The 121,896-nt window shown below is 41.1% G+C and overlaps 2 protein-coding genes across 5 annotated transcripts; both read right to left on the bottom strand.

The window, feature by feature from the left end:
• Positions 1 to 1,522: 1,522 nt before the first annotated feature.
• On the bottom strand, positions 1,523 to 67,693 carry secisbp2l (SECIS binding protein 2-like). 3 transcript variants are annotated; one of them, XM_034193692.1, is made up of 17 exons: positions 67,468 to 67,693; positions 54,941 to 55,134; positions 37,943 to 38,270; positions 37,189 to 37,327; positions 35,866 to 36,089; positions 22,436 to 22,460; positions 22,209 to 22,321; positions 18,955 to 19,077; positions 18,751 to 18,861; positions 18,343 to 18,652; positions 13,293 to 13,468; positions 11,048 to 11,180; positions 10,802 to 10,964; positions 9,316 to 9,536; positions 8,876 to 9,030; positions 7,383 to 7,602; positions 1,523 to 5,274 (listed from the first exon to the last, which is right to left on the bottom strand). In XM_034193692.1, the coding sequence occupies exons 1-17, from the start codon at positions 67,486 to 67,488 to the stop codon at positions 4,649 to 4,651; spliced, it is 3,282 nt and encodes a 1,093-aa protein (XP_034049583.1). In that variant the 5' UTR covers positions 67,489 to 67,693; the 3' UTR covers positions 1,523 to 4,648. The 3 variants fall into 3 exon arrangements, with proteins under 3 accessions (XP_034049583.1, XP_034049575.1, XP_034049567.1); XM_034193684.1 differs by having other exon boundaries at positions 22,209 to 22,324; positions 37,189 to 37,324; XM_034193676.1 differs by having other exon boundaries at positions 22,209 to 22,324; positions 67,468 to 67,692.
• Positions 67,694 to 72,333: 4,640 nt separating this feature from the next.
• On the bottom strand, positions 72,334 to 92,736 carry cops2 (COP9 signalosome subunit 2). Of its 2 annotated transcripts, none has more exons than XM_034193656.1 (13): positions 92,579 to 92,736; positions 92,028 to 92,163; positions 91,871 to 91,948; positions 84,853 to 84,978; positions 84,649 to 84,738; positions 84,480 to 84,557; positions 81,057 to 81,231; positions 80,751 to 80,929; positions 80,400 to 80,452; positions 78,975 to 79,072; positions 78,795 to 78,877; positions 72,852 to 72,910; positions 72,334 to 72,647 (listed from the first exon to the last, which is right to left on the bottom strand). In XM_034193656.1, exons 1-13 carry the CDS (start codon positions 92,614 to 92,616, stop codon positions 72,503 to 72,505), a joined length of 1,338 nt encoding a protein of 445 aa, XP_034049547.1. In that variant the 5' UTR covers positions 92,617 to 92,736; the 3' UTR covers positions 72,334 to 72,502. The 2 variants fall into 2 exon arrangements, with proteins under 2 accessions (XP_034049547.1, XP_034049555.1); XM_034193664.1 differs by having other exon boundaries at positions 92,050 to 92,163.
• Between the last annotated feature and the right edge of the window lie 29,160 nt (positions 92,737 to 121,896).

Below are 121,896 nucleotides of genomic sequence, written 5' to 3'. Positions count from 1 at the left end.
AGCTGTTTTTAAGGATACAGCACTTTAGCATCAGTCAGGTATTATTCAGCTGCAACACAGAAATTGATCTGAAGACACTTGTGTCCTCTGTTGGCTCACTGAAAGGGTATCAAACGATCCTTTGAGGTTAAGATGATGTCAGTGCACAGACGGAATAAGACCAACATTGAGTATAATTTCTCGAGGTGTAAATGAACAGCTCAGCCAAAAAAAAAAAAAGATTTTAAAGTAACCGATGCACCTACACCGACACCTGAATCAATCCAAATATACTGTGAGCCAGCAGATGGCTGGATTTTAACATTATAAATCAGCTGAATTAAACTCATTTTGCTGCCGTTTCCAACTCTTCAAGCTCTTTTTAAGAGATCAGCGTGAGGCTCCTCCAAGACGGCATGATATCATGATCATGTGACCCTCATGGCAACAGCAGGCTCCATATTTGACTAAGTGAAAGTGTGGTTTTCATCTGTTAGGAGAGTTTATATTTCTTAACGAGTTTCCAAGACAACTGTCAGCTGACACTTGTAAAATGACCTACCAGTATCAAAATAATTTAGGTGGTGGTACAGTTTTAAGCCTGGCCCATCGAGTCAGTTTGAGGGCATCTTTTCTTCTGTTTCGCAGACCGGGAACATTTACTTTTAAATAAACAAGAATAAAAATGGCAATAATAAAATTTTAACACAAATATCCTCACTGAAGCTGTCGAAACAATGGAGGAACCTCCTTAGCTATTTCGATACCATATTCAGCAAACACACTGGGCCGTGCAGACTCCCCTCTATTGCATTTAGCAAACACTGTCAGTTGATATTCAGTTAAGCAAAATAAACCCACTTATGTTCTACTACTACTACAGTGCCCCCCAAAAGTGCTGCAACACATTCTCTTTATGCCACTGAAAATACAAAAAATAAAATTTTCTAAAATGATCTTCCTTAAACTCAAACTAAGCAAATCTCTATAACTTGATAGAAAATTAATAAAAATATAAAAGCCAAGATGATGGGTTGCATTAAGGTCCCATTTTTATTTTTGTGTTTATGTAAAATTAAAAGAGAAATGTAAATAAAAAATCCAATATTCTAACAAAAGTATTTGTAAATAAATACGTTTGTTAGAATAATGGCCCCATAACCTGTCCATGTTACAGGTCTCTAAAACACAGAAAAAAGAAGACACCCTCAAACTGAATCAATGGCTGTACTTCAAGGGCCCTGCTTAGGCTCAAAATGGTAGCAGTAATCAACATCACTGGTGCTTGCAGCCCCTGGTGGTGTGATGCTGTATAGCCACGGCAGCACAGACAAGTCTCCACATGTACAAATCACTGCATGCATTTGTGGATCTTCCACGGCAGGAGTGTAGCAAGTCACATCCAATCCAGTGGCCCGATTTTACAGATCGACGCACGCGTTCACAGAGCCGTCTACGCATACAGATTAATGTACACATCTGCGGATTTATTTGACATATTTGTGGATCTGGTTACACACACACACAGATTGAAATACACACTTGCAAATATTTTTGCTACAATAATGGCCCATACTTATAAGCTGCCAGCAGGCGTGTGAGTGAACAATCCTTCACAACGGCCACATGTGGAATACTAGATTTTTACAATTACTTCATCATGTCTCCACATAAGTACGTCATTTATTGACATCAATAATATTTGTAAAATTGTTTTACGTTTAAGGATATGATGCGTGTATACAGCCTTCATTAGGGTGGTCCCGAAAAACAAACTTCAACTTGTTCAAGGAGGTGCTTTTTTTTGGGTTCCTTTAGGGGTAAAAATAAATTGGGTGAATTTTCATGAGATTTGAAAAATATTAACCACAAATGCGCGGCCCGTTTTCTGTGATGTCCGAATGACATTTTGAGTTATGGACTGGATACATTAGTTAATTAGTGGCAGATTTTGTTCCATCTTCCTCACATCACATTTTTGAGGCATTCAACATCAACATGGACTTCCTCATTAGGGACCCGTCAGAGTGGGAGGACGACCTGTCATCAGCAGGTCCTGGATAATGTTGTTGCTGTCAATGATTTTGCTGAGTGAGGAGCTGCACTTACAATCAAATCCTAATGAAGGATGAACAGCAGCAAAAATACCTACTGCAAGATGTTGAGTGGCATCGGCGTCAGTTCGTAGAGGCAAAGAAAATCGGAACCAAACGCCACTCCCCATGACTGTTTATTTTCACCAAATAGGTGGACAGTGACATGTAATACTTTGTTCTCTCTCCTGTATGGTCAGTTAAAGGAGAAAGGATTGTGATTTCAATTTGTATTTCATAGTGATCAGGTACATTACTATCGCTAGTTTGCACTAAAGCCCCGGTCACACGACACTAATGAAGGACACCAAAGCCAAAATGAAACAAGAAATTTGTACTTGCGTTTACTTTCGGAGACATTGTTTAACCGTCATCCACCTTTGTTTCTGTAGCTAGTGCTTCATCAAAAATGTGAATGATTCCTGATAACGGCCTCAATTCATCCGTATTCTGTTTTGCTTTCTGTCTTGACGGTTCCTCATCGTTTGCATTGTTCACTTATGTCAGCGTTCCGTTTGACTGTCATCCAACCTCCCAAGTCTGCTGTCTTGCATGAACACTGATGATATCTGAACAGATCAATAACTAAACATCCAACAAGCTGAATGTGACCTGTCCACGTGTGGGACGAAAAGCAACGTTTTCATACAGAAATAACAGCGACAAGGACGTTTGATCAACTACTTTAACTATTTACGCACGTTCTAGCCTTCTGTGGCTGCAACGTGCATGTGCGCACACGTAGTGAAGGCAAACCTGTTGTCAAGAGAACACAGCTGCAGGTGGCTATGGAGAGTACATACTCGCTGCAGAAATGATCACAGCGTCAAGGTCACTGTTTGCTTCGTTTTTCTTTTGTTAGTTTTGGTCTTTTATACTCCCTGCACTCAGGTTTTCGGCGATGGGAGAAGTGCTGGCTCATTCGTCCACTTTTTCTCAACGATTTGTGAGTTTGGGACTTTTTTCCTTCATTCAGTCAATTGCCGTGTGACCGGGGCTTTATATGCTCAAGCATTGCAATTTCCACCTCGTGTGCGGCAGTGGTTAGAATAGTCGTATCGAAATAAAATTTTGTCCAAAACATTTTCTCATCAAGATGAACAATTTTGTCAGGAAGCTCCTTAAAGTCACATTTTTATTTTTAGCATACTGTAGAGGATCACCCTAAGCCTTCACGTTATACCTGTTTATCGCCCTCAGCCATTTTCTCTCTCCTTTAATCAGATTACGGTATAATGCTGAACTTTAGGCCCATGTATTTTTTTGAACTGGCTGTACAGCTACACAACACCCTTTTGGCATATTTACAGCATCAGGACTGCTACAATACACAAAGTGCACTTCACTCCAATTTCACCAAGTCAAATATGGCAGCGGTGTTGTTATGCAGGTCACATGACCACTGGCCCAGATGTCAGACTTCCAGAATGAGACTGACCAGAGGAACATTAACTCTGCGATGTAAAAACAAAAGCCAACATGTCTGATAGTGGTAGGCGGCAAAAGGGATAAATGTACCCGTTTGAGCTTTATGTTCAGTTCACATTTTGTTAATGAGGTCATATCAGTTCAGAATGGGAAGGTTACGCTATGCTAACAGCAACTAGCTTGTTCTTCTGGGCTCTGTTCAAGTTGTGGTTTCTGCTACTGAATGTGGTGAAAAGTTTGACTATGTATCAACGTATACACTAGTCAAATCTGAAGGAGGATGCCCCCCCCCATGGAATAAATGTGCATTTAATTTAAAAAGGCAAGTAATTCTAATTTTGGCTTGTTTGAAATTTTCACAGGAAATGAATGTCTACATTAAAAGAATAGTTTTGGATTGCACTGAATCATTCTATCGTTCCTAAATAGTTTCACGGCCCATGCATGTATTTATAAAGGGAGTGATGCAGGCCCTCACGAGTTTCACTTCATGGTCCACACAGCTTTCTATAGCTACTAATGACTTTCATTATGGCAGTTTTACTTTTTAACATTAATGCCTTTGGTGTTGATCACAAGTGACGCAGCATTAAGACTTCAGGCGTTTGATATCATGATGGTATTTTCACCCTTGGGTCCAAACCTCATTACACGCATAAGAAAGAAAACATGCAGGCAATGTGGACATCGGCAACACCTACTCCATAACCGACATTAAGCCATCTGCTAATTACTACTAAAGATTTGGGCTGGCAGAAACAGGCTTCCACAGATAGGCGCTGCTCTTTCTCCTCCACAAGCACTGTGCCTTGGACTCCAGAGGAGTTCCCCCTGACAGGTGGGCAGGGTTCAAACGCAGCTCTAAGTTCAAGTGTAAACAAGTCAAGGGCTGAAGAATTAAGACGCCCTTTTAATTTGAGCTTAGTGTGTGTTTGTAAGAACGTCAGCCCTCAGACTGTAAGTTCCGGTTCTCTGTAATATGACACCGTGGTATGCGGTCATTTTGTTGGATACCTGAGATCATGTAGGGTAATTGGTTAGAAAGGGGCGGGGCACAGTGGGGAGAGGGGGCGGGGAAAGACGCTGGTTCTTATGAAAGCCATGAAAGAATGAATGAGTGTTAGTCTGAAGAGAAAGAGGAAGTGACATCAGCCTGCGATCTTTGCATCCTCCACCTTCTCTTCGCTCTCTATCCTCGTCTCTGTGATGTCCGCTGAATCAAGCTCCTCCTCCTCTTCCTCCTCCTCCTCCTCACTCTGTCCTCCCTCCTCTTCGTCGTCGTCCTCCTCCTCCTCCTCCTCTTCTTCTTCCGTACAGTCCTGGCTCTTTCCCAGCTGCAGGTTCTCCAGGGTTTTGGACACCCAGGTTTCGATGCGGCTGCTGAGGGTGGGCACCTCCACAGAAAGCGGTTTGGGGTTGTAGTCCTCTTCCTCCTCATCTTCCTCTGCTGCTTCCTCCAACATCCCGGGGACCAGGGTGGAGGTGGTGGAGGTAATGGAGGAGTTCAGCGGGCCCCGACAGCTCCCATCCAGAGAGCCCGTCTCTGTGCTCTGCTGAGAGGCCAGCTCCAGCCGGTCGTCAACGCGGACCTCGTCTTTCTCGCCCAGCGACAGCGGCCCGCTCCTGTGAGCGGAGGAGCTGGGGGGAGCGCCGCTGGGGGGTATCAGAGCCTGGCCGTCTCTCTGCGAGGCGGTGGAAGGTGCAGGACGACGTGGCTCTGCCTCTGCAGGATCCGGGGCGTCTGACATCTCCACCATACTTCTCCAGTTGGTCTCTGAACGCATCAGATTATTTCATTAACAGCTACTTAAAACATAACAACAAACAACTCATTGTTCAGGCATGAAAATTATAAATTACAGTCAGAAAATTCTGCCAGACTAACAGTCCTGAAAACTCTAAAGCTGTTTCACTTTCAGGTGCAGCATTTTTTTTTTTTGGTCAATAAATAACACTGTGATTAATCAAATATCAATATTCAAAAGTTATTTTCCATCAAATGAACCACAAATCTTGTCAGCATTACTTTTATATATTCCACGTTTTGGCAGCAGGCTTGCAGTAACACTACAGTACTTTACACAAACCCACACAGAGGACAGTCAGAGTGCTTACCTCTGCCAAGGTTCAGAGTTAATGTCAAAACGACTCCACTGGGATCTCTGGGACATTTCAACCTCAGCCCCATTTTTAGATGTTCTTTTCGCTCTGGATAAAACTGTTCTAGTCTGTCAGGTATCATGTTAAAATGCTGACATGTCAAGGGTCAAACTAAAAACCATAGTAAATTGTTTGTTGCCATCAACAAGTGATGGACTTGAACCAGGAACCTTCTGCACATAATGGCTTGGCCACCACCCCTGCAGGTGTTCTCTTTCAAGTTAAAATGCAATAATATGTGTATCAAGTAGGATATAACATTTATGTAGACTTTTGGTTGATCATTAAAACTATGGCCCAAACAAATTATTGCAAAGTCTAAGTGTTTCTATCCCACTCTTTCAGTCCAGGTTAAATCTTTTCATAAAACTTAGCAAAAATCATTCATTACCTTTGTCAAACAGGATTTGGTTTCACTGCTTTCTGATAGCAGATCTTGAAAGTACTTTGAAAGATTTCTGTGAAATGTGGTACTGAGGCAGGCCTTGTGTGGTGGAATGAATTCTGGTGTGGTTCCAGATTAATGGGTGGATCTTGCCCATGAATAGGATTCCTTTGATCCTGTACTCAGGATTGCTAATTAGTTCAGCTGTCAGCATTACCCCCCCCCCCCCCCACCCCATCCATGTTTGCACAAACAAATGGTGAAGTAAACTTACCTTTATTGGTGAAGTTAATTTGATCCTGATCCTGCCTTCAATCTTTGAGCAGGGCTGCTGATTAGTTTAGCAATCAGGATCAAATGTGGGTGATCTAGTGCACTTCTAGTGACCATAGTGGTTTATCTTGCAATGTGTGTTTAAAAAAAAAAAAAAAAAAAGGTATCCTAATGTGTCCGTTTTCACCGTGGGATCTTGCTGGTCTTTTTAGGGGGGCTGACACCTTTGAACACATTTCCACCACAGGGACCGCCCTGAAAAGTGAGTGTGCAGAACCTTTATTTAGGTCCAGGAACATCCCTCCTGCAAACTATGTACTTCTGACGGGCCCTGAAGTACCACTGGGTGGTGCTTATTCGTGATTTTTTTTAACACATGCACGTGAAGGCGGCATTTATGAAAGGAAACAGCAAAATAACCGCTATGGAGAGAAAAGGAGTCAGACGAACTAATGAGGAGGCTCAGTGAAGACTCCAATCCTTGGAGCCAACAGCCAAAATCTCCATCAGAGGGTGGACCTGGACACCCGCAGATTTAAACACACTGCAGAAAAGTGCTAAGAGAAAAGTGAAAACAGGACTATAAGTTTCTGAATGTCCACAACAATAAAAGTGGCTCACACCACAAAACCAACACAATACTGTATCACAGACCTCTGTGTGCCGGCAGCGCGGAGACAAAAGACTCAACGCCTTTTTTGTTCCATGAGAGGAGTCTACCCCAAAAGAAAAACAAACAAACAACAACAACAAAAAAAAACTCATGCACAATGCAGTGGTGAGGACTGCAATCGAGAAGCCCACAGGCAGGTTGAAAAATTTACTACATACAGCTACTTTAAGAGTTTGCAAATTTTATTAATGTTGATTTGCACCTAACGTGAAGGTTAAAGTTGTTTCCTAGCTACCACTAGCGATCCCGGTGCTTTTTCACTGCAGTGGAGCCACGACAGCTGAGAAGGCCACTTAACATGCCGCTCCTGAAATTTTGGGAGTCGGTCTGCCTCGTGCCGTAGGAACAGATTTTATAACAGCAATTAAGAGGCAGAAATGAGGGTTCTTACCATACTCCTTTTCATTGACCTCTGAGATTGGCTCAGAGGTGGCAGAGCAAAACGAGATGGCAGACGCTGCGGAGAGGTTGCGAGAATGACCCATGTGATGTGCCACTTTCTTAACATTCTTCAGTGCCTCCTCAGCTTGCTCCTGCTCCAGTGCCGACACCATGTCCTTGTAGGCTTTCCGGGCCTCTTCAGTCAGAGACACCAAATGATTGAACAGACCCTGAAAGATGACAATGATTTAATCAAGGGCCCACCCCCCAAAAATAAATAAAATAAAAGCTCAAATGCATATGTGAACTTCATGCTGTCTTTTTTCCTCTCCTTATGCTTTTTGTGTGTGTGTGTGTGAGAGATATTTTTCCCCCAATGACCTATTTTTCCATTGTTGCCATGTGGCACTTTATTTAACATGTGTGTACTCTGGGCACTGGGGAACTGTAGGTGGTCCTCCGGTGGGATTTGTAATTCAGTTGACATAAACATACCTCGCAAAGCAAAAACCTGCAAAAGTAAGATTGTTGTTTCTGTACTCAGCTGCCTTACACTGAAAAGTAGAGTGCTCAAAGGAGGAAGCAGTTTAGACCCTCATCTCTGGACAAGAAAAGAACCAAAGTAGAGCACCAAGGGTTTTGCATTTGGAGGGTGGCAACTGGTAAGGTGCTCAGGGTTTATCCACTGCACACGTGTGCCCAGGTCCAAACCTGGTCCAAACCTGGTTCCTACAGGTGGGCACTGGGAACATCCTTTCTCTCAGTAAGCATGACCATCTTCCACAGCTGTCAAGGAAACTTGGAAAACGCCACATTACACTGGTTGCAATGCCTGAAGTGCAAAGAAGTGGAAGTGCACAGACCTCTGTGGGTGGATCAACCTACTTTTAGTCTGGCTGTCCCAATGGTTGGCATACAGAGAGAGGCAGCTGCTGTGGCAGACCAACTCCTTCCACTGGTGTCAGATGTCACACCTGTCAATGAGCGTGTTATGAGGCTCAAACTCAAGCATTAAGCTAGGTGTTATGTCTGTCGTCTCAGTCTATGCTCTGACTTCGTCACAGCTTCACTCAGTGATTGATGACTGACCCAGAGGTGGCACTTTATGGATCACTGGTGACTTAACTGTGACCACGGGAACAGACAGTTCTACGAGGGCTGCAATGGTCCATGAGGGTCTGTTAACTGTGGCGAAAATTGCTCAGTACTCTAACTTTACAAAAGGTTGGGCTATGAGTTGCTGGATCCTGGTTTCAATGTGCAGATGTAGATCACTGGACATGGGATTCTAATTTTGGTGGTGTGGTCAAGGAAACTGACTGAGCGTGTCCTTGTGAGAAAATGCTGGAGAATTCTACAATATCTCTTTTTATTGCTTTCTCCATTTCTTTTATCAGTTCTTTTTTCAAATTTATCCTACTGGAATACAAACGAGAGACATGCCTACTGTCAGTAGAAAGAAAAAAAAAAAAACCTCAAAGACAATTGTTAAAAGACAGTTACCTCAGCTCCAGAAAAGTTGAAGATTCCAACGACACTAACTGGTACTAGTTTGTTTACACAGCGTCCCAAAGCCTTTCTTCCCAGGGCAAAGACAAACGGTATCTCCTGCTCCCTCGCCATGGCAATGACGTTGTACAAAGCTTCGTCCAAACCACCTGCAAGACAGTACACCAATATTGACTCAAATGTGTAGAATTACAAACAAATTGACAAAATACCGAAGCCATATCAGGAGCTAACAAAATGTTTTAAAAGCTCACAATATCTAAATTCTATTAATGTGCACCTGTGTTGCTTACAAACTGTCTATGCACACTTCTAGAAATTGCTGATCTTGGGTAGATTGAACTTTACAAAAGGAGACATCATTCAAAAGACATTCTCATTCAGTCAGGAGTGATGTGGAAGGCTAGGTTGCCACATCATCCTTGGACTGTCACCTTTGGCCTGGATCTTCTCACAGTTTGGCGAGATGATGACACACTTTATCTTATGCAACTTCATGTGCTTGGTGACCTCTCTGAGACCCATGACCAGTCTGCGTTTGGACTTGGCCTTGGTGGGATCTTTCTGGTAGACCCGTTCTTGGAAGCGAACCAGCTCCTGTAACAGCAGAGTTACGCCCTCATCGATTTCTTTGCTTAGTACTTGATTACAGTACCTGTGGAATGAAATCAGCCAGAAACAGAAAATTTAAATGACATTACATGAGTCCAGAATTTATGATTTATCAATAAGAGAATTACTCATTTGTTATGCAAAAATATTTCATATTTGCCAGTTAAACTGGATACACAATTCAAAGCTCACAATTCATTTTCCTCAAAGTTTGAATAAAAATTAAACTCCCAATTTAAAGAGAGGGGTTTGATTTCGGCTGTGTCCACTTGATGCTCCCTTATCTGCGTCCTTGGACAAAATCACTTTATCGGCATTGTCCTAGTCCACACAGCTGGAAAAGGAGATGAGGAACAGGCCACTCAATGCTCATTCTTCACCATGTGTTAACAACATCACAACTCTGGTTAGAAACAGGTGACTGAATGCAGACGGCACACCTTTTTTACCCAACTGGTTCTGTCCTCTGTTCACACAGTGCAGCAGGGAGTGTAATGGAGCGAGGAGCTCTGAGTACCGCCAAGAAAGACAGTCTACCATTTGTGTACATAACGCCGCTTCCTTTTAATATTTATTGTATGTAATTTTTTTATATATATATAGCAGGCCGGCATCTAAACCGAATGCTGAGTTGACTAATCACTCCCAGACTCCCATATAGCCTAGACTGGCTGACTCATGGAAAAAAAAAAACCATTGTAGTGGAATTTGTAAAATACAGAGGCCTGTGTGTGTGTGTGCTCCAAAATATTCTTATCTACAAAAGGGGGACCCTGCAGAAAAGCTGCGGGTACCAATGGATTAGTCAATAAAGACAATCAACTCTTGTTACCTTATTAAAACAGTCAATGTTGCAGCATCTATAATGGTGGAACATGTTACCCGATCTCTGCAGAGTGACGTAGTGTGGTGTGAGGAAGAAGTGTTCTGGTGGTCAGAGCAGAGAGGTGGAGCCTGGAGACTTTAAATACGAAAGTCTGTTGGAGCCGGGTGGGTTGGGACAATAGCCCTTCAGCAGCAGACAGAGACGGACAAAGCTGCGTTTGTGGCAGCTGGCATATATTTTTGCTGAGAAAAGACAATGTGCTCAGCATCTGTGCCATACTAACTACAATCCTTTTTTGTATAATTCCGCCCCTGAAAGCACTCAATAACTTTCAGACTACGCTCGTCACAGCAAAGGCTCAGAGATGTTTGGGTGGGATAAAAATTTGTGTTGGTAATCGCTGTTCCACCTCATACATTTCAGTGACATTCCAACAACAACAACTCTGTCCTGTGTAAGTCATGGGTTTGGACTGTACTTACTCTCTGAAACGCCTGCTGTGGATCTTGGTGATGGCATTTGAAGCCATGGGGCTTCCGATACCAGAGCTAGCCGGGGAACCCTGTGACACTGGTGTGATGCTACACGGCGAGTTCTGACTGGCCGGAGAAAGGGATGCATCACTTGGCACACTCAGACCATTCTCTATGGCACGAACAGCAGAACAGAAAACAGTTAGTACAGCTGGGATATTTTCAATGCCAACTGAAGTGTGCGTGCCAGTTCACCTTCTTGAGAGGCGGGCTCACGTGCAAGATCATCAGAAAACTCAAGACATTCCTCGTCATGTTCCTCCTGTGCTGAAGACTCTTGTTCTGCACTCGTCTTTCCCTTCTTCCCCTCACGTTCCTTTAAAATGATCTTTACTCATGCAAGAAATAACATAAATAGAAGAGTGGTACAATGAGAGTGTAGCTCCATGTGTCAGTGATCTTCCACTGGTTTATCCCATTTCACTTCAGACAGAAAAAAACACCTGCCACCATAAACGAGGCTGGGTATCATTTCTTCTAACCATGACATCATAATAAGATAACTAAGCTGTGCTGTAGAGGTTCTATATTGTTGTTCAGAAACTCAGTTTGTTCAGAAACAAATAAGGTGATATATCTAAAGTATAATGCTGTTAAACAATTTTACACAATGTAATTGAAACTCTTTTAAAGTTAAATATTTGATCCAGACATTAACTTATTTATACAGGTAAAAAAAAAAAGGTAGTGCTTTTGAGAAAACAAAAACTCATGGCATCTTTTGGTTCAGTAAATTGTGGACATTTTTATTTGCAGTTTCAACATGTTCTCTTTAAATTACTGAGTAACTATAAAACATTTATTTGTAAAAACAAATAGTTGATGCCAAAAGAAGGAAATTTTGCAGGCAAATATTTATTATAATACTTAAAGACTCTTTTGGTTTTGTGTAGATTGTTTGAGATAAGTGATGGGTGGATTAAAAAAAATGCACTAATAAGGTCTAATTATTAGTCTGTGTGGACTGTGATGGTAATGACGACAACATTAATACCAAATCTAAACAGATTTTATTTCACAAAGAGCCGGTATGGCTGGTGTGTGCCAAGACTGAAAGGAATATACAACCCAAATGAGAAAAAGTTAAGACGTATGGAATATTACATATACTGTACTTCAACTTCTATTTCATTGCATACAGTATACAAACCTTTTGAAAAGCTTTGTCAAGCATTATAAGAATTATATTCACAAATGCCACTGAAAACTTTACTGTGCAAAAAAAAAAAAAAAAAAAAAAAAGTCCTATGTTAACCTGCTCAGACATCTCTAGGCTTGGAGGCATCTGGGTTGGACAATCACACAGTGCAAATGTGTCTTATGGACAGCTGAGTCAGCATTCCAGATCTTTTTTTTTGGAAGAAAGGAACACCCTGTACTCTAGACCAAGAACACAAAGAACAATCCAGGCCTATTATCACCAATACATCTAAAAGCCCATGCCTACTGAGATACTTCTTTGTTAGCAGCGTTAATGCAGAAAGATTTTAGACCATCATGCGGCCTTCAAGAAAACATTTTTCAGGATGTCCATTGATCTTTCAACAAGACCATGCAAAAGCACAATTTGGACTCATTACAAAGCCGCAGATATGGATACTGGATTGGCCTGCCTGCAGTCCTGACTCGTTCCCACTACTGAATATGTGAGCAATTTTGGAAAAATAAAAAAATAAATGCAATGATAACCCCATATTGTTGCACACTTCAACATGTGTTTGCAGGGTCAAAATAGTATCTGAAATTCTTGCTCACTTGGTGTACTCAATGCCAAAGTGTTGTGAGAAGGTATGACAGCATTACGAATTGATAAACGCTTTTGCGTCCCACGTTTTTGGAATGCGTTGCAGGCCTTAAGTGAAGGACTGGATATAAGTTGACCACGCAAAACATGAAATATTTCGGGTTCATACTGTCTGCAATGAAATAAAATTCGAATTAAATGCAAAAATTGCTGCATTCCCCGTAAATCCACTGTTCATACCTTCCTAACTTTTTCTAATTTGGGGTTGTAGTTTAAATAAATGGTAAATGGACTGCATTTCTATAGCACTTTTCCATCTGCATCAGATGCTCAAAGCACTTTACAAATAATGCCCCACATTCACCTCTATGTCAGGGTGCTGCCATACAAGGTGCTCACTACACACCGGGAGCAACAGGGGATTAAAGACCTTGCCCAAGGGCCCTTAGTGATTTTCTAGTCAGGCTGGGATTTGAACCGAGGATTTTCTGGTCTCAAGCCCAATGCCTTAACCACTAGACCATCACCTCCCCTAAGTTTAAGAGCTTAATTCCATCTTCTAACTAGAAAAATAATCAAAAAGTATATTAAAAAATAAATATATAATGTTTATATCACAACAACACAGGTATCACACTGGCACTGAAACAGAACAATCAAATGATACACAATTAGCCTCATCAACAAATGGTTAACCTTTTTAAGGGCTGTTGGCCGTTTGACTTTGGGAATCTCTCTCTCCTTTCCCTTCTTGATACGGGGTGCAGTGGAATCCAGGATGTTGTGTGGGAACGAATACGGCTGCTGATGACCCTTCAACACGGACGGCACCTCAGTCAAACGTGAACCACAGAATGGAGCAGTTGTACCAACTGAAGAGAAGGTAACAAATATGCATGTTATTAAGTTACCCCAAAGTCATGAGCAATGAAGGCTCAGTTAGACTTACAAAGGCAGCTGCAGAAATGAGTCCTATTAATTACAATTAGCACAGTCTGAACTTTAACTGCCTGACATTTTTATGGCTGCTGACGAAATTGTGTTTGCTGGTTCTGTTTATTTGTCAACAGGATTACTAAATAATTCATCAATCAGCAGAAAAAATGAAAAAAAGCTTCGGGCTTATGGAATAGATCTAGATGAAAATGCAGTTGCAAGATTTATTTATTGATCATTTTGACTTGTATCTTTTCGCTGCCCATTCCAATTTAACAGCCCCTTGGCGCATTTCATAATAAAAAACATCTTACCATGCCAACATCTGCAAATCAAATTCCTCCAATTCTTGATGAACTGATCCTGAATAAACTCCTCACCTCAGCTCAAAAATGGTGTTAAATCAATATAATCGCCTTGTGATGTGCTTGGAAACCGCTCTGATACACTGGAGCATATCCATTCATTAAGTTTCTGCTGACTCTTATTAAAACTTCTTTAAGGGAATGACAGTTTATTTCATGTTATGCTCAAAACACACCCACGGCTAATTAAGCATGAACTCAATCACCTTGTGCCCTATTTTGTGCTCAGATGACAGAGTGTGACATGGCACCCCTACACATCTGCTCAATTTGTGCACTGTAGACTGCCAGAGATCACCATGGCCACACATTAATAAATTCAAGCATGTTTCAGTGGATGCTGACATAGAAACTCAAATCTAATACATTTGGAGCACTTGCACTCAATCACAGCTCTAAATCTGCCATTTGAGTACTGTCACCTGACCTGGACTACTCTGAACTCTGCTTTCCTGAAAACTTGATGTACTGTCAAATCTGCCTTACAAAAACAAACAAAAAAAGGGCCGAGAGACCCTGAAAACCTTTTGAGAAAGAAGGCGTAATTTTGACCATATATGGGGAAAAGTGGCATTAATAATTAAAGGCCAATGAAAATGTCAAATTGAATCAATATGCAGAACCAAAGAAAAAATTACTGAGCAGTATTTCAGCTATGAATAGAAAAGTGTGCAAAATGTGCAGAGACGTATATGAGTACTAGAGTCTGCAGTCGCACTGAGACGTGTCCCGTTAAGGAGGTGAGGCTGCCATTTTAGAGCAGGGCAGCTCAGTAGGCAGCGCATACCGACGCTCAATGAGTCTCGTCAAGAAACAGGTGCAAAATGCTGGAAAGCTGCGCATGTTGGCAAAACCATAAACGGAGGAAAAATAGTTTCCTTCCATAATTAACTACATTCAACAAAAATATAAACGCAACACTTTTGGTTTAGCTCCCATTTTGTATGAGATGAACTCAAAGATCTAAAACTTTTTCCACATACACAATATCACCATTTCCCTCAAATATTGTTCACAAACCAGTCTAAATCTGTGATAGTGAGCACTTCTCCTTTGCTGAGATAATCCATCCCACCTCACAGGTGTGCCATATCAAGATGCTGATTAGACACCATGATTAGTGCACAGGTGTGCCTTAGACTGCCCACAATAAAAGGCCACTCTGAAAGGTGCAGTTTTGTTTTATTGGGGGGGGGGATACCAGTCAGTATCTGGTGTGACCACCATTTGCCTCATGCAGTGCAACACATCTCCTTCGCATAGAGTTGATCAGGTTGTCAATTGTGGCCTGTGGAATGTTGGTCCACTCCTCTTCAATGGCTGTGCGAAGTTGCTGGATATTGGCAGGAACTGATACACGCTGTCATATACGTCAGTCCAGAACATTCCAAACACGCTCAATGGGTGACATGTCCGGTGAGTATGCCGGCCATGCAAGAACTGGGACATTTTCAGCTTCCAAGAATTGTGTACAGATCCTTGCAACATAGGGTCGTGAATTATCCTGCTGCAAAATGAGGTGATGTTCTTGGATGTATGGCACAACAATGGGCCTCAGGATCTCGTCACGGTATCTCTGTGCATTCAAAATGCCATCAATAAAATGCACCTGTGTTCTTCGTCCATAACAGATGCCTTCCCATACCAGAACCCCACCGCCACCATGGGCCACTCGATCCACAACATTGACATCAGAAAACCGCTCACCCACACGACGCCACACACGCTGTCTGCCATCTGCCCTGGACAGTGTGAACCGGGATTCATCCGTTAAGAGAACACCTCTCCAATGTGCCAAACGCCAGCGAATGTGAGCATTTGCCCACTCAAGTCGGTTACGACGACGAACTGGAGTCAGGTCGAGACCCCGATGAGGACGACGAGCATGCAGATGAGCTTCCCTGAGACGGTTTCTGACAGTTTGTGCAGAAATTCTTTGGTTATGCAAACCGATTGATTCAGCAGCTGTCCGAGTGGCTGGTCTCAGACGATCTTGGAGGTGAACATGCTGGATGTGGAGGTCCTGGGCTGGTGTGGTTACACGTGGTCTGCGGTTGTGAGGCTGGTTGGATGTACTGCCAAATTCTCTGAAACGCCTTTGGAGACAGCTTTTGGTAGAGAAATGAACATTCAATACACGAGCAACAGCTCTGGTTGACATTCCTGCTGTCAGCATGCCAATTGCACGCTCTCTCAAATCTTGCGACATCTGTGGCATTGTGCTGTGTGATAAAACTGCACCTTTCAGAGTGACCTTTTATTGTGGACAGTCTAAGGCACACCTGTGCACTAATCATGGTGTCTAATCAGCATCTTGATATGGCACACCTGAGAGGTGGGATGGATTATCTCAGCAAAGGAGAAGTGCTCAATATCACAGATTTAGACTGGTTTGTGAACAATATTTGAGGGAAATGGTGATATTGTGTATGTGGAAAAAGTTTTAGATCTTTGAGTTCATCTCATACAAAATGGGAGCAAAACCAAAAGTGTTGCGTTTATATTTTTGTTGAGTGTAGTTTTGGTTATTGTTAGTTTTTCTGTGACTTTTGGCCAATAAATTGGTGTAAAGCGTCATGCCTGTGTATGAAATCTGAGGATTTAGAAACCACCTTGAATGAAATTTTATTCAAAGCTGAATTTATTCAGTACTACACAAAAAATGGATTTAATTAATGCGGACCATGTGGCATTAATTAATGCAGTCTGTGTGTCCAGTCTGGATTGTGTGATATTGTGCCTTCATGCCTGCAGAAATTGGAAGCTGGAACATATCAGATCTATTTAAACTTTCAACACTAAACTAAAATAACTTCGTAGCTGATGACGCATTTGCTTTCAGAACTATGGGCTGATAAAACTACTCACTCAGAATCAGAAATCGTTTACAGCTGCAGGTATCTCGGCTGCGTTGCATGGTGGAGAAATTTTTTGGAATCCTGTCAAAGTTAATCATTTATTATATATCTGTAGTAATGGATTGATGAGTCGTGCAGTGCTGAACACAACAGCTGCAGCAGCAGGATGTCTCAGCTCAGCTGCTGATTTATCACAGCTGGAACAGATCACATCCGTGTAACTTTCAATCCTAATATTTGGGAATGCGTGGGTGTGAGAATGAGTTTAATACTTTCCTTACATAATTTAATGTAAATTCATTTTACTGGCTCGATATCCAGGTCAAAATGTAATTTTAACACGGATTTTGCTAGCTTTTTTCTGTGTGTGTTCACTCACGTATCAGCATTAAAAAAATGCATTCACTTCGTCAATATTTTGCCCGGTTAGGTGGTGTCATGTCGCTGTCCATGAAGGGACATGCGCGTTTAGTAGGCAGCATTGGGAGTGCGGACTCTAGTACTCATATACTTCTCTGTGGCACAATGTCACTTTGTGGCCCTTTTGCAGGGCCCTTAGAATGATTCAACAACAATGAGGTTTTTATTTGTCATTACAGAACAGTTCTTCAGCAATAAGTTGAGAACCATGAAAATTACACTTTTTATGCCTTCCAAAGGAGCCGCAGGGATTCAATCAGGAAGTACATTTCTAAATTTACCCAAAGAATATTTGTACAAAAGATCAGAAAAACTCACTGAAATGTTAAAGAAAAATCAGCAGAAGGATATCTTTGTGCAGGTCGTCACTGACTCCAGGAATCAATATGCAGATTTACAGAAAATTATTGAGTAGTTTTTTTTGTTCAGCACTAAATTGAGACTTGTACATAATGTCACTTTTGGCCCTTTTGCAGGGCCCTGGTGGAGAAATGATAACATTACGAAGTGATAAATGCGTTTGCATTCCAAGTTTTTTGTAATGTGTTGCAGGCCTTAAATGAAAGAGGCATGTTTCTTGCCTGTAAGTAGCCTCCCAAAGACTCATTATGCAATATTAGAGGAAAAAAAATAAAAAAATACTGAACAGCTTTTCTGCCATGAATTGAACAGTGTGAAAAATTGTACTTTTTGCCCTTCTTGGGGCCCCACAGGGACTCAATCAGAAAGTCCAACTTATCAGGACCAGACAGTCCCCCAGGGATTGTTTGTACCAAATTTCAGAGAAATTCTATGAATAGTTTATCAGACAAATAATTTGAGGGTGCACCATGCATTGCACATTGCATGCGAGTTCTGAAGGCATTGGTTCTATGGACCTTGCTCCAAAGAACAAGAGGAAGAAATGAAAAAACTTTAGCTTTAGTCATGCACTTTTTGTATAAATGGACTGCAATTATATAGCGCTTTTCCATCTGCATCAGACGCTCAAAGCTCTTTGCAATAATGCCTCACATTCACCCTGATGTCAGGGTGCTGCCATACAAGGCGCTCACTACACACCGGGAGCAATAGGGGATTAAAGACCTTGCCCATGGGCCCTTAGTGATTTCCCAGTCAGGCGGGGATACTGTCACTTGTATATTGTAAGTAGGTCTGTTTGTGTACCTGTAAAAGACAGAGGTTTGGTGTTCGTGAGCTGCTTGGCCTTAAGGGCCTGTTGCTGTTTCTCCAGAGCAGCCAGCATGTCTCCCAGGTCCAGCTCAACATCAGTTTTACTCTTCTTCCCTGCTGCTTTGGTAAGTGCCTCCTGTAACTTCTTTTGTTCCATGCTGATTTCAGAATACTCCTGTGCAGTAGCCAAGGCAGCAGCCAGGGCCTTCTTCCTCTGGCTCTTGGCCCTCTTAGGAACAGAGGTCGTGATAGGGATAGGTGTCTGTACTATGCTGATGGGTGAGTTTTCTGGTAGGTTTTCCAACTGTTTGGAGGTCAGCACACATAAGAAATTAAGTTATCCATGCACTCTGTCAATCGAGAAAACCTACAGTGCCCTCTTCAGGAGGTGCCTTCCCTTACCAGGGTTTTGGGGAGTTTAGGTTGTGTCTGTGTCTGTACTGGGGTAGAATCTTGTTTACCATTACGTTGAGCAGCAGCTCCAGCTGCCAGATCTGGAAACTCATCTTCATCCTGGAAAATATGCAGAATCAACTTCAGTAAGTGCTGCAGACAAAATGGAATGAGTAACAGTGCTGCAACAGACTTAGCATAAATGCCTCTCACCTCAAAGTACAGAGGCTCTGGTGTGAGCTCAGTGCCAAACATCACCGCTGGCCTTTGTTCCGCTTGGTTTGACTTGAGATTCAGGTTGGGTTGAGCACGCCCTGGATAACCACTATGAAACTCCTGAATGCAGTGACAGGAGGAAAAGATTGTATAGAGAGCAGATTGCTGATTGTGTGTTTTGTGCCTATATTAGAAAAAATAGAATATAGCAAAGTGTTCAGTTTAACAAGGAAGCATCTTTGAGTAACCCTGCACTGTAATTTTTGTCAATATAAGATTTGCTCCTGAAATATCTTTTTGGCAGCAGGCCATTTCATATTTATCCCTGAATGTCAGAACAACTTTGATTGATTTACTGACAATTTTTTTAAACCACTGACAATACATGATGTCATGATATGTACTCCGTTTCCCCCCCACCACTGACAGTATATGGGAGAATGTGATGCAATGTCACTTCTGGAGATCTCCTACTCCAAAAGTATCCTGGCTGTCATCACAGCTAATCTGTGACCTCTGCACTCCATAGTGTTTACACAATATTTTGGCATTTTAGCAAACAAACATCAAAACAGATGATGGAGAAGGAATGCATTGTTTACAGATAGACAATGCATTCTGTAAACAATGCAATGCAAGTTGACAAACAAATGGAGGAAGCAGTAGTCAAGAGTGATTAAAGGAGGGACCCAGTCACGGACAAAAATTGGGAACTTTCATATAACTACTGTGATATTTAAACACGAGTAGTGCACATTAAATTTAGTATGTTCATTGTAATTTCTCATGGCTGTTACATGGCTGGACTCAGACTGTGATGTGTGTCCATTTGCCCAAATTCAAAACTGCCAATTTTTGTGTCATGGCTCTGTTGGAATTTTGCACGGATGAAGACTTTTCAGTTCTTATTAAAGGGACAAAGAAGTATTTTGCAGAGTGCGTTCAAACACCTTGATGTATGTAGAAACATGAGAGATAACTTCCTCCAGCATTAAAGGAATTGTTGACTGTGTTGTGCTTCAAATGCTAACAACAATAGTATGCCCTGCTCATTCTGTAGAGAGCCAGAATGTCGTGCATGACGTCAGTTTTGAGATCCCAGAATTCTAGATCACCCTAGTATGAGTAAAGACTGACTCAAAACATTCAGAATATACTAATTTTTATATTGTAGCGGGAATTTGCTGCCCCTACTTTTTCCACCCACGAGTTAAGAAGAACCACAACACGAAGACTACAAAAACAACAACAAGGACACTAGCAGAGACAATGAGGGACCTCTTCCTTCCCCACCAAAAAAATGATACTCAACAGATGAGATACTCATGATATCAGCAATTATAGAAATATACACAACTTTACATGAATTAATGGGTATATTAAGTAAAGGTGAGTTACATGTGTTTATGTCTATGAGGATATAAATCTATGTGCAGATATGAGATAATACAAGTCTTGAATGACATGAGCAGTTGCTTCAGTGCCACATAGCCCCAAAACAGCAGTAGTGGCCTCTATGGGCATATAGGGGCATCAAGCCATGGCAACATTACATGGCAGAGTGCCTCTGCCAGCGAAACAGAGCAGGCCAATGCCCCATCCAGGCCCGCCCAACAGGGATGGAGCCAGCAGCACCACTAAGCATCAATACCAAATGGGGGGGCAGCCACACAGCCCACCCCCAACCAAACCCAGGTGGCATCACAGCCTCCATGGTTACTTTGGTTTTAAACAGGAAGCAACCTCTGACAGCCCAAACTCAGTAGTGTGACCATCTACTATGGCTATTCTATCAATAGTGCTGCGGCTAAGAAAATATTTACAGCAAAATCGTGCAAATGGTGATACAAGCACCAAAGTTGGCACAAATACTCCTTAGACATTACTCTTTTGAACAAACTGACTGTCCACTTGAATTTTCAATAGGTGGCCAGGTAGGGGTCATTTGAAGATTTACACAGGGGTCATAATAAAAAAATGCTCAAATCATTTTGAAAATGACACCACATTATTTGTCTGATCATAAAGATTCCAAAAAGGTATAGTTTGGACCATCTATGACTGAATTCTATAGAGTTATGGGGTAAAAACCTTAAGAATGGTGACAAAGTTCAGTTTCAGTTTGTACAGGGGTCAAAAGTTAGAGTTGCTCCAATTTTGTTCAAAGGTGATGCAAATTATTGGTTGAGTTAATAGGGTTTCAAAAAGGAATAGTTGGCACCATGTGTCATGCTTAGTTATCACGTTACGGGGTAACATATGTCACATGTCATAGAATTCAATGGACGCCAACATTATTTGACCTTTACTTTAGATACCAAGCATTCAACACAATCAAAACTATTCTATTTATTAATCTAAGTAGCTCATTCAACAATCTGCACCATTTTTTACTAAAATTGGAGCAACTTTAACTTTTGACCCCTGTACAAACTGAAACTGACCTTTGTCACCATTCTTAAGGTTTTTACCCCATAACATTCAGTCGTAGATAGTCCAAACAATACCTTTTTGGAATCTTTGCGATCAGACAAATAATGTGGTGTAGTTTTCAAAATGATTTGAGCATTTTTAATTTTGACCCCTGTGGAATTCTTCAGTTGACCCCTACCTGGCCGCCTATTGAAAATTCAAGTGGCCTGTCAGTTTTTTCAAAAGAGTAATGTCTAAGGAGTATTTGTGCCAACTTTGGTGCTTGTATCATCATTTGCACGATTGTTTCAGTTGTCTGCTGCACTACAAGACAGAAGAAACAATACGAGACTGACAAAAGATACACTGGCATACATACAACTGACAACCAAATATAGCTTAGTGTGTGATAGAGATGCACTCTCTACAACAAACTGACATCTTACTGGTCCTCAAGACATCTCAGCCATCATCCAAGTAACCTCAGAGTTCTTAAAAAAAAAAATCTTGTCAATCCTTTGTTTTTATGTTGACCCAAGTAGCTTTTTCAGTTTTATAACTGAAGCTACGTGGATGAGCAATGAAAGATTTGGGTCCAGTTTCTATAGTGTAAACTTTTAGGTCAGCAGGGTTTTTATTTTTTTGGTTTGTGCCAACCAGACTTTGTGATTTTGGTGGTAAGTTTGCATATTTTCTGCAGTCCAAGTTATTTTAAATGTAATTAGTTTAACTAAATAATAGCAAATGACTCAAATTGTAAACTAATTACAATCATGCTTAAGAAGAGATATTTAAAAGTCATAATACAACAATGTCTAGTCCAGTGTGATAAACTGCACCTGTGAGAAGTTTCTCTGTTCTGGGTTCTTCCTGTGGTCACCTCTGTGGAACTGGCCGTTTCTGTCTCCCCAGGACTTCTGGGTAGCTTGTGAAGCGACACTCACCCAGGACCCTGCTAAAGATAAACTTTATGTTTATAATACATTATACTACAGCATGTAGGACAACACAATATGAAGATGCATGGGTGAGGAAACTAAAATTCTGATTTCCATAAAAAACGTACCAGTCATTACGCCAGTCTCAATTCCCTAAAAACAAAGTGTGGCAGAAATACAGAAAAAGACAAGTTCAGAAACACAGTGTACGTAATGATATAAGTGACAGTGTAGAGGAAAGCAAATTGTACTACTACAATGCACATTGTTGCATTGTACTTACAGGAGCACAGCCTCACACCGTATGTCCTGTTAGCGGAATAACAACACCGCCAGCTCACAACACCTTGCAATGATGACCGTGCTTTTGAATGACCACACTCACAATGGTTTGATTTGGGTATGAAAAAGTGTCCTTCATACTACACAACTCTGTTGTAGCAGTTACTGATATACAACTGTTTTCTATTACAGTGTGGTAAAGAGTTATTAACTGTAGTATTTGTTTGTATTAACTTATGATTCATATACTTGCATTAATTTAATGTATTTCATATCCTGATTCAGTTTTTAACTGCCTGCAGATGCACAGTATACTGCAGTACAGTTTGCCACTGGTAAGCCATTATGGCTTATGTGTTTTTATGGGAGTTATAAAAGCGCCACAGATATTACTATAAGAAATACAAACCTCGCTCTCTCTCTCTCTCTCACACACACACACACACACACACACACACCCTAATTCAATGAAGTTGGGACGTAGTGTAAAATGTAAATAAAAACAGAATACAATGATTTGCAAATCCTCTTCAAACTATATTCAATTGAATACACCATAAAGACAAGATATTTAATGTTCAAACTGAAAGTTTATTGTTTTTGTGCACATTATTTGCTCATTTTGAAATGGATGGCTGCAACACATTTCAAAAAAGCTGGGACAGTGGAATGTTTACCACTGTGTTACATCACCTTTCCTTCTAACAACACGTTTGGGAACTGAGGACGCTGAAGCTGAAGCTTCGTAGGTGGAATTCTTTCCCATTCTTGCTTGATGTATGACTTCAGTTGTTTAACAGTCCAGGGTCTCCGTTGACATATTTTGCGCTTCATAATGCGCCACACATTTTCAATGGGCGACATATCTGTACTGCAGGCAGGCCAGTCTGGTACCTGCACTCTTTTACTATGAAGCCACGCTGTTGTAACACGTGCAGAATGTGGGTTGGCATTGTCTTGCTGAAATAAGCAGGGACATCCCTGAAAAAGACGTTGCTTGGATGGCAGCATGTGTTGCTCTAAAACCTGGATGTACCTTTCAGAATTGATGGTGCCATCACAGATGTGTAAGTTGCCCATGCCACGGGCACTAACACACCCCCATACCATCACAGATGCTGGCTTTTGAAATTAGCACTGGTAACAATCTGGATGGTCTTCTTCCTCTTTTGTCCGGAGGACACAACGTCCATGATTTCCAAAAACAATTTGAAATGTGGACTCATCAGACCACAGCACACTTTTCCCCTTTCTGTCTGTCCTTTTCAAATGAGCTCGGGCCCAGAGAAGGCGGCACCGTTTCTGGATGTTGTTGATGTATGGCTTTCGCTTTGCATGGTAGAGTTAGAGTTTTAACTTGCACTTGTAGATGTAGTGACAAACTGTGTTAACTGACAATGGTTTTCTGAAGTGTTCCTGAGCCCACGCGGCAAGATCCTTTACACAATGATGTCTGTTTTTGATGCAGTGCCGACTGAGGGATCGAAGGTCACGGGCATTCAATGCTGATGCTCATTTTTGATCAGGATGTGTCATTCAAAGCACATATTAAACAAATATGTAGGACTGCTTTTTTGCATTTACGCAATATCTCTAAAATTAGAAAGGTCTTGTCTCAGAGTGATGCTGAAAAACTAATTCATGCATTTATTTCCTCTAGGCTGGACTATTGTAATTCATTATTATCAGGTTGTCCTAAAAGTTCCCTGAAAAGCCTTCAGTTAATTCAAAATGCTGCAGCTAGAGTACTAACGGGGACTAGAAGGAGAGAGCATATCTCACCCATATTGGCCTCTCTTCATTGGCTTCCTGTTAATTGTAGAATAGAATTTAAAATTCTTCTTCTTACTTATAAGGTTTTGAATAATCAGGTCCCATCTTATCTTAGGGACCTCATAGTACCATATCACCCCAATAGAGCGCTTCACTCTCAGACTGCAGGCTTACTTGTAGTTCCTAGGGTTTGTAAGAGTAGAATGGGAGGCAGAGCCTTCAGCTTTCAGGCTCCTCTCCTGTGGAACCAGCTCCCAATTCAGATCAGGGAGACAGACACCCTCTCTACTTTTAAGATTAGGCTTAAAACTTTCCTTTTTGCTAAAGCTTATAGTTAGGGCTGGATCAGGTGACCCTGAACCATCCCTTAGTTATGCTGCTATAGACTTAGACTGCTGGGGGGTTCCCATGATGCACTGAGTGTTTCTTTCTCTTTTTGCTCTGTATGCACCACTCTGCATTTAATCATTAGTGATTGATCTCTGTTCCCCTCCACAGCATGTCTTTTTCCTGGTTCTCTCCCTCAGCCCCAACCAGTCCCAGCAGAAGACTGCCCCTCCCTGAGCCTGGTTCTGCTGGAGGTTTCTTCCTGTTAAAAGGGAGTTTTTCCTTCCCACTGTCGCCAAGTGCTTGCTCACAGGGGGTCGTTTTGACCGTTGGGGTTTTTCCGTAATTATTGTATGGCCTTGCCTTACAATATAAGGCGCCTTGGGGCAACTGTTTGTTGTGATTTGGCGCTATATAAATAAAATTGATTGATTGATTGATTGATTTTCGGACTTGCCGCTTATGTTTAGAAAGTTCTCCAGATTCTCTGAATCTTCTGATTATATTATGGACTGTAGATGATGCAATCCCTAAATTCCTTGCAATTGAACATTGAGAAACATTGTTCTTAAACTGCTGGACTATTTTTTCATGCAGTTGTTCACAAAGTGGTGATCCTCACCTCATTTTTGCTTGTGAACGGCTGAGCCTTTTGGGGATGCTCCTTTTATACCCAATCATGACACTCACCTGTTTCCAATTAGGTGTTCTTTGAGCATTCATCAACTTTCCCAGTCTTTTGTCCAGAGGACCTTCATGCGCGGTCCCACGGAAAAGGCACAGTATGAGGACCGAAAGAAAAACAAACACTACTGTGTGAATTAAACAGCGGACGATTCTTTTGTCTTGCCCACAACAGACAAGAGTTCCGGTTGTCATGACTCACTTGACAGAAGGTTGATGAATAAATTGTGGACGTGTTGCTTCTTAATCACAACCGGAGGGTCGACAAGTAGCAATTTACGCGTGCCAGAAATTCGGAACATTTCAAAATTTTGTTTGCGCACTGGCATGCAGCCTCACACGTTTTTCGATGAGTTTACTCAATGGCACGTGTTTTTGCGTGACAGTGTGAGGATCAAATCTGCGCAAGTGTCAAAATGGCTTACAGATTGTTTACGAAGTTCAACCACAGATTCACAACAATGAATGTTTGTTTTTATCAGTGTGTATACTGTGGCAACTTCAGGAAGCTTTCTCCGACAGTTTGACTGCACAGGCATGGGATTTGTACATTGTTTTCATGTAATGTTTTATGATGTTGGCAGTATATATCCCTAGTTTTTGTTCATTCTGATACTATGACTGCAGACTGTATATATGTGAATGACTGACAATGTCAGTAATCAACTGTCCGCGAGCGTGCACATAAAGTGGTACTGACAGGGTCTTGCGGTGTGTATGGGGCATGAGAATCCACGAGAAACCCATAAACTCAGGGTAGCTGACTATTCTTGTTGCAAACGTCACCATAGCAAGATAATGGAATTGTTATGTACAAGATTACAAAATGCCAAAAATTAAGTTAAACAACACTTATTTGCAATATGAATTTCATACTGAAATTTATGTCTGTACTTAAACACATATACAAAAAAAAAAAATTACTAATTCCATTAAAAACTGTTAAAAAACAAAAACAACAACTTGTGGTTATTTGAAATAAACATACCATAAATAATTGCATGCCACAGGAAGTCAGCTACATAGTAATGAAGTCGCAACAGGCACAGGGTTATTGCAGAGTTTTAGAAATGTTGAAGAAAAAAAAAAGGGGTGCTTTAGAGATATCTTGTTGACAGAAAATATAAACAGACTTCCTTGGTGGAGACAAATAGATCTGCAAAAAGGCACCACTGACCACAGTGCTCTTTATGGGTCCAACATGTCTTCCAACTTTGCAACTCCAAAAAATTCAAGCGATGTGACAGTCAGTCCATAGAAATATTGACATGAATGAACCTGCAGAATCACAGCTAAAAGTATGTGTATCACTTAGCACTTGTCACTTTAATACAGTACCTTTGCACCTCAACATCCATCATGAAACTCCTTTGGTTCCTCTACCTGTCGGCTACTTATTATCTATCAATTATTGTTACTTTGAATTGTAAATATTTGTATGTGTATTCTGTTTTAATTGTTTTTCTGTCATGATTAATTTATTTTGGTATGCTGTGTGGTCTTAGTCTGTTTCTATGTTACTGGGACAACAGATGGAAATTAGCATCTTGCTATAATCCGGCATATTTACATGTAGCAATGTTCATTAATATACACTGTCCCATTTCAAATAAACGCACATACATACATATATTTACAAAACCAGAAATGTGCTTAAACATACATTCTTTTCATGAGAGTTATAAAGCCATTTGTACTCGGGGTTTTCTTTTATTTTAGGGGTATCTGTTTGGGAATTACGAGCAAAAAAAAAGAAAGGAGAAAAGCCACTATATGGGGAAAAGTAACTCGGGATCAACTCTCACATGAGTGCTTGTTGTGAATATTAACAACACCTACAATCAAGAAATAAATTAATACCGAGTTAAACTGCAGTTTGGGAATGACAAATTGTACATATGCACATGGATCTTTGTGCATGGAAAGAAATTATAATTTAATGACAAGAAATGCAAGTTCTGAAAATCTGTCACTTTATTTCATGTTATTACACCTGGTCAGAGCTCTGCAAGGCTGAGCCAAACTGGATAAAGTTCATGGTTTAGTCTACAACATTTCCCCAGCCCATGCAATCTTTTCTGCTGGGGACTAACAGAGACTCCAGCATGCCCACTGTGCCAGAGAAGAAAGAGGGCCAATGGAGCACATCTTGAGCTGCTGCCTGAAAGCCCTTGGAGAGGACTACCATTGCTGGCACCACAACCAAGTCATTAGCAGAGGTCATCGGCACAGGGTTTTTTCACATCGAGTAGCAGCAACCAAGGTAAGGCATAGTCTTTATCAATGCCGGAAAGATGCCACAGCAGTGCCCAAACACAGCTGGGTGTCTCCTGGCAACAATATGGGACTGGCAGCTGAAGGCTGACCTTGAGAGGCATCTCAAATTCCCAGACACCTCTGCAGTGACCACACTCAGGCCAGACACAGTCCTGGTGCCAGAAACAACAAGACAAGTGGGCTACTGGAGTGGACCGTCCCTTGGGAAGAACCTATGGTGGAGGCCTTTGAAAGGAAGAAAAATAAGTAAGGGGAGCTGGCAGATGAATGGTGAAGCAGGTGATGAGGGACCAGATACAACCCCATCAAGGTTGGGTGTAGAAACTTTGCAAGCCAGTTAAGTACCTAGGAGCTGGACGACTCTACAGCACGAGCCATCAAAGATATCGCAAACAATGGAGAGAAGACATCAAGGTGGCGGTGGATCAAGTGACGTAATCCGTGGATAATGGCATCAGCTACTTTGATATCAGCTAGAGATTGAACATCCCAGGCTGGATCTGAGTGTGACTGATGTTAAAAGACCTGAAACAGACTTGTGGTGGGATGGTAGCGCAGCACGGACTCACAAGTCAGGAGCGCCAATTTGCCAACTTAATAAACTCCACTCAAAGTCAAGATACATGTGACGACAAACCTTGAAACTAATAATATCAATCAATCAATCAATCAATTTTTTTATATAGCGCCAAATCACAACAAACAGTTGCCCCAAGGCGCTTTATATTGTAAGGCAAGGCCATACAATAATTATGTAAAACCCCAACGGTCAAAACGACCCCCTGTGAGCAAGCACTTGGCTACAGTGGGAAGGAAAAACTCCCTTTTAACAGGAAGAAACCTCCAGCAGAACCAGGCTCAGGGAGGGGCAGTCTTCTGCTGGGACTGGTTGGGGCTGAGGGAGAGAACCAGGAAAAAGACATGCTGTGGAGGGGAGCAGAGATCGATCACTAATGATTAAATGCAGAGTGGTGCATACAGAGCAAAAAGAGAAAGAAACAGTGCATCATGGGAACCCCCCAGCAGTCTACGTCTATAGCAGCATAACTAAGGGATGGTTCAGGGTCACCTGATCCAGCCCTAACTATAAGCTTTAGCAAAAAGGAAAGTTTTAAGCCTAATCTTAAAAGTAGAGAGGGTGTCTGTCTCCCTGATCTGAATTGGGAGCTGGTTCCACAGGAGAGGAGCCTGAAAGCTGAAGGCTCTGCCTCCCATTCTACTCTTACAAACCCTAGGAACTACAAGTAAGCCTGCAGTCTGAGAGCGAAGCGCTCTATTGGGGTGATATGGTACTACGAGGTCCCTAAGATAAGATGGGACCTGATTATTCTAAACCTTATAAGTAAGAAGAAGAATTTTAAATTCTATTCTAGAATTAACAGGAAGCCAATGAAGAGAGGCCAATATGGGTGAGATATGCTCTCTCCTTCTAGTCCCTGTCAGTACTCTAGCTGCAGCATTTTGAATTAACTGAAGGCTTTTTAGGGAACTTTTAGGACAACCTGATAATAATGAATTACAATAGTCCAGCCTAGAGGAAATAAATGCATGAATTAGTTTTTCAGCATCACTCTGAGACAAGACCTTTCTGATTTTAGAGATATTGCGTAAATGCAAAAAAGCAGTCCTACATATTTGTTTAATATGCGCTTTGAATGACATATCCTGATCAAAAATGACTCCAAGATTTCTCACAGTATTACTAGAGGTCAGGGTAATGCCATCCAGAGTAAGGATCTGGTTAGACACCATGTTTCTAAGATTTGTGGGGCCAAGTACAATAACTTCAGTTTTATCTGAGTTTAAAAGCAGGAAATTAGAGGTCATCCATGTCTTTATGTCTGTAAGACAATCCTGCAGTTTAGCTAATTGGTGTGTGTCCTCTGGCTTCATGGATAGATAAAGCTGGGTATCATCTGCGTAACAATGAAAATTTAAGCAATACCGTCTAATAATACTGCCTAAGGGAAGCATATATAAAGTGAATAAAATTGGTCCTAGCACAGAACCTTGTGGAACTCCATAATTAACTTTAGTCTGTGAAGAAGATTCCCCATTTACATGAACAAATTGTAATCTATTAGACAAATATGATTCAAACCACCGCAGCGCAGTGCCTTTAATACCTATGGCATGCTCTAATCTCTGTAATAAAATTTTATGGTCAACAGTATCAAAAGCAGCACTGAGGTCTAACAGAACAAGCACAGAGATGAGTCCACTGTCCGAGGCCATAAGAAGATCATTTGTAACCTTCACTAATGCTGTTTCTGTACTATGATGAATTCTAAAACCTGACTGAAACTCTTCAAATAGACCATTCCTCTGCAGATGATCAGTTAGCTGTTTTACAACTACCCTTTCAAGAATTTTTGAGAGAAAAGGAAGGTTGGAGATTGGCCTATAATTAGCTAAGATAGCTGGGTCAAGTGATGGCTTTTTAAGTAATGGTTTAATTACTGCCACCTTAAAAGCCTGTGGTACATAGCCAACTAACAAAGATAGATTGATCATATTTAAGATCGAAGCATTAAATAATGGTAGGGCTTCCTTGAGCAGTCTGGTAGGAATGGGGTCTAATAAACATGTTGATGGTTTGGATGAAGTAACTAATGAAAATAACTCAGACAGAACAATCGGAGAGAAAGACTCTAACCAAATACCGGCATCACTGAAAGCAGCCAAAGATAACGATACGTCTTTGGGATGGTTATGAGTAATTTTTTCTCTAATAGTTAAAATTTTGTTAGCAAAGAAAGTCATGAAGTCATTACTAGTTAAAGTTAATGGAATACTCAGCTCAATAGAGCTCTGACTCTTTGTCAGCCTGGCTACAGTGCTGAAAAGAAACCTGGGGTTGTTCTTATTTTCTTCAATTAGTGATGAGTAGAAAGATGTCCTAGCTTTACGGAGGGCTTTTTTATAGAGCAACAGACTCTTTTTCCAAGCTAAGTGAAGATCTTCTAAATTAGTGAGACGCCATTTCCTCTCCAACTTACGGGTTATCTGCTTTAAGCTACGAGTTTGTGAGTTATACCACGGAGTCAGACACTTCTGATTTAAAGCTCTCTTTTTCAGAGGAGCTACAGCATCCAAAGTTGTCTTCAATGAGGATGTAAAACTATTGACGAGATACTCTATCTCCCTTACAGAGTTTAGGTAGCTACTCTGCACTGTGTTGTTATATGGCATTAGAGAACATAAAGAAGGAATCATATCCTTAAACCTAGTTACAGCGCTTTCTGAAAGACTTCTAGTGTAATGAAACTTATTCCCTACTGCTGGGTAGTCCATCAGAGTAAATGTAAATGTTATTAAGAAATGATCAGACAGAAGGGAGTTTTCAGGGAATACTGTTAAGTCTTCTATTTCCATACCATAAGTCAGAACAAGATCTAAGATATGATTAAAGTGGTGGGTGGACTCATTTACTTTTTGAGCAAAGCCAATAGAGTCTAATAATAGATTAAATGCAGTGTTGAGGCTGTCATTCTCAGCATCTGTGTGGATGTTAAAATCGCCCACTATAATTATCTTATCTGAGCTAAGCACTAAGTCAGACAAAAGGTCTGAAAATTCACAGAGAAACTCACAGTAACGACCAGGTGGACGATAGATAATAACAAATAAAACTGGTTTTTGGGACTTCCAATTTGGATGGACAAGACTAAGAGACAAGCTTTCAAATGAATTAAAGCTCTGTCTGGGTTTTTGATTAATTAATAAGCTGGAATGGAAGATTGCTGCTAATCCTCCACTCCGGCCCGTGCTACGAGCATTCTGACAGTTAGTGTGACTCGGGGGTGTTGACTCATTTAAACTAACATATTCATCCTGCTGTAACCAGGTTTCTGTTAGGCAGAATAAATCAATATGTTGATAAATTATTATATCATATACCAACAGGGACTTAGAAGAGAGAGACCTAATGTTTAATAGACCACATTTAACTGTTTTAGTCTGTGGTGCAGTTGAAGGTGCTATATTATTTTTTCTTTTTGAATTTTTATGCTTAAATAGATTTTTGCTGGTTATTGGTAGTCTGGGAGCAGGCACCGTCTCTACGGGGATGGGGTAATGAGGGGATGGCAGGGGGAGAGAAGCTGCAGAGAGGTGTGTAAGACTACAACTCAATATGAGCAGTGGTTCAACAAAAATGAAGAATAAAAAGAACCTGAACATTCCAGGTAAAGAAACTCACTCTACTAACGACAGCAAGCTAACACCTGAAGCTAACATGGCGTCGTTTCAAAGCAGCCTGGATAGCATTAGCAATCAAATCCAAACTCTGCAGAACAAACTGAAAAGGGACTTTAAAACATTCAAGGAAGACGTTACAACTCAAATGAGAAGTGAGCTGAGAGAATTCAAAGAAAACATTGAAAAGAAAGTTTGCAAAAATGACCACAGACTCTCGGGAACAAAACGAGAAGACAAGTGCCGCTCTGACCCACATAGAGGAGTGATGAGTCATGAAGCAAACTGTGCACTGCTTGAAATAACACAAGAGCAGAAAATGATTATAGATAAACTGGATGATGTGGACTCGAGGGCCAGACGGAATAACCTACGGATTTAAGAAATACAAGAGGCGGCAGAGTCAAAGAGCGACTTGGTCACACAGTTTACGGACAAATGGCTCAGGGAAGAATTTTCTATTCACCTTATACAGGAAGTCAGGGTGGGCGGGTCCATTTTGTCAAAAAACGTCCGGTTTGCCACTGTGTCTGTTGATTAGGTACATGGGAACACAGTACGTTAGAATTGTCTGAACATGAGCAGCATTAATTGTTCAGTTCGTGAGTGCCACAACAACTGGAAGAAGAGGAAACTATCGCTTTCAGAATGATGTTTTGAACATGGAAAACAGAGATCTGAGTGCTGTGGACAAGCATTTAACTTGTTCCCTGCTCCATCAAAAAATGAGGATCTCCGCTGGCTAAAGGCGCTGAATTTGAAAAATCCACCCAAACGTCCCTATGTCTGTTCTTTTTATTTTGTGGAGAACAAACCCATACCACTGCATCCTTACCCAGAGAAATTGTTGGACCACAACACTTCGTTGAAGAAGCCACAGCGGATGCTAGTGAGATAAATGGGTAAGCTGTGTTTGTAGCGTTAGCTGCTATCTAATTTACTCATTTTGTGGCATTTGATACAACCAAGCACTGCATGAAATAACACCATATGTATATTAATGTTACATAATCTTGGCATTACGGTGGTACTACTTATCGGGTAGTATTTTAACTTGATTCAAGGAGATATTGATAGGCTTCTGAGCTTTTATAGTTCCTCATACCCAAACCGTCCACACAAAGTAGTTAACAATATCGGCATACATAATCGAGGGCAATTTTTTCCATGTCGTCTTCCCACTCTGTTATGGCCCGTCGGTGAGCCAGTGCACTGTGCACAATTTCTACAATCACAGCCACAGAAGTCTATAACTTCTTCTGGGTTGTCTGGGTGGCTTTCCTCACTTTTTTCCTTTTTGCACAGTCAGTCACTCAGTTTTTGAGAACTATCTACTCTACACAGATTTAAACTATACAGATTTTTCCAAGTTTCAGAGTCATACGGACGTACAAATAAAGTCTTACGGATATTCAGGGTTTGGTCTGCAGCGGGTCTGTAATCAACTGTTTCTGCAGCGCGACACCACTTTAATGCATGAACCAATGAAACAATGCTTCGATCCACTGGCTCATGGCTCTTTCATTTGCTGCTCTTCAGAAACAACAAGTCCGCTTCTTAACTCCTCTCAAAACCATTAAAATATCATGAGTCATTTTGTGTGGATTAAAGTCACTAACTGGGACTCATCTTGTTGCAGTCAAGAAACGAGAATTGTCCTCCGTTCCGTTGGCACAGCTCCAAACGCTGCGCGGCTCTCTGTTGAGACCGACTCCGCTCAGAATTAATAACTTTAAAATGAATTGATGCTTTAAATAAAATGACACCTCTTTAAAACGTTGTATTACAGACAAGAAACTACAGTCGACTAAAACGTTTTTTTCCTCCCAAAATGAGACGTGCTGTAGTCTTTATAAATTACATCCTGATGTGCAACGCAGCTGCAAGAGCTCAGCTCAGACGTATGGAAACACATTCATGCCAATAATGTTTGAAAGGAAATGCTTTTGACAATAACTACAGATTTTGTTTATCCTATTTATGTCCAGACATCAAGGATCCACCATGTAGAGTTTATTATGTTCAAAGTTTAAGGATCCAGTGACCAATTTCATATTTATTTACTTTAAGACTCAATAAAATGTTGTTCAACTTCAATTTAATCGGCTTATAAAGCGCCAAATCACAACAAAAGCCATCTCAAGGTGCCTCACATAGAACGGTTCAACACAAAAAATTAAAATAAATAAATAAATAAAAATGTAAAAATTCAAATACATAATTAAAAACAGAAGTAAAAGAATAAAACAGATAAAAAAATAAAAAACCTATTTGTAAGAAAGAGAATAAAAATAGGCTTTAAGTCTTGACTTAAAAATGTCCATGGACTCCGACTGCCTCACGGTCGCAGGAAGACCGTTCCACAGAGCGGGTGCATGACAAGAAAAAGCTCTTTGACCCACTGACACAGAAAACCCGTAAAGCCTACTTTTAAAACACAAAACAATTCACAAGAGGTATCGATAAGGGAATCAATAAGGAATCGGATCAATAATGGTATTGATATCAATAAAGTGTTATCGATATCCATCCCTAATAAACACAGCGGCGAAGTCGAGGATCATCAACATGCCAGTCTGCAACATTGGCACTGGTGAGGCGATTTTCGATACACTTGATGAAGTTCTGAGGTATGTTTTATTTTGTTCATTATATTCGATTTATTTTTCATGATTTTATTAATGTACTTCCATTAGTGACACACAGTTCTTGTTTCTGCAAAAATAACTAAATTTGGCACATTCAGTTTGATAAAATTCAGCTTGACGCATGAATACTAGATCTCTATTGTTTGAAATTCAACTGTGGAGGAAATACTAATGATCCTGACTTTAATGTCATTGTGGCAACTCATAATATGTGGACAAAAACCCAGTTATGTGATACCGCTATGCGGTTGTGTGTACTGTAATAAAACTGATTTTGGTGCATTTTGGAGGTTATAAGGATTTTGTGTTGATTTTATGGATTTTCTCACTTGGTCATACAGGTGGACCCCCAAAGGGGTTGACATGTATGGACATTTGCTTTGAGTTTAAGGAATATAATTTTAGATTTTTTTTATATTGAGAAGCCTGATTTACTTTTTGTATTTGAAATGGCATAAACAAATTAAATATATATTTTGTATTTACCTTCTGTAGCTTGCGTGTTATTTTTCCTCATTTATTTATTATTTATCTTGTTGAATGTGGAATGTTTTTGTACTTGATTTTTCCTGCTGCTTGCAGTGGTACCCCTGGCCTTCACGGCGGTGGAATCTGCGGGTGACAGAATGCTTGTCGTGTCGGAAAGACCTTTCAGCCTGCGACCCTAACCTCAGGGTCAAGGTAATCCATTTTCAAACCTGACCAACATTTGAACCTGATGCACATTTCCTGTAGGTCTGGTGACACTAGACCACTCCATTCCAGAGTAACTGAGCTAACAAGAGAAATCTGAAAATCTGGCAGGTGACCTTGTAAGCAGACATCTTAAAAGAGTGTAAAATATTCTACAAAGTACAATCGCTACAATTTCATTGTTTGTCCTGTTTTACTGCAGACAAGGTTTTCCAATCAAGTAGACATTGCCCCATCCTAATGTTACATATTCTCACCACACACACACCATTGATTTATAAATTCCAATTCACATGGACACATTTTTTTTGTGCTTACATATCATTTATGAGGCCCCTAGTTAAATATAAACCATGTGTGCTTCCTCCAATATGAATGAATTTTTAATGATTAAATAAACTGAGGTTTAAAATGATCTGTTTATTTGTTGAGTACTATGAATATTGACTGAGTATGTGTGATGGCCGCTTAACTGTGTGAATTATTTGTTTCCATGTCTTGTAAATAAGATCTTGAGATACTGGAATTTCCACAGCACCAGAATTACCTCCAGTGCAGCTCCAAAACAACATGGAACACAATTCTGTTCTGAATCACCATGTGTTCAAATTATGGGCTAAATACAATTCTGCATCAGGCCTGGGAAGTCTTAAACTGATGGTAAATATTCCACATACCACAGTTGCTGCCGTGGGTTCTGCTGAACGTGGCGTTAGTCCTGCTGCCTGGTTGTGTTTGGGGCTACAGTAGCCACTATCACTGTCTATATCTGCCTCACTGGCACCCTGCTCATTGTAGTTTTCTGCTGGATGAGACGCCCTTCTTCTCTTTGTTCGATTCTTCCACAGCAGGGGGCTAAGCCGGTCATTAGAACACCGCACTGACACGTCACTGGAGAAATCTAAACAGAAGGAAGGACAACTAGTTCACAGGCGGAGCCAACAAATTGAACTTGCAGTATTACCACGTGAAGGTGTAGTCACACTGACACACGAGCAAACTGATTAGAAAGTACTCAAATAATCTGTCCGGAGGCAAAAATTACCTAATCCCTTGGTCTCTGGTAGACTTGGGGCTCTGATGGAATGAGTGAACAACTACAGAATGTGGGTGCGCAGCACTTACGAAAGTGAACAGAAGATGAACCCGCGGAAAAAAACTGACATCTACCGGACGTCCCCTGGCAAGTACTACTAAGTAAAGCATAAAATGGTAAGCATCCACCAGGGAAGCTCTCAGTCTGATGCCTGTTCAGTTTTGAGCATGCGGAAAAATTTCCAGAGAACTCACCAGACATCAGCTGACAATGAACACATTTTAAGGAAACAGAAAAGGATTTGTCTGAGACAAAAACTGACAAACTGATATTTAAAGTTCACTTTTGTTGCTCATACATTTCTTCAATGCTTCTCAGTGTGGCAGCCACTTTAAACAGAACTGCTATCCAACAAAGCATTCGACTTAATAAAAAAAAAAAAAAACTGCAGAGCAACAATGACAGCATGACAACGCACATTTACATAAGCATCTTAGCTATTTTTGTTAGATGTCATTTGCGATGGCTCAGCTGCACACATGGTAACCTCTCCAACTGGAAAGTCTGGATTCTTGTTCTTTCAGAAATCAGGAAGAGGCATCAACAACATTTCACGTAATACAGCACACATACTGGTATTGCGTCCTACTTTCCACCCGACAGGACAGTTTGTCACTGAGGTCTGAAATTTTAAGACCTTCAGCTATGCACCACAACAGAAGTAGTTACCGTTATTGCAGCTAAAAATAAACCCAAATTCCTTTCAGCCTCAGAAGTACGTCTGACTTTGATTTTGTTTCAACACGTATTATTGCCAATTCAAACTAACCTTCGCACTGCTGCAACACTGAATTCTGACTGACAGATGTTAAAATTGGATCCTCAACCTCAAGTTTTACATTAAGTAAAGAAACATCTTTATAGACATTGTACAATAGAAGTATTAGTACTGCTATATTCTTACCCGTCTGCTGTGCTGCGTCTACCAGCATGACTGTCTTGGTCCTTCCATCAGGTCCCACTGTGCACACCTCCTTCTGCACAGCAACACTCCTTGTTGGGGGCCGGCGACCCCTTGGAGGCTGGCACACACTCAACTGCTGCTACATGTGAAACAGACAAGGCAGGACACACTTAACAGGAAAAGAGAATCAAGTCTAGAGCTGGACAGGTAACTGATTTTTAAAGAGTTGGCTGTCGGACCAATGTGCAAAGTCTGGATGGTAAAACCAATCTTTGGTTAAAGACATCTTGGACTATTCTTCAGTGCTCACGACAATGATATTGGTGCACGCACTTGCACAGATCACAGAGAAATTTAAGTAGAGTTTTAGAAAGCAATGTTGATCATCTAGTATGGTTTGTGTGGTTATATCTCCTATCAGCAGTCCAACTTCAGGCTAAACCCATCTGTAGGTAACAGTCAAGTTTGGTATGAATTTCAGAAAGAAAGAAAGAAAAAATGGATAGCCCACAGTATGTGTGAATTATTATTTTTAGATGCTGCCGTAGTTGTGGATGAAGTGTGTTGGAGGACTGTAGAAACAGCTTGGAAACCGCTGGCATAAGGTGTCGGTTTGGTCATGTAGCAGAAGTGCATGAGCATCACTACATATTATATTAAGTAGAAGTGAAAATACATTTCCAAATTTCTGGAAAAGCCATATTTTGCACAGCACTGCATTGGAATTGCTTGCATCTTGGCTGTCAGTCTATACCTTTGGAACAGCATTTGGTCGGATCATTCCCCTCCCTCTTTGATTTGCCAATCCATATGCAGGACCAAGTGGCATAGGCCTTTCACCAACATCTGCGGAAACAGGACTGACCATCCCAGCCTGCACAGGTCCTGTGTAGGTGCCAGGGAAGGGCTGGTAGAAGCCCATAACAGGTGGGCACGGAGCAGGCATAATCTGATAGTAAGTGTAGTCACTGGACACAGGAGGCTGGGGGGAAGACAAGATTGGGTAAGCCAGGTACGGACCACCAGGACTGGGGTTTGGTTGCTGCCATCGCAGATCCCCTCCATTATACACAGGATGCTGCCTGTGAAGAAGAAGAGAACATATTGAAAACACTTCTTCAACTCCATTTCTGTTGTATGACAAAGTAAAACACAGACTTCAAATTCAGTTGTCTTTTGAATTCCCACTCTACTATTATGGTAGTTGGAGAGTGTTAGAACAAACACACTGCACTTGTTGCACAATTTCTGCACTAAATGAAATCATATCATGATCAGTCACGAAAACTAAAGATCAAGAGAGGCTGCCCAAACAGTCCCACAGCAACAAGATACCGTTCTGATACAAATTTTGTGACTGTTGTTAAGTACTGTGGTTCTGTAATTTACATTTATTTGTGGTAAATCATGGCATATTTGATACCTTAATATTTTGGTTCAAGATACCAACTTCCTAGTTTGTGTATATTAATGAAGACATGCTCATTCCAGTTGATTTTCTTTTTATGGTAGACCTCGCCATGCATGAGCAATATGCGTTTGAAATATAAGTGTGAGATTAAGGTAAGTCCCTTTGGCTGCTCCTTTGTTTTGCACTCGGGGTCGCCACAGCAAATCCAAGGTGGATCTGCATGTTGAATTGGCACAGGTTTTACGCCGGATGCCCTTCCTGACGCAACTCCACGTTACATGGAGAAATGTGGCAGGGGTGGGGATTTGAACCCGGAGCCTTCTGAACTGAAACCAAGCGCATTAACCACTTGGCCACCACCACCTAAGTGTGAGATTATTTTTTCATTTTTAATGGCCCATGAATTAGAAAAATTGATTTCGTTCAAAAAACAGTCACCAAAATAGTACTTTAAAATGAGAAATAAATACCAAAATTTGAAAGAGCTGATGTGTTTCAGTGTGGAAATACAGCGGGTCAAAACTGCTCCAAAGCACAAATATTTTTTTAAACAGTTTTCATCAATAAACTGATAAATACACAATTGTGAATTTTCTTTTATAGCTGTAAAAAGATATCTAGTACCCAAGAACAACTCCTGAAAGTTTCAAGCAGCTAGCATGAATTGTTCAAAAGTAATAACTTTTTGAACTTGGCATCTTTTACTGTACCACTCATTTTTGCAGTAAAATCAGTGTCATGCCCCAATATAAAAAAACAGAGCTGTAAGGCTGAATTTTGTATCGGAAGAGGCCTCCAGTGGGTGGTTCTGGCGGCAGCCGTCTTACCAATTCTCCGGTAGGTCAGGGCAGCACATAAACCAGTAAGTACCAACCCTCCTACGATAAAACCAAATATAAATAAATCTTCGACGTCCTCCACAGAGAGTGGCGCCAAGCATGCGACACGCCATTTCTCCCAGGCGTCGAGAACATAGCCCGCAGGGTAGGTTCCATCTGGGCACGCAGGGTCCCCCAGCCCTGATTTCCTTGTTGAAAAAATGGTGTCAATAGCGTTCAGAGACCAGCTGATCAATTCCATGGTTAATCCAATATAGTTTGAAGAATTCACAGTCGGGTGAAGTAGGGACTTTGAAGGTTGGAGCAGAGATAGAGGACAGAGAAGGAAATGCGACCACCCTCGCCGGAGTCCCAAGCAGGATTGGGACATTCTGGATTCTGGAATTGTTGAGCCTTGGCAGTGGTGTGCAACTACTGTGTGCACTTTGCACTTAAATGTGTAATGATTATGTTGTAACTATGGCTGCAACTAATGATTATTTTATAATGAATTATTTTCTTGATTAGCTGTTAGGCCCTGAAAAAAAAGGGTGAAAATTGTAGATCAATCTTTAAAAAAAAGATTCAAAACAATCAACAGATTACCATAATAGTTGCATAGTGACACCTGGGCAATGGATCAAGTAGGGGATTGCCTGTTGGGGCAAAATACGGTGAGGACCTTGTGTGAACCGTGGCCACTACAGTGGCAGTGAAGGCTGAACAGGAACCTTGAGCAAGAGAAGCTAAAAGCGTTCCAATGAAACATGAAGTACTCAATGGTGCATTCAGTGGAGGAGGTGATAGTTTGTGACCCAACAGTTGTGAAGGTGGGTGAAGGCTGCAGCACGGCCTCAGACCCAATCGTCTGGGATTTCCCAGCCATCAGACCAGGCTGAGGATCTGTCAAGCACCACGTGTTTGTCGGCCTGAAACAACATTCCCAAATTAAACAAACCCAGCAAAGGCATCTCTAGGTTGACCCAAGATGCAGATTTTGAATGAACTCCAGCAAAGCAAAGACTATGCAAAGTGAAAACCGAAAAAACTGGGAAATCTGTGGTAGATCAACAAGGCTGCTGAAATCCAGCAGCCTTTAAGCTCTCACAGACAGACATGACAGCAGGGACTTTTTCAATGCCACCGTAACCATCTAAAGCCACTCCATCACACTTTTAAATCAGAGGGAGACCAAATGAACACGTTGCAGACCACACACTAGTTTTAAAATTATTTTATGCTGAGTGTTTTATGATGACTGTTCGATGTGTTTTCACGTCTTGGGGCTTCGGCAGTTTATGCAAGTCGATTTTCCTCTTTACGGACAATAAAGTTTTATCTTATCTCTGCCCAAGGCCAAGCACCTTTTCGGAGCAAGAACGGCTTGATTGTCTTTGCTGAAAACAGTGCTTGAAGGAAAGACCAGTTTGAAAACCTCTTGAACACCAACCCAAGTGCTGAGGAGGAATAATTGCTCAGTCATCTACCAAGACAAGACATCGTTGAAGAACTCAGCCTTAAAAGACATGGAAAAAAAAAACAAAACACCCACAGAAGACTACAGTTCTGTTGTAGTATTTTAAAAGGTCAGTTTTGTAAACCCCAACTGCACCAATTTATAAAAATATGGACTCAAGAAGAAATTCCAGCAAACCTGAAAGACTCTGCCATGATCTACAAGTTGAAAGGAGACAACTCGGACTGTGGAAACCATTGTGGAATATCCTTGCTATCTACCGCAGGAAAGGTTCTAACAGTGCTTGCCAAGAACTGTCCAAGACCACTGGGGGGGGGGGGGGGGGGGATCCTTCTTGAAAAGAAGCTTTGTGAAGTTTAGTCGAGGCAACTGGAATTCTTGTTTAGCCTGGAAACGTTTCACTACTCATCCAAGTGGCTTCATCGGTCCAGGATCCTTCCTGAAACCAAGAGTGGCTTCCAACCAACAACAGGGACAACAGACATGATCTACACTCGCCCCTATTTACAAGAAAAGTGTAGAGAGCAACACAAACCATTGTACTTCACCTTCATTATCTTGATTGGCTCAACAGCTTGTGGTTTGTGAAAAGTGGTTCAACAGCTTGTTTTTAGCCACAGAGCCACAGTCGCACTGAGATGGGTGGCGGCAAGGAGGCGTGGTCGCCATTTTCTAGTCGGGCAACTCAGTGGCTAGCGCGCACCGATGCTCATAGATCACGTCAAGAAACAGCTGCGAAATGCCAGAACGCTGTGCATGTTGGCAATGCCACAACTGGAGGAAAAAGCAGTCAACATTTCCTTCCATAAGTAAGTAGCTTTGGTTATTCTTGTTACTTTCTCCATGAGTTTTGGGCGATAAAGTGGTGTATCTTGCAGAGTATCATGCCTGTGCAATGCATCAATATGAAGTTGTATACCATGTATATATGATATTGCCTGGCAGTGCCTGGAATAAAATGTGACTCATGAATGATCATCTGCAAAAGAATTGCTTATTGGATTGTTACTGTAAGGGGAGGTGATGGTCTAGTGGTTAAGGTGTTGGGCTTGAGTCCAGAAGATCATGGGTTCAAATCCCCGCCTGACTGGAAAATCACTCATGGCCCTTGGGCAAGGCCTTTAATCCCCTATTGCTCCCGGTGTGTAGTGAGCGCCTTGTATGGCAGCACCCTGACATCGGGGTGAATGTGAGGCATAATTGTAAAGTGCTTTGAGCATCTGATGCAGATGGAAAAGTGCTATATAAATGCAGTCCATTTACCATTTTGATGGGCCTGTACCCAATCTGAACATTTAGAAGCCACCTGGAGTGGAATTTTACTCAAACCTGAATTAATTCATTACAACACAAAAATGGATTTACCATATGGACTTAATTAATGCAACCTGTGTGCCCAGTCTGGACTGTGTGTATCGCGATATTGTGCCTCGTTATGTCTGCAGAATTTTGAAGCTGGAACATCTCAGATCTGTGGAACATATCGGAATGGGTGGCACTGAACTGGGAATCTTCTGCCTTGGAAACAAGTGCACTAACCACTTGGCCAAGACGCCTGTCAAACCACAGACAAAAATGAAAGACAAAACCATCCACAAGTCTTGGTTGTCCATGTTAAATACAACCCAGATGATTCCCACCTCAGACTGATGACCTGTAGTGAATTCTTGTTTATTGCACAATAAACCTAATTAAAAATACAAGGAATCCACGGTGACAAAGCAACACTGGTCTCCAAACAATGACAAAACAGAGGTTCTGATTCATCAAGGTTATTTAACTGTAATCCAGGATAACTAAGACATCAATCATATTTTTCTAAACTACCAATGTGAGTACTATACCGATGTTAAAGATTCCTACACTAGTCTAGACAGAGTACAGAAGTAAAAATACAGAAGTGCGGGCATAAAATATGTGATCCATCCCATTTAACAGTCACAGCTCCCAGTAACTACAACATGTTTGCAACACTGAAGAATCAGCACCATGGATGGACTTTTTTTTTTTGAATGAGCTCAAAACAGCTATGGAAAAGCAATTTGAAGATCAAGGTACAACTCCACTCAGTTATCTGTCCATATAAAAAACAATGTAGGACACTATACACAACAACTTTAGTCACACTAGAATTTTAATTAAATGCAGCATTTGATTCCCTTCAGTCATTCAACAGAATCAAATATAAAAAGGTCTTAATATTTGTAATCTACCCAATTTCTTAGTAAGAGTACTGCCTGATACATGCATAACTGTCTTAAGTGATGGCAACCAGTGGTGGGCACAGATAACCAAAAAGTTAACTTCGATAACAGATAATCAGATAACTGAAAAGTTATCTTTGATAAAGATAAAGCAATAAACCACCCAAAAATGTATCGGAAGTTACAGATAACCGATAAGAGATGAATTCCAATATTAACTCTGACACATCTACAACTACTAATAAAACAAATTTAATAGCTTATAATAATATTAAAAATAACAACAGACCCCAACAATGAGACCACACTTTTCTTTCAACATTTGGCCCCTGCTGGAAGCTCTTGTTTACTACAGCGCTCCCAGCACAGAGGCACCCCAAGAGCAGCCATAAAGCCAACTCTCTATCAATTACAACGCTCCGGTCAGGCGCAGGTCTTGAAAAATAAAGTCATGCTGACTTGTGGTTTTGATTATAAATAACATTAATACTGATAGAATAACTCCATTAATGTCTATGTCATTTGTACAAAGTTATAATATAACATATCTTTTAATGTTGAATGATGCACTAATTCTGAGGTTTTGTAACAAACAGGCACATCGCAAAGGATTCTGGGTAAAAGTGCCTCTGCTAAACACTGGCTGAGTCTCTCTTTTTGGAGCGAGGCGGAGGGGAAGGCGAAGGGCTACAAATCCCTCCGTTTGGAGGGGTAGGAGGAGCTTACTGCTGTCTCTGAAAAAACAAACATGGCGCCGAAAGAGCCGCACAAATGAAGCGGCTTTCATTACAAATTACGCTGTTTAGAAAGTTATAACTTGCCAAAAAACTTTACAGGCAGTTGTCTATGACAGCAACGTGTATGCTGCTGGATGCATGTTGCGTATGTTGTCGTTCTGAAGAATATCGTAACGTCGCTCGTGTGCTGCGTTATAATGCATATACACACGAACGATACGATAAGACACTTTTATATCTCATAATGGAGAAAATCACGATAAAGTGTAAGCACGTTAATTTGTATGTTCATAAATCTTTGGATAATATCAATCCCTGCTGTTGGATTTCAAGGTCTGTAACGTGTGTGTATTTTGTAAACAAACAGAGCCCTGAACACACTCATCTAATAAGCTTTCAGGCAGAAAATGAAAAGTTTCATCAATGGGAATAAGTTGGAAAATATATACACACACACATGTATATGTGTAACATAACCTGACGTCCTAATAGATTGATATTATTTGTCAAGGAAATAAGGCTGGATGCAAAAAATGGGAGAATTTGAAAAAGAAATAAGGTTGTAATTCCATTTAAAAAAAAGTGAAACTTGTATAATGTATACATTCATTGCACACAAAAAAAGCCATTTGCAAAGCCAAAAAGTTGATTTGACAATCATCTGACATAACCGGGGTCAAAATAAATAGAACACTGCTATCTACTGGTTCCCACACATTTAGTGAACACTACTGACCAGTAGATGGCAGTAGAGGCCTTGAAAACAAAATTCCAGATACAGTAATCCCTGTCTGCTACATTTAAAATGCGTGGAACTTAAACGCAAATAAAACCAACATCTATAAACGCAGAGAATATATTCAAGAGAGTTTTAGGCACTAGAGTTTAATGCTGTTGTCCGTGGAGCCTGAACAGAGTGTCTGAAATGCATTTGTCCTGTCATGATGTACTGAGATTACATCATCCTACCCAAAATGCATTGCGGGTCACAGGATTTGCTCACAAAACCTTAAAAATTAGCACATTACTTTAAAACTAAAACATATATCTGATATTTTCACTTAATAAAACTTCAGACATGACAGTAATTTTAAATAACTTGTCCAAAATTAGTTTGGTTAAAATTTGAACCATAAGTTAAAAACGTATGCCTCTGGATGACTTAGGTGATATCGCCAGCATATCGGTATGGTGTTAAAGGAAATGTTTTTGTTTTTTTTTTCTTTTTGGGGCTGTTTCTCCTTTGTCTGCAGAGGATTGAGATGCTTTTTATATAAGCGGCTCTCTTCTGTTTGCAAATGTTATAGCTGTGCATCTGTTACAAAACTTTTAACAGGTGAGTGCTAAACTAATTTTAAAAGTGCTTGTCACTGTTGAGCTTTGTTTATTTTGTTTATCGGTTTAAAAGTTATCGGACAAAGATTAATCGGAAGATAATTGGTCCGATAATGGTTTTTAGATAAGATAATCCGATTAGAGAAAAAGAAGAAGAAGAAGAAGAAGAAAAAGATAATCCGATAAAGAAAACATTATCTTCGATAATTATCTGTTATCGGAAGTGTGCCCACCACTGGTGGCAACATATCACCATATGAAATTAAAAAAGTGACAAATAGAATCATGAGAAAAATCAGTATTTTACAACGTTTCTGAATCATTAAACCGTGACTTTCAAAGCATTATGTCGCAACAGCTTGACTCCTCTGTGGCACACTGTCCACATTCTATGATTGCTGTCTAAAAATAAGCAATAAAAATATTCAATTTTGGTGAGGCATTAAAATCATTTAATATACCCCCAAAAATATGCACTGCACCTCAGATTTTTAAGACCAGTGGGTACATGCACCTGCAATTAACACAATAAGTGGGAATACTGTCCCTGGGCATAATCCAGCACAGGTGCTGTAGTACAGTACTGAGGACCACAGCAGCTGTAGAAGATCAAAGGAATGCTTATGTTTTGTTAACTGGTGGAATTACACCCTCCCTCTAATTTAAAAGATCATTCATAGTCATGAGTAGACCACAGTACAGAAATGAGTCTACAGTGCATGCAGAAAGTATTCACAGCATTGCACCGTTTCCACATTTTACATTATAGCCTCATTTCAAAATGGAGTAAATTTTTTTAAATTTTTTTACACTATTTTAGTACATTAATAGTTTTGTTCAAAATTCTACAAACAATACCCCATAATGAAAATGTTAAAAATGTTTTGATATTTTTGCAAACATATTAAAAATAAAACGGCTAAGAAATCAAGTCCAGATAAGTATTCACACAGCCTTTGACATGAAGCTCAATATTGAGCTCAGGCGCATCCTGTTTCCACTGATCATACTTGAGATGTTTCTACAACTTAATTGGAGTCCACCTGGGGTAAAGTCAGTTGATTGGATATGATTTGAGGTTTTGTTTTCAAATCAGAGGGAGTTTCTTCTTTACCACTGTGTGCTTGCTCTAGGGGTTGGTAAGGTTAGACCTTACTTGTGTGAAGCACTTTGAGGGAGCTTTGTTGTGATCTGGTGTTAAAGAAATGAAAAATTAAATATGGAAAGACACAAACCTGTCTACATATAAGGTCCCACAGTTGTCAGTGCATGTCAGAACACAAAAAGCATGAAGTCAAAGGAATTGTCTGTAGACCTCTGAGACAGGATTGTCTCGAGGCACAAATATGGGGAAGGGTACAGAAACATTTCTACTGCTTTGAAGATCCCAATGAGCACAGTGGTCTCCATCGTGCGTAAATGGAAATGTGCACTGACGCTGCCCATCCAACCTGATGGAGCTTGAGAGGTGCTGCAAAGAGGAATGGACAAAACTGCCCAAAAATAGGTGCACCAAGCTTGTGGCATCATATTCAAGAAGAATTGAGGCTGTAATTGCTGCCAAAGGTGCATCAACAAAGTATTGAGCAAAGGGTGTGAATACTTGTGTACATGTGATTTCTTAGTTTGTTTGTTTTTTTGTTTTCTTGGCAAAAGAACAAAACAAACAAAACAACAAAAAAGCAAACAACTTTTTCATGTCATTACTGGGTGTAGTGAGTAGGCAGCTGGTCTGCTCTGTGTAAGCCTGATACCATCAGATCTCAGAAGCTAAGAAGTGCAGCATCTGGTTAGTACTTGGATGGGAGACCTCTTCAGAACACCAGCGGCTGTATGTGTTCTTCCAGGTGAAACTGGATTTGCATCAGGAAGGGCATCCAGTGTAAAAACTGTCCCAAATACTTATGTGGAACTGGCTGTATCCGCTACGGCGACACCTGAACTGACAACAACTGGGTGTAGAGAATAGAATTTTGTAGGAAAAAAATGAATTTTGGAACTCCATTTTGGAATAAGGCAGTAACAAAATGTGAAAAAAGTGAAGCACCGAATATTATCTGGATGCACTTTACACATAGCTTGAAATTTTAGTTTATGTTCTTTAATTGTCTAATGCCCATGTCTGGTTACACACCAAGGCCACTGCTACATGGCTTGGAAAGTTGTGATTAAAGGTATGCTTACAAGCAGCAGTGAACTTGACAGCCATCAGACCCCGTCTTTGGAAATGAAAGAAACTAAAATGGTGCTCAAGATACAAGTAATACCTTCTCCTAATTTACAGTGGGGTAAAAAAGTATTTAGTCAGTCCCTGATTGTGCAAGTTCTCCTACTTAGAAAGATGAGAGAGGTCTGTAATTTTCAACACAGGTACACTTCAACTATGAGAGACAAAATGGGGGAGGGAAAAAAAAAAAAAAAAAAAAAATCCAGGAAATCACATTGTAGGATTTTTAAAGAATTTGTGTGTAAATTATGGTGGAAAATAAGTATTTGGTCACCCACAAACAAGCAAGATTTCTGGCTCTCACAGATCTGTACTTCTTAACTTCTTTAAAAAGCTCTTCTGTCCTCCACCTGTTACCTGTATTAATGGCACCTGTTGGAACTCGTTATCTGTATAAAAGACACCTGTCCACAGCCTCAAACAGTCAGACTCCAACTTCAACCATGGCCAAGACCAAAGAGCTGTCAAAGGACACCAGGAAGAAAATTACAGACCTGCACCAGGCTGGGAAGAGTGAATCTACAATAGTCAAGCAGGTTGCTGTGAATAAATCAACTGTGGGAGAAATTGTAAGAAAATGGAAGACATACAAGACCATTGAGGCAGGGGTGGTGGCCAAGTGGTTAATGCGCTTGGTTTCTGTGCAGAAGGTTCCGGGTTCAAATCCCACCCCTACCACATTTCTCCATGTAATGCTGCGTTTACACATAACGACAACAAATCACGAATGCCACGGAGTACACATTCTTGGCCGCTGATCACGAATGTGATGATTCGGGGCAGAGGCATCAGGTGTCCTCAGGAACTGCTGCAACCTATTACCACGCGTTACGATTAATGGCACGTGTTGCTGGAGAATTATCAGGAACCATTACACATGGTCAAGAATAGTGTTCCGCGTTGTTGCGCGCTATTGCGCGTAACAGCGCATCATTAAGTTCTGTCACGTTGTGAACGAGGTAAATTGTCTCCACACACACCCAACCGAATTCAGATCGCTCCAGTTTTTCAGAAGAACTTTGTGACTGCATGCATATTTGGGCTCTGTGCCATGGAGTGGTGCAGAGAGGTGGAGGAGGACAGAGCCAGATGTGTGGCTTCATGCGGCTCTCGTCTAGCACATTTTCCCAAACATCAGGCACGTGCAGCAAGCGGAACACCTGCAGGAGCACGCTGAAGAGCACTGAAATTAGACTTTTAGTCGACTTGGTGTCAGCAATCAAACTGAATGCGGTGCAGCAGGGTTTAATTGTGCGCACGCTTCTTCCTCCACCGAACTGGAGGAGGTGCAGAGATGTCTGGCTGCACGCGAGTCTCCTCTGGTTCCTCTGGCTCAGACTCGTTCTCCCGCTCATCGGTTACAACAGCAGGTGGAACACCTGCAGAAGCGTCCTGAGGAGCTTCAGCAGGAACTGTGGAACAACATTTGGAGCCGAGTTTAATTGTGCGCACGTGACAGAAAACTGATTTGTCGTGGCGCGCAGTGAAATGACGCCGCGTTACAAGTCGTGTCAAAACTTGACAGTTTCCGTGTCACTTCGTAATAACGCGTAACAGTTTGGGCTCCAAGAACCATCACAGGAACGACTACAAACGTTGTCACGTTCTATTAAGGATCACTACTCATCAAGACGGATCAATACGCTCAGTTGCGACCTCCATGACATGAGACGAAAAGAGGGTAGTGTGTGACATTCGTGGAAGATTTTTTGACAGGCAAAAACATGCTCCACGAATATCAAGAATATCACGCACCGACACGCACTATTAAGAAACCTATTCAGATGCGTTAAGTCACATTAAGAATGTCAGGAATGTGTCACGAATGACAAAAAATGACATTCGTAATGCGTCTTGGTTATGTGTAAACGCACCTTAATGTGGAGTTGCGTCAGGAAGGGCATCCGGCGTAAAACCTTTGCCAATTCAACATGCAGATCCATCTTGGATTTGCTGTGGCGACCCCGAGTGCAAACAAGGGAGCAGCCGAAAGGACTTACTTACAAGACCATTGATAATCTCCCTCGACCTGGGTCTCCATGCAAGATCTCATCCCGTGGGGTCAAAATGATCATGAGAACGGTGAACAAAAATCCCAGAACTACACGGAGGGACCTGATGAATGACCTGCAGAGAGCTGGTACCAAAGTAACAAAGGCTACACACTACGTAGAGATGAACTCAAATCCTGCAGTGCCAGGCGTGTCCCCCTGCTTAAGCCAGTACGTGTCCAGGCCCGTCTGAAGTTTGCCAGAGAGCATATGGATGATCCAGAAGAGGATTGGGAGAATGTCATGTGGCCAAATGAAACCAAAATAGAACATTTTGGTAACAACTCAACTCGTCGTGTTTGGAGGAAGAAGAATGTGTTGCATTCCAAGAACACCATACCTACTGTGAAGCATGGGGGTGGAAACATCATGCTTTGGGGCTGTTTTTCTGCAAAAGGGGACAGGACAACTGAACGGGGCCATGTATTGTGAGATTTTAAGCCAAAACCTCCTTCCATGAGTGAGAGCATTGAAGATGCAACATGGCTGGGTCTTCCACCATGACAATGATCCCAAACACACCACTTGGGCAACGAAGGAGTGGCTCCATAAAAAGCATTTCAAGGTCCTGGAGTGGTGAAGTAGGAGAACTTGCACAATCAGGGACTGACTAAATACTTCTTTGCCCCACTGTACATCATACAAGATTATTCCATGGAACAAGCCCAGACATTATAAGCAGATGGCAGTGTTCAGCATGTGGCAAACATGGTCAGGTCATGCCACAAAACACTGCATACATCACATTTTGGAACAATCTTGGGTACTGGGTGGAAACCATCCAGGTAGACAATGAGTCCATCTCCACCTTTTGAAAGCAGCCTGTTGAATCTGGGTGACTCCTTGGCTTCCATCTGCTGGGTTATTCAACACAAAGTCACCTGCGTGCTGGGTCATGCTCAAAGAAACGTGCCACAACCCAACTTTTTTATGTAGTGTGTTGGATGCATTGCAGGCCTGAAATGCAGGAATGGATGTTATATTTAATAAATTAAATGAACTGCTTCATGAAATAGCTTGGGTTCATATTGTTTGCAATGAAATAGAACTCAAAGTAAATTCAAGTATGTAAGTTTTTTTGGTGTGGGGGGGATGCAGTTGTTCATACATACATACACACACTGACAATATCTACATATCAATGTTTTGCGATGACCTGATTTAATAAACTGTTCGAGTTTGAAAATGTTACAAAAATAATAACTATTATTTATTTATTTTTTTGAACACTGTTTATTCAAAAGGGCAACTCCATATTCAATTACAACATAAAATTAATACAACAAATCGAACAGAGCGACTTAGCAAATTCTGGGACGGTATTCCATTTCATTGAAAGTAAAAGGGGTATATCCTAAAATATATTTTACTTTATCTACAGCTGGTGTTTATATATATATAAAAAAAAAAAAAAAAAAAAAAAAAAAGGAAAACACACAATTCCGGTGAGGAACTCTGAGCAAGTATAATTATGCCCATCCAAAGTAAATAATGACAGGGGTCCACCTATCCAAAAACAAATCCATATTCAAATGAAGCTTTGCCGTAATTTTTTCCATTAGATATACAATTTTTAATCCGTCATGCCATTGAGGGAGAGTGGGAGGTAGTGCTTTTAACCATAATCTCGTTATCATTTTCTTTGCTACCAATAAACAAATGTGGAGCAATTGAGCGTCCCTTTTTGTCAAACCACCCCTTGGGGTCAGCCCTATAATGTAATATTTTGGATCCAGTGGCAAATTAAAATTTAGGATGGCTCGGATTGCTGCCTGGATCCCTAGCCAATATGGTTTCAAGGCGGGGCAGTCCCAAAAAATATGCAAATAATCCCCAGTTTGTTTGCAATCCCTCCAACACAGATTAGTTTTACTATTATCATTATTAAAAGTATTTGATGGTGTCCTAAGAAATCTTAACTTAATTTTCCAATTGAACGCCTTCCAAATCAGACTGCTAGTAATTTTATGGCCTCTTTCACACACCTCTTCCCATTCTTCATCCTCAATAATTGTATTTGCCTCCAACTCCCACTTCCCCTTCACTTCCAGTGAGTTATCAGACAATTGAGAATGTAAGTCTTTATACATGTTCGATATTATTTTAACTTTACTTTTTTCTTCCATCACCTTAATTAATATTTGTTCAATTGGTGTAGGCAGTTGTTTCAAAGCGTCCCATTCTGCACATGACACTAAATAGTCTCGTAATTGTAAATATCGAAAAAACCCATCAGAACCTAAACCAAATTTGTCCTGCAACTGTTTAAAAGATCTTAATATCCCTCCATCAAACATCTGATGGATAGTTATCAAACCCCTTTCCGCCCAACCCTTAAATCCAGAGTCTAATTTATTAGGTTAAAAAAAAAAATAAAAAAAATCAGCAATCTTAGTGATTTTAAGTGCCCGTGAGGTTGTTAAAGGTGCATTGATTTTCTTCCTCACCTGTGTCCATACTCGTGTACACACAATCCACTCATTTTTTATTTTCAAATCTCTCCATTTCTTTTGTTCTAAAAAAGGTACGGTCTCTAATGAAACAATTTGGGAAGCATGGTTTTCTAGTTTTATCCAATTTGTTTCCTCATCCTGCAATACCCATTCTACTAACCCACGCATCTGTGCAGCCCAATAATACAATTTCAAATTGGGCAAACCAAGACCCCCATTTTTTTTTGGACTACATAATAGTTTCAGCCGAACTCGAGGTTTTTTCCTTTGCCAAATGAATAAAGAAATCATTTTGTCCAATCTTTTAAAAGTAGAGGATGGAATCCAAATAGGGAGGGCCTGAAACAAATATAACAACCGAGGAAGGAGATTCATCCTAACTGTTTCTATTCTCCCGATTAGGGATAAGGGTAGATTTTCCCAGCGGACCAGGTCAGATTTTATTGATAAAAACAATTTCCCATAGTTTTCTGTATATAATTGTGAGGTTTGTGGTGTGACCATTATGCCTAAATACTTAAATCCTTGGGTGGGGCAATTAAACAAAGCAAATTTATCCAAGTCTAGCGGCCTATCACCCACCAACATCATTGCTTGCGACTTTGTCTCATTGACCTTATAACCTGATATCATTCCAAAGTCCCCCAGACAATCCATAAGTGCCGAGACAGACACCTGCGGGTTGGTAATATACAGTATCACATCATCCGCATAGAGCGAAATCTTGTACTCTACTCCACCCACCGATACTCCCTGTATATTGTCATTATCTCGAATCATTTCCGCCAGTGGTTCTATGCTTATAGCAAATAATAAAGGAGAAAGTGGGCACCCCTGTCTAGTTCCTCTTTTCAGTCTGAAAGGTTCAGAACAATGTCCATTTACTCATACTTTTGATGTGGGTTCTGTATACAACACTCTAATCCAATCAATAAAATCTGAGTGAAATCCCATTTTCCCCAATGTGTTCTCCAAATACAGCCAATCCACCCTATCAAATGCTTTCTCAGCATCTAAGCTGAGAAGCATTGAAGGTTCCTGTTTCTGTTTTGCTATGGACATAATGTTTAATGTTCTTCTTATATTATTTATTCCCAGGCGACCAGGTATAAACCCTGTTTGATCAGACTTAATTATTCTGTTAATGCACTTTTGAATTCTTTTAGCAAGTATTGTATTGTTGTTAAATTATTATTATTATATGGTTACGACAGTATGCGCACGCTCTGACTAGCTGTAGCACTGCTACCATGACAATCAGTCCGGATTGTGTATCAGATTTGCGACTGTTTACAATTTTCACAGTGCAAAATAAAACAAATCAAATCAATTTTATTTATATAGCGCCAAATCTCAACAAACAGTCGTCCCAAGGCACTTTATATTGTAAGGCAAAAGCCATACAATAATTACAGAAAAACCCCAACGGTCAAAACGACCCCCTATGAGCAAGCACTTGGCGACAGTGGGAAGGAAAACTCCCTTTTAACAGGAAGAAACCTCCAGTAGAACCAGGCTCAGGGAGGGGCAGTCTTCTGCTGGGACTGGTTGGGGCTGAGGGGAGAGAATCAGGAAAAAGACATGCTGTGGAAGAGAGCAGAGATCAATCACCAATGATTAAAAGCAGAGTGGTGCACACAGAGCAAAAAGAGGTGAATAAAAAGAAACATTGGGTGCATCATGGGAAACCCCCCAGCAGTCTAAGTCTATAGCAGCATAACTAAGGGATGGTTCAGGGTCAGCTGATCCAGCCCTAACTATAAGCTTTTTCAAAAAGGAAAGTTTTAAGATTAATCTTAAATGTAGAGAGGGTGTCTGTCTCCCTAATCCGAATTGGGAGCTGGTTCCACAGGAGAGGAGCCTGAAAGCTGAAGGCTCTGCCTCCCATTCTACTCTTACAAACCCTAGGAACTACAAGTAAGCCTGCAGTCTGACAGTGAAGCGCTCTATTGGGGTGATATGGTACTATGAGGTCCCTAAGATAAGATGGGACCTGATTATTCAAAACCTTATAAGTAAGAAGAACAATAAAAAAAAGAAGAAAATAAAAAGCGAAAAAAGAAATTATGAGCGATGAAGAGGACCATTGTCCGAGTGAATTTTATTACACTGACGAGTTTGAACTGGAGGAATTAACAGCAAACAAGCTCGAAGTGGACATACAAAATGAAGACCAACGAGATGAAAACACAGCTCTCAACAGCCAAAAATAAAGAATTATTAACCTCACTTGCTCGGTCTGTACGGGAACATCAGACCTCGCGCTCGGTTAATAATCCTTTATTATTGCCCCTCAAAGGCATCAGACCAGAATTATTTTCTTTTATGCACATCTATATATTAGGCTACCACTGGCTGTGTCCCGTTTCATTGAAATCAACGGAAAATTTAGGAGGAGCTGACCTTACAAGCCGGACACCTATTCTTCAAAAGATAATGTCCAGTTTACTGCTTGATGTGCATCACAGGTCTTTAGTGTGGGATTTTGTACAGGAGATGGAGATATATTCAGAAAAATCCACATGTTCGGAACAGGCTTTTTATAGTGGGCATTTCCTTGCATTCAAAACAGACAGGAAGGAAACAAAGGAACGGATATGTGCAAGACACAGCAGATCAGTCTGAACAAAGAATGAACCATTGTATAAACTATTGAACTCTGGGGAGGATTCCATTCATAATTTATCAGTCTGAAACATAGAATCAGATCACAAGGTCCAATTTGAAAAGCAACAGTTGGGAGACACATTCTTCTCTGTGTGAAAGTAAACAGTACAATGAATGAGGTGATCGGAAATATCAAGGTACACAGAGTAGACTCCCCCGCGGAAGTTCAAAATGGAAACACCAGGACCTAATGTGCATGTTGTGCACACGGAAAAAGTTAATAGGTCTACTAAGTTTACACACTTGACAATATTCACTACATAAATGAACAGGTGCTACAATTCGCTCATAGTTTCATGATGATAAAGCTCCCATGCTTGTCAATCCCCAGTTCCTTTCCCACATCCCTCCACCATAACAGAGTAGACATACCTGTTGGGTTGGTTCTCTTGGACGAAAGGGTAACAGGTGATGAGATAGCTGGGTATGGGAGTGGTTTCCACCCCTCCGCCGCCGCCTCCTCCTCCACCAGCTGCTTCTCCGGAAAGACTCATACCAACAAGGGACCCTTCAAGACCTTTCTTCTGTGGGATGAATGGTTCCACTTCTGCTGACAGTTTCACATCCTACAAGAAGAAAAATGCATAACCCAACATTGTAGGTTGTCAGCATCAAACAACCATGCTGGACAACTATAAAATGACAACCCATGATTTCTGTGTTCTTCTGCAACTTTGCGTAGGGCTCTTTTTAAAATGGAACAACTTAATCAGCTCTTAAATCATGACTGTATTGGATGACAGCCAATTGTTTTCCTTATTAAAGCAGCCGATGTACAAGACGGTTGAGTATATCATTTCACTCAGAATGAGGCGGTAGACACGCTCACATTTTCAACCGCTTATCTGGGATTGGGTCAAAGGGGCAACAGCTCTAGCATCGATCCCAGACTTCCCTTTCCCATGCCACACTAAGTACCTCTGACTGGGGGATCCTGAGGCATTCCCAGGCAAGTGCGGAGATACAATCTCTCCACCTAGTCCTGGGTCAAGGCGGTAGACAATCTAAATATTTTGGCCTTTCCTCAACTATACAACATTTACAGGGCTACAGGTTTTATACTTTTTATGCTAGACTGTACATAATAAATCTTTTCAACATGGCTCTTAAGGAGGAACCCCACTTATGGGAATTCAAAATTGTGGTTAAGGATGCATTGTCTTAGTTCTAGTTCAGATCCCACCCACATTTTAAACAGAAAAAGGCACTGGATGTTGAGATACACCATTAAAGACAACCAAGTTTCCCCAAATCTCAACCCCTAATTATTGTTCAGAAGCACTGAAAATTAACTACAAATTTCTGGAATTTTGTGGCACCTACTATGCCAACCATTCATGAACTTAAAAACACCATGACACACTTCTAACTATATTCTGGAGCTCACCAAACATTTGGGCCTACACTTTGGGAATCACTACTATATACTGTTTTAAAGATGCATTGGTCTCAGTGTATGTAAACCATTCACACTGAAAATCTGAAAGTAAATAATAAAAAGTAAATAAGTTATGCTGTATCCGTATTTTCAACAAAGTAAGATCCATACAGTGTATCCGGAAAGTACAGCGCTTCACTTTCCATATTTGTTATGTTACAGCCTTATTCCAAAATAGAATACATTCATTTTTCAATCAAAATTCTATTCACAACATCCCATAATGACAACATGAATAAAAGATTTGAAATTTTTGTAAATTTATGAATTAAAAATAAAAACTAAGAAATCACATGTACATAAGTATACACAGCCTTTTCTCAATCATTTGTTGATGCATCTTTGGCAGCAATTACAGCCTCAAGTCTTCTTGAATATGATGTTGGGAAAGTGTAGGTACACGGACCCACAACAGGGGGCGCAAATGAACGGACAATGGATGAGGTCAAATAACACCACTTTACTGTTGTGAATGGGCACAACAAATACAATCAGATTACAACAATAGACAAAAGCCAAATCACAAAAGGTGTCGTGTGGGCAGGCTCGAAGATAGGAGACGTCTGTCCAAAGCAGAACCGGAACCACACGATTTCCTCCGCCACCAGACCCCGGGAATACTGGAGCCGCCAAGTCCCGAACTCCCAGGTGGCCACTGCCTTCGCGTGTCGGACCTGGTACTGCTGGCGAGGAACAAAAGAACAATTAAATGTGGGTGCGTCTGCACCCAGGAATCCGTACGGCAGGAAAACTACCTCCACCACTCGTTGGAAAAGGAGTCAGCTAAACAACTCACAAAAGTCACAAAAGATCACTGTTAACCAGTCAGCTGAGCACGTTACCTTCCAGGTAGAACGATATCTCGGCAAAGAGGTGGAGGCGTCGTCCTGCTGATATTCCCCTGCTGATCAGATGATGGGTAACAGCTGTTGCAGGTGATGCGTGACAGCTGTCACCCTGGCTGCTCCTGTGAGGCGACTGCGCCCTCTCGTGCCTGAAGCCCGCACTTCAGGCAGGGCGCCCTCTGGTGGTGGGCCAGCAGCACCTCCTCTTCTGGCGGCCCACACAACATATGATACCACAAGCTTGGCACACCTATCATTGGGCAGTTTTGTCTATTCCTCTTTGCAGCACCTCTCAAGCTCCATCAGGTTGGATGGGGAGCGTCGGTGCAGAGCCATTTTCAGATGGCTCCTGATCAGAGATGTTCAATCGAATTCCGGTCTGGGCCACTCAAGGACATTCACAGAGTTGTCCTGAAGCTGCTCCTTTGATATCTTGGTTGTGCACTCTGGAGCAGGTTTTAATCCATGATGTCTCTTTACAATGCTGCATTCATCTTTCTTTCAATCCTGACTAGTCACCCAGTTCCTGCCGCTGAAAAACATCCCCACAGCATGATGCTGCCACCACCATGCTTCAGTGTAGGGATGGTACCTGGTTTCCTCCAAATATGATGCCTGGCATTCATGCCAAAGAGTTCAATCTTTCTCATCAGACCAGAGAATTTTGTTTCTCATGGTCTGAGAGTCCGTCAGGTGCCTTTTCGCAAAAGCCAGGTGGGCTGTCATGTTCCTTTTACTATAAGCAGTGGCTTCCGGGCGTGGTCATTTTTGGGCTGTTCGTCCCGGATAGAGATTTTGGCACATATCCCAAGTTGTTAATTATTAGTCTAGAATAGTTGTGTTATCCTCTTCTAAATTATGTGCACACGTCTCAGCTAGGTCCTGTACTAATTTTGGAATAAAGCTGTTAACATAACATGAAATGTGGAAAAGTGAAGTGTTGTGAATACTTTCCGGATGCACCGTAAGTAGTTGAGCAATGACAATCTTTGTAATTTTGCCTCAGCAGCACAACTACTTCAGTGGAGTTGAAATGAAACAAGATGTGATTGTCGTGTTGACTTTCTGCTTTAATTCAAGTTCTTCAAAAATAAAACAAAAATGAATAATCCATTTAGGAACTGCAGGGTTTTTTTTTTTTTAAATAAACACTCCATTTTCAGAAAGCATGCGTAATTGAACACAATGTAAACATTACTGTGAATTCAAATAATTTTTTACAGACAGGCAGAAAATCAAAAGATCCATGCATCATTCATCAACAGAATTTCAGTAAGACTGGTCTACACGTCAGCCAAAAATTGTTCAGTCATATCTAATATGCTTTTTATGTTATTTTACAGTCCACTATATACAATGCCAATTCAAGTGAAGTTGGGACGTTGTGTAAAATGTAAATAAAAACAGAATACAATGATTTGCAAATCCTCGTCAACCTATATTCAATTGAATACACCATAAAAACAAGATATTTAATGTTCAAACTGATAAACTTTATTGTTTTGTGCAAATATTTGCTCATTTTGAATTGGATGCCTGCAACACATTACAAAAAAGCTGGGACAGTGGTATGTTTACCACTGTGTTACATCACCTTTCCTTCTAACAACACTCAATAAGCCTTTTGGAACTGAGGACACTAATTGTTGAAGCTTTGTAGGTGGAATTCTTTCCCATTTTTGCTTGATGTACGACTTCAATTGCTCAACAGAACGAGGTTTCCATTGTCGTATTTTGCACTTCACAATGCACCACACATGTTCTATGGGCGAAAGGTATGGACTGCAGGTAGGCCAGTCTAGTACCTGCAGTCTTTTACTATGAAGCCACGCTGTTGTAACACGTGCAGAATGTGGCTTGGCATTGTCTTGTTGAAATAAGCAGGGATGTCCCTGAAAAAGACGTTGCTTGGATGGCAGCATGTGTTGCTCTAAAACCAGGATGTACCTTTCAGCATTCATGGTGCCATCACAGATGTGTAAGTTGCCCATGCCATGGGCACTAATACAACCCCATACCATCACAGATGCTGGTTTGAACTTTGCACTGGTAACAATCTGGATGGTCTTTTTCCTCTTTTGTCCGGAGGACATGACGTCCATGATTTCCAAAAACAATCTGAAATGTGGACTCAGACCACAGCGCACTTTTCCATTTTTGGGGATGCTCCTTTTATACCCAGTCATGACACTCACAATTAGTGTCCTCAGTTCTCAAACACTTATTGAGCGTTGTTAGAAGGAAAGGCGAAGTAACAGTGGTAAACATACCACTGTCCCAGCTTTTTTGAAACGTGTTGCAGGCATCCATTTCAAAATGAGCAGATATTTGCACAAAAACACTAAAGTTTATCAGTTTGAACATTAAATATCTTGTCTTTGTGGTGTATTCAATTGGATATAGGTTGAAAAGGATTTCCAAATCATTCTGTTCTGTTTTTATTTACATTTTACACAATGTCCCAACTTCATTGGAACTGGCGTTGTAAACACCTTAAGAGGGTGTTCAGATTTATGGCCCCTGACACACTTCACTGTCTACTATTTAATATCTGAAAGAAGTGTGTTACTGAAAACCAAAAATATTTCAAAGTGCACTTACAGCTCATTTAACCATGATAAAAAAAAAAAAATTTTTCCTACAGTATGTAATATCCTATAGGCATGTCTGCTGGATAGTAAATGGTAAATGGACTACATTTATATAACGCTTTTCCATCTGTATCAGACGCTCAAAGCGCTTTACAATTATGCCTCACATTCACCCCGATGTCAGGGTGCTGCCATACAACATACATACATGCCATATATACGCTCACTACACACCGGGAGCAATAGGGGGTTAAAGGCCTTGCCCAAGGGCCCTTAGTGATTTTCCAGTCAGGTGGGGATTTGAACCCATGATCTTCTGGACTCAAGCCCAACACCTTAACCACTAGTCCATCACCTCCCCCTTGATAGTCACTGGATCATCATTGGATAAATTATATAAATAAATAAAATACAAAACAGCTACAATTGAAGTTTCACATAGTTTGCTCCTAAATAGTCAACTGCCTTGCTTGCGCCATCTTTGTTTAAACATCATCTTTCGCACCTATGACAGCTCCACATTGGATAATACAGTGACACTTTACAAACCCGCCACAGCAGCCAATTCTGTTGTCATGTTGGAAGAGATGAGAGGTAACAGGGTTCAGAGCACAAAGGCGCTCGCTCACATCGCTGCAAGAATAGAGCATCAGTGTAGCCACTGGAAGTCATACAGACAACCATTGTTTTCCATTCTACTGTCTGTAGGAGGTTCTCTCACTTTTCCTTCAGCAACCTATAGAACGGGTGGCCAAGTTCGGTCCTCGAGAGCCACATTCCTGACACTCTTAGTTGTCTCCCTGCTTCAACACACCTGAATCCAATGAAAGGCTCATTAAAAGTCTGCTAATGAGTCTTTCATTGGATTCAGGTGTGTTGGAGCAGGGAGACAACTAAGAGTGTCAGGAATGTGGCTCTCGAGGACCGAACTTGGCCACCCCTGCTATAGAACCTGGCCTATCTGAACATAGTGGATTGTAGCCTGTGCCCAAACGACTGTCTGAAAATAAAATATTCAAATACACAACAAGCCCCATACCCACACCGATACAGCTAGCTACCTGAAACAGTTATCTCAATAAGTATTTAAACTATTTATGTAATGTAGCCTCTGTACACCAGCACAAAGGAATTAAAATTAATATGCTGCAGCTAACATGACAACAATAAGGAAAAGCCTTGTAACAGATGATGATCAGAAAAAAGCGAATGAGCTCAATTACTTTTATTTGAAATTTGAGACTCAGGATTTTTCTTTGGAATGTGCTAATATTTTAAATTCCATTTCAACTATTGATTTGCACTCTAGGTTAATATGTTGATCCAGGCAAAATCAGGTCACTCTTTAGCAGGGTTCAGAAAAATAAGTCTGCTGGCCCAGATGGCATCTCAGCTTTTCTTTTACAGATGTTTTCAGAGGAGTTCACACCAGCCTGGTGCCCGGTCTTCCAGCAGTCTGTAGATTAGCACAGAGTTCCTTAACTTTGGGAAAAAAAAAAATCAATTATTGTTCCAGTCCCCCAAAAACCCTGCCCAACGGTTAACATTGATTTTAGACCTGTAGCTTTAACTTCTGTTATGAAATGCTTGGAAAAATATATTGTGTCTATTCTAAGTTATAGATAAATTCTGATCTAGATCCTCTGCAGTTTGCTTATAGGAGAGGGCGGGGTACAGACAATGCTATTAATGGCATTACTCACTTGTCACTAAAACACCTTAAAGACCCAAAGGCTTACGCACGTCTCTTATTTATTGATTTTAGTTATGCTTTTAACACGCTACAGCCTCATTTACTCATCCAAAACTAATTCAACTGTCAGTAAACCCTGTAATTCTAAAATGGTTTTATTCTTTTCTAACGAACAGAACTGAAAATGTAAGAGTTAACAACACCATCTCTGATCCAAAAAACATTAGTTCAGGTGTACCTCAGGGCTGTGTCAGTTCACCTGTCCTTTTTACTCTTTATACTAACGATTGCATTAGTCACTTTCATGGAAACCATGTTTTTAAGTTTTCTGATCACACTGCCATCCTCAGCCTGCTTTACAAAGACTCAGATCCATCACTGTACTTTAATGAGGTGCAGTCTTTTGTCCACTGGTGTGATGCTAACTTTCTTACCATAAATGTAAAGAAAACTGAGGAGATGCAATTGACCCTCGCTCGATTGGTGATTAAAATCCCTCCCGGTAATCCATGATGAAGAAATCAATCAGGTCAGCTTTTACAGATTTCTAGGCATTTACTTAGATAACCAGATTAGCGAGGAAACACGTCAATTATTTATGCTCTCGTTTACAACAGAGGCTATATTTTTGTACGCAGACTCAGGGTGTTTAGGGTTGATCAGAACATCTTGTTTCTGTTTTATCAGGCTGTTTTGGAAAGCATTATCCGGTATGGGATGTCAGCCTGGTACGGTAATCTCTCTGTCCAGTTAAACTCGAAGCTTGCTCGTCTGGTGAAGACTGCCATGACAGTTGTAAGGAGGACTGAAAACTCTTCCCTGCAGCCCATGTATGAACAGTCTGCTCTCAGACAAGCACAGCGAGCTTTGTAGGATCCTTTCCACATCCTCTACCCCGAGTATGAACTTCTACCTTCTGGTTGGCGATACAGAGTCCCTCATTGTAGACTGAGTCACTTTAAAAACTCATTCGTGCCCACGTCAATTAGAGCTTTAAATAATGGTTCCTGGGATAGGTAGTAGGATTGTGCATTAATGTCATGGTGTCATTTTCATTGTTATTCAGTGTTATTTATTTGTTGTCATTTACTATAGTGTCAGCATTTTCCTTTTAACCATATGTGGGAGACTGCTGTGCAAAAGGGGTGTGTGCAATATTGGTGTGTGTATTAACTTATGCGCAACATGCATGAGTTATGTAATTACACCATGGCAGTTTTATTTGTGCAGCTCTTGGAGTCCAAGACAAATTTCCCAGAATGGAAATTTGTGTGTGTATATCGTATCTTAATTTAGGCAGTTTTAGCAAAACTAAACTGTATAAACCACATGGAAATTAAGAGCAGTTTTTTTCTTCTTTCTATGCAGAATCTCTATTTTCAGAGCTCATAAACTATCAATAAAAAAAAAATGATTAAATCATCACTTTTACAGCCAGGTTTCTTTAGACTAGTCATGGGGTGGATACATGAGCATTTTCCAAATACTTAATATCTTGGACTTCATTTACATAAATCATTAAAAAACAAGGATTTTTTTTTTTAAGTAAATCTGTCTGGAGTCTGCATTTCTTAAAAAAAAGTGCAAGGAGGAGACAAGTAAGGAAAGCCATCAAGACACCCAGGCAACTCTGAAGGAGTTACACATTTCTGTTGTTGTCTGCTGTATTGCCACCGAGTTGGACATCTTCATGGTGGTGTGGAATAGACGATTTTCTTAAAAAGAAAGAAAGAAATGTCAAATAAAGTTTACTAAAAAGCATGTAGGAGACCCAAGCATAGATCTGATATGTTTTCTTGATTAAAAAAAAAAAAAAAAATCCTTGTCTTTGCCACACAATCACAAAACTGATTTGGTGGGGCAACAGATAGAGGCCTCAACGTTAACAGTATCTCCAATCACAGCTGTAGAAACCTATAACACTTTCAGAGTTGTCTTGAGTGCTTTGGTAGGTTCCCTCACTTGGCTTTTTTTTTTTTTTTTTTTTTTTTGAAGAGTTACTCAGTTTTTGAGAACTGCCTTCTCCAAACACGTTGACCAGAGTGTACCATACCATACCATTTTTTTAAGATTGATGTAAATAAAGAATCCATCCCCTGAATTATCTAAAGAAAACTGATTATAAAATGCATTATAAAGTGTTTATATTCAGAATTATGTTCATTTATGTAAGAATAGAATAAACTTTGTCCGAAAAATGTCACAGAAATTCTTCTTCAACTGGCTCATAAAAACACATTACATACTCACACAAAACTTCACTGCTTATAAAAAAAAGCAGAGTTGGTCTAGTTGGTCTTATTGAGGGTTGCTACAGCAGAGAGGATGAAAGGTTTCTTGTAAATATTTTTGTGGGCTAGAGGGATGTATGGCATCTTAAAATGGTAGAACTGTGTATACAAATGGCTGTTATTCCTAAATGGCTCACGCAATTTTTCTGTTAAACACCTTGACCTAAAGTTGGAAGCAGATCTGTATTGTTTTGTTTCAACTACAGTGTGGCGGTGTAAAAAGCAAAATTACAACAATTGTGTCACTGTCCAAATACTTCTAAACCAGACTGTAGCTTATATGGTTTCTTACAGGATTAGCAATGAGAGGATAAAGTGGACACAGTACTGGTGAATAACCCAATTACAAAACCCACAGCGAAGCACTGTCTGCACAGTGACAATCTTGAATTCTGAACAGCAGCAAAGACATCCCTCTATTTCAACGAGCAAGCGAGAGGAACCTCCTCTTCAAACAACCGTGTGTGAATGAGAATAGCCGATTGTCAGAATGGCAATGAGGTCAGACCCAGATGTGCATCCTTTTCCTATGACGAAAGGAGGGATGTTTAGGACTGGAGGCTACTGATGTCACAAGCCTCACTGTTTGTTCAAGCATGTAGCCTCACCATAGACTACCTCACATCAGCAACTTTCAGCACAGAACATGTACATTTTCTGGAAGTATAAGTGGACTATAAAATAGGCTTGTCAAAAAATAACCTCCCTCAGAGACTAATCAATATTAAAAAATTAGTAGCAGATTAGATACTCATTTACAACAGTATATATATGAACAGTGCAGTCAAGCTGGGTATCATCTGTGTAACAGTGAAAATTTAAGCAATGCTGTCTAATAATACTGCCTAAGGGAAGCATGTATAAAGTGAATAAAATTGGTCCTAGCACAGAACCTTGTGGAACTCCATAATTAACCTTAGTCTGTGAAGAAGATTCCCCATTTACATGAACAAATTGTAATCTATTAGATAAATATGATTCAAACCACTTATCATCATTAGTGATCGATCTCTGCTCCCCTCCACAGCATGTCTTTTTCCTGGTTCTCTCCCTCAGCCCCAACCAGTCCCAGCAGAAGACTGCCCCTCCCTGAGCCTGGTTCTGCTGGAGGTTTCTTCCTGTTAAAAGGGAGTTTTTCCTTCCCACTGTAGCCAAGTGCTTGCTCACAGGGGGTCGTTTTGACCGTTGGGGTTTTACATAATTATTGTATGGCCTTACCTTACAATATAAAGCGCCTTGGGGCAACTGTTTGTTGTGATTTGGCGCTATATAAAAAAAATTGATTGATTGATTGATAACAAAATCATTCACTATTTTTTTGCGAACTCGATACATGTTGCAATTTCATTGGCTCACGTTCTTCTCACACGGACGTAAACAAAGCGCATCTCGTGGCAGGCAGTGCTTCATTTGTAAAGTGGGAGGTCCCGGAGCGCAGAGGATGGGTGGCTCCGGTGCAGTGTTGCCAGATGTACGATAATTATCGTATTTGTACGATAGTTTTGCCCTCTGTACGATGTACGATCAATAATGGGAAAAAACCCAAATATGTACGATAATTTCAGTTGGTTGCCCAAACACGCATCTCTCTCTGACACCCAAGAATCATTTTGCAGGCGTTGCACTCAGGCGGCATCAAAGACACACCACACACAGGGCTGCTGCTGGCTTTGGGCTGTCGGGACAGTCATTTGAAAGCCCGCCCCCTCCCCATACAAAGTAATGAGTTCTCATCCAATCTCTGCAGGACAGGACAGGAAGATTCCCCAACCAACATCTTTTTTTTTTTTTTTCGAAACTGTATTTCAACAAATGCAATAACAAACGAACAAAACACAAGAGCAAAGAGATATACAAGAAAAATAAAAAAAGTTCAAGTTCCTTATAGAGGTGTCAACATTTTTTCTGTGTTCAACAAAATCTGCACAAGTGGCCATGGCATCGGATGACGACAGCGACCTCGAGGTTGAATTCGACCCTTTCTAGTCTGGTAATTAACACGTTTGTGTTACTTCACAGTCTTGCTTGTGCATTTGCGTTCTTTTTGTGCCATAGTTTCCCCATTACTATAATTACTGTTTAAAAATGTGACATAAAATTCTTTGTAAATAAAAAAAAAAACGCTAAAATAGCTACGTTGTATGCGTTTTGTTTGTGTACGATAATTTCTCCCAAAATACGATAATTTTGAGGTTTTGGTACGATAGTTTCATATTTCATATCTGGCAACACTGCTCCGGTGCAGAAAAACAAGAAGGGCGGGGGGGGAGGGGTTGCGAACAATGCTGTGCGCCACACTTAAAATAAACTGCACACACCTTCACAAATGACACTAACACCCTGCCTTTTCCTCAAAAAATACTACATTTATGTTTGCGGTCTGTCTATGTACTTTTCTGTCACTTTTGCGCTCTTTTTCATACTTTTCCCTCGTTTCAAAAGTCACCGAACGCACTTTACTGTAATATATGCAACATGTAGCATACTGTTGGAAAGCACGGGTTCTTGGCTTGCTGTCAGTGTTGAAATTTTTCAGAGTGAGGGCTTATATGAGAACTTACGGTAATGAGAATCAGCAGCGCACTAGTGTGAAACTTCCGTGTTTTTCCTCTGCGTTATGACATCACAGGCTTACGTTTACCGTAATACACCATATATATCATTGGAAATCCCCTTTTTTTTTGGGGCAAATTAGGTTGCCAGATACCTACAACTGCATTATTGATGAAGAGAATAGATTATACATCTTGTTTGCAAAAACTTTTTTTTTTTTTTGTTAGCTCCACAAGTATTTTTTTTTTGTCTTGTTCTCTCAGGTGTAGGCCTATAGAATAGATTCGTGATTTTGGGTGCAATTTTGTTATTTAAGCTATTTGTTTGTTTGCCTACACATTTAATATTGTAAATAGTGTTAAATTATTCAGCATTATGTCGTCATATGTTATGTATTATGCTGTACTTGTGCGTCTAATGGTATGAGTGGGTTAGGGGGTGATGGTGGTGAGCAGGGGGGCCGGGGGAGGGGGTATTGTCCCTACCAAAGCTGAGACCAAACCTACGCCCTTGCACTCTGCCAGAGGAATGCCACACATGCAGAAGAACCAGCCATTCCGCTACCAATGGTCCATGGATGAACACGTGTTCCTATCTGACGGGGGCCCAGAGAAGGGGGGGGGGGGAAGCCTTCTGTGATGTTTATTCCTTCATATTGATCAAATAATACATTTCAAACTCGTGTGACCAGATTTTAATTTATATATATATATATATATATATATATATATACACACACACACACATATATACACACACACACATATACATATTCTATTTTATTGTAGTTACAAGTATTATTATTGCTTATCCTTGCACACGCTGTTTGATGAACATTTTCCTCTACTTGCACCCATCTTGTGTGTTTTTAAGAGCTGACGTAACATGTGAATTTCTCCTTTGTGAGATAAAGTTTATCTTATTATTAAAGTAAGCATCCATTTGAGCACGTTATCACATTCTCTCCACTGTGCCTGTCAGACCATGACTTAAAGTTACCTTACGTTCTGTATTTCTGTCTGCAAACTGTGGAAAAACGTTGCATTTTTCTTGTGTGTGTGTGTGTGCTGGCTCACACAATTTACCGAAGCGCCGACAAATGACAGCTGACAGTTAGCTTAAGCTACACAGTCAAGCTAATGCACTTACATTCTGGGCATAAGAACATTACCATGGTAATACATATGAAATTATTTCAAACTCATGTTTGTTTGTTTTTTCTGTAGGGGAAACGAGACTTGCAACAATAACACAAATCGATGTTATTTCCAGTAAGAGGGGTGGTTACCGTTAGCTTAACGATTAGCCGAGTTAGAACCCCTAAAAAAAAAAAAAAAAAAATCAAAGCTTTTATCTCTGCAGCTTCTGGAATGCCGTTTCATTAAATAAACAGGACGTGATTGCAATTTTTGCGCCTTGACAGCGTAAACAAAATTAGGCTCCTTCGACCACAGCTAATTTAGAGCCCGAAAAAAAAAAAATCGTTACCTTGTTGTCACTTGCGTCCATGTCAGTCACTGACACCACCACAGACCGTCACTGACCACAGTGTGGATGTCAGGATTTGGGTCTTCTTAATTTCTTCATTGTGTATAGTAGTAAGTGAAGGCTCGTACACACTCGGTGCACTTACTGCTAACTGTTGCTATGGCGGATAGCTGCGCTTAGCTCCTCCGCTGCTGGCAGGGTGCAATGGGAGTCACCTGCTACGGAAGCCGTCGAGCTTCAGAAAGCATCTAAAAACAGAGCACGTCATATGCTAAACTGTAACTGGAAGGCAAATCTATTTATAATCACGGCCTGGGAACACAATACTGATTAACACAATTCATTTACGAAGGCGGTAGCACCAGTATGCAAAACTCAACTCAACCTTTATTTCTAAAGCACGTTTAAAACGACAGCAGTCGACCAAAGTGCTGTACAATAATTAAAAAATGGGCACCCGAATCATAAAATAAATGAATTAAAAATAATAAAATTACATCAGGCAATAAAACAGATTAAAGACAAAGTAAAATAAAGAATAAAAAGTAGTATGAAATAATTAGATTTTCTTTTATTTACATAGCGCCAAATCACAACATGTCTCAGGTGAAACACATAGTAAGGTCTAACCTTACCAACCCCTAGAGCAAGCACACAAGCAACAGTGGTAAGGAAAAACTCCCTCCGAAGATATTGAGGAAGAAACCTCAAGCAGACCAGACTCAAAGGGGTGACCCTCTGCTTGGGCCATGCTACCAAAAGACTACAGTACAAATAAGGTCAAATTTGTCAGCATTAAGCAACAGGAAAAACAAGAACAGAAGGTTAAATAGAGATGTAATCGCTCATTTAGGAAACGCCAGAGAAAAGAAATAGGTTTTTAAAGAGGCTTTAAAAGTCTCTAGGGACAGGGATGATCTAATAAATGGGAAACTATTCTAGAGCCTGGGGGCAGCCGCTGCAAAGGCCCTGTCACCGCTCGTCTTTAATCTGGTTTTAGGGTTAGGGTTAGGTACCTTTTTTAGGCACCACCAGCAACAGTTGGTCAGAAGACGTTTCTGTGTAGGCTCTCAGTTGTCCAGGTGGTTTCCATAGTAGAGAAGCTTGAATCTTCGACTGGACTGGGTTGCTTGACGCAAGGACATTTCTCTACAAGAGTCAAGACAGAAGTCAGACCACCAGAGCATGAATTTTAGCTGAGGAAGCTTCTGCGATTTGAAGCGAAATGTCCTCACGTCAAGCAACCCAGTTCAGTCGAAGATTCAAGCTTCTCTACTTGTTCAGAAGACCTTAAGGCTCTGGTTGGGGTGCAAGGAAAAAGAAGCTATGAAAGATACACTGGGCCAGGCCACTGAGGGCTTTAAAAACAATTAAAAGAAGTTTAAAATCAACCCAGTAACGGTCCGGAAGCCAGTGAAGAGTAGCCAAGACCAGCGTAATGTGGTTGGTCTTTTTATTTCCCGAAAGAAGACAGGCAGCAGCATTCTGAATAAGCTGGAGGTGGTTTAGAGAGGACTGATCCAAGTCGAGTTACAACAATCTAGTCTACTTGTGAAGAAGGCGTGCATAACCTTCTCAAGGCCAATCCTAGAGAAATATGACTTGGACTTGGCTAGGAGACGGAGTTGGAAGAAACTTGTTCTAACAACAGCTGTCAAAAATCACCCCAAGGTTCTTCACACAAGAGTGAATGTTGGAACCCAGGACATCAGCAGAGTAGGCTGTGGAAGTGCTCCCTCCAAACAGGTTAACCTCCGTCTTGGATTCATTAAGATTTAATAGATTAGCACTCATCCAAGATTTGACCTCACTCAAACAATCCAATAATGACTGCATTGGGTCATTGCCTAAGGACCTTAGTGGCAGGTAAATTTGGACATAATTAGCAAAGCAATGGAAAGGTATTCGGTATTTTCAAAAGATTCTGCCAAGAGGCAACATGTACAAAAGTAAAAGAATAGGACCTAGAATGGAGCCATGAGGGACTCCACAGGTCAAAACAGGCACATATTCTGCATAACCTGCAGCACCCTGGACAAAATGATAAGCTTATATACTTTTCTGCAGTTCTGTGATCCTGACCTTTGACCTTAAAATCAATACGCTTCTTGGGGTCACTGTGCCTAACACAAATATCAAGTTTGGTGACAACCACGTAATTAGGAAAGCAGTTATTGCCCTCACAAGATTTTTATAAAGTGTGCTCCAGGGACCAAGCTTGACCTTTTGACCCCCAAAGTCAAAAGTTTGTTTGGGGCTAATATACCTAACATACAAACCAAGTTTCATTACAAAAAGAAAGTTACTATGCTTACACAAGATTTATACAAAGTACACTCCAGTGACCTTGACCTTTTGAGCCCAAATTAATAGGCTTTTTGGGATCATTATGCATAATGCATTCACCAAACTTGGTAAATCGACTACATGACATCTAGAGTGCACAGTGGATTAGTGGTTAGCACTGCTGCTTTACAAAGAGTCGGCTCTGTGATAGACTGGCGGTCTGCCCATGGTGTAAGCCGCCTCTCACCAAACTGCTGGGACAGGCTCCAGTCCCCCTGCCCCCTTAATTGGAATAAACAGGTACAGAAATAGAATGAATGTATGAATAATACCATCTACCCCACTGCTGTGGTGATCCAGAGTGAAAACATGGGAGCAGCCAGACTGAGCTGTGGAAGATTACAATTTTTATGTATTTTATTTCTTTTAAACAACAAACAGTGGCCTCCAGTGGCGACCCAGACCTTGTGCTTAGTGTTACAAACACCACTGAACAGTAGGTCTCTCTATATTTTGTTATGGTTATCGGGCAGATTAACACTCTTGAACATGGGGGGGTTCACTGGTCATCACCTTCATCTATCAGAGTTTCAAGATGTCAGAGATGGATATGCAGTAGTTTTAATTATGTTAAATGAGGCAAAGTTTGCCAACCCAAAGACCCACTGTAAGGCCACAGTGAGATGATGCCCACATTCCAAAGTATCAAACATAAAGAAAATATGTAGACATTGAAACAACCAAGATCACAATAATAATTTTAAACCCATTTCTTGAAAATTATGTTTCCCAAACTGTAAACTGTATAGGTTGGATCTCTAAAAACAAAATGAATAAATAGAAAAAAAAATGCATGATGAAGAAAATCTTTTTGCCCTGGAGTGTTTCATTTATTATAAAAATTTTTTTTTACAAGAACTTAAGGAGAAAAAAACCCACTTTGTAACAACCTAAAAATGCTATTCAGTTAAACACTCGCCTAAAGAACATAGGTTAAATATCTTTAATGGCATTCTTGTTTTCACTGTACTGAAAATGTACAGAATCAAACGTTTTTGTACTATTACACACCCCCCCGACATAATAGTCTTTTCAGAATAATGTGCAGGACCTCCCAAACTCACACAATCTCATTGTGTGTGCATACAGTTGTGCTCAAAAGTTTACATACCCGGGCAATTTTTCAGAGAACATGAAAAAACATAACTTTTTTCCCACTCATGGTTAACGGACAGGTGAAGCCATTTATTGTCAAACAACTGTTTACTCCTTAAATTATGATGAGAAACACTCTTCTTTTTGCAGTCACTCAGTTTTTGAGAAGTGTCTACTCCATGCATATTTACCGTCGAGTGCCATGTCGGTATTTCTTCATAACTGATGTACATAAAGTCCAAGACATATTCAGTGGCAGCTTTACCATCAGAGAGCCTCGTCCACAAACTAACACAAAAGACACCAAGCTGTCATTGATGTTAAAGGGGGTGATACACAATATTAAGAACAGGGGTATGTAAACTTTTGATCAGGCTCATTTGGGTAGTTTCTGTTGTCATTATGATTTAAAAAGAGTAAACAGAGTGGTTTGACAATAAACAGCTTCACCCAACCACTATGAGTGGAAAAAAAATTTGTGATAACATTCACATTCTCTGAAAAACGGCTAAAAAGAAAAAAAAAAAATTCTGCCAGGGTATGTAAACTTTTAAGCACAACTTTGTATATATATATGAAATTGACAAAGTTTGGAAAATACAGTAGCCATTTTCCAATATATTAGCACAGGGACAAAAACTTGTCCCTGTGCTAAACTTGTTCATTGATCAGTCCTAACCCAAATCAAATCAGGTCTTTCCATCCATGTCCAAAGTACCTGCCAAATGTGATCAGTCAGCTTAAGCATTCTTAAGGTATCTAGCTGGAACAGTTACATAGAGATGAAGGCAAGCACAAGAGCGTACACCTCTGCTGGCATCGCTAATGATGTGAAATATCCAGATTTGGCATTCAAGTACCCAACGTGAAAATGTTTTGCACACAATTGATATAAGAGAAATGAAGCAAAACCAATAATTAAAATGTAACAACCAAATTTTGGTCAGACGGCACATACCCATCCCTCATAGGGAAGATGGGTCACATCCCAACCACTGAACCTGGCTTATTTCAAGCTCCCAGCACACCTTAGTTGCAAATGCATCTTAGTTGGAAAACGTGGAAACATTCTGCCTTTCATATTAACATATTGGTTGTGTAGAGCACTTGTGTTCAATACAGTTCTATGCAGTATTTTGAGGGAATAAATAGAGAAATTTAAACAAGATAATTTATGCTTCACTTTTGATTAAAAACCTTTTATTCAGATTAGATGTGATTTAGTCCTGTCATCTTTAGCTAGTCAATAGCCTCCGATTCCTGTGAGAGCCGAGTCTATTTTTTTTTTTACCACCAAACAACAGTATACAATAAAATACAGTGTAGATATTTTCATACACTTTATTTTCTTTGACATAACTGAACCATGAAGGGGGCTGCCAGTCTGAACTCTGAAAAACAAAAAGTGTCAGTGGTTTCATCTCATTCGGGACAAAGTAACATATTTATTAGTAAGTTTCTGCAGATTGTATCGGTGGTACTCCTTAAAATGTGCTGGGTGTCTCGTCTTGGTGGGTATTCTTGATGGATCACAGAAGCATACGCTATAGATGCACTCAAACATGCCATTCTCCACCGCATATTTTATAAGCCATCATGTGAGTTTGCTAACAATGGCTTGGTTGAGAGAGTTCAGCTGATTTGTCCATTTGTCTAAAGCTGTGTAGCGTGCCCCTCCTCTCTTCTGGTAGTCTAATTCTAGAAGCTGGTTGACCTGGTCAATGCGGCCATGGATGGTGCTGACAAGACAGACAAAAAACAAAAAAAACAAAAACAAAACACACAACAGTGAGCAAGACAGCCAAGTCACTTACGTCAGTGAACCAGCACAGCTTGATCTGGGCTGTGAGATGCAAAGTATGAGGAACTATGACTAAGGAAGGAAACTTGTTTTATTCTGGACACAGATGTCTCAGCAGGCATGTGTGAAGAAGAAAACCTACTTATCCAAAATACACTGCACCAGCAAACTCTCCACATCACACACGTCAATGTTCAGCTCCTGAAACACAGCAAGGAGAGGAAAATCTGAATCTTCAGTCTCTAAACAAGTATGACAAACTATAAAACGCATAACATTCAATACACTGCAGGTCACAGTTTAAGGAAAGCCAATGGAAGAAGTCTGCCATAAAAGGGAACCAAATTAAATAAGTATGAGTGTATAAACTTAAAGAACCTGTTTAACCTGTGTCACACATGTGCTGCAAAGATGGACGCACGGGTGCGTCTAACTCTGTTTTTAGACATGGTCCTATTAACAATAGTAATGAAAAAGCACAGAGACTTTCTGTGTAGGCTCTCAGTTGTTCAGGTGGTTTCCATAGTAGAGAAGCTTGAATCTTCGACTGGACTGGGTTGCTCGATGCGAGGACGTGTCGCTTCAAATAGGAGACGTTTCCTCAGCTAAATTTCTTGCTCTGGTAGTCTGACTTCTGTCTTGACTCTTGTAGAGAAGTTTCTGTGTAGGTTCTCAGTTGTCCAGGTGGTTTCCATAGTAGAGAAGAATAAACAGAAGCCACAAAAGCTGGAGTTTTAAACCTAACCAGACCCCTCCTACCGAGAGGCAGACTGCTATAGGCTAGTGACTAACAATTGCTCTAATTAGCACCTACTGTGCTCTAGTAAGCACCCTCCTAATGACAGGGCAGCTGTCCCTCCTAATGATGGGACGACGACTCTCCTGATGACGTGAATGACTCATTACCATGAACAAAAGACTGAAACTGCTGTGACCTGAGTACCCCATTGTAAACAGGGAACAAAGGGGGAAAAACTACAGAGGATCTTCAGACAGCACAAAATCCCAGTTTACTTTAAACCGGTAAACACCTTGAGACAGAAATTAGTTCACCCTAAGGACAGGATCCCTAGTTACAAACAGAGCAATGTAGTGTATTCTATCAGAGGTCAGGAAAACTGTAACGAACACTACATAGGTGAGACTAAGCAACCTTTACACCAGGGGTGGCCAAGTTCGGTCCTCAAGAGCCACATTCCTGACACTCTTAGTTGTCTCCCTGCTATAACACACCTGAATCCAATGAAAGGCTCATTAAAAGTCTGCTAACGAGTCTTTCATTGGATTCAGGTGTGTTGGAGCAGGGAGACAACTAAGAGTGTCATGAATGTGGCTCTCGAGGACCGAACTTGGCCACCCCTGCTTTACACAAGAGTTTGGGGGTCGTCTCACAAACTCTCTGCAGCCCTTGGACCCAAAAAGAACAATTTTACTCTCATCAGTCCACAAACTATTCTTCCATTTCTCTTTAGGCCAGTTGATGTGTTCTTTGGCAAATTGTAACCTCTTCTGCACGTCTTTTATTTAACAGAGGGACTTTGCGGGGGATTCTTGCAAATAAATTAGCTTCACACAGGCATCTCCTAACTGTCACAGCACTTACAGGTAACTCCAGACTGTTTTTGATCATCCTGGAGTTGATCAATGGGTGAGCCTTTGCCATTCTGGTCACTCTTCTATCCATTTTGATGGTTGTTTTCCGTTTTCTTCCACACGTCTTTTTTTTTTTTTTTGTCCATTTTAAAGCATTGGAGATCATTGTAGATGAACAGCCTATAATTTTTTGCACCCGTGTATACGTTTTCCCCTCTCCAATCAACTTTTTAATCAAACTACGCTGTTCTTCTGAACAATGTCTTGAACGTCCTATTTTCCTCAGGCTTTCAAAGAGAAAAGCATGTTCCAACAGGTGCTGGCTTCATCCTTAAATTGGGGACACCTGATTCACACCTGTTTGTTCCACAAAATTGACAAACTCGCTGACTGAATGCCACACTACTATTATTGTGAAAACCCCCTTTTCTACTTTTTTTTACTAATAGCCCAATTTCATAGCCTTAAGAGTGTGCAGAATGCTTGGTCTTGTTGGATTTGTGAGAATCTACTGAATCTACTGGTACCTTGTTTCCCATGTAACAATAAGAAATATACTCAAAACCTGGATTAATTTTTTAGTCACATAGCACTACTATTATTCTGAACACTACTGTATAAGAACAATATGTTGGAGTACATCGAGAAAGCTGTGTCACGGTGTGTTGCATAGCCTGTTGTGGTAGGTAGGTTCACCACTTTACATTCCACTTCCACATGCACATTTCAATAATTTCAACAGACATTCAAATGACTACCTTTTCAGACTTGCAATTTGCAACTCAAATTCCCAAGGTTGTGGACATTTAATTTCACACACTGAATGAATGAAAAAAACTTTTTTGTAGTACTCACTGTCAACATTAGCTCAAAACAAAACTGAAAACATCACATTTGTTACCATAATTGAATGAATATATCTCAACCTTGTCAACATGAACCTTGTCAACCAGAAATAGTGGTGGTTTACAAGGGAAAGAAGGCCACAGTTGTGATTGATGTGGCAGCCAACATCAGAAAGGAGGAGCATGAGAAAAATCAAGAAGTACCAATGGCTGAAGGAGCAAGTGGAGCAGATTTGGAAGGTAAAGTCCAAAGTGGTCCCAGAGGTTTTATATATATGAAATTTATTTCAGCAACACAGCACAGTCACAACGTATCAAAACAAAACCGGAACAAAACCAAAATCTGCACTGTGTGTCTGAAAGCAGGCATATTCACAGGCATATTTACATGCCTGCTTAATATATATATGTATTTTTTATTTTCTTAAACAAACAAACACACACACACACACGCATGCGCTGAGTTACCTGTTCTAAGCACGAGTAATAGAGAATAACTTTAGCCATGTCCTTGTATAGTTCATGTCACTTTAGTTAAGGTGTAGTAAGTTGCACTGCACTGTGTGTGTTTGTCGTCATTAATTTTCATAGAGCAATTTGTGACATTCATGAGACTCAAGTGGATGATAATAAAAAGGTGATAGCATCAGTCAAGTGGGATGCTTGCTACCTGACCTGAGTAACACATGAACTGTGAAAATAAGGGCACCAGTGAGCAGGTTGTGATCTAATATACATATAAGGCTGACCGTGTGTGTCTGTGTGTTCTCGCATGTACACTTTCAATTTAAGGGCCCCAGTGATCTCCCCCTTTGTGTCTCCAGTCACCATACCAAGTTTGGTGTTGATTGCTTAATAACTGTGTACATAGCAGAGCAGATTGTGATCTAATATATAAAGCTGGCCGTGTGTGTTCACGCATATACGCTTTTAACCTAAGAGCCACAGTGAACTCCCCCTTTGGGCCCCCAGTCACCATACCAAGTTTGGTGCTGATGGCTTAAAGGACATGTTGCACCAAAATCATAACAATTTAGATTTAGGCTGTTATGGCCTTCAGATGATCCACCGGGATTACTTTGTGCACTTCAGTGACCAGTTTCAAAGTATACAGCATTCACAACAAACAGCTACAGAGACGTCTGAAAACAAAGTACTTGTGAGAGTACGCGGGTGTTTCCAACAAGTGATGTCGCTACTAGAAGCGTCAACGCTGACAACGCTAAGAACGGAGGCACAGATTAATTCCAAAGTTGACATAAGTGTGCTGTCATGCTATGATGACTCGTTTTTAAGTGATAACTGTTCATTTTGATGGAGTCCCGGTAAAAGCTGTGGCTCCATGAAGGTTTCTATGCACCTGCACGGCCATGAGTCATAAACGCAGCCTGTTAATAACCACTGCATCACTTTAGGCTCCAAAATCTGACACTCTGAAAAAATTAAGAGTTTCAGGGTGAAGCGTGTCATCTCCTCTCTGTAAATCCAAGCCATCACGCTTGAACAGCAGCTCAGAAGCTTCGTTTCTGGACAGAGCAGGTTCGTTTCCTGAACACGCCCCTCTCAGAGTCCAAAGCACCAGCTAAACCTTGGTTTGGGTGTTTACAAAATCATATTTTTTGGGACTGGGTGACAGTTTTCCTAATGATTTACTTTGGTGTGGACAGTAACAGTTATAAGCCACGTATTTCCTTAAACATTAAACATGACAAGCGTTTCACTCAGCGTGAATATTGCAACGGAGACAGCTTAGATGATCCGTTAGGACGTTTCACCACAACAAGCCATATTATTCTAGGTGTTTGTAATAAAATACTCCAAACAGACACAGTAACAAGTGGCTGTGTTACAGTCAGAGGCTACGAGACGAGGAGTCACTGGGTTCAGCCCACCACTCAAAGCAACCACGACCACAATTATACAGAATTTTATAGAATGTATGAAACTAAGAAGTTAGAAAAAAATTCACTCCCGACCGGTTGGTTTTTTGTACAGTAGCAAATAATCCCCCCCCCCCCCCCCCCCGCGTCTGTGCATTTCAACATTGGCAGGGAAAGGGACTGACATTTTGCAGTGACTTGTTTACAAAAGACATTCTCCTCATTTGAGGCACTCAGGAAAGACCACAATTTATGCAACAACCATTTTTTTAAGATACCTTCAAATACATAGTTTTACTACTGAAGTGTTCCCCTCGTTTCCTTACCTGCCACCTAAAAGCTAATTAGGTAACACACACACACACACACACATATATATATATATATATGTATATATATATCACACCTTGATGATTATCCAGCGGCTGCCGACAGCCCCGTTTACACCCAGTGGTTTGGGTCGGTACTGCACTGTGTGGTGCACGTCAGAAACACAGTAATAAAACATTATTTAATTTTTTTTAATCTTGGTGAGCCATTTTCATTGTGTACAGAATGCTGATGAGTGGACTGGTTGTGGATAACGCTGCGGTGAATGAATGGAGGGCTGTGTCACTTAACTTTTAAAGCGCCGAACAGCTGCTTCCTGATCAGCGGACCTGAAAGCGCCGAGCAGCGGCTTTCAGGTCCGCTGATCAGACCTGATCAAGTCATCACAGACCTGAATAATCAAACGCTGTGATGAGTTAAACATTTAAAGTGCCAGTTGACTGCAACCAGGTGTGATCTGTCGGTGTGGTGATCGCCGACAGCCACTGCTCTTTAAATGTTTAAACAGCACGTGGGCGATCAGGGCGTGATCACCCTGATCGATTCATCAGGTTATCTAATGATCACACCACAGCGACAGCTTTCAAAGTTTAATCATCACAGCACTTCTGTGTGATCAGAGCGCACGGCACAGGCGTGAGAAACGCACCTGCAGCAGAAAAAAAAACACACAAAGGGACTAGCTTTAAAACGCTGCGTTTCCAGCCACAAATTAAAGGATTTTCTGAGATCATTTTCAAAAATCAGGAGCTTCAGGTGGATTCATGTCCATCTATGATGGCGAATTGGACTGAAATGAACAGGTCAGACTTTATATTTTTCCGTGTGTGAATGAAACAGTCGTTCTGCATACAGACCGCAGCTTAGAGCCAATCAGTGACCAGCATTAATGGACAGATGAGCAAATGACAAGAAACATCTGTCAACAATCACATAACTTACCTACAACTTATGTTGTACCTCCTCAACCACCACCTCAATCTTGCCTCTCTTTACTTTGTCTCCAAACTGTCCCATCTGAGCTGTCCCTCCAATATGTTCATTCCTAATCCTGTCCATTCTCATCACTTCCAAAGTTAACTGTAACATCTTCAGCTCTGCAACCTGTCTTTTTGTTAGATTAATGTTGGACCAATACTTACGAATACTTATGAAACATTCTAATATTTTGAAATAGGTTGTGGTCCCCCCCCCCCCCCCCTTGTTTTGTTTGGAGCTGTAAGCCATAAATATAAAAAACAAAATGAAAATGCTTGAAACATTTAACTTTTTCATGTAACGAGTGTATAACTTTTTCACCTTCTGAAATAACTGACAAAAAATATTGAACATTTTTACAATATTGTAATTTTCTAAGAACCACCTGTATGATAAAAATATTCTGGTTTATCAATGAAGAAAGAAAACATTATAAGGATACGCTATCACATACTGTACCTTTGAAATGAAAGGAATGTGTATTCTTGTGTATGGTTTGATGAGTTTGATAAGGACTTGAGTTCTAATGTTCCGCAGGAGCTCTGAAACAGAGTAGGACAATCAGTGACAGTGAAAAAATGAAACAAAGCTTTATGCATCTCAGTGCACGTGCAGACTGGAGTTACGCTCACCACTTACCCTCTATATGTTCTCGAATGAAGGGGTCGTCCATTATGTTACTGTGATTGGTTTTCAATATTTTCTCAAATTCAGTGATGTCATTGTTCTGGTAGGCGCTGGAAATAAAAACAGCCTTGTTATGCACTACATCGTGTCTTCTATAAAACAGTGACCCTCAGGAATGCTGAACACAATCCAGATGTTTACACCTTCACATGAAGTCTTTTTGTACAGTTGTGGGAATGTGGCACTGTTTGCGCAATACAAATGTCTATTTTAGACATTAAAGAAGATTGGCAGCATTAATGAAAAATTTGTAATGCATGCAATCAAGCGAAGAACCCACGTGGGCCATATGAATGTTTTTTCATTTACAAATGTCCACAGGGGACGGTGGGAGGAGAGAGATGCAAATGGCCAGAACCATTCAACACATAAAATAAAGCAGCAAAGTTGTTTTGTTTTTTTTGTTGTTGGTTGTTTGTTTTCTCCCTGTACTGAACCTGAACTTGTAAGTCTGCTTTCCTTCTCTGTTCCATTCCATCATGTTGTGTCAATGGTGATGCACTGCCCTATTCCCAGATTCCAACTGCAGGCAATGAAAAATGTAACTCTTTCTGAATTGTCATGTGTTTTGGTGGCTTCCCTCAGAAGTCTCCTTTTTTGCAGTCACTCAATTTTTGAGATCCATTTACTCCATACAGATTTATCACAGAGTTAACATAACATCTGTATTTCTTATTAATTGATGTAAATAAAGTCCAAGACATATTCAGTGACTTGGAAATGTACATGCATCAATCCCAACTTGTCTAGTAGTAACCACACTTTAAAAGGGATGATTTTCTTTTGTTATACTAAATGGTGCTACTACTTATGCAACCTATCATCTTGGCTGTGATATTTTATTATATTTCTTGATTTATTAAAATGTATCAAAGCAGAAGGGTAATACTTTTGCAAGGAACTGTACAAGGTGGAGCAGAACAGAGAAGGACTTTCTTAAAAAGATGTGAAAGGTCAGCTAGTTTGCAAGAAGGCACATGGAAGACCTGAGCCTAGATTTTCCTTCTGTTAAAGTCCTTCTCTGCTCCACAGAGCATATACAGGAACAAACATTATTCTCTCTGTCAACGAACAAGGGAGTGCAACCACAGTTTGTATTTTTTCCCCCTTATCAGATGTACTATATGTAATGTCATACAGAAAGAATGTTAGCGATAAAGGGAAACCTACTTTGTGAAGTTATATATAAAAGATAAAAAAAAAAAAAATGATAATCATGTCACCATTTCTGTCCAGAAACCTTCAGCAAAATATATCCAATAACACGTTTTGCGATATCTTTCCTTCAGGCAGGCAGGCAAGCAGGCAAACAGATTGACAGGAGAAATCATGTCTACCTTGAAGGTGTGTGTGTATAAAATATGAATAGAAGCTTACCTTACAAGGTTTGTCATTGCTAGGATTTCTGGATCATTTTTATAGGGTTTGGCCTTTTAGAGAGAGAGGGAAAAAAAAGTGGTCTACACCAAATTCAAATAGATTGATAACTTTAATACCCCCCCAATAAAAGAAACATCAAGTAACTCCTTCTGAATAGACACTGTGGTCATGCTTACTCAAAAGCACTACCTGCCCACACTCACTGCAAATGCAAAAGTACTGACTCAAGCATTCTTCTGTTTCAAATTCATACATACAGTACACAAACACACAAGCTAAAGGCAAATATTTTCTGTACAATTTCATTTTTTTTAATCTACATTTTCATTTTCTACAATTGCTTCATACCTCTTGTGAGTCAAAAGGGTTGATTCCTGACTTCATGAGCATGTTGGCTAAAACCAGATACTTCAGACATGTTGTTCTTCTTGGGCTTCCAGACTCATCATAATTTTTAAAGGCCTCAAAAAAGTCTGTGTGCGCTTTCTCAAACTCACCCTCCCTCAGATGCATCTTTCCACCACATTCTGATCAGGAACAGACAGGTAACAAGACAGTCATTCAGCGACACCAAATACAGAACATCCGAGTTATGGAAATGTGATACAAAAGTTAAATAGGCATCTTTAAAACTTAAAATGTAATTTGTCATACCTCTGATAACTCCCATTATGAGTGGGTGTGGAATGGCAGACTTAATATGAAGGGACTGCTCATACAAGGCTTTCAATTTCTTATTATTTTTTTGTGCTGTGTACATCTGGATCTCCAGAGCATAGATCTCCAACAGCTGTGTGCCTTTTTTAAGATCATCTTCCCCATCATCTGTCTGTAGTAAATAGAAAAAAGCACCACTTAGCAGATCATAATTACCCCGTCAATCAATACAGCTGAGATCAATTCATTCTTTTTCTAAACCCACTTATCCCAGATATGGGTCAAGCCTTCCCAGTTCCTCATTGGCTGAGCACACCCGTCAGTTAATTAACTGTGGGCAGAGCAGTGGGAGTGAAAAAACATGCAGGACAGGTGCCCTCCGGGAGTAAATTTCAGCAGCTCTGATTTAGAGTTACTAATTCACCTAACCTGCATGTCTTTGGAAGTGGTGGAAGTCAGAGCACCCAGAGGGAACCCACACAAACTCCACACAGAGGGGACCAGGTCAAAAACTGAATCTGGGACAGGCTCACTGTGAGGCAGCAGTGTTAACCACCAAGCCACCTTGCTGCTGACTAAAATTAAAGGATAAATTCACTTGTATGGGGTTAACAATAGTTATATTCAGGGGTGCACATAACTGGTACTCATGGTGCTCATGTCTGCTAAAAATCAATGATGCACAGCAGACAGAGGGAAATACTTTGCCTACAATCTGTCATTGCTTTCCTCCTATGAAGTGCATCCTTTGTTTTTTTTTGTGCTGCACATTTATTTTTAGCATGCACAAGCACCAGGAGTACCAGTTATGTGCATGCCTGGTTATATTAAAACAATATTAACAATCAAACCTCTTGCTCCTCAAAACTGTATAAAAAAAATCCATAAGAAGAGAATAAGAATCGCCTTTATTGTCACTGTAATTTGCATTGCAACAAGATTTGAGTGCAACGCCGAAAAGATGCTTTCCGTGGTGCGAGTAATTTTTAGCCAAATAAAAGATAATAAAATTTAACAATAAATTGTTCAGAGTATATGTACAGCTAAATAAACATAAGATAAGGTAAAATAAAATAAAATGTGCACCAAGTAAAATGTAAAAATGAGAATTATATACAACTGTGGAATCATATTGCATGGGAAAATTGCACATGGTTTACAGATATTGCACAAGAAACTTGAAAGGTGCGGATTAGAGTGATGTTACTGTTCAGTGCAGTGATCGCTCTGGGGAGAAAGCTGTCCCTGAGTCTGTTTGTCCTAGTTTTGATTGACCTATACCGTTGGCTGGAGGGTAGTAGGTCAAACAGGTGGTTGCTGGGGTGGGATGTGTCTTTGCTGATGCTGGCAGCTCTGCTGAGGTAGCGAGAGCTGGCAATGTCTTCCAGCCAACATGGGTATTAAATATATATACTAATAATAAATTGAGTGTATGTTTTAAAAAGCAAGGGATTAACATTTTTTCCATTGTCAGTATGATCAAAATTCAGGTTGTCTGGGAAAAAAAAAAAAAATCATCATCGTTCCACTGAAGGGAAAATATTTCAAATTAACAGACAGCCTTGAACTACATTCAGCACCCTGCATGTTTTCCATCCCTCCCTGTGGTACCCATTTGTAGCTGCATCAGGTGTGCTCAGCCAATCACCAGACTCCGTTAATTAGTTATGGTTGCAGCAGGTATTCAAGGCAGACATGCAGGACAGGTAATGTCCAGGAGTAGGGCTGGTGACCCCAGCCTTAATATTTCACAATCTTGTTGATTATATGATCTCGTTTCAATCGACCTGTTTGTGTTTGGTTTTTTGTATCAGACATTTATTATTATTTATTAAATCATACATTTTTTGTCATGAAAAAGTAAAATGTGTCAATACCCTTTTGAATGAAACCTGAAGTACCAGCAAAAATATTTACAGCAGGGTGTAAACTGCCTTGAGGGATTCTAATTTACAGCACTGCTGTCAGTACTTTTGCTGGTAGTTAAGGTTCTCAATCAAAATCTTTATGACAATGTGTCAATTTGCTTGTACGGTGAATAATTTTTCAGCAACCATGTAATTCAGGAACATGCCTTATTATGGGTGCATTTCACCATTTTCACCTCCAAAAGTCTTTTTTTTCCTCCCTCAAAATGCAATATTTTGACATTCCATTGTGAACAGCGAGTGCTTAAATGAATCAAAGAAAACCACTGGAATCAACAAATGAAGGAGAATAAACATGTTGCGTGAATTTCACAGTTTACGCCACAAAGAGTACCTATTTTCCCCTAAATTTAGTAGAGGAAGAATTGTGAACAGTGCTTCAATGAAGCAAAGAAAATCAAAATCCACCACGAACTGAAAGAGAAGCAGCATTCTGGGCTTCACTGTTCTCACCACAAAAAAGTCCATATTCTCCCCAAAAATTCAATTCCTTTTCTACCAGAGTCATAGTGACAGTATACCAAGCAGTTCATGTCACAATTCCCTATAATCTACAAAGTCCTCTAACACTCCTTGGGTGCTCCTGAGGCATTCCCAAGACAGCTGAAAAATAAAATCACTCCAACGTGTCCCGGACCTCGTCATAGTTGGACGTGCCTGAAAGACACAGAGGAGATGACCGGGGGGTATCCACAGCAGATGCACAAGCCAACTCAGCTGGCTACTTTTGTTGAGAAGAAGCAGTGACTCTTCTCAGAGGCCCTCCCAGATATTAGAGATTCTCAGAATGTCAGAGTCCAAGTCCAGATACCAGATGGAGAAATCTCATTTCTGCTGCTTGTATCATTGACCTTGTTCTTTTCTGTCATTGTTCAAAGTTCTTGACCACAGGTGAGGATAGGAGTTTAATAACTGGTAAATCGAGAGTCTTGTCTTCTGGCTCAGCATTTTTTTCCCCTCATGACAACTGTCCGATACAGTGTCCACAGTAAATCAAATGCAGCCCCAACCTATCCAATGAGATCTTGTGAACAAGAACCCAGGATACTTCAACTCCTCCACTTGGGGTAATAACTCTCCCCTGACCCAGAGGGGACAACCCATCCTGTTCTGACAAAGGACAAATTTAGAGTTACTGATCTTCATCCTGGTATCTTCACATTTAGCCTCAAACCTGCTCAGGAAGTCACTGTGTGATGAAGCCAACAGAACCATTTCTTCTGCAAAAACCAGAGATGTAATTCTGAGGTCACAAAACTGGAGACCCTCTAGTCCCTGGCTCCGCCTTGAAATCCCATCCATGAACATCACAAACAGAATTAAAATTTGTTGGTCCAGATAAGCTAAAAATCACCTGAGAATTATGATCTCCAGTTCCACCAAGAAAATTGTGATTATTTTATCCAGAATTTTGCAGCCCTACATGTGTATGATCTTCAAGCGGTTTTCAAATACCACGGTGTATTCCAGGAGAATGAATAAATGTCATTACCTGACATGACTGGTGAAGTTGCCTAAGGATCTTCTGCAGCTTCCCATATTCTTCTCTCTCCAGATACAACTTACCCAACTACCGTGAAACAAGAAAAGAAAAACATTTCAAATTCCCTTTCAGAGAGCTTATGTTACAAATTTGTTATTCATAACAATCCCTTTAATACCTTTGTGTTAGTTTTGAACCAAAGTCTGTCATTTTTAGCATCTTTCAATGCCTCCAATGTGGTTTCGTAGAACTCCTGTAACAGGTCCATCTAATAACACAGTGAAGATGTCACAGAAAGATCATTTAAAACACCACTTATTCCAGGTAGAGAAGTAATTTAACTGTCAGGAGGATTTTCCTTTCTCATACTATCTATTCCCACCTGTTTGGAAGTGGATATGTAGTCCAGAATGGAGTTGATAGACTTCTCAGAGTAATTCCTGGTGACAGCACTTCTGATGTACGTAAGCAGCTGCTTATATCTGTTCATCATCTCTGGAAAATTGGTCTGCAGAAACACCAAAGTATGATCAAGGGGATTTAGGCTTTGCAGATCCCACTGACTGGAAAGTATCAATGTGACACTAACAGAAAGCAGTCTAACAGAGCCATGAAAAAAAATAATTTGATCCAGATTATCTGATACAGTTGAGTAAGCACAGCCGCTCTCTGCCCCAAATCAAGAAGCAGAAGTGACTACAGACCTGCTCCCCAAAAAAGAGAGAATCCTAGAGAAATTAATGAAATTTGTTCCCGTGATGCACAACAGAGGAATCCAAAACCACCACATGCTGCTCCGAAGTTCTCAAGATGGTTCATTGCTACAGGATTATTGAGATAAAGTCTGCTCTACCTGGAAGCATAGTACTCGTATACTGTCCAAGCCCTGCATTTCCACATTTTTTGTTTCTCTTTATGAAAGTATTGTTTTGTTCTTGTTACCAAATAGCTATGGATATTATGGTTAAACAAAATTGCTTTGTTTACATTTATTTCTGAGCATATATTAAAATGTGTACATAAAATGTAGGGGTATAAAAAAATTTGTCCACGTGTATCTTTCTTGACAAGGTCTCTGTTCTTCCTATGGTCTTCTCTCTACTCCAGCCTGAACTTCAGCTGAATATGGGATGAATATTTTTTCCACAGCTGTTGATTTCAGCAGTCATCCAAGGCTTCGCAGTTACGCAAAGAAGCACTGCTTTGGTTTTTAATAGAACCAGGACAGAGCAAACTTAATGATCTGCACAGTAAAGTCGGCCAACAGGAATGAAAAGAGATATAATCAAATTCAAAAATGTTTAATGAAAAATAAAGTTTACATTTGCACTCCGTCTCATGGTACTCCAGTGCCTGAGCTCTCTGGTGCTCAGTCAGTGAAAACTACTATATGTGACGTCAGCAAATGATATGCCCATCCAATATTAATGGGTTTGTAATCTTTTAAAACATTATTTATGACCTATGCACAGTATAAAATACCATGCCGCAACACAAAATAATGAAATTTGCATCATGTTTGACTTTTTCTTAAATTGGCTGAAGTTGTGGCTGTTACAATAGATTAAAAAAGAAAGAAAATATGACAAATGCTGAATTACTTATTTTACTGCTATTGCATAAGTCCACTAATGTCTGAGTAGGGGTCATCATATGGAGAAAATGGCCCATTACATAAGGCACTAAGGGGACATTAGTCCACACCACGCTTTTGAAAAATGAATCACTGATTTAGGATATGTTAATATTTTTTCAAATTTCAGTTCCAGTGTTGAATATTGTTGAAAATGAAAGGTTAATTGCTCTTTGAAAGGATGTACTTTTTATGCTGTATTATTATGACAGTGGCATAAAATAGTCTTAAAAGTCAACAACAATATCATTTATCGCGATATTTTCAGAGACAATATAGCGTCTAGGAAAATTTGTTATCGTGACAGGCCTACGCAAGAGAAATGAATTAAAAAAAGTCATGATTACTGTATTTTCTGGAGTACAAGTCTCACCTGTCTAAAAATGCCTCTTTGTGAGAGAGTGAGAGAGAGAGGCATTTACCACTTCATGCAAGAAAAGGCCAAATGAATTTAATCATGGAACTATTTATAAAGACACAGGGTGTGCAAGGAGCAAAGCCAACGACCTAATTAACGCTGATACACAAATTGCGTGTAAACTGCTTCTCTAACGGCCCAGTCACACGGCACTTAACGAAGGGTGACGAAGCCCTGACGAAACAAGAAATCTGGACTTTCGTTGACTGTCGTTGGCATCGTTTAACCTTCGCGCACCTTCATTCCTGCAGCTGGCGCTTCGTCAGGATTTTTAAACTGTTGAAAAATTTGAACGAAGGGCAACGAAAACCTCAGTTCGTCTGTGTTTCATTTTGCTGTCGTTCTTGACGTTTTTTAATCATTTGTGTAGTTTTTGTAACATTGTTTAATTTGACTTCGTTGGAGCAGCTGAACGTTTTCACACAGTGCAGAAGCCGGTTTGTGAGCACTGAGGCTGCTGCTGCGTTCATGTACCGTCGGAAATTACAGGGCAACTCAGCCTGCTTGCTTGGATTTTTTTTTATCTGTGTGTGTGTGGGGGGGGGGGCGGCAGCTCCAATGGGCTCAGGCACATTACACAGGCCAGAATTAATCTTTTGTGTGGATATAATTAATTATTTTGCCACAAGCAACTGTTGAATTTGAAACAACGAAAAAGTTGTGTAATTTCCGACGGTACTGAATGCAGCATCAGCAGCAGTAGGAGCTGCTCTGTGCGCTTATTATTTCGTATTAAATATAACAATATGAGTGCAGGAATGACAATCCAGTCCTTCTGTACATGTGGCAACAGGCAGATAAATCAAAATGATGATATAAAGAGCTGTTCTGGAAGGAAGAATTCACGTTGTGGATCAGTGATCAGCTGGTGGAATAACCGCACGTGAGTCAATGCGCGCGTTCACACGCACTGATTAATTTACTGCTCTGATATATTCAATCAGCTTTACACTTATAATTATATTTATTCTCCCTTTTGACAGTTTTCTGTTATAAATCAATATATATGGCTTAGACCGTAATACTGTGATACAGCACAGCATTTTTTTTTTTTTTAAATTGGAGCACGACGGAGCACGCAGCATGTCGACAGACAGTGTGGATTCTGATGATGATGGAGATGATCCCCTTTTGTTCTGGATGAGGAACCAGAGCAGGTGGTCCATCGACAAGCACACAGATCTCCACAGATTCTGTTTGCAGTTTCTCCAGGACTCGGGCGCTATGAGCTCCGTTCCAGCACCGAGTGCTGGAGCAGCCACGCTCTGCTTCAGTGGCTCCAGGCGCGTTTCATCGAGATCGTGAGCTTCGGTTTTGTTAAGTTCCTCTTTCGTCCCTTTTGTGCTCTTGCTTCACAGACTGTTCGGTGATAAAAGCTCTTTCGTCAATTGTAACATTTGCTTTTTCTCTGTGACTGGGCTATAAGCCACTGTACAGATGGTCGTGTGTGAGGTGTGCATGCAACAAGACATTTTAAAAATGTCTGAAAACTCTTGTAATAATGAATAAAGTCACCCTTAATTTTCTTGATGTTCTTAAAAGAGCAACTAACCTTTCTTCCAAACAGAAAAAAATCCCTCTTTTTTTAAAGTATGGTATTTCAATTAAAAACATTATTTCTTAAAGTAGACCTGCATTGAAATAAATGTGGTCAGATTTCAGAAAGATATAGCTGATATGTATTTATAAGACCCTTGTGAATGCAGTAAAGTAAATCTGTAAGCCCAAATTTGTAATTCAGCGGAGAAATCTTCGTTTAAAAATGACAAATTTGCAGCTAAAATTTAGCCCTCTGTGAAAACAGTTTGTACAGCCGTATCATTTCCATGACGTCAGGGACAAGACGACGCGTTCCCGCCTTCAGTCCGATCCGGCATTGAAATTGATTTTATCTGTTAGTAATGTTACTTATACACGTCCTGGTTTCAACATCCAAAAGTAAGCTGCAATGAATGTGAGATACAGATCTGTGTGCTCAGATCAGCAACGACATCGACAGCGGGCGCCGTTCTTCCTCTCCCGCTCTCTGCCTCCGCTGCGCTTATTAAGTCTGCAGGCTCGTTAATGAGCTCGTTAACTGCCGAGGAGGGCCACTCACACCGCCCGTGTCTGCTTTGCAGCCGGTGTTGTGCCAGATTCAGCGCACAACACCGGCATCACTTCTCTGTCTACTGAATGGAGCTGCAGCACACTTGGCACAAGTCCTGAGATTACGCTCGCTGTTTTAATGCGAAGCGGCCGGTACACCTGTTGCTGCAAGGACAGACTTCTTGCGGCAAAATCCACAGCGCCGCACGTCTCGGCAATCGGAGCCCCAGAGCTCCATGGACGCTGAGAGAGGTTTATATATTTTTAATGACTGGGATTCTTTGCGGGTCTCGCCTCCATATCCCACGATGGTACCGGAGGCGAAAGATAGTAGATTTTCATTGCGACACCACTCAATCAAACGGGCGTATGAAAAAGTCCCCACAAATAATTTTCAAGCACAAATAAAAGAAATGTGTACTCACCAAACGTGCCGCAAGACAATATAAAGTTTTAAAAAAAGTAGATCCTTCCGTATAAGACAAGAAAAAGGTGCAGATGCAAACTGACGTAAATCCACAAATTACAGTTGGCGCGCAATGCATGCTGGGAGAGAGGGTCTTCTCCGTGACGTCTCGGCAGCGTCCATGATGAGAGGGACAGTTTTGCGGAGGGCTAAATGTTAGCTGTAAATCTGTCAGATCTGGGCTTCCAGATTTACTTTACTACATTCAGAAGGATCTTATCTGTAAACGTAAGTCATTTTTTGGTCCAAAGATCTGACTGCATTTATTTCAATGCAGGTCTCCTTTAAGAATAAAGAATGTTTTGGGGTCCTCCACCCCCCTTCTTCTTGATGCTACGAGTTTAGGACTAGACAAAGAAGTTAGCTTCGCTATTTCATATTAGCCTCAGTGTATAGGACAATGTTTTGTGATCGGATGATGGACTGGATTTTATTTGAGTCTTCAGAACATGAAGTCAGCCGTTTGTGAATTTTCTGCTTCATCATTTAATAATTAACGATGGATTATCAGAAGTTGTCAAATGTTTTGAGCCCAGTATGGATTTATCCTTGTGGATTAATTTTGTGTGTGGAAGATTTCTTGAAGTGACAGAGTGCTTCAACTAAAAAAAAAAAAAAAAAAAAAAAAAAAAAATCAGCTCACTGTGGGATTTACTATGTGTTTCGCTCTGCTGTGAGACCGAACAGATGTTCATTTACTCATCTGTTTGTTTAATTCCACGGCATGCTTCGCTGTTTGATAAAGACATTCATTCATATATATTTGCCTGAAATGAGCGTGACAGCAAATTTTATTTTATTTCTGGAGCCCGACATGAGGAAAGCTCAAAGTACGTAGTGACGCCATCACAATTGCTCCTATTAAGATCGTTTAAAGTGGGACCCGACTCTGTTTCAAATCTGTTCTGAAAGTAATTGGGCCCCGTTAGGAAGTTTCCAACTCTCGTTTTTAAAACAAAACAAGGCAGTTTAATGCTGCGTTTCTCATTTCAGTTGTAATGAAAATTCGCAGTCATAATTGTATACTGAAACAAAAGAATCACAAGCTGCACCATATTATAATTTACAAGACCACTGAACGTAGTAAAAAAAATTGACTTATACTCAGGAAAATACGGCAACCATCCTTCACATTTACAAAAAAGGAAGTAATTTTTGCACTGGGATACTTATACTTCACTAAACGTAAAAAACGTTTACAGCGTCAGATGAAAGAAAAAAAAATCTGCATTTTTATGGTGGCGCACACATACCTCAGCAAAACACACTAAGTGCAGTCTATAGTGGTTTAGTGGTTTGTTTAAATCACACCCTCTGATGACTATATAATTGTGATTAGGACTGAGAGGTGATTAATTGTGCAGCCCTAAATATTAGTAAGAAAACTGTTTTGATAGGATCATTGAAAAGCACAGCACAAATATACAATCCAGACTGCATGAATAAACCACAAGCATATATCCTCCGTTGCTCATAGACAGCCTATAATAACCCTTGCTGATAAAGGTTCAGTTGCACCATCGACATGTGACACTGAGATAGCAGTCAAACCTGCTTGTAATACACAACACTGGGCTTTTTTTAAGTTGGTGGGGAGGGGTCACTGTTTTGACATGCAACTTTTTTTTTTTTTAAATATTATATTATTAATGTGAGTTGTTGCTTAAGATGCAGCTGCTTATGTGTCTTGCGAGAAATGGCAACTCTGGACACAACAACAGAAATGGTGTGGATTGACAAAAGAGACTGGAACCGACAAGGGGCATGAACTTGACTTCAGGCAAAAATAAATAAATAAATAAAAATTCTCATCCACACTGCAAAATTATCAAGGTGATTCAATTTAAAAACTTCAGTTCAATTGTTCAATAAAACTGAACTTACCAGTTGCCAACTGGGCAACTCGTTTTACCTTCCTGAGTTGAATAAAAGCTTTTCTTGAAGTTGAGTTTACGTTTTAAGGTAGCAATTGAATTTAAGTTTTAAGTTGAATCACCCTTATAATTTTTACAAAGCAGGGTTATAGTTGCACACCAGCGCTAACAACAGGATGGCAAAGGAAAAGCACAGACTCTCCAATGAGTGAACAATTAGCAACTTTTTCCAAACTGAAGTCATCATTAAGCACCCAGGATCCTGCAGGGGGAAATGTACACACTGATTTTTCACAATAAAAGCCCTAGACAACAGAAGGAGGGGTAACAGGAAGACTGATGACGGGAAGAAGAGGAACAGTAGTAGCCAGTAAGCCAGTAACGAGCAGTATTTCTGGTATTTATATTTACATTTTGTAAGTTGTTTTTTACTTCTACTTTTGATACTCCATGTGCTTCTTACCCTGTGTGCTGCTATACAATGCTGCTGGAACGTCAATGTCCCGGAGAGAGTCTTCCCAAAAGATTAATAAAATTCTGTCGAATCTAATATAAGCACCGCTACTACCCAGAATCGCTGAATAAAATTAAATGGCTGCACTGAGACAACAACAACTACTGAACCTTGATCAGTGGGCTTTGAAATTCTTCCCCTTGTGTATACAAATGTTTCTTGTAGCTCTCTTTGCCTCAACAATTTTTTCATAACATATCTGAAGAATTCATGTTTTGGGATAGTTTCCGAACTTTTAGACACTTTGTTATTTTTACTTTGATAAAAGAATCTCAAATGAAAAGTGCCTTTCCTCATACACAATGTAGTTCTGACACCTTAGATTACAAGGTAAATAAAACCAATGACATGAGCTCAAGAGTAAACAAACACACACCATACAAGTTACATATGTGGAGTTTACCTACCAGCTTGAAGTTGATTTTGATCATCTGCTTTAGGGCTTTAAAGCCCCATTCCCCTTTTTCTCCTTCAAGTTCCAATACCTGAACACAGAAAACCCATCAAATGACAGTAAATTATCAGTGTCAAAGCAGTAAAGTTGAATACAGAGAACAGATGTACATTTTCTGGAGTAGCACTCCACCTTCTGGAAACTGCTGAGTGCTGCTTTGGGGTCATCCTCTTTAAGGGCTTTGGAGTTGTAGTACTGGTTCTCCAGGTCCACATTGGGTTCAGAGTTACTGTCTTCTGAGTATTCCTGGGTATATCCAAACATACAGGGCTAAGTTCTAGCCAGAAAAGCATTTAGTAACATATGTGAGCAGTTAGCAGCTAAGAAAACACAGTCGGAACAGCTAATGTCAAGCTAAATGCAGCAGGTCCGGCAACTCCAGTTTGCAGACTTTCTTTTTTATGACTGGAAAAAAAAAACCGAGTGCCGTCTGTACGACTATGTCACAGGACAGCATTCTGGTATGAATAACATTCATGAATAAGAGCCGACTATAAGCTAACAAAGGAAAAAGTTAGCGCTCAGCTTCAATCTTGATGCTAACCATGTAGCATGCTAACAGCTAGCGCACACCCTGGTCGCTCCAGCTAATGTTAGCGCTCAGCGGAAGAATCGCCACAACCGCAAGACGAACTGAATCACTTCACGTGAAAATAAATACCAGGTCGTAGTCCTCTTCGTCGTCACACATGAAGTCATCTTCCATATCCGACATGTTGTAGGTCTTGCCTGGCCTTTATTCAGAGACGCTCAATCGGCCGGCCCGTGCTGCTGTTTTGCACTGACGAGGCAGCAAGCAAACGACTACTTTTGGCGATAGATGGCGCTGTTGCATCGCATGGCGTTGCAGCTGATTTATTCATTTATTGCATAGAATAGAATAGATGACCTTTCTTTTCCATTTGCAGAGATTCAGTGCAATTCGTGTGCGTTTCACTCACATTAGAAAAATTGGATTGAGCACACAAATTACATACATTATGACTGTTCCCGTTCACATCTTATTGATTTAGTACAAATTTTAGATTGGATGCCCTACCGGACACAACTGCAGATCGAAAAGTTGAATGACCATGGGTGGGCATGAACCCAGAACCTTCTGGCTGCGAGGCAAGACACACATAATAAAAAGCCTACCAGAAGGAGAAAAAAGTAACTCTAAACTCTCTTTTATAAGCTGTACAGTGCACCCAGAAAATAAGGACTGCATTGGTGCAAATCTTAGCATATACATCAATAAATAAATAGAGAATCTTTCCTCAGTCCATTGAATCTGCTACCTCAAAGCATTTTAATTAGATAACAATAATACTACTACTGATAATATCATCATCATCAACAACAACACCAATAATAACATTAATAATCATAATAATAATGTATAAGGGTGGTATGGTATAATAATTTAATCTGAATATGTGTGAAATAATAAAGTACAGTATTATACATACTTATACTATATTATGTGTTTGTAATACACTGAACAAAAATATAAACGCAACACTTGTTTTTGCTCCTATTTTTCACGAGATGAACTCTAAGAACTAAAACATTTTCTGTATACACAAAAGACCTATTTCTCTCAAATCTGTCTAAATCTGTAGTGAGCACATCTTCTTTGCTGAGATAATCCATCCCACCTCACAAGTGTGGCATATGAAGATGCTGATTAGACAGCATGATTATTGCACAGGTGTGCCTTAGGCTGGCCACAATAAAAGGCCACTCTAAAATATTCAGTTTCATCACACAGCACAATGCCACAGATGTTGCAAGTTTTGAGTGGGCATGCAGTTTGCATGCTGACTGCAGGAATGTCCACCAGAGCTGTTGCTCGTGAATTGAATGTTTATTTCTCTACCATAAGTCGTCTCCAAAGGCGTTTCAGAGAACTGGCATCACAAGCGCAGGCCATGTGTAACCACACCAGTCCAAGACCTCCACATCCAGCATGTTCAGCTCCAAGATTGTCTGAGACCAGCCACCCAGACAGCTGCTACAACAATCAGTTTGCATCGCCAAAGAATTTCTGCACAAACTGTCAGAAACAATCTCAGGGAAGCTCAGCTGCATCCTCGTCGTCCTCATCGGGGTCTCGATCAGACTGCAGTTCATTGTCGTAACCGACTTGAGTGGGCAATTGCTCACATTCAATGGCGTCTGGCTGCTGATCAACTCTATGTGAAGGAGATGTGTTGCACTGCGTGAGGCAAATGGTGGTCACACCAGATACTGACTGGTTTTCTGACCCCCCCCCCCCCCCACCCCAGTAAAGCAAAACTGCAAATTTCAGAGTGACCTTTTATTGTGGCCAGCCTAAGGCACACCTGTGCAATAATCATGCTGTCTAATCAGCATCTTGATATGCCACACCTGTGTGTTGGGATGAAAAATGGGAGCAAAAGCAAAAGTGTTGTGTTTATACTTTTGTTCAGTACAAGAATGGCTTTGTGTATCAGAGGTCACTGTTTCAATGTGTAGAATGTGAGACAGAAAGGAGACATGGAGGTGGAAGACAGGGAGCGAGAGACAGACAGATTGAGAAAGAGACTGTGCATGTCTGTATATACATCTGTCCATTAGTCTGTATGTGTTTGTGTGTCTGTCTCAGCACGTGTGTGTGTTGTGTGTGTGTGTTAGCACTGCACAATCTCTGTGATGAGGGTATGGTGCAGCACCACACTTGTGTACTGTACGATGTGTCCTGTAACATATGTACTGTGCGATTGGTACAGTACGATGTGTACTGTACGATGTGTACTGTGTGATTGGTACTGTACAATGTGTACTGTGTGATTGGTACTGTACGATGTGTACTGTACGATGTGTACTGTGTGATTGGTACTGTACGATGTGTACTGTACAATGTGTACTGTGTGATTGGTACTGTACGATGTGTACTGTATGATGTGTACTGTGTGATTGGTACTGTGTGATTGGTACTGTACAATGTGTACTGTTGATTGGTACTGTACGATGTGTACTGTATGATGTGTACTGTGTGATTGGTACTGTACGATGTGTACTGTGTGATTGGTACTGTACGATGTGTACTGGGCGAAGTGTGCTAAGCGAAGTGTACTGTACGATGCACACTGTACGAAGTGTGCTGTGCGATGTGTACTGTACCATGTGTACTGTGTGATTGGTACTGTATGATGTGTACTGTACGATGTGTACCATGTAATTGGTACTGCACAATGTGTACGGGGCGAAGTGTACTGTACGATGTGTACTGTGTGATTGGTACTGTACGATGTGTACTGGGCGAAGTGTGCTAAGCGAAGTGTACTGTACGATGCACACTGTACGAAGTGTGCTGTGCGATGTGTACTGTACCATGTGTACTGTGTGATTGGTACTGTATGATGTGTACTGTACGATGTGTACCATGTAATTGGTACTGCACAATGTGTACGGGGCGAAGTGTACTGTATGATGTGTACTGTACGATGTGTGCTGTGCGGTGTGTACTGTACGATGTGTACTGTGTGATGTGTGCTGTGCGGTGTGTACTGTATGATGTGTACTGTGCAATGTGCACTGTACGATGTGTACTGTGCAATGTGCACTGTACAATGTGTGCTGCGGGGTGTGTACTGTATGATGTGTACTGTGCAATGTGCACTGTACGATGTGTACTGTGCAATGTGCACTGTACAATGTGTGCTGCGGGGTGTGTACTATGTGATGTGTACTGTGCAATGTGCACTGTACAATGTGTGCTGTGCGGTGTGTACTGTATGATGTGTACTGTGCAATGTGCACTGTACAATGTGTGCTGTGCGGTGTGTACTGTATGATGTGTACTGTGCAATGTGCACTGTACGATGTGTACTGTGCAATGTGCACTGTACAATGTGTGCTGCGGGGTGTGTACTGTATGATGTGTACTGTGCAATGTGCACTGTACAATGTGTGCTGTGCGGTGTGTACTGTATGATGTGTACTGTGCAATGTGCACTGTACGATGTGTACTGTGCAATGTGCACTGTACAATGTGTGCTGCGGGGTGTGTACTATGTGATGTGCACTGTATGATGTGTACTGTATGATGTGTACTGTACGGTATGTACTGTACGATGTGTACTGTGCAATGTGCACTGTACAATGTGTGCTGCGCGGTGTGTACTGTGTGATGTGCACTGTATGATGTGTACTGTACGGTATGTACTGTATGATGTGTACTGTGCAATGTGCACTGTACGGTATGTACTGTACGATGTGTACTGTGCAATGTGCACTGTACAATGTGTGCTGCGCGGTGTGTACTATGTGATGTGCACTGTACAATGTGTACTATGTGATGTGTACCTACCATGCAGTGTGTACTGTGAGATGTATACTGTACGATGTGTGCTGTGCGGTGAGTACTGTATGATGTGTACTGTATGATGTGCAGTGGTGGGCACAGGTAACCAAAAAGTTAGGATTCAATAACAGATAATCAGCTAACTGAAAAGTTATCTTTTATAAAGCTAAACCGATAAACCACCCAGAAATTTATCAGAAGCTACAGCTAACCAATAACTTCTAGTATTGTTTCCGGTACACTTGCAACTACTAACAAGCTGATTTTGAGTTTTAAAACCACAGTCGCTTCTGGTAGCATTAAATGTGATCACAGACCCAAACAATGAGTCAGCACTTCTGTCTTTGAGCGTCCTGCCCACTGCTGGAAGCTCCTGTTTACTACATAGCTTCCAGAAATGAAGCAGTTGGGAGAAAGAGAGAAGCTCGACTCTCTACTCAATAGCAGTGCTGCCGTGAGGCAGAGGTCGTGGAAAATAAAGCAGTGCTGACTTATGGTTTTGAGTTATAAATAAAATTAATACCATTAATGTCAATGTCAATGTCAATTCTGTCATTTGTACAAAATTAAAATATAACATATATCTTTTAATTTTAAATAATGCACTAATTTAATACCATTAATGTCAATGGCAATGTCAATTCTGTCATTTGTACAAAATTAAAATATAACATATATCTTTTAATTTTAAATAATGCACTAATTTAATACCATTAATGTCAATGGCAATGTCAATTCTGTCATTTGTACAAAATTAAAATATAACATATATCTTTTAATTTTAAATAATGCACTAATTCTGAAGTTTTGTAACAAACACAGACAGATGCCAAAGGGATTATGGGTAAAATGTGCCTCCGCTAACACTGATTGGTTGACTCATTCATTCTATTATCTAAAAACCAACACGTTAATGTGAGGTGTGTGTGTTGGTGTTTACATATAAATGTGCTTTTGTAAAATATGCCTTTTTTTATTTGTAAAAAAAAAGCCACTTGCAAAAAGCCAAAAAGTCAAGTTGTTATTTGACAACTGTCTGATATAACCAGGGTCAAACTAAATAGAACACTACCATCTACTGGCGTCCAGATGCCCATACTGCCATGAACACTACTGGCCAGTTGATGGCAGTAGAGACAGTGAACACTTGCCAAAACAAAATTCCAGATAATCCGTGTCTGCTACATTTAAGATGCGTGGAATTTAATAAATGCAAACTGAATTTCAGACATCTTATATATATTACTCTGGAACAAAGACGACAGACAGAGTTTGGCATAAACAGGACTCTAACGAGCAAACAGGAATTGATTGCATTCCAAATGAAAAAAAATAATGGAGAAGCAACCTGGGCTTCTTCTGGCATTTTTACATAAAACAAACACAATAACAATGTCTGTAAACCCAGAGAATATATTCACGAGAATTTTTGGCAAAATATACAAAGGGTTTAATGTTGTTGTCTGTATAGAGCCTGATCAGAGCGTCTCAAATGCATTTCTTCTGTTGTGAATGTCCTGAGATTACCCATAATGCACCTGGACACAGCATGTCCACACTAAAACCTTCAAAATTAGTGCATTACTTTAAAACTAAAATATATATCTGATATTTTCACTTTATAACTATACTGTTGACCATAAAATTTTATTACAGAGATTAGAGCATGCCATAGGTATTAAAGGCACTGCGCTGCAGTGGTTTGAATCATATTTATCTAATAGATTACAATTTCTTCATGTAAATGGGGAGTCTTCTTCATGGACTAAGGTTAATTATGGAGTTCCACAAGGTTCTGTGCTAGGACCGATTTTATTCACTTTATACATGCTTCCCTTAGACAGTATTATTAGAAAGCATTGCTTAAATTTTCATTGTTACGCAGATGATACCCAGCTTTATCTATCCATGAAGCCAGAGGACACACACCAATTAGTTAGGAATGTCTTTCAGACATAAAGACATGGATGACCTCTAATTTCCTGCTTTTAAATTCAGATAAAACTGAAGTTGTTGTACTTGGCCCCACAAATCTTAGAAACATGGTGTCTAATCAGATACTTACTCTGGATGGCATTACCTTGACCTCCAGTAATACTGTGAGAAATCTTGGAGTCATTTTTGATCAGGATATGTCCTTCAATGCGCATATTAAGCAAATATGTAGGACTGCTTTTTTGCATTTGCGCAGTATCTCTAAAATTAGAAAGGTCTTGTCTCAGAGTGATGCTGAAAAACTAATTCATGCATTTATTTCTTCTAGGCTGGACTATTGTAATTCATTATCAGGTTGTCCTAAAAGTTCCATGAAAAGCCTTCAGTTAATTCAAAATGCTGCAGCTAGAGTACTGACAGGGACTAGAAGGAGAGAGCATATTTCACCCATATTGGCTTCTCTTCATTGGCTCCCTGTTAATTCCAGAATAGAATTTAAAATTCTTCTTCTTACTTATAAGGTTTTGAATAATCAGGTCCCATCTTATCTTCGGGACCTCATAGTACCATATCACCCCAATAGAGCGCTTCGCTCTCAGACTGCAGGCTTACTTGTAGTTCCTAGGGTTTGTAAGAGTAGAATGGGAGGCAGAGCCTTCAGCTTTCAGGCTCCTCTCCTGTGGAACCAGCTCCCAATTTGGATTAGGGAGACAGACACCCTCTCTACTTTTAAGATTAAGCTTAAAACTTTCTTTTTTGAAAAAGCTTATAGTTAGGGCTGGATCAGGTGACCCTGAACCATCCCTTAGTTATGCTGCTATAGACTTAGACTGCTGGGGGGTTCCCATGATGCACCCAGTGTTTCTTTTTATTCACCTCTTTTTGCTCTGTATGCACCACTCTGCTTTTAATCATTGGTGATTGATCTCTGCTCTCTTCCACAGCATGTCTTTTTCCTGATTCTCTCCCCTCAGCCCCAACCAGTCCCAGCAGAAGACTGCCCCTCCCTGAGCCTGGTTCTGCTGGAGGTTTCTTCCTGTTAAAAGGGAGTTTTCCTTCCCACTGTCGCCAAGTGCTTGCTCATTGGGGGTCGTTTTGACCGTTGGGGTTTTTCTGTAATTATTGTATGGCTTTTGCCTTACAATATAAAGCGCCTTGGGGCGACTGTTTGTTGTGATTTGGCGCTATATAAATAAAATTGATTTGATTTTATTTGATTTATAAAACTTCAGAAGTGATGTTAATTTAAATAACTTGTCCAAAATTAGTTTGGTTAAAATTTTAACCATAAGTTAAAACTGTATGCCTCTGGATGACTTGGGTGATATTGCCAGCATGTCAGTATGGGGTCAAAAGAAATGAGCTCCCCCGAATTGGAATAAAGGAGTATAGACAATGAACCTTAATGTTTCTTCTGCTTTCCACTTGGTTAGTAAGTCCCTTCGGCTGCTCCCTTGTTTGCACTTGGGCTCGCCACGGCAAATTCAAGGTGGATCTGCATGTTGAATTGGCACAAGTTTTACGCCGGATGCCCTTCCTGATGCAACTCCACATTACATGGAGAAATGTGGCAGGGGTGGGATTTGAACCCGGAACCTTCTGAACTGAAACCAAGTGCATTAACCACTTGGCTTTCCACTTGGTTAATGCTGACAAATTATATCTTGAGTGTAGTTTTTCTGGCCGACTGATTCTGTTTTTGTTTTTTTTCTCTCTGTCCGAGACGCGGCTGGATCCACGTACTGGATTAGATGTTATCTGGAACGGACAAGGAATGGAGTCTGATGTAGGAACAGATACAATGAGTGGCTCAATGACCCCCCCGACAGTGGACTGGACACCTGCATAGACTCTCATCAATTGTTGTTGTGTTGTATTCTGTATTGTAAACCTTTTTGGTAGAATGGCCTAAGCAGTGGGTCACCCTTCTGAGTCTGGTCTGCTTGAGGTTTCTTCCTCAATATCCTCAGAGGTTTTTCCTAACCACTATTGCCTGTGTCCTTGCTCTAGGGTTGGTAGGGTTGGAAAGGTTAGACCTTACTTGTGTGAAGTGCCTTGAGGCAGCTTTGTTGTGATTTGGTGCTATATAAACTAAACAAATTGAACTATTTCGACCATACAGTGGTACAAGATTTTCATCTTTAATAGCCGGAAGTGTAGCTTGACTTGTTCAGAAGAGAGGCAGCTCTCTGACCTCCAACATATACATTACATAGTAGGTCAAAACAGCTCTATAACCTTGAATTCTTGTAGTGTTGTTATTTAACCACAGACAATTACATCCAGTCTCAAGCATAATAGCAGATCTGAAAGACCTGGACAAATTAACTCAGATATGTCCTCAGTGGCTTTACCATGGAGTTTCTGATATCTGACAACCCAAACTTAATTTTAAACACCACTGGTAGCCAGTGAAAAGAGATGAACAGCAGAGTGACGTGTTTGTTTTTGTTCGAAAATGAGCTACAGTGACTTGAACTCATGTGAACTCAAATTTCAGCTCCTTGGATGAGGTGAGTCAAGAAGGAGTTGCAGAATCTACACAAAAGGCACGAAAGCATGGATTTATTTCTTCAACCTGTCAACACATCACAACTGCTGGAGGTGTGAAAAATTTCACTGAAGCTGATTTAATGGGCACAAGACCAAAAATATCTAATTAAACAAACCAAACATGTTTTTCAGGCAGACTGTCACCAAAAACAGTATGATGTCAACAGCACCGATAGTCCTCAATATGCATGTCAGACTTGTGTCAGGCCTGTAGACCAGGCTCATGTAGCTGACTCATTAACAGCTTCATCATCATATCTCACTTATTTCATATAAGAAATCCTGTGAAAACATTTACTACAGAAGATATTAAATTTCTGAAATTGTCAGTGATCAAAGCACATGCAAAATCATTTACGCTGGATGCCTAGATTAAAAAGACATCATTTTAACATGTTTAAACAATTTGGGAAAAAAAAACAAACACTTGTAAGGTCCCCTTCACACATAACACGATTGAGGCAGAATGGCAGACAAAGGAGGAATTGCCACTCGTGAAAAATCGGAGCCACCTCAAACGCCTCATACACCTGTTGGCACAACCATTCACGCAAACAAGCGGCCGAAAGACAGCAAGTGCCCTGCAAGTGCCCATTCAATCCCCCTCTTGGCAGGTGTTGGCCAAATTCCAGGTGCCACACATGAAAATCTAACACCACTCACTGGGCACTTAGAAAAGGCAGGGCTATTCGCATTCCCGGCATGAGAGTAGAGAGCAGATGACCACATTCAAGCTGTCTGTGAAAATTGTCTAAGTGCCCCACGAGTGTGGCATTGCCAAGCAACACACTGTGCCAAACCTCCCCACACACACACGTGGCATGCCAGTGTGTTGGATCCTCCCTCAACACATGTGGCATGCGTATGTACCTGGACGTGTGTTGCGTGCATGTGTGTGTGTGTGTGGGGGGGGGGCACACTTGCATGACATTCTGATATTTATGTACAGACAACATCACATGGGGACCAGCCAGTCATGTCTGAGCACACACAGCACGGTAAGGCACCTCTCAGCTGATCACTGGCCAGCCACTCCCTGATTAAAAACACAGAGAAAAGAGCTAGGATAAGTATATAAATAATTACTACAATAACTACATACACAATTACTTAACAAATAACTAAAGTAAATAATCACAGAACACAGAAACAGAGTGACACTTTGCTCTGTGGTCCTCGTGAGCAGCTGCTGTTCAGATCTCTGGACCTGGAAGTCACAGCTGGAGAACACATACCGTGTTCTGAAAGACATGACCTTACAACTCTACACCGTGAGGTGCGTACGTGTGCTTGCTGTCCTCATGTGGTATTTTATTATGTCTAACCATGCATGCATGTGCCAGTAATTCAGGAGACACTTATAGCTCTTGGCCTGAAGCTTTATTCACATAACTTGACACCGCTCATTCCTTCATATAGGTCCGTCCTCTAAATGTGTCCCACCCGATCTCTACATACACACATTGGTTACTATCTATGATATGCTGACAGTACATCTCTCCCTTTTAGCTTAGAGTCCTTGTATGTTCCTTTTTTTTTCTCTCCAGAGCCTTTTACTTCTTTACTTTTAACTGTCCTTTCTTCTGCAATGTATAACCACACTGAACACTTAACAATTAACCTCAATTGAACATTCTTTTAACATTATTTTGTAACAGCTTTTTTTAACAACAACTGTAACAAGTATGACAAACTTATTACGATTATCATAAATCCAGTCTCTGCGGGGCACGAACCACCCGCCCTGACCTGGTGACTGTGGGGTCAGGGATCACCTGGATGTGCAACCTGGTCGTTCTAAGACATCTAGTGTGGTTCTGTATGCCTTAAGAGCCTTATGCAGATCTTCCCCCTTCTTTAAAAGGGTTTTTGCCATCCGTACAGCCCTCTCTGCTTCCCCGTTACTTTGAGGATAGTGGGGACTTGTCGTGATGTGCTTGAAATCATAGTCCCTGGCAAAGGCAGCAAACTTAGTCGCTGAAAACTGGGGGCCAGGGTTTCCGGGACCCCATGCTTTGCAAAAATGGCTTTCAACTTGTTGATAACTGGGACCACAGTAGTGGGTGTGCGGTTGGCTACTTCAGTGTAGCAGGAAAAGTAATCTATCACGACCAGGTACATGGCACGATTCCACTGGAACAGATCCGCTGCCAGGAAGTTGTGTCGTCATAAGAGACTCTGGTGCACTGTGAACCTCCCGCGCACACACCGTACAGTTTTCAACTTTGAGTTTGATTTGTTTTGTCAGACCAGGCCACCATATGGACTGTTGTGCTTTGGCAATACATTTTGACATGCCCTGGTGACCTTGGTGTACCATATTGAGCATTTCCTCCTGTTTGTTAACTGGGATAATAAATCTTTCACTTTTCATTAATAGTCCATCTACCAAGAGTAGATCTTGGTGGTACTGCCAATACACTTGAAGTTCAGGTGGGAGTGCCTTCCTGCTTACTGGCCATCCTTTTTGAACCAGTTCTTTTAGTTTTTGCATGTACTGTCCATTTCTTGTGCCTGTTTGATTTGTGCAAGCCTGCTTTCTGATGCTGGCAACTGTTGCAAAATCTGGTTAACAGACACGCATACATGTTCTTCCAACTGCTTGTTCTGTGTTGTGTGCGGAACTTGTATCGGTGCTCTGGACAATGCATCCGCTGTGATCAAGTTCTTTCCTGGAACATGTTCTATTTTTTATGTGAATCAAAGCAGTCATAATTGAAACCTCAGAACATGAGGTGGCAGGTCATCCAGAGCTCTGCTGCCTAGTAGAGAAATGAGAGGCGTATGATCGGTTTGAATCAAAAAGTTCATTCCTACCATAAGACTGAAACCGTTCACATGCCCAGGTCAGCGCAAGTGCCTCTTTTTCGATTTGGGCATATCTAAACTCTGCATTAGTCATGCTGCGTGAAATGAAAGCTACTGGACGCCATTCACCTGTGGGTTGCTTTTGGGACAGGACCCCACCTAAGCCGAAGGATGAAGTGTATGCAGCAACTTTTGTCTCTCTGTTTAGACAGTACTGGGCCAGGACTGCGGGTGAGCTTAGTTCCTGTCGTAACTCATCAAAGGCCCTCTACTGTGCTGTTCCCCATTCTCAGGTGGTGTCTGCTTTGAGGAGCTCTCTCAGTGTCTGTGTGAGCTTAGCTATGCGTGGGGAAAACTTTCCAACGTAGTTCACCATGCCCACAAATCTTTTCACATCTGCAGCATCTTTTGGTATAGGCATCGCCTTTATCGCTTTGATTTTGTCAGGGTCTGCTTCAATGCCCTGGGCTGTGACCATGTGACCCAAAAGCATTACTTTTTCCACCGCAAACTGGCATTTATCATTGTTGAGAGTCAGCCCCTCCTACTGGAGCCGCTCTAACACTCTGTGCAGTCTCTGATCGTGCTGTTCATGAGTGGATCCAAAAACCAGTATGTCGTATGCATGACACACTGTCCCCTCAGGTCCGACAGCATCTAGGTCAGTCTCTTTTGAAAATGTTCAGGTGCTGACAAGATTCCGAACGGCAACCTTTTGTAGCAAAACCTTCCAAACGAAACAGAACCGGTGACAAAGGGCAGCCCTGGCGGAGGCCAGCGTGCACTGGAAACAGGTTTGACTTACTACCGGCAATGCGAACCAAGCTCCTGCTGCGGTCGTACAGGGACCGGATAGCCCTTAGCAAAGGACCCCGGACCCCGTACTCCCGGAGCACCCCCCACAGGGTGCCCCGAGGGACACGGTCGAACTCCTTCTCCAGATCCACAAAACACATGTGGACATGTGGACATTTGTCACCGGTTCTGTTCATTATTTTTATGGACAGAATTTCTAGACACAGCCAGGGTGTAGAGGGGGTCTGGTTTGGGAACCACAGAATCTCATCTCTGCTGTTTGCGGACAATGTGGTTCTGTTGGCTTCGTCAAATCAGGACCTTCATTGTGCACTGAGGCGGTTTGCAGCCGAGTGTGAAGCGTCCGGGATGAAAATCAGCACCTCCAAATCTGAGGCCATGGTTCTCGACTGGAAAAACGTGCTTTGCCCTCTTCAGGTCGGTGGAGTGCCCTTGCCTCAAGTGGAGGAGTTTAAGTATCTCGGGGTCTTGTTCACGAGTGAGGGACAGATGGAGCGTGAGATCGATAGACGGATCGGTGCAAGCATCTGCAGTGATGCAGTCGCTGTATCAGACCGTAGTGGTGAAGAGAGAGCTGAGTAAGGGGGCAAAGCTCTTGATTTACCGATCGATCTACGTTCCGATCCTCACCTATGGTCATGAGATTTGGCTCATGACCGAAAGAACGAGATCGCGAGTACAAGCAGCCGAGATGAGTTTCCTCCGCAGGGTGGCTGGGCGCTCCCTTAGAGATAGAGTGAGGAGCTCGGTCACTCGGGAGGAGCTTGGAGTCGAGCCGCTGCTCCTCCACTTTGAAAGGAGTCAGTTGAGGTGGCTCGGGCATCTTTTCCGGATGCCTCCTTGATGCCTCGCTGGAGAGGTGTTCCGGGCACGTCCCATTGGGAGGAGGCCCCGGGGAAGACCCAGGACACGCTAGAGGGACTACATCTCTCGCCTGGCTTGGGAACGCCTTGGGGTTCCCCCGGAGGACCTGGGGGAGGTGTGTGTGGATCAGGAGGTCTGGGCGGCTTTGCTTGAGCTGCTGCCCCCGCAACCCGACTCTGGATAAAGCGGAAGAAAATGGATGGATTGATGGATGGATGGACCTTCCAAACGGGGTGATAAATGTGGTCAAAGGGACTGACTCTGGGTGTAGCAGTACCTGCTAGAATCCTGCAGTAGCATCCAGTTTTGTGAAGACAGTTGCACCAGCAAACTTAGCCAACATTTCATCCACAGCAGGGAGTATGTTCCATTCTCTGCAAATGTGCTCATTTAGGTGAGTCAAATCCGAGCAAATCCTGACCTTTTCATTGGGCTTAGTGGCCACCACCATTCCAGCACACCACTCTGTTGGTTCCTCAATTACCCCCATTTTCACCATTCTCTCAAGCTCTGCCTTCACCTTGTCATATAAAGGCAGTGGGACTCGTCGTGGAAGTGGCATTGCATACGGTTTAGTGCCTTCTTTCAGTTTTATTTTGTACTCCCCTTTAAGGAGGCCTAACCCCGTAAAGACATTCGGGTACTGATCTTTCATGTCTTTCTCCAGTTCTTTAACACTGTCTACAGGGTGCAGCAGGCCTAATGCTGCAATAACTGGGAATCCAAGCAAAGGAGTAGACAGTCTCTGTATGACATAAACTGGCTGCGTTGTAATTTTTTAATCTTTGTATTTCATGACAGCGTTAAACTGACCTCTTACTTTTAGGGCTTCTCCACTGGGACCGCACAGGGGTTTCTCTGCTCTTGTGAGTGGACCATGAAGATCTCTGGAGTAGGTGACAGCAGGTATCACTGTTATGTCCGCCCCTGTATCCAGTTTAAAAGTCACATCTTTACCATTTATCTCAAGTGTCTTTTTCCAGTTGTTGGGCCGTTCTCCTGCCAACACTGCTCCTAAAAACAATGTGTTGTCTTCGTCCTCCAAGACGGCTCCAACTCTGCCTGATCTGCACACAGCTCCGAAATGTCCCTTTTTTCTACACTTTCTGCACTCGGCGTCTCGTGCAGCACAGTTGTTTTTGGGGTGTGCAGGTGATTTGCCACAGCGCCCACAGTACTTGTATCCTTTTTGGTTGTCACTCTGACTCTTTGTTTCAAATTGTTTTCGTTCTTGGTTGTCTTTGAATGTTCTTTTCTTAAATTTTAATGAATCCACATTTGCCTCTTTAATGTCCTTAACATTTGTCTCTCTCACGACTGGTTGCTGTTTCTTTATCTCTTCATGCTGTCTTATTTGTTGCACTGCCTTCTCCAGTGTTAATCCACTATCCATCTGCAGTTTCTCTGACAGGCCGTGGTACTGTATGCCCACCACTAGCCTATCTCTTATCATTTCATCCTGCAGTGGTCCATACTGGCAGTTTTCGGCTAATTTATAGACTGCAGAAATGAATGATTCGACTGATTCCCCTGGTTCTTGGCATCTTTTGTTAAAACATGCTCTCTCATATATCACATTCTGTTTGCCAATAAAGTGCTTATTGAAGGCTTCTTTTACACTTGTGTACTTTTTAAGCTCATCTTCACTCAACCCTAGCATGGTCAAAATGTCATCTGCCTTGTCTCCCATTGTGTACACCAGAGAATTTACTTGATAACTCTCATCTTTGCCGTCGAGTCCTGCCACCACACGAAACCTTTCAAAATGGCGGATCCAGTTGGGCCACAATGAGTAGTCACTGAAATCAGTTTTTAGGTGGGTTGATTGAAAATAGGGAATCCATCATTTCCGCGCCGTCCCCTGAACTTTTCTGTCGCGCTAATAGCTTATTAGCATGTGATTAGCTTCCCTCACATGTAGCGCTAAAAACTGCTACTTCTCTCTGACCTCATCTTCCAATCTTCGCTTGAGATGGGCTTCTTGGCTTCTGACACCATGTTCTATCATGTCTAACCATGCATGCATATGCCAGTAAGTCAGGAGACATTTATAGCTCTTGGCCTGAAGCTTTATTCACATAACTTGACACAGCTCATTCCTTCTTATAGGGCCGTCCTCTAAATGTGTCCCACCCGATCTCTACATACACACATTGGTTCCTATCTATGATATGCTCACAGTACATGTGGAAATACATAAAAACGTATATCGCCTTTGCAATGGGCTGGAGCGACCATCAGCGCGCACATCGGCAGGCTGTGCCAGGTGAAAAGGACCGTCTGATCATGTGTACACTCAGCTGGCGATCTGAATGTCATGTCAGCTATGGTCTACATGACGTAGTGTTCTTTGCCACGCTGCTCAGTGGACACACGGGGCCAGCTGGGCACGCACATAGGCCCGGCCAGACACGCCGGGCCAGCAGATAAGAGCACACTGCTTCATTCATGTTATTTCATGACTTGAAGTCTATGATCATGGGTCATCTACACTTGTATTGTATTGCCAACAACCATCTAACACCACTAGCAGAAAGCATCCTTCCTGAAACTTTCAGTGACTTACAACCTTATGATTTTCACTGTCCACCAATTGCAAGAAAACTGTCAAATGCAACACTAACCATTGTATCTCACCTTCACTGACTTGACAAAGGTGTTCAACAGTGTGTCACACCCACTTCTGTGGTTGATCCTGAGCAAAACAGCCTGTCTGGAGAAATTCGGCATCACCACGATGACATGTCTCCCACCGTTCTGGTGAATCACACAAAAACTGAAGCCTTCGATATTCATCGCCTCTACACTCTTCATCATCTTTGTGGCAACAATCTTTCACCTGATCAAGGACAAGGTGCCACCATTAACTGATAATGTGTACAGAAAGAATGGAACACTTTTCAACTTCAGCTGACTGAGAGCCAAGAAGAAAATTACCACCACTTCACTCCTGGACATCCAGTATGCCAACGGCAGCAGCGAGTCATCCTTTATTCAAGAACATCTTCAAAAAAATCCTTGAAACCTTCAACAAAGCCTACATCAAACTTTGGCTTCACATCAACCTGAAGAAGACACAGGCCCTATATCAGCTTCCACCCAATATGGTCAATCCAAAGATTCCTGCTGTAAAACTGCATGGACAGGCCCTGGAGAACGTGACCCACTTTCCATACCTGGGCACCCACGTGTCATCAAACGCTGACATTGATGACGAGATCCAACACAGACTCAAGTGTGCAGGAACTGCCTTTGCCCGGCTTCACAAACATCTTTTAAACAACAGAACAAGCGAGGGATAAAGCCAGCTGGTGAGTAATGATCCAAGTGGGAGTGGAAGTCTTCTAAAAAATGTGGACAAACAACACAAAGGAGAAGAGGAGAAAGAGAAAGGAGAGAGAGCAAAAGGTCCTGATCAGCAGAAGCTTCCTGCAGAAACCACGTGCAGCATCTGTCTGAAACAGTGCATATCAAGACTGTGCCTATTCAGTCATCTCAGCATCTACCATCCCCTGCAGGAATCAATCAAGAGACAGTCTTCCTCACCACCAAGGGACTGCTATCAATCAATCCAATCAATTTTTTTTTATATAGTGCCAAATCACAACAAACAGTTGCCCCAAGGCGCTTTATATTGTAAGGCAAGGCCATACAATAATTATGTAAAACCCCAACGGTCAAAACGACCCCCTATGAGCAAGCACTTGGCTACAGTGGGAAGGAAAAACTCCCTTTTAACAGGAAGAAACCTCCAGCAGAACCAGGCTCAGGGAGGGGCAGTCTTCTGCTGGGACTGGTTGGGGCTGAGGGAGAGAACCAGGAAAAAGACATGCTGTGGAGGGGAGCAGAGATCGATCACTAATGATTAAATGCAGAGTGGTGCATACAGAGCAAAAAGAGAAAGAAACAGTGCATCATGGGAACCCCCCAGCAGTCTACGTCTATAGCAGCATAACTAAGGGATGGTTCAGGGTCACCTGATCCAGCCCTAACTATAAGCTTTAGCAAAAAGGAAAGTTTTAAGCCTAATCTTAAAAGTAGAGAGGGTGTCTGTCTCCCTGATCTGAATTGGGAGCTGGTTCCACAGGAGAGGAGCCTGAAAGCTGAAGGCTCTGCCTCCCATTCTACTCTTACAAACCCTAGGAACTACAAGTAAGCCTGCAGTCTGAGAGCGAAGCGCTCTATTGGGGTGATATGGTACTACGAGGTCCCTAAGATAAGATGGGACCTGGTTATTCAAAACCTTATAAGTAAGAAGAAGAATTTTAAATTCTATTCTAGAATTAACAGGAAGCCAATGAAGAGAGGCCAATATGGGTGAGATATGCTCTCTCCTTCTAGTCCCCGTTAGTACTCTAGCTGCAGCATTTTGAATTAACTGAAGGCTTTTTAGGGAACTTTTAGGACAACCTGATAATAATGAATTACAATAGTCCAGCCTAGAGGAAATAAATGCATGAATTAGTTTTTCAGCATCACTCTGAGACAAGACCTTTCTAATTTTAGAGATATTGCGTAAATGCAAAAAAGCAGTCCTACATATTTGTTTAATATGCGCTTTGAATGACATATCCTGATCAAAAATGACTCCAAGATTTCTCACAGTATTACTAGAGGTCAGGGTAATGCCATCCAGAGTAAGGATCTGGTTAGACACCATGTTTCTAAGATTTGTGGGGCCAAGTACAATAACTTCAGTTTTATCTGAGTTTAAAAGCAGGAAATTAGAGGTCATCCATGTCTTTATGTCTGTAAGACAATCCTGCAGTTTAGCTAATTGGTGTGTGTCCTCTGGCTTCATGGATAGATAAAGCTGGGTATCATCTGCGTAACAATGAAAATTTAAGCAATACCGTCTAATAATACTGCCTAAGGGAAGCATGTATAAAGTGAATAAAATTGGTCCTAGCACAGAACCTTGTGGAACTCCATAATTAACTTTAGTCTGTGAAGAAGATTCCCCATTTACATGAACAAATTGTAATCTATTAGACAAATATGATTCAAACCACCACAGCGCAGTGCCTTTAATACCTATGGCATGCTCTAATCTCTGTAATAAAATTTTATGGTCAACAGTATCAAAAGCAGCACTGAGGTCTAACAGAACAAGCACAGAGATGAGTCCACTGTCCGAGGCCATAAGAAGATCATTTGCAACCTTCACTAATGCTGTTTCTGTACTATGATGAATTCTAAAACCTGACTGAAACTCTTCAAATAGACCATTCCTCTGCAGATGATCAGTTAGCTGTTTTACAACTACCCTTTCAAGAATTTGACTGCTATGATGATAAAGAAAGGATGACTGACCTTGCCTTCATGGATATTCATTGATATTTACAGAATCCATGGATACCCTGATTGCACCAGTTGAGAAAGGAGTCTGAGTGTTTGGGTTTGTGAAGATTCAGGCTTTCAATGACTTTATGGACTCAGCCATCACAAATATGTACTATTTGGTGGAAGTGTCAGACTTGTAGAGAGAATCACTTATGTTGGCAGCGATGTTCATGTCTCTTGGTCTTTGGCCTTTGAGGTCAGAAGCTAGAGAAGAGCTTATGGAGTCATGAAGTTGCTGGACAGATGTGTTTGGTGATGCTAATACCTTTGCAGGTCTGGTCCAAGTTCCAAGTCTTTAGGGTTCTGGTGCTTCCTATCTCAGTGTATAGTTGTAAAAGTTGGACACTAACCAGTGTCTTAAGATGATGACTGGATGTCTTTGGTACCAGGCCAATTTGGAGGATCCATTACTACCACTGGAATGATTTAGGTATCTGTTTGTCTCGTGAGATGATGGGGTGTTTGCACCTTCCGCCCTTCTTGTCATGAAGGAATGACTGCTGGAATGACTGTATGTCAAACAAACAGTTACTTAGAGGGAGTTACTCAACTGAGGATAATCACTTGCATAGTGTGCCTGCCTCTCTGGGCATGATTCAGCATGCAGGTGCCCCAAGGTTGAGGACTGTAGAGACTGGAAAAGACCAAGGGGATCCTCATGTTTCACCTAGCTGAGGCAGATAGATGACTATTTTTGAGAGGTGGGAATGAACTGATTGTTTGTCTGGGTGGTTACTATCCAGGACTCATGGCAGTTCAGTGGACTGGTGGATGCAGTGATGTGTATGTGTTTGGCTGAGGAGCCAATGGTGCGAAGCTACCATCTGTGGAATTATGACTGAACGCCTCTAAGTCAGAATCCTGCCTAGACAAAGAGATACCAAAGCGCCGTGGATTTTCGGTTGGCCCCTGACAGCTGGGCCTCCCCCCGGGGGGAGATTTATCATACCAGGCGAACAAATCCAAGACAGCACGCAAAAAGGAAACTCAAAATGGCAGTGCAGGTCTGTAACAGAGAGGCAGAACACTAGAAAAACACTGGAAATTAGTACACTTAAGAGCGGGATGAACCTAGACAATCTGGCGATAAAAAAACACTCTAGTGGTGGTTCTAAAGGCAAACAAAGACACCTGAACTTAGAAGCCCACAAACTGGAAGTAGCACTACATGAAGGGAACATGGAAGAGACATCAAAGTAAAATCACCAAACACAGTCTAACGTCTAAGGAAATTAGCCAGAGGACATAGCGAAACAATAATAATATAGAGAATAATACCAGAAACAGGCAAGGATATTATAACTAAATCCCAAAACATGTCCAAATACAGAACATTGTAGGTCAGGCTTGGGAGCGCGTGTGGAAATTTACAACTTTTCTGATTTGTTTAAGGCGATTATGTTCTGTATCTCAAATAACAGAGGTGCAAATCCACGCTTTGTGTGAGACACTCTCAGTAGTCACACTGATGTGTGCAGTGACTGTCAGCATTCCATTAATTCCCCTTCTACAGAAATACTTCACAGATCAATGGTGCCTTGCTTCAAAAGCACCAAAGCACACACCAACAAAAGACTTGTGGTTCAGGGACAAAAAGGTTCAAGGCTGCTAATACAGCCTGACTTATCATCACAATGTGTGCACATCCTCTTCAAATTATGTTGCATTAGGGTTTTTTTCTTTACACCTGCAGACTGATCACTGCAGACTGATCTGTCAACATGCTCACAAGGTCTAAAGAGCGTGCTTCCTAGCTGTGGTGGGAAAATGTGGTAGTTTTTAACAGGACAGCAAGGGCCCACGAAAGCTTAGGTCATCTGTCTCAGGCACAAAAGCCTTTAATTTATCAGTCTGACTCTGGGGTTATGTAATAAACACAATTTCATCGTGTTCAACATCACCATGGAAATTCACTCACCTTATTTAGAGAACTAAAAGTGTATTATTAATCCATATAAACACATCAAAGCAGGCTCTTCTCCTTTCAGAAAATGCTGGATAAAATTAGTATATTGATATTATTCCCCTGGCGCCAATGTATATACTGGGGTTCATTAGGCGTTTAATTTTGGGTTGCCAAAAACTGTTTTACACAGAACCTCATACATTAATAGAGTTAACATAATCTCACTTGTGACAGTTTGATAAACACAACACGGCGTCTTTAATATATCACCAGCATGGCATCTGGCAGCTAAAGCCGGCCCGCTTCTCTGCAGGTGGCCGCTTGTATACGCTCCACAAATGACTCACTCGCTAAAGTGCTCACAAAAAGGGTGCTAACTCTTTCCGTGCAGTGCCAGCTCCTTCACAGATTCTGATATTCACATAGCGCCGGCATATGCTCGAATATACACAACCGCTGACACGCACACTATGCCTTTAAACACTCAGGATGTGCACAATTGGCCAGCATTGTAGAAACTTGCCCGAGGTTGTCGTGGCTGCTCTTACTTCTGCACTTGTATAAGATGACAAGCAGTGTTGCCAATCACTGATTACTGATTACTCCTTGAAAAAGTAACTTAGTTACTTTACTGATTACTCAATTGTAAAAGTAACTAAGTTAGATTACTAGTTACTTTTTTAGTTACTTTCCCCAGCTGCCGACAACAACCCACCTCAACATGACAATGATACCTGTTTTGCCAAAACTTACTTTATAGTCACCCTTTCTTGACTTCAATGAAAATAAATACTTGTTTTATAAAACGTAAAATAAAGACCTCTTTCTTGACCTCATATTTAACTGTTGACAGCACTGTAACAGTAAAACTTGCAATTTCGAACCTACATTGTTTATAAATGTAACTATTAAATTCATTCTAGCATTTTTCTAACATTTAAATTCTCTCTAAATATTTTACTTGTCGAAATTATTATTATTTTAAGTAGTATTAGTAGTTGTAGTAAAAAAAGGCTTCAAAACTGGACCTTTAATCCAGGGGTGTTGGGGGAGGGGGGACATCCCTCCCCCACGCCCCCATTCCATCTGGATTCGCCCCTGCTTTGGCGTTTGAGCACAAAGAATGGATAACATTTATTTATGCAGAAAACATGACCAGATTTACAGGTAAAAAAGTTTTATTGTGTTTTCACATCATGTGGTCCTCAGAAAGAGAGTTTAGGTGCATTTGAGTGGAAAATAGTGTTAGTTGTTGACGCGTCGCGGAGGATCAGCTGCTTTTTAATGAGACGATACGGAGCGGCTCAGCTCAGAATTCTAAATAAAGGAGAAAAATAAAGCATAAAAATGTCTTTGTAAAGCTCAGTGCAGGTGTGCTGATCACCGCGCTTTAAGAGGTGAGGACGAGTCGAGCAGCTGCAAAAAACCGTGGATGAAAAGCTCACAGCTCGCTTAAAGTGTGTAGTTCAGTCGAACCCCGACCTCCTGCCCACAGACCAAGTTTAATGCTGCTGTCGACCCACAATGAAAAAATAATAGTAACGCACAGTGACTTGGAGAAGTAACTTTAATCTGATTACTCATTTGGAAAGATTAACGCGTTAGATTACTCGTTACTAAAAAGTGGTTAATTACCGGCATCACTGGTGACAAGTCCGTTTGGTTTTTCTTCCCCCCTGTTTTTTTTTTTGGTTGCTCTTTTCATTTTCACAAGGTATGACGAAACATGTTTCAGTTTTATGAAGTAACTTCATCAAGCGCGCCTGTTAAGACAGATGAAGTCAAACTTCCAAAAGTTGAAACATGCAGCAAAGTCTGCACGCAGCCCAGCTGTATCACACACTAAAGCCCACTGTGATATGTGGTTTGAGTGGGGTATGTGGGTGTTGGGTTGCATTGACAGTCTGTGCATAATGTAATTTAAATGGATTTTTCAATGTATATAGGATTTACTGAAGTCACGCTTTTGTTTTGCCTTTGAATTTCACTTCATTTTTGTGTAGTTTACCATAATTCACACTGAAAAGAGTGAAACTATCTTAGAAAATTAATTCAAAGTAATTTGTTAAACCTAAATCTGTTAGTTTCTTTCAAACTGTATTAATGATTTAAGGTTTTAGAAGAAGAAGGGCTTTTATTGTCATTTTACATACATACAACAAAGTTTGTCCCCTGCATATCACCCATCCTAAGTACAGTTAAGACACAATTCAACCACTAGGAGCAGTGGGCAGCCACAGTCCAGCGACCGGGGATCAATTCCAGATGTAAAGACACTGCCTTGGTCAGAGAAAGGAGCAGACCCGAAATAAGCATGTTTTTGACTGTGGGAAGAAACCCACGCAGACATGGGGAGAACATACTGTAGCAGCACAGTGGCTTAGTGGTTAGCACTGTTGCCTCACAGCAAGAAGGTCATGGAATCAGTTCCCAGCTGTGGCCTTTCTGCGTGGAGTTTGCATGTTCTCCCCATGTTTGCGTGGGTTTCCTTCGGGTGCTCCGGGTTCCTCCCACATTTAAAAAGACATGCAGATTAGGTGAATTGGAAACTTTGTAACTGTCCAGGTCTCAACTTGAAAAAGAGATCTTGATCTCAATGGGACGAACCTGGTTAAATAAAGATAAACAAACAAACAAAACAAAACATGCAAACTCCTCACAGAAAGGGCAGTAAGCGATCCCACAACCTTCTTGTTGGGATTCATTAGTGCTAACCACTAAGCCACCAAGTTTCAAGGAAACTATAAATATACTTAGAGAAAAACAAATAAATTTAGGTGCAATAAATAACAGTAATTTTGTAAGTTGGTCCTAGTTTCACTTTGTTCCATGCATGTACATATTTGCTTGGATTTCTCTCATCACCATCATCATGATTATCTGCCATTTCTGCTCCATTTCTGTTGAGACACAATGAAAAAGAAGAAGAGGAGCATTTATTGTCATTGTATACAGTGAGGCAAATACAAGTATTTGATCCACTGTCGATTTTGCAAGTTTTCCCACCTACAAAGAATGAAGAGGTCTGTAATTTTTATTTGAGGTACACTTCAACTGTGAGAGACGGAATCTAAAAAAACAACATAAAATCACATTGTATGATTTTAAATAATTAATTTGCATTTTATTGCATGAAATAAGTATTTGATACAATAGAAAAACAGACCTTAATATTTGGTACAGAAGCCTCAGTTTACAATTACAGAGGTCAGATGTTTCCTGTAGTTCTTGACCAAGTTTGCACCCTGCAGCAGGGATTTTGGTCCACTCTTCCATACAGATCTTCTCCAGATTTTTCAGGTTTCAAGTTTCAGCTCCCACCAAAGATTTTCTATTGAGTTCAGGTCTGGAGACTGGCTCTGCCACTCCAGGACCTTGAAATGGTTCTTTCAGAGCCCCTCCTTAGTTGCCTTGGCTGTGTGATTGGGGTCATTGTCATGCTGAAGACCCAGCCCTGACCCATCTTCAATGCTCTTACTGAGGGAAGGAGGTTGTCTGCCAAAATCTCATGACCCCATCCATCCTCCCTTCAGTACCGTGCAGTCGTCCTGTCCCCTTTGCAGAAAAGCACCCCAAAAATGATGTTTCCACCCCCATGCTTCACGGTTGGGACGGTGTTCTCCGGATTGTTCTCATTCTCCAAACACGGTGAGTGGAGGTGATACGAAAAAGCTCTATTTTGATCTCATCTGACATGACCTTCTCTGGATCATCTAGATGGTCATTGCTGAACTTCAAAACAGGCCTGAACATTTGCTGGCATGAGCAGGAGGACCTTGCTACCCTGCAGGATTTTAAACCATGACAGCATCGTGTGCTGTGCTACTAATATAATCTTTGCGACTGTGGTCCCAGCTCTCTTCAGGTCATTGACCAGGTCCTCCTGTGTAGTTCTGGGCTTTCTCAGAATCATCCTTACCCCGTGTGGTGAGATCTTGCATGGAGCCCCAGACCGAGGGAGATTGACATTCATCTTGTGTTTCTTCCATTTTCTAATAATTACACCAACAATTGTTGTCTTCTACCAAGCTGCTTGCCTGTTGTCCTGTAGTCCATCCCAGCCTTGTGCAGGTCTACAGTTTTGTCCCTGGTGTCCTTAGACAGCTCTTTGGTCCTTGGCCATGGTGGATCGTTTGGAGTGTGATTGATTGTGTGAACAGGTGTCTTTTATACAGATAACAAGTTTAAACAGGTGCAGTTAATACAGGTAAAGAGTGCAGATTAAGATGGCTTCTTAAAGAAGAACTGACAGGTCTGTGAGAGCCAGAAATCTTGCTGGTTGGTAGGTGATCAAATACTTATTTCATGCAATAAAATACAAATTAATTATTTAAAAATCATACAGTGTCATTTTCTGATTTTTTTTTTTTTTTACATTCTGTCTCTCACTGTTGAAGTGTACCTATGATAAAAATTACAGACCTCTCCATTCTTTGTGGGAAAACTTGCAAAATCGACAGTGGATCAAATACTTATTTGCTTCATTTTATATATATACTCAACAAAAATATAAACGCAACACTTTTTGGTTTTGCTCCCATTTTGTATGAGATGAACTCAAAGATCTAAAACTTTTTCCACATACACAATATCACCATTTCCCTCAAATATTGTTCAGAAACCAGACTAAATCTGTGATAGTGAGCACTTCTCCTTTGCTGAGATAATCCATCCCACCTCACAGGTGTGCCATACCAAGAAGCTGATTAGACACCATGATTAGTGCACAGGTGTGCCTTAGACTGCCCACAATAAAAGGCCATTCTGAAAAGTGCAGTTTTGTTTTATTGGGGGGGGGATACCAGTCAGTATCTGGTGTGACCACCATTTGCCTCATGCAGTGGAACACATCTCCTTCGCATAGAGTTGATCAGGTTGTCAAATGTGGCCTGTGGAATGTTGCTCCACTCCTCTTCAATGGCTGTGCGAAGTTGCTGGACATTGGCAGGAACTGGTACACGCTGTCGTATACGCCGGTCCAGAGCATCCCAAACATGCTCAATGGGTGACATGTCCGGTGAGTATGCTGGCCATGCAAGAACTGGGACATTTTCAGCTTCCAAGAATTGTGTACAGATCCTTGCAACATGGGGCCGTGCATTATCCTGCTGCAACATGAGGTGATGTTCTTGGATGTATGGCACAACAATGGGCCTCAGGATCTCGTCACGGTATCTCTGTGCATTCAAAATGCCATCAATAAAATGCACCTGTGTTCTTCGTCCACAACAGACGCCTGCCCATACCATAACCCCACCGCCACCATGGGCCACTCGATCCACAACATTGACATCAGAAAACCGCTCACCCACACTACGCCACACACGCTGTCTGCCATCTGCCCTGAACAGTGTGAACCGGGATTCATCCGTGAAGAAAACACCTCTCGAACGTGCCAAATGCCAGCGAATGTGAGCATTTGCCCACTCAAGTCGGTTACGACGACGAACTGGAGTCAGGTCAAGACCCCGATGAGGATGACGAGCATGCAGATGAGCTTCCCTGAGACGGTTTCTGACAGTTTGTGCGGAAATTCTTTGGTTATGCAAACCGATTGTTTCAGCAGCTGTCCGAGTGGCTGGTCTCAGACAATCTTGGAGGTGAACATGCTGGATGTAGAGGTCCTGGGCTGGTGTGGTTACAAGTGGTCTGCGGTTGTGAGGCTGGTTGGATGTACTGCCAAATTCTCTGAAACGCCTTTGGAGACGGCTTATGGTAGAGAAATGAACATTCAATACACGAGCAACAGCTCTGGTTGACATTCCTGCTGTCAGCATGCCAATTGCACGCTCCCTCAAATCTTGCGACATCTGTGGCATTGTGCTGTGTGATAAAACTGCACCTTTCAGAGTGGCCTTTTATTGTGGGCAGTCTAAGGCACACCTGTGCACTAATCATGGTGTCTAATCAGCATCTTGATATGGCACACCTGTGAGGTGGGATGGATTATCTCAGCAAAGGAGAAGTGTGTTGTGAAAGTGTCGTGACACGGACCCACAACAGGGGGCGTTAATGAACGGACAGTGGATAAGCCAAAAGTAACAATTTAATGTTGTGAATCGCACAACGACGTACAGACAATAACAATATGGTGACTGTCAATCATACACCAGGTGACGTGTGGGCAGGCTCGACGATAGAAGACGCCTGGCGAGAGAAGAGCCGGATCCCACACAGCTTTCACCGCCAACGGAGCTGAAGAACACCAGAGCCGCCAAGCCCTGCGCCCCAGGTGGCCGCTGTCTTCAGCAGTCAGACCCGGTACTGCTGGCAGAGAACAGAGACAGTCCTGATGAGTGTGAGGTCGCACACTCAGTAATCCCACAGTCTGTACACAATTAGGAGGGAGAACCTCCACCTCCAGCAACAATTTCACCCGTGCAGCTCCTGTTGGTCTCTTTCCTGGATGGAGTGAGAGGCGAAGAACGTCGTCCTCTTACTGTCCGCCAATCCAGCCTCCGACAGAGCCCGCAGGAACACGGCTGCACACAGAACAATGTTTTGGACAACAATAATTACAGCAGAGAAGGTTACCTGAATGGTAGCTGATTTCTAGGCGGGGAGGTGGAGTTGCAGTCCGGCCTTTATGGTGGTGGTGATGAGTAGTGGATGAGTGACAGCTGGTACGGATGATGAGTGACAGCTGTCACTCCTGGTCGCTCCGACGCCCTCTCGTGCTTGAAGCCCGCACTTCAAGCAAGGCGCCATCTTGTGGTGGTGGGCCAGCAGTACCGCCTCTTCAGCGGCCCACACAACAAAGTGCTCACTATCACAGATTTAGAATGGTTGGTGAACAACATTTGAGGGAAATGGTGATACTGTGTATGTGGAAAAAGTTTTAGATCTTTGAGTTCATCTCATACAAAATGGGAGCAAAACCAAAAGTGTTGCGTTTATATTTTTGTTGAGTGTAGCTTCAATCGTTGCCACTAATGACAATAGTTTGTACACCTGAGGCATTGCACTGTCCAACTCCATGTCTTTCAGAAACAGCAAGAAATCACATAGCTTTCCCCTGTTGCCCTGCAAGTCCTGGTTTGAATATAGGACTTGAAGTTTAGACCTCAGTCTCCCTGAATCTCCCTGAATAATGGGAGTGATGCTTTGTCATCATTATTTAATTGTATTCATGATGTAAAGCAGTGGCTGTCCCAAAACGTCCTTTACCTGAATGATGGTAAAACTGAGATCATGGTGTTTGAGCGCACTGGCATACCAAATGTGGTAACACCAAATTTTGGTGCTTTGGCTAACTATGTAAAACCAGCTGTCAAGAATTTGGGAGTGATATTTGACAGCTGTTTGAGGTTCGATCAACAGATAAATTCTGTTGTCAAAGCTAGTTTTTTCCAACTTCGCCTTTTGGCTAAAATAAAGCACTTTCTCAGTAGACGTGATCTTGAGACGGCCATTCATGCTTTCATCAGCTCCAGACTTGATTATTGTAATGCACTTTATTCGAGCATTAATCAGTCGTCTCTTGCACGTCTCCAGTTGGTGCAGAATGCTGCTGCTCGTCTTTTGACAAACACTTTTAGACGTGAGCATATTACGCCCATCCTGTACTCACTCCACTGGCTTCCAGTTCATTTTAGAATTGATTTTAAAATTTTAATGTTTGTTTTTAAAGCTATTTATGGCCTTGCACCTCCCTACTTGTCTGAAATTTTAACTTTGCGCACCTACAGTAGGACATTAAGGGCGTCTGGCCAGCTTTACTTAGATGTTCCAAGGTCACGATATAAACGCTGGGGTGATCATGCTTTCGCGGTAGCTGGCCCCAGACTGTGGAATGAGCTACCTCTTGAGTTACGTACTATTCCTGACCTAGCACTTTTTAAATCTAAGTTAAAGACTTATTTATTTAAACTGGCTTTTAACACTTAGTGGGGAGGTGACATGTTCTGTTATTTTTATGTTCTTTTTTTATGTGTTATTTTAAAATTTTATGTGTTTTATTTTTGTAAATTTGTGTTTTTAATGTTAAGCACTTTGGACACCAGTCGGTGCTGTAAAGCGCTTTATAAATAAATGTTGATTGATTGATTGATTGAATCAAAGAACTGGCCAAAACTTTTCAGGACACTCTGAAATGCCTCCTCTGGAAACACTTGTCTCAACACTTGTCTCACCCCAACCAGTCCCAGCAGAAGACTGCCCCTCCCTGAGCCTGGTTCTGCTGGAGGTTTCTTCCTGTTAAAAGGGAGTTTTTCCTTCCCACTGTCGCCAAGTGCTTGCTCACAGGGGGTCGTTTTGACCGTTGGGGTTTTTACGTAATTATTGTATGGCCTTGCCTTACAATATAAAACGCCTTGGGGCAACTGTTTGTTGTGATTTGGCGCTATATAAATAAAATTGATTGATTGATTGATTGAAATTCCATTGAGTAGGAGCATTTCTGGGCAGCCTTGAGGAGCCTGCAGACTCAAGAAAAGACATCCTCTTTGTGGATTTTGAGAAAAATGTGGCAAACTCAGAGAGTGATGCAAAAAATATTCTACACTCAGATAAGCATTTAGCCCCCTGAGACAGAACCAGATTCAGTCTGTGTGCATAGCAATGCACAAACATTGCACTGGGGGCTATTGCTTTAACTTTGGCCTGCAAACCATGGAGAGCTGAAGCCATGACAGCAGCCCCATCATAGGTTTGCGCCACAACTTTCTCCCTGAAATTGTAGCCCTGCATGTTCTCATTCAAGACAAAAACAGACTGAGCATCTCTTCCCCCAGAAACATCAAAAAATCCAATAAAGCGCTCCTGAATTTTACCTGCCCTATCCACATAGCAAACAATACAGAGTTGAGCATGGCAAGCTATATCAGTTGTTTCATCCACCTGCCATGCAAAAACGAGAGCAGCCTGGATTTCATCCTTGATCTCATCAGAAACAGTGGCTAAAAGAGCAGAGATCAAGTCATTTTGGATTGCATGGGACATACCAGAAAACACAGCTGATGACTGGAATTGTGTGGCCAGGACAGAGTCATATTTAGCTAATGTTTCATTAAACTCCCTGTAATTCCCCTTGTTGGATGATTCAACACTCTCATCATGCCCCCTAAATGATAGCTCCTGACGGCCAAGCAAGGAAGTCCCATCAATAAGGCGATTTAGGAAAGCTCTGTTTTGTTTAACTGCTTCATTATGTTTTGCCACTTGAATGCGAGCGCCTTCATTGATTGCATGCTCAACCCTGACTCTGCCCAGGCAACTTAACCTTGCACATGCACTCACATGTTCATTGCTTTTTTCATGCCTTTTGTATGCCCTGTCAAAGTTGGACAGATCCCCAAAACCCACATTTGACCAGACAAGACATCCCTGAGATAGTTTCATCAAGAGGCATGGCCAACAGTACATTTTATTTGTTACAGCACTTCCAGTCAGCCAGCTCACTTTGTCATACCAGGACAGCTAAAAAGACCTGTTACTTTTCCAA

Source organism: Thalassophryne amazonica, chromosome 2 (assembly GCF_902500255.1).
Source record: "Thalassophryne amazonica chromosome 2, fThaAma1.1, whole genome shotgun sequence".
Taxonomy (NCBI): Eukaryota; Metazoa; Chordata; class Actinopteri; order Batrachoidiformes; family Batrachoididae; genus Thalassophryne; species Thalassophryne amazonica.
The sequence above is the reverse complement of the archived record's forward strand: the minus strand, read 5'-3'. Positions and strand labels throughout refer to the sequence as shown.

Coding starts and splice junctions, on each gene's coding strand:
- secisbp2l (XM_034193676.1), bottom strand. CDS start 67,488: ATGGACGCAAGTGACAACAAG. Junction 18,862..18,954: donor CAGAGCCTCTGTACTTTGAG/GTGAGAGGCATT, acceptor CATATTTTCCAG/GATGAAGATGAGTTTCCAGA. Junction 7,603..8,875: donor TCAACTTTTCTGGAGCTGAG/GTAACTGTCTTT, acceptor GTCATCTTTCAG/GGTCTGTTCAATCATTTGGT.
- cops2 (XM_034193656.1), bottom strand. CDS start 92,616: ATGACTTCATGTGTGACGACGAAGAGGACTACGACCTG. Junction 84,979..91,870: donor TCAAAATCAACTTCAAGCTG/GTAGGTAAACTC, acceptor GTGTTTCTGCAG/ACCAATTTTCCAGAGATGAT. Junction 80,930..81,056: donor CATAATGGGAGTTATCAGAG/GTATGACAAATT, acceptor GTTCCTGATCAG/AATGTGGTGGAAAGATGCAT.